The 120691-nt window shown below is 46.9% G+C and overlaps 5 protein-coding genes and 2 long non-coding RNA genes across 9 annotated transcripts; 5 read left to right on the top strand and 2 right to left on the bottom strand.

Moving 5' to 3' along the window:
- The first annotated feature begins 9923 nt into the window (after positions 1–9923).
- Positions 9924–47727, top strand: ABHD12 (abhydrolase domain containing 12, lysophospholipase). Its single transcript, XM_027742886.2, has 13 exons — positions 9924–10154; positions 28983–29107; positions 32262–32367; positions 34533–34652; positions 37291–37321; positions 39933–39978; positions 41216–41345; positions 42879–42916; positions 43101–43180; positions 43995–44077; positions 44775–44853; positions 45127–45254; positions 45733–47727. The coding sequence occupies exons 1-13, from the start codon at positions 9997–9999 to the stop codon at positions 45770–45772; spliced, it is 1164 nt and encodes a 387-aa protein (XP_027598687.1). The 5' UTR covers positions 9924–9996; the 3' UTR covers positions 45773–47727.
- Positions 47728–48333: 606 nt separating this feature from the next.
- On the bottom strand, positions 48334–66191 carry PYGB (glycogen phosphorylase B). Its single transcript, XM_027742885.2, has 20 exons — positions 65877–66191; positions 63595–63696; positions 61998–62076; positions 61070–61173; positions 59666–59797; positions 57161–57272; positions 56037–56119; positions 54991–55134; positions 54565–54657; positions 54308–54454; positions 54022–54185; positions 53586–53700; positions 52765–52866; positions 52483–52630; positions 51838–51896; positions 50974–51115; positions 50439–50646; positions 49884–50018; positions 49649–49715; positions 48334–49406 (listed from the first exon to the last, which is right to left on the bottom strand). Exons 1-20 carry the CDS (start codon positions 66117–66119, stop codon positions 49254–49256), a joined length of 2532 nt encoding a protein of 843 aa, XP_027598686.1. The 5' UTR covers positions 66120–66191; the 3' UTR covers positions 48334–49253.
- Positions 66192–66501: 310 nt separating this feature from the next.
- ENTPD6 (ectonucleoside triphosphate diphosphohydrolase 6) lies at positions 66502–81155 on the bottom strand. Of its 2 annotated transcripts, XM_027742889.2 has the most exons (14): positions 81117–81155; positions 79372–79689; positions 77937–78013; positions 77374–77517; positions 76196–76271; positions 74908–74943; positions 73648–73736; positions 72211–72290; positions 71214–71278; positions 70796–70891; positions 70182–70322; positions 69240–69296; positions 68133–68245; positions 66502–67888 (listed from the first exon to the last, which is right to left on the bottom strand). In XM_027742889.2, exons 2-14 carry the CDS (start codon positions 79628–79630, stop codon positions 67799–67801), a joined length of 1323 nt encoding a protein of 440 aa, XP_027598690.1. In that variant the 5' UTR covers positions 79631–79689; positions 81117–81155; the 3' UTR covers positions 66502–67798. The 2 variants fall into 2 exon arrangements, with proteins under 2 accessions (XP_027598690.1, XP_027598692.1); XM_027742891.2 differs by lacking the exons at positions 66502–67888; positions 68133–68245 and adding an exon at positions 68266–68368.
- An 83-nt stretch (positions 81156–81238) lies between these two features.
- Positions 81239–106953, top strand: LOC113999454. The gene is made up of 3 exons (XR_003544883.2): positions 81239–81317; positions 83542–83691; positions 105357–106953. It is a non-coding gene; the product is annotated as an uncharacterized LOC113999454 (long non-coding RNA).
- On the top strand, positions 92634–93674 carry LOC120324085. The gene is made up of 3 exons (XR_005565088.1): positions 92634–92920; positions 93039–93108; positions 93579–93674. It is a non-coding gene; the product is annotated as an uncharacterized LOC120324085 (long non-coding RNA).
- Positions 106954–111996: 5043 nt separating the features above from the next.
- On the top strand, positions 111997–116167 carry VSX1 (visual system homeobox 1). Of its 2 annotated transcripts, none has more exons than XM_039385528.1 (5): positions 111997–112461; positions 112814–112892; positions 113129–113252; positions 114174–114342; positions 114946–116167. In XM_039385528.1, the coding sequence occupies exons 1-5, from the start codon at positions 112092–112094 to the stop codon at positions 115209–115211; spliced, it is 1008 nt and encodes a 335-aa protein (XP_039241462.1). In that variant the 5' UTR covers positions 111997–112091; the 3' UTR covers positions 115212–116167. The 2 variants fall into 2 exon arrangements, with proteins under 2 accessions (XP_039241462.1, XP_027598694.1); XM_027742893.2 differs by having other exon boundaries at positions 114162–114342.
- Positions 116168–119321: 3154 nt separating this feature from the next.
- On the top strand, positions 119322–120423 carry LOC113999452 (peroxisome assembly factor 2-like). Its single transcript, XM_039385531.1, has 2 exons — positions 119322–120182; positions 120259–120423. Exons 1-2 carry the CDS (start codon positions 119322–119324, stop codon positions 120421–120423), a joined length of 1026 nt encoding a protein of 341 aa, XP_039241465.1.
- Positions 120424–120691: the final 268 nt, after the last annotated feature.

The following is a 120691-nucleotide window of genomic DNA, read 5'->3' as shown; positions in this document are numbered from 1 at the left end:
TTCCTGCATCATGGGTCCCAGGACACTTCCCTACTCACATGGGGCAGCTTGAACAGCTCATTGGCAGGTGGTCCTGCATCCTTACAGTAGGAGGATGGCCTCTAGCAGCCTGCACGCATTTCCCTCAAGGTGATCAAGGTGGGGAAAAGCAACCAGCTGGTAGCAAGCTGTCCTTGAGTTCATGGACCTGAACTCAATGATGATGTCTAGAGTGTCTAAGGTCAGTCCTTATTGTCCTTAAGGTAGTGGCTGTTGCTGTTGCAAGAGGTGCAAGAGCTCCCGTTCACTTTAGCCAAGCCAGTGGTAAGGATCTCATGGAATGTGGCACATCAGTGGGGAGAGAAGCAGGGGACTGGGTGATGTCAGTGGTGCTTCAGCAGGAACAAAGTCTTTTCAGTCATCAAGTGAACAAACCTGACATGGCAGGTGGGGAAAAAAATTCCCTAAGACTGTTGTGAAAGTATCAGTCCATCATTTTATTATTAGCATGCTTATCATCTTCATTGACTTGACAGCCATTGGCACTCAACAGATTCCCCAGGAGCAGAGCAAGGTCCTTGTTGTTGTTCCCTTCCTGTGTCATGCTTAAATGACCCTGGCCAGAACACCAGCACAACTATCTGGGTGCTTGTGAGCAGGAAAGTGTGCCAGTGTGAGCAGGTAAAGGCCACTTGCTTGAAGAGTTCATGGCTATCACCATTCCCTCTCATCAGCTGTCACATGGAATTCTGGATTGGCTTTCCTTGGTCCTGAAGGAGCTCAGCTTCACCAAACTGGTATTTGGCCCCCGACTTTGTCCCAGTGGCACGTGGTTGGTGTTTGGGCCTAATTTCCTGACCTTACCAGCATTCTGCTGCCTCAGCTGCCCAGAAGCTGTCTTTTCCAGCAGGACCCCTGCACAAGCACATGAGCAGTGAGACCTGCCCTCTGCCAGTCTCAGTTTTCCATCCTTCTCTTGATCGTGAAGGATGTGGTTGCCAGACCAAGGAGCATTGCAAAGAGCAAAACTGTAGTTTTCCAAGCTTGCCCAAGAGCTCTTGGAAGGGATTTTACCAGAAAGCCCTTTGCTGGCTCAGCCCAGGACACCTGCAGGGTCCAGCCCCTGCAGCAAAACTGCAGTAAGTAAGCTCTGCATCCCCCCTGCCAGCTGGGGCTGCTGGCACCACTCCCCCCACACCCAGACTGGGAATTCCCTCCTAGTTGCCATCTCCATGGCAGCAGGTCAGTGACAAGGCAAGGGACTGTGATGGTTCCAGGGTGTGGGATCCTCAGCCCAGAGTGGGCAATGTGAGGGCTTGTGCACTGAGGGCTTGCATCTGCTTCTGTGAGAGTGCTTAGCTGCTGTCCTCTCTCGCTGCCTGGGTAGTGCTCAGCTGGGGACTTTGGCTCTGCTGCTGCTCCAAGGGCTCTTCTAGGCCATCCCAGATATTTCAGGGGGCCAAACCCTGAGCAGGAGTAGAGGGAGCAGCCAGAGGAGGGCAAGGGTTGCTGGAGGATGGGAGGAGACAGAGGTCTGGGGGTGCCTGACTCCAGCTGGGGTCCCCCTAGCCTTGTTTGACCATCCCCCAAGCTGTGCCATCCACAGGCATGATGGAGGCACCCCTCCTTCCGCATAGACTCTGCTGGGGAAAACGGGCCTCCCACTAGGGCTGCCGCTAGCTCATGGTGTCTACTGGGAGGTATTTGAGGCTGCAGCATCCACTGTGGCACAAGATGGCCACCAAGGTTGCCTCCAAAAAGAAGGCACTGGAGAAGACCTCAGGAAGTTCCTGCCCCATCGGGTGCAGGCAGGGTGAACAAGGGGTATTGGCAGGGGGCAGTGGGAGGGGCTCCTGATTATCATGAAGTGCTTCAGGGGAAGGGAGGCATTGAAAGGTCCCTGGGGCTTCAGGGGCTAAGGAGGGAAGTGGAAGCACCCTTTGGGGAGCATCATGGGCAGCAGTGCTACTGGATGGCTCAGTGGGGCGGGGGCTTTTTTGGGTTCAAATGGTTGGGAGGCAATGGGCAGGGATTCAGAGCGGCAGAGAGCTATTGGAAGCTCCGGGTGGATGGCAGCCTCACTTTGTAGGGAGCTGCCAGGGGTTAGGGAAACAGTGGTGGAAAAAGGGGCAGGGGGTGCAAGGCAAAGGGAAGCCAGTGGAGGGCAGGGCTGTCCCACAAGCCCCTGCGTCCACGGGTCCCGAGGGGCTTGTGCCGCAAGTGCCTCATTACGCTGAACTAAAGCGCGGAGCCGGCCCTTTCCGGGCACATCCCGGAGCGGGTGCTTGGCGGATCATGTTCCCCAGCCCAGGTACTGAAGGGCTTCCTAGAAGGCTCTCTTTATCTCCACATCACTGACTGTTGCACTGCACCCTTACTCTCCCTCCACACTTCTGCTTGCTCCACATCTCCCAGTCCAAGCCCTCCTCCTCCTAGAGGAGCCCTTGGCCCTTCATCTACCCACAGCTTCTTCCTCTGCCCCTGACCTTCCCTACCCCACACCTGCCATCTGCCCCTGCCTGCCCACAGCACATGCTGCCTCTCCTCTGCAGGGACTTAAACCTGAAAAACATTCTCCTGGACAGTGAGGACAACATGAAGGTCTCCATCTCCAGATTTTTCCAGAAGGGTGGTCCTGCAGGATGTCAGTGGGGAGTCTCTTGGGACCTCTGCACACCAAAGCTGCCCACCAAGGCAGTGCTGAGCTAGACCTTCTGCCAATCCTGTGCTTATGCCTGTCCTGCGATCCTGCAGGAGAAGCCCCGTGACCTCTTCCTGGAAAACACAGGAAGTGCTGAAGTCATCCTCTGCACCTTGCTCCAGGACTACATATATTGTGATGCCACCAACCTGTGGCACGTCCTGCACCAGACCCAGACGTCTCCTGTCTTCCCTCAAAGGTAGTCCTTGCCGCAGACTGGGGCAAGTGGTAAGGGGGCTGGGAGCAGCTGGGGCGGGAGGCATTGGAGAGGCATTGGGGAGCATTGAGGGCATTGGGAGAGGGAGAGCAAAAGATGGAGGTCAGGGGAATGGGCTTTTGGAGGGCACCTAGGAAGCATCAAGGGGGAGCTAGGACCATAGAGAGCTTTGAGGGTCATGGGGAGGGGGCCAGAGGGCATTGGGAGGTTGTCTGGGGAGAGCTGGAGGGCACTGCAGGAGTTGTGGGGGCATTAGAGGAGCTAGGGGAGATTGAGCAGCTAGGGCACCAGGGCAGCTGGGGCACCAGGGGCCAGGGCCGTTATGGTAGGAGTGTGTAGGGGTCTCCCAGATGATGGGTTTCCCCCAGGCCCCACCTTGCTCCCTGTGTCCTCCCCCACCAGCACCTCTCAGCTGCTGAGCTGCTCCAGATCCACTGGGTCTCTTGGTTCCTGCTCCCAGAGCACCTGCCTTTGGGCACCTAGGCTGCCAAGCAACCATTTTGGTTTTGGAAGGGATTTTACCAGAAAGCCCTTTTGCAGTTTTGAGGCCCCCTCAACTTCAGGGGGCTGCTAATAAAAGCCTTGAACCTTCTCTCTCCTCCTGTTGTCCTGGCAACCCTCCCACAGAAAGCCCCTGCAAGAGACCTCACCAAATCCATGGTGGCATCACCCTCCAGCCCACAAAGGAGCCTCCCCATCTGGGGACATCTCTCCATTCAAAGCTTCTCTGTGACTGCAGGACCTGCCAGGCCCCAGGAATCTGGAGGTTCCTACCAGAAGCAGAGCCACCCCCAGGCCTCTCAGGAGTGCTTCTCCAGTCCCTTCATCATCTTTGCGGTCTTTTGCAGCACTTGCTCCAGTATGTCCACATCTCTCCTGTGTTGGGCAGCCCAGACCTGGACACGGCACTCTGGGGGTGACCTTGCCAGGGGGGAGGAGAGGGGAAGGATCACCTCCATCCAACTACTGACAACACTCCCGCTAATGTAGCCAGGAGGCTCATGGCCTTGAGTATCCCAAGGGTGCACTGATGCCTCATGTCCAACTTGGTGTTCAACGAGAGGCCTTCAGGGCCTTTTCCAGTTGGTCAGTCAGACTTCTGCATGTACTGTACCAGACTGTTTCAGCATTATCTCCACTTCATAAAGCCAAACTACTACTCCTGATGGCTGTCTTATCCTCCTTGTGTCTGGAACGGTTTCCAGGATTACTTGCTCACCTTCTCAAGGATCAAGGTGAGGATGGCTGGCCTGCATTCTCCTGCTTGCCCTCCTTGAAGGTGGCAGCAACACTGGCTTTTTACCAGTTCTCAAGAACCTCTCTGCATCACCATGGCTGTATTTACAAATGTGATGGGCAGTGGTCTTGAAAGGACTCGAGCCAGCTTCTTCTGCACTGCAGGGGCATTGCATCTGCTCCCAGGAACTTGTGTCTGTCCTATTAGTTTAAGTGTTCCTCAAACCAGTCTCTTTTCTGAGTGGAACTCTTCCTCACCCCAGGCACTCCTTCTGGCCTCAGGGAGCTGTGATTCCTGAAGGCAATAAAGGCCAAAAAGTTTTAAGGCCATGGTTGGCCAGCTGCCATACCTCCAGCATGTACTGGTGGCTGAGGTTTACCTTCCCCATGAGCAGGACTTTGCATGTGCCTTTGTTTAACTTCATGAGACTCATTTCTCCAGCCTGGGCAGTCACCTCTGAATAGCAACACAACCTTCTTGTGTATCAGTTGCTCCTCCCAGTTTCTGATCATCTGCAAACTCACTGAGCGTGCACTCTGACCCATCATTCAGGTCCTTAATGAAGAGTAGTGATCCATGGAGCAAGTTGCCCAGAAAAACTGTGGGTGCTCCATCATTGGAAGTGTTCCAAGTCAGTCTGGACAAGGCTTAGAGCAACCAGATCAAGTGAAAGATGTTCCATGGCAGAGCAGTCAGACTAGATGATCTTTAAGTCCTTGCCAACCCAAACCACTCCGAGATGCTGTGATTCTGCATGGACTCTTGAAATCCTGGAGATAAGCCACCAGACCTGCAGCATCTGGAGGAAGTTCACAGAAAACTCATGAGCACAAAAGGATTTGAATTACATACCTCTATCCCATGACCGCCCATCACTGACCACTTCCACAGGTAGGAAAGATAGTCAGCATGGAGAAAACTGTGGAGAGACACCTTTTGGCCACCTTCAGACACACTGGTGAAGAATCACCCAAGCAGTCAGGTGAGTAGAAATGCTTCCCAGATGCTTTACTTCTAACTGACAGTGCTGTACTCTAAAAACCTCCACTCGTTTCAATATTGGACTTTCAGAAACTGGCTTAGGTACAGTGAAGGGTGAATCAGGAGAGCGGTAGAAGCACCCTAACTTTGCTCGGCTCAGGCCCTGCATGGCAGACTGGAGGACAGCCACAGACTGAGTCTCTGTCCAGCTCTGCTGGCTTCAGTCAGCTCTGTTTACTGTCAACTAGGAAAAGCAGCAGGTAGCAGACACAGGGTTGTGATGACTTGGGAACACCAACAAGTGACAACTCCTTGAGCCACTAAGAACATTACATGACAGACCCTTCCAAAACTGGCTCTACTCTCAGTAGTGTGGATTCTCCTGCCTTCAGGAAGGATGCCTCCAGCATGGAAGGATGGCTCCACAGTCCCCTCCATGTGAACTCTCCTCTATATTGTCTAAGAAGGGGACAATTGGGTAAGCAGATGAAGAAGCCCATGGTATTGAGGAACAGAAAGCTGTCCTCCTAGCAGGCCTCTCTGCACTTCCAGAGGCTGCCTTTCTCAGCAGGCTGCAGTATCTGCTCTGCTTCGATTTACCTCTCCTTGGCTTTTGTCACCCTTTCAAGTACCATCTCAAGGGACGTGGCTCTGCCCCTTTTCTGACTTCTCTGCTGCTTTCAATGTCCTTGTGCTCTCCAGAGACTTCTGTCACAGTAGTTTCCTAACCAGTACTTTCTCCTGGCCTTTCAGGCTTCCTTCAGTGTCTCCTGCTCTGGATTCTGTCCTTTTAGGAGGCTTGTTTGAGCTCATCCACAGCCAAAAACACCTCTTGTTCCTTCTCTTGATAATGTTACTGAGGATCAGTAACAGCAGTGCAGTCCAGCAGGCTGCGTCCTTGCCCCATGGTCTGTTTCCAGACCTCTTCCAGACCATTCCTTGCCCACAGTAATAGTTTCTGTTACTGCTCTATTGTAATCTTTGTTCATGCTTTGAGCTAAGAAATCTCAAATTCTTTCCCAATCTTTACTCTGTCTGGATTTTCCTGTTTTTCCTATACATACTTTGTAGAACTATATGGAGTTATTGGCTGCTAAGAAATCCTGTGGCAGCACATTCCTCCAGCTGTTTTTTTGTTCCCCCATTTGTTCAGATGCCATATTTGGTGACCACAGATGGGAGAATTTCACCCTGGTTTGCTCATAACAGCAGCAGAAGTAAGGTTTGTAGCGGACTCTTGCCTCAACAAGCTCTCAAGTCCTCCAGAATTCAACCATGGCATTTGGGGTTAATTTGGAATTCAGAATGGATGTTGTACGTTGATTTCTGTGTGTGGGTTAATTTCTGAGGCCCACTCACAGAAAGGCCCACTTGTCTCTTTCAGTAGATAAGAAGGGCAAGTACTGATTCCAAATGGGAGAACCTCATCATGTTGGTGGGATGACTCACACAACTGGAGTGCTGCAATGAATGTCTATAAACCCTTCAGAAGGGATAGGCAAGGAAGGAAAAGGGGTGGAGCACAAGTCTGATGAGAAGCGGCTGAAGGAGCTGGAGGTGTTTAGCCTGGAGAAAAGGAGGCTCTCTACAGATACCTAAGAGGAGGTCGTAGCGAGGTGAGGGTTGGTCTCTTCTCTCAGGTAACAAGCAATTGGACAAGAGGAAAGAGCCTGAAGTGCCATTGTGCCAGAGGAGGTTTAGATTAGGAAAAATTCTTCACTGAAAGAGTGGTCAGGCACTGGAACAGGCTGCCCAGGAAAAGTGGTGGAGTCACCATCCTGGAGTGTTCAAAGAATGTCTAGATGTGGCACGTGGGTTTAGTGGTAAATGTAGCAGCACTAGGCTAACAGTTGGACTCAATGATCTTGGGGGTCTTTTCCAACCCTAATGATTGTATGATTCTACAGTTCAACGTCGTATAAATTACATACCAGCAGCACAGAGGACACTACACTAAAAAAAAAGAATAAAAAAAAATGGTGATTCCTGAATCTTATAAATTTGATATTATGGGAGAGACCAAACAAGCACCTGTTTATACACCTACATAGTTAAGGAAGGAAATGTTTAGATATGCTGAGAATAGCTTAAGGCCTCCAAAAGAAAATACTTGATTGACTATTTTCTAGCACAGAGAAAAAGCCAACTGGCATTAAGACTCATGCCTTAGTTGTCCTCAGTAATAAACTTCACTTGGAGGCATCTGAGAGGATTTATGGTACCCGAGTATCCCCCTGTATCAAAGCCTGTGGAGCAGCTTCCTCACAGGACTACACTGACACTCCCAAGCAGCCCCACACAGCTTTTGCAGAGCCTGCTTTTGGAGTGACCACCACTCATGACATGTTGTCACCAGGCAAAGCTCCTAACAAATCCCCAGTTGCAGAATTTGGTCTTCCCAATGAGACACAGAAAACAAAAGAAAATCAGAGGAACAAGAACACTCTCCTTTGCTGTTCAAAGCATGCAACAGTACAACCTGTCCTTCCAAAAGCCTGGCTGAAAATTTTAGCAACTGTGATCTGGTCAAGAGAAAATCTCTAAAATAACCCAAATTTTAGAAGAGGCTTCTAGAAACAGGACAAAGCACATACCAGCTCATTATGCAGTACTTTTTGCTAGCTATCCATAACCGTTGAGATAGCTGAGGCTGGTATTTTAACAATTGCCTCCTCTTTTTTGGTTTAGTGCCTTTTCTTTGCTCCTGGGATTAATTAATTCATGTATTTCTCTGGAATCTCAGTGTTTCATCAGGTATGGGATCACTCAGCAACAAGTCAGGGAAAATGGATGCAAGACAGGTGAGATCACTTGTCCAAAGAGCCATTTTCCAGAAATTGCTTCACTGTTTCACTTCACAGGAATACAGAAGGTATCCCAAGGGGCCAACTCAGCAGCAGCAGTGGGACACAGAACACGTGAGCATGGCTGTTTTCTGCAGAGCGCTGCTGTCCTATTTCTAACCCCAAAGGTAGAGATAGCTCAGTCACCAGCTAGTGCTGATACTGGAAGGGATGTTGTATTTTTATTTGCCACGACTGGTTTTGAATGATTTTTTACAAGGGTGAGTAGTGCTAGGACAAGAGTGAATGGCTTTAAACTGAAAGAGGGCAGGTTTAGATGTTAGGAAGCAATTCTTTACTATGAGAGTGGCAAGGCACTGCCACAGGCGGGGGCAGTGGTTGCCCCATCCCTGGAAGTGTTCAAGGCCAGACTGGATGGAGCTTTGAGTAACCTGGTCTAGTGGAAAGTGTCCCTGCTCATGGCAGCAGGGTTGGAACGGAATGATCTTTAAGGTCCCTTGCAACCCAAACCATTCTGTGATTCTACAAACGCAGGATCCCCACATTGTCCATGAAAATTGGATTTGTTACCTGGTGTGCAACAAGCACATAATTACACACTTGAGAGAGATACCGATTATTTATTTCAGAGTTGTGCAAGCCTGTGTGCTCAGTGGTATTCCTCAAATCAAGCACACCAACTATGAAAACTTTTTACTACTTACAGATTTGGACAAAGAAATGAAGAGTTCATTGGCTACAAGTTACCTAGTTCTCTTATTAATTAGTATTCAATCTTCTATTGGTAACAATTGTCTTGCTTCTCATGCTGATTAGTCCACATGCTCAGTCTTTCTCTTCTTTTGGGTCAGTGAGTTTCTTGGGTTAGTGGTCTCCAAGTCGGTGGTTGCACTCTCCCCTGACAGAATTACCTTTTACCCAGTTGGAGCTGATTTCAGTACAATTGATGAGTTGGCCTTATTAGTTTCTTCCTTATCTTGGGAGTTCTACCAGATGTCTTTGTGGCTTATAAATTCTATGTCCACTACCAGTGGGCATCCTTTTTCCAAAGCTTTGTTAACCTCCCCCTAGGTCTGAGATTGTTGAAGCGTGTCAAGCCCTCAACTTTAATAAGGCAATTAATTTGTTTTTCTAACATCTTAGAGCTTGCTTGTTAGCTGCCTATCTCTTTCATGGATTAAATCTCCTTTCTTGCTGATTAGGCTTGAAAGTATACAAATATCAAACATCAAAGAACATCCTTTCTTAACAAAATTTTTACATATTCCATATTTTGCAACACCCACACTGGTAGGGGAGCTCTGTAAGTTCCTTGCCTTGCCTATATGCCTCTGTAGGCATAAAGCAGATGAGGACGTGCTTTCCAATGTGGTATGATACCCCCCCACCTTTCTGCTCCGAAAGCTACAGAGCAAATGGGAGTTGGAAATCACATCTGCAAGTTTGATGCTGCTGCCTTCCGCTTCACAGAAAGTTTTAGAAGACAAAACAGTGGAAGGCGATGATCTCTGACAGTTCAGGGACCAAGGCTATGATTATCTGTGCCATCGCGGAGCTTCGTTCCTGCTCCCACTGCCGACCCTAACAACGGGGGCTACGGCTCGCTCTGCCTCGTTTCTCCGTGTCCAGGTGTGTACTGCCGCTTGACCCCGAGCCCTGGGCAGGGTCTCACAGCCCCTCCAGACCCCTGCGGACCAAGTGTGGGGAGATCTTCCATTAGCAAACGCAAGCTCCCGGTGCGAGCAGTGCCGCCCCGCCCCGAGCGGCCTCAGGGGCAGCGGGGCCCCGCCCCTGCCGACAACGAAATGGCGGCCGGCGCTTTTGCCCGCAGTAGAGATGGCGCCGCGCTCGCTCCGAGGTGCTGGCAGGCGAGCCCGCGCCGGAGGCGGGGATTGGCGGGGCCGCCGGTGGGGCGTGGCTCGGGGCGCGGCCGGAGGCGGGGATTGGCGGGGTCACCGGCGGGGCGGGGCGTGGCGCGGGGCGTGGCCGCAGGGCCAGGCTGGGCGCGCGGCGCGTGTGCGCGGCCCCGCTCCGCTCCCGCCGTCTCCGCCGCCCCGGCTGCCGCCCCCGCCCCGGCATGAGGAAACGCAACGAATCGGTCACGGTGGAGCATGAGCGCGCCGTCGCCGCCGCCGCTGCTGCTGTGCCCGGGCCCCTCGACAAGGGCTGTAGCCTAAGGCACAGCCTGCACCTGCCTGCCGCCGCCGCCGAGGGCATGAAGCGACCGCTGGGCAGGTGAGTGCCGCCGCCGCCGCCGCGATCCGTCCGCCGGGCTTTGTTATCCTCGCGTCACCGTCTGCCCGCTGCCGGCTGGCGCACCGGGAACCTGCCGGGGAGCGGGGCCGCAGCGGGGCTGTGTTTTGCGAAGAGAGTGGAAGGGCTACTGCCTCCCGCCTTCCTGGCCGAGGGGCCCTGCCTGGCGGACAGGTACATGGGCGATCAGGAGTCCCCCACCTCGGTCCGCCTTCCCTGACTGTCGTGTGCCAGGGGAGCAGGTGTCGGCCCCCCGATGCCTTCCAGTTCTCGGTGCAAAGAACCGATCAGAGAGTGGGGCGGCAGCGGGACCTGCGGACCCAGCCCTAGCCAGCAAAGGATGGAAGGGTTTAGTGTTCATACCCGAGCGCTGCTTCGTCCGGCCCCCTTCGGTACAGGCAGGCGTTTTCCTGAGAAAATAGCTAGCACTGAATCCTCTCCCATCAGAGAGCGTATGTGGAACAGCAGGGCCCTGCAGATAGGATGTCTGTGTTTTTGGAAGAAGCTGGTGGCTGTCAAAGTGATCTCTTTCCTATAAATGAGTCAGATTTAGAGGTCCGTAGGAAAAGCTTATATGGGTGACACCGTTAAAAAGAGTGGCTTTTTGCTAGCTGTGTTAACGTTTTAAACGTTTTATACGTATTTATGCTGGGAAAATGTTTGTGCACCTCTCTAAAAATTTTGTAACAATAGGTGGTTATCACCTGGAACCTTCATTGTGAAAGATTTTGGGGCGATGCAATACACCATGAAGACCGACTCACATTTGCAGAGGGCTCGTGAGGAAAAGACACAACCGTTTACTTTCACCTACACCCGTACAGTGCTGATCTTCGTGTTTTGAAAGTGTGAAGAATATGTAATGATCAAAATAGCTGTGTGGTTTTGATAGCTGAAGCCAAATTGCTGTGCTTCAGCAATATGACAGCCTGATTAAAAAAAAAAAAAGGCACTTATGGCTAGATTTCTAGAAAATAAGGCATTGTGGATATTTTTCTGGTAAATTTTCTGAGAATTTTTCTGTTCTCTTAGACAAAATTAATACTTGAAAAGAACTCTTTCCTGTTTGTGACATGGATATTTGTTGTGTTCAAAGTCAGAGACTTTAAAATGTGATTTCTTTTATTGGGTGATAGCTATTCAATTTTATGCCCTGGAGGTAAACCTTCGGGGTGCTGTCAGCACTCTGTTCATGTTATGACAAGCTTTTGGTAATTGAAAATGGTGCTGGGTTGATCTCAGTTTTCATGACTGTGCAATGGATCAGAGTGTGTCAGTGCTTTGCTTTTATAACATTAAAAAATTTAGCATATCTATTCCATTTGTCCAAGTGGATGATTTCTAGACCAGTGGCAATCAAATGATGGCTTGCTAACTTCTTCAGCATTCTGAATGACATTCAAGTACTTTTTACTCAAGTGGAAATGCTCTGTCAGTAAAGAGCATTGAGCAAGCCCTAAGAGAACGTAGCTCAGGCTGTCGGCTTGGTCTAATGGCAGGTGCCTTGTGGTTACCAGACACAGTGCAGCTGTATTGTGAAGGCCAAGCTAAAAGCGGGGAAAGTGCATCCTACCTGTGAAAAATTTTCTTGTATTTATTTCTCCATTTATGCATTTGAAAGTGGTCAACAGTCAAGTTCTCTTCATTTTTCTCCATGTTCAGCCTTTGATGCCTGTTTCAGAAATTCCTGCAGTCCTAAATGGGTTTTCATGGGTTTTGGCCTTTTTTTTTTTTTTATTATTCTTTCTGGGTCAGGTACTGTATTCCACACAAAAATGTTTCTCAAACTTGTGACATTGCAGGAAAACCTTATTTGTTTGAAACTTGCTTCTCCTTTTGCTTTTCCACATTTTTCTTTCATGCTGTCCTGTGTTGTCTCCCTTTCTTACTGACTTTCAGTGGCCTTTTTTGACTTCCTCACTGTGAGCCTTCAGAGAGTGGTTTGCAGGCAAGGTGTCTATGTCTGCCAATACCTTCCAGTTATGTTTTCTACAGGATGATAAATGCTCTGCTGGACTGTGAATCTGAGCATGTAGGAATGGGATGTCCAGGCAGAAGAAGGTATGATGCCCAGAGAGAAGGTTCTTGTCCAGAACAACCACCCTGAGTCAGGTCAGACAGCTTTCTAGTTCTGTATCCTACCTTTGGCAGCAGACTGCAGTGAGTGTTTAAGGAAGAACATGAGGAGAGTATGAATACAGCGGGACCTCCCTTGGGGGCTGTCCTGGCTGTGGTCACTTTTATGTGGCCAATGAGTTACTGTACAACCATACAACCATCTAGCTCCTCGTATTTTAATATGCAAAGTCATGCTGTTATTGCAGTGTTCCTTATACCGCTGGATATAAAAGTAGTGTTTGTTGTTACTTTCAGTGTGTTACATCAGTTTTACTCCCCAGCTTGCAGGAGCTGTAAGGAGGTGAAAACTCTGCTGTGAGGTTGCTGGGGTGGTGGAGGTGGCATAATATCTAGCAGACTCTTCTTAGCAGCATGCTCCTTGGTGAAATAGTTAAAATCAACACTTCTGGTGGCTGTGAATTCTATGTTAAAGGGGAATTGGGGCTGTCTGCATTTCATATTGCTGTTCTTTAGTCTCTGCAGACTTGGGAAAATAGCGCATATATTTGGCTTCAGCATGTGTGTTTCCATCTTTTATTTGTAAGTGATACAAACCACTGGTTAGAAAAGCAAACCAACCCCACAGTAGCATGGAGTGGCTGTGTAGTTTTGCAGCCAAGGGCTGATCATGTGGCAGATCCCCTGAGTTGGGAGCACAGGGGGCTGCAGAGGCAGCTTTGTCTGTAACTGCAGCAGTGACCACGGCTGTGGAGCAGCAGCAGAGCTAGGGTCTGCACTTTCCCAGTATGGCTCTTCCTGTTCACATCCAGCTTCTCAACAAAGGCTGAATAGCACCATAACTGTAAACGTAAGTGATGTTTACAGAATACACTATTGGTTTACCAGCAGCAGCAGCTTATTCTTGCAAAAGTATTTTTGAATTTTACCAGCACTGTGTTTGCCCCTCAGTTTCAGTTCGGTCATACCATCACAATGTGCTCATTCATCCAGGAGCTGAAACTCATTCTGAAGAGGTGGCTGTGCGTTGTGACTGGCAACGACTCTGTAACAGAAAGTGTGTGCGCGTGCGCTTCTAAGTGTAACAGAGATGGATATCTGATAAATAACATTTATGTGGCTTTGGCTGGTGCATACTGTAGTCAATGTGGCTTTTCTTAAGTGGTTTACAAAAAGAAAGGAAAAAATATAGGTATTTCCATTTTTCTTCCATAGATAGCAGTAAAATCTAATATGATGGTTACCTAAGCACTTTACTAGTAGTTCCTTTAAAAGTCTGTGAATGATTTTTTTTTTTTAAAGGAGCTGTTTTATCTGAAATTATTAAATGCAATAATGCAGCACTAAAGAAGCACCAGGCAGTGCCTGCTGTTCCTGCTATGTGTGTTTTATGTGGATGGCATTCCTCTAATATCTTTGTTATGAGGCATTTTCCAGGTGGCAGTGTTTAGGTGTTAGATGGTTATTAAGGTGTTTTGGGTACTTGCTGTGACTCATTTTTGTGGTTAGTGGCTGTGATGATCTGGGGAAATGTGTTTGAGCAGCTGTAGATATAGAAAACCTTTATGTGGGAACACAGAGAATAATGGAAATAAGTGAGCTTAGTATTGGCATCGATACCAAAGCAAATTCTTCTATCTCATTTCTGCTGAACTCTGATCCTGGTGATAAATGGTCACATGCATGTTACCCTTCATTTCTGTGACCTAGGCCTTATGTGATCCTCATTAATCCCAGTCAATAGTCAAACTATAGATCTGAAGTATGAATTTTGCCATTCCCTATTCTCCTACAAATGCTTGCTACAAATGTTAAAACTTGTTTCTGTCTCTCTCCATGCTGTGAAGAAGTGGAGCGCTGCAAATCTCATGTGTGTAAGCTATGTTACTTGATACTTCTGTCTTCTGCCTTGCTAGAGAAGCCTGCTGTCCCTCAGGCTCTCTTCAGTTATCCCTGCTACCTTTGCTTCTAGAGGCCTCATGTTGCTGGCACAGGCCCCTGCAAGATGTGTTTTTGGGACCCTTCTGCTGGCTGTCCAGCCTGTGTATCCCACAAGCTAGATACTTTTTGACTGACAGTACAATTTGGTGTAGTTTCAGTTACACCATAGTCACCCTTGTTCTTGTTTGTTGTGTGCAGCTTTCTCAGTGCTTTCTCTTGAAAGGCAGAAGGTTGCTTTTACAGTACTGTTTCCTGGGTATTTTATGAAAATACAGGAGATGCTGAAGACAAGAAGCTGCAGCATCATGCTTGTGTCTTTCCCTCTGATGCAGCTGAATTTTACTGGAACAGTGAGTTGTGCCCAGGCATGTCAAATGCAATGTGTGGTGACCCTTGGTGCCATCCTGCCCCAGCAGCCAAAGTGCTTCATGTTTTCCCATGTCTCTTTGGCTTTAACCAGCAGTATCTTTCCTCTGACAGAGAACTCAACCATCTCTGTTATGTGTCCCTGTGTCCCCCTGCCACCCCTGCCTTATATCTCTAGGCCTAACTTCCTTTTTCCTGATATTACTTTGTTTAGAAGCATTTGCATAGTCTTTTATGATTATTCCAGTCTGGTCATTGTAGCAGAGATGACAAATATTTGAATTGATGTCCTGCAAATTTTCATCAATATGTTTCTTAAGATTTTTCTTTTTCTTAAGTGAGTTTTGTGCTATTGTCTCTTTTGATTGCCATCTTCTGGTTGAACCAGTTACTTGTTAGTGCTCTCCAAGGAGGAAGGTGCTGCTTGTATAGAGGCATTTAATCAGTCATGCAGCTTTTTCACCAATTCCACATTCCTACTGGGTAACTTCAGCTATTTCAGTCATTCTGGGTGGTTGTTCTTGAGCAGAGTTCACAAAGGAGCTGTGAAAGTCACTTGCCTGTGCTTTCTTTCATAGTAACTACAGGTTGAATCACATCTCCTGTGGGTAATATATGTAAAAGCAGTTTGCTCTGTGTGGGGATTTTTTTTTAGTGTGTAGGGTGGTGGGATTTTATTTTGGTTTGGTTTGGTTTTTGTTTGGTTTTTTTTCTTATAGTTCTCTTGAAGAAGATGCACAGTAATATTTTGCTCAGATATGTCAAAGTGGGGTTGTGTAATTACTTCCACATGTATCTGTCTGCCTTTTTTTTTCTTTCTTGTTTATTCAAATAGTATCTCAGTAGCTGTGCATCCTGGTTTGTCTTGTGTGTTGTCAGCCATTTTGGCAGCTTATGGCTGAGCAAGTGTCTCTGAATTGCTCCCAGGTTATCAGTTTGGGGCAGTAGATGTTCATTCTCTGCATCATCTTCCCGGTTTATTCAGCCTTTGCAGACATTATAGTTCTCTAATTCTCTTTCCTTGTGCTCATCTTCTCCCCACTCTTTCTTAAAGACATATAATTCATTCAGCAAAAATAGTAATACTACCTGCAATGTGGGGAGTTATAAGTTTTTCTTTATTTTGGATTATTTTTTTAGGACTTATGGATTTGCGAAGTCACGTGTTGACATGTAGCAGTTCTGTGCCTCAGTGTCTTACTGTTAAAGCCTATCTTTTTTTTACCATTTTCATCACTGACTTTGGGGGTGAGGGTTTGGGTTAAACAGGCATGGTTTACTCTCTTAAGCATCTCTTGAAACTCCTAGCACCTGTTTGTATGATCTAAAATTTCTTTCCTTGGATCCAGTGTTCCCATGAGCCTCTCTAGATTTCCTGTAATAAAGCACAGCATTTTTTCTGCTTCATCTGATCTATATTATGTCTTCCAGTTTCTGACCAGTTTTCTCATGGAGAACTCTGCTCAAGCAGGCTTGTTGAGGCTGAAGACAGTTTGCCCTCTAGTTTTGAGGTGATCTCCTTGAACTCCTAATTTCATTGCGGTGCTGTATTTCTGACATCATGCTTGCCCCTGGGTTCAGTTTCTCTGCTTTGATGGCTTATGTCTGAATTAATAATAACTCTGGTGTTACTGACTGCTACTACTTTGTAATTCTGTAAAGTCCTTTTCTATTTAGGAGCTGTATGAATTGCAGACCTTTGCTTGTTTGAGTATATTAACCCCTGAGACCAACGGGACTTCCTAGTCACATCTGGAGTGAAGATGTCTGTGGAGACGAGGGTCTTCTCAGTGTTGCCACATTCTTTTCTGTCCTTTCTGCTTAAATGGCCACCTCCTTTTACGCTATAAATGACATGCGGTTGCTGAGCCAGGAGTCTAGTTCTCTGCAAATGCAGTCACACGTCATCGCAGTGAGAGTGTGGGTTTTCTCTAGGATGCAGTGTATATTCGTTTCTTTCTGGTGAAAACAACATTGTGGTGTTTTCATTAAAACTAATGAGTGGCATAATTTCCTCTCCAGAATCCACTTTTGCAGTATGTGCAAGAGGCCTGGAATACCCAAGCAGGACTTCCCTTGTAGATGAAGAGTACTGCCTGCTGAGTCCGGTATTCCTTTGAAAGGAACCTGCTTAGGAGGCTACAGCTAAGTTACTTAATCTTCCCAGGCCAGAAGGGCAGGTCAGATTATTTTGGTAATCATGCCAGGATGTGAAATTAGCAAATAGGCTTCTACAGCAATTCCCCTACAAAACCTTCATTTTGGAAACTCACTGTGTCGTGTTGTTGGTGTTACAGTAGTGGCCAGCTTCTGACATGAGGAGTGAGTTGACTGCAAGCAAGGGAAGATTCACTAAGGCTGTAATGTGAGACCAGTATGTTAATGTAGCTGTGACTGAATCAGTACCAGAAGAAGATTAAAAGAAAGTACTTCTGCTGTATTAAAAGGGTAACAGGAAACCTAGGGGACTTTAAAGGCATTAGCCTGAGGTGGAGTCTGTGCAGTTTAAATTGTACGAATTAATTTGAAATTCAGTGGAAGAAGATTTAGCAGCTAAATTTATACACTAATGAAAGTAGATCTGTCCTGTGGAAGGACAGTGTAAAATGTGACAGGTTTGTCAAGATTACAGCCTGATTGATGAAAGTATCAGTGGTAAAATTGTTTCACCAAAGCACTTGACTTTATCCTGTAGTTTATTATGGTGAAAGGGCTTGTGTTGCTAATGGAGAGCATGTTATCTCTATTGAAAATTGGCTCAATGGAGAGAGAAACAACTGGGGAGTTATTGTGGGATTGATGCTTAGGTTCAAGGATGTATAATTTCGTATATCAACCATCCCAAGGATGAGACAGTTACTGTTGGTAAAACTGAGAGGAGGAGGGGGTCAATGAGGGCTGATGAATAGGGCAGCCAGCAGTCTGAGGCAGCTGGTCAAATAGTGAAAAGGTCACCAGGACCCAGGTTAAATGTAGCTGGACATAAGGCAGGATGGTGGAGGAGAGGATAGGGGTTGTAACTGTGGGACAGGAATGGTGGCAAAGGTTTAAGCTGTTCTAGGTAAGTCACCTCTGCAAGCTGTCGTGTCAGTGAGTATCCCCTACCCAAGCAGTACGGCTGCCATCTAGGCTGTGCACTTTTGTTTTGCTGGTATGCATCTCTCTCTCTCAAAGCAGTTAAGTGTTGGTGAAACAGTGCAACACTTAGCTTCAGAAATCAGCCTCGTTCTTATTGAAGGCAATTTAGACGTGCAAGCAAAATCTCCTAATTTTAGACTCTATTAAGTGCCTTGATCATTCACTGAGCTAACAGGAATCATGACTGTTTGTTTTTCAAATCAAAGTGTTTATTTAACCCAGATTTATTTCAACATTGTAACTCTTACTGAGTAGTAGATCTATAGAAAAGATTGTTAGACTAGAAAATTGACTTCTGAAACACAAACACTTGAAAATATTTGAGATAAGTCCCAGGACTGCTCTCTCCTTATTCAAAAGAATCTATCAAAACACAGAAAGAGAATTTTAGGTATCAAAAGAGGAAAACCCCAGCATCAAAGTTCCTTCTGAATCTAGCAAATAGCTAAAGCAAAACCTTCTAGTGGATGGCATGTTGAATCGAGTAGTGTAAGTAGTTCAGTCCTTCTGGATTTTATTTAAAAAATAAGAAGAAAAATCTTCCCCGCCAGTTGACTAGCCAGTTTAATTTTTTTTTTTTTTAATAACTCCCATGTCTGGATGCTGAATGGCCTTAAGCAGAGATAACAGAATACAGAATTGTTCTTTTAATATCTCTTAAGTCTGGAGTTTTTGCTTTATATCATGGTTGGGAAGAGATAGTGGTGTTCGGTTACCTCCCTCTTGTGTTTTAGTATGGGTGATGTGTGAACAGTGAGAACTGCTGCTCTTTCTCAGTCTCTGAAAAGAAGAACCGATGTGTAGGCCAAAATGTGGGCCTACAGTATGCTTCTGGTACATCAGGCATAGAAGGGTAGCTAGGATTTTAAATATTCTTTCCTGTAGCACCTGTGCTGTTCTTCTGAACACGAATAGTTATATTGAAATCAAATTTGTACCCACTTAAAATGGTTGTTAATTCCTCTTGCAAAAGAGATTAGTGTTGAATAATAAGGGAAATGAGGTTTTGTGGAGCCTCATCTCCCTTGCTACTAAAGGTGTGCAGAACACCTTTCACTTCAGGTGAAGTCCTTTCAGCATAACTGAAAAAATACCCTCTTGAAAGGGTACTCTTCAGTGGGATTGTGCAAGCTCAGAGAACAGAAAATGCATTTACCTTGTCTAGAGCCTGGTTTCCCTTCCCCTGACAGTAAAGCTTCCCCTGGGGTGACTTTTCTGAGACAGAGGAGCCTACACAAATGGGGATGATGTAACTGGAGCTTTGGAATCAGGGCCTCCAGGTTGCAGCATCCTTGCTCCTGGAGCAAAGTATGTTTAAGGTGCTTAAGAATTGAGTAGATTTTAAGACTTCCTTGGCATCCTCAGGAAGGGAAGCCTGGCACTGTTTTCTCTGTTAAAACAGTCCTATCTCACTTTTTGTAGAGTTTTGGTTTGTTTCAGAGCAGCTTGAGGAAGCAAGAATAAAGCTGACGATACCAGTTTTATATTGCTGAATATGAAAACTCTGAATTGGACACAATCATTGGAAATAGCCCATTCTCTTGTTCTTGCAAATCCAGCAGAAATGCAGTGACTAACCTTTTCTTTCAGTGTCCCATAGCTTTGTGCTGTCCCTTGTAAAGCATTGTTTTCCTCTTTTGACTGAGTAGGGACCGCATTTCATGTCAAACTTTGTGACAGGCTGATGTACAGTCCTGGAAAATGTTTCGTTTCCCTGCAGTTAAGTAAAAACTCTAACACCTGCTTTTTGCCTTTTTGGAGTACGTGTTTTATGGCTTGACTCTTCAAGGTTTGTAGTATTAGCAAAGGCTTTGGTTTTAATTGTCATTAATTTTTTAAGCCTTTGTTATTTTGGAGTTCTTTCCTGAACAAAGTGATAGCTAAAGCTGGAATCCCAGAATAAATCACAGATGAATGCAGAAACAGATTAATCTGCCTGACTGTATGCAAAATAACCCCATGCTCAAGGTATGTCAGAGGCTGACAGTGGTTATTGTATCCGTTCATACATCTGTTCTTTAAGCACGACTGTTGCTTTATGGCCATACTCTGTTTGTTAAGGCTCCCTTTTTAAACGGGTCACAATTACAGGGGGCACTGTGACTGCCAACTGAACATAACTGTGCTGAGCTAACAGTCAGCATATATAATGTTTTGGCATTGTTTAATGTTCTTGTTTGCTTGTATGCTTCTAACAGAGAACTGTTGGGCTATTGTAATCAAAATGTATTGCTAACGATGTGTTCTGAATCTAAAAGGTGGCAGTATCGCTGCTAACACAAGAGCATTCTTTTTCTTCAGGCTTCCGAGAAGGAATGGCTTCTGATCTCTGCCAGCAAAAGTAGAGCTTTCTCAGCTGGAAAGTATAAGATGGCCATTTTCATATATTTAAAAGGAAAAAGGTCTACAATACACAAACGAGTCAGATGGTTTAGATGAAAGCCAGAGCCAGAGAGCCTGCTAGTATTGACAGTTCTGAAGCTGTGTGGCTGGTGGCTGACTCACAAAAACTGTTGGTGTGAAAAGATTTCACGTTCACAGAGTTGTGCAGCTTGGAAATACGGACCTGTTCATACACGTGTATCCACAAGAACAAAGGCTGACTCTGGATTCTTCTTGTTGCTGCAAGGTTAACACATGCATGCAAATCTGTCAGATTTACAGCATGTTAAGAAGTTGTAAGTGGTGGTAAGGGAACTGGCTCTGCCATACTGTGTGATGCCTCAATTATGGTATGCATTCAGCAGGCAAGTAGCTTTACTTCAAATGTGAGTTAGGAACTGTGGTGGAGTATTACATGTCTGGACTAGTTCTGCTCTTGAACCTTTGCTTGTGCACCTTCATACTGTTCCTCATGAAGGCAAGTGTGGTAGAAAGAAATGAGCTGTATCACTTCAATAAAAATCAGACTTGTCTGGTCTCAAGCTTTTGTTTTGCACTTCCGGTGCTGTTTCAGTCTTTTGGTGTTTATGTTCTGGTTTTTCCTCTTTCGTTTGCAGACAGCTTCGCACTCCCTGGCTCATGGAGTAGTGAGAGGGCTGTGCCTTTAATATAAACCAGCTGTCAGCTGTGAAATGAGTGGAAAACTTAAAAATTTGGTAAACACTGTGGAGGGAGTGTACTTGCACCACAGTAGTATCTAATGCCAAGCTCGACTAAAATCTAGTGTGGGTGACTTCAGATTTGATTAGTGTCAGCAGTATTGCTGGAGAAAGTATGTTCTTAGAATTTAAACATGCAGTTCATACTGGAAGGGTTCTGGCACAAACTAGGCGGCTGTTGCAGAAGATACGATCAAGAAAAGTCAGCAACCTTAAAACCCTAATCCCCAAGCCTGCCCTTCTGTCTCAAAAGTCAATTGTTCAGTTGCCTAGGGGTTAATTATTCATTGTTTGCTACATACTTAAAATAACGGTAGCATCTGCTCCTTTCTTTTTAAAATGCAGCTTTCAGGTTAATCTTGTCACACATGATTCACACTAATGCTAATACCGTTTTATCCAAGCATTGAGAAGTAACAGTAGTTGCTGCTTAGGCCTTGCTGCAAGTGTACATTTTAAATAAATCGATGCTGTGTTGCCAAATGTTCAGCCCATTCTTGTCTCCTGGTCCGTGACACGTATGTAGATTTCACGCAACTGGAATGTAAGTTATCAAGACTAATGTTCCAAGCTCCTGTCCTTCAAAGGAATTGCCAATGCTTACAGTTATTTAATCAGACAGATGACTTTATTACTGCCCTTTGGGGTAGTCAGCTTAGTTGATGGTTCTGTAGAGGAGAGCCCAAGCATTAGGAAGGTATGGGGTGCTTGATGGGGAAAAAGTTAGATGTCCCTGTCCTGTGGGGTGTGTAAATGCTTGTGTGAGCCTTTCCCTACCTTGTTTCACTTGCTCTGCTTTTTGCAGTGTTTCATTGACAAAGGCCCATACATTACCTGCAGGCTGCTCCATTATTTCTGCTCATTAATGCTGTACGCTGACTTGCCTTTCCCTCACTTTATGGGCTTAATTTTTTTTCTTTTCCTGCTGTGCTCTGAGTCCTGGCATGACCTTCACTGGCATTTCATTGCTATCGACTGACTGATCTGCAGTGCCTTCCACTTACTCTGAATGCTGATGCCACATTTCCCCCACTTGATGCACCACGGTCTTGATTCTTGCAGGTCCTACCCAAGATCTTTCCCTCTTCTGCAATCTGAAATGTGGTTATGAAGGTCTCAAAGCTGAAGCTTGATGGCCTCTCCTAAAAAACTCGATTAGTTGAGATGCCTTCCTTTACTTTGCTCTCTCTCTCGGAGACAGACCTGAGTTCTTGCAGATGACTGGCTAGATGGCTTCCTTCTTGCTGTCTATTGTTTTAAGTTAATGGTTAATCCCTTGATATTAATCAGAAGGAGGCAGAGAAGCAGTCTGTGAGAGTCTGGGCTGTAAGAGAGCAACTAGGTAATGAAGTGGTAGACTGTGGGGGAATTTGGGAGCTTAAAGTTTCAAACCTCATCTGTATTCAGACAGTTGGAACAATACTGCCTGAAACTCTTACCCCAGCCAAAAGGAGATGCTTTGTAGGCAACAGTGTGTTTTGGGGCTAAAATGAAGCCTCAGGAAGGATCTTGGGAATAGACAGTTTGCAAAAAGGGAGGGAAAGGACATTGCTGAAGAGGAATATGTCTAAGGCAGTGGTTGTACAGTCTCTGTAAGCCAATGCCACGGCCAAAAGAAAAGGTCCTGGAGGCTCCTTCTTTTGACAGGCTTTTCTACCACAACTGCTAAGCCATCCCCACAAACTGATCTATTTGAAACCTGATTTTACATGTGTTTGCATGTATCTGTTACGATGCAGATACAGGATCGGGTGTTTTCTAGGATGAACTTCCTTTTGTGGCCACATTAACCAGTTGCCAGCTTCAGGCTGCATAGACGTGGCATGTGGCAGTAACAATTTATTCTACTGCTGGGTGTCTGAAAAAATGGTGAAGTCCTTTATCCTTCTAAAAGTATGTTCTGCATGGCCCTGTGATATATAGTATCTTCATTTGTTTGTCTGGAATATCCGGTATGGAATATCCCTTTGGTCAGTTGGGGTCAGCTGTTCCAGCTGTGTCCCCTCCCAGCTTCTTGTGCACCCTTGGCCTCCTCTGTGGTGGGGTAGAAAAGGCCTCGAGGCAGTGCAAACTCAGCAGTTACTGAAACATCCTTGTCAACACTCTTTCCAGCACAAATCCAGAATATAGCCCCATACTAACTATTATGGAAAAAATGAACTCTACCCCAGCCCAGCCCAGCACAATACTATACTACAGTTTAGTTTTTGAGAGAGAGACTAGAATATTTTTTTCAGAAAGAGCAAAGGTTCAATATTTTAAAGACCTTTTTGTAAGAGATGGCAAAGGAATCTGGTAGAGCTAATTTTCTTATTTTCCAGATCTTTCCAAGAGTGAAAGTTTTTAGAAACTGGGTGAAACAAAAAGTCTCTGAGGATGCAGATTACCATGCAGTTTTTGTACATGATGTTTTAGTTGTTTTATGAAACAAATTTAGGAAAATAAAAAGAGCAATGCCTTCACATTTGTGTCTTGTTTCCAGGATTGTGGTTTATGACTTTTTTTCTTTAGATGTTTGCTTAATCCCTAGAATAGCAAGATGAGTTTGGGGGCTTTGATTTTTCTCTTTGTGTTGTTTTGCAGTGAACTCATCCTATTAAAGGGATCTTAGTGCCAAAGGGAGGGATCAACTGCTCAGATGCTAAGAGTTCTGGCAGATACTACTGTTCCCACTGGCTTTCATGGATCAAGATCTGTTTTCAGGATTGGATGAATTTTCTGTAATTCAACCTTCCTTCTCTATATAGTACCTCCAGTGAAGCAGAATTAAGGCTTGGCTGCAGATTTTTTTCATTGAGGTGAATTCTGTATAGAAGTGCCTGAAATAGCCCGAAATGAATCAAGTGATTGCTGGTTTGCCTGTGCAGCTTTGTTCACTGTGCATAGAAACCAAGAGGGGGCAAACCCTTGGACATTATCATCTTCTCAATTTGCATTTAACTGCACATAAAACGGGTTTTACAGCAAACCAGAAGAGTAAAGAACTCATATTAATCTTGTAGTGGAAAATTACATTGTTGGGTGGCACTGCACAAACTGTCCAAAAGCTGCTGGTAACAATTCTGAATGGAGAGGAGACACCCTGCCTATGAACTCCTGTTCAGGAGCTGAGACTGCCTCTGTACATTCACACAGTTGGAAGGCTGATGGGTTTTTTCCCGTTGTCCAGGGAAAAAATGAAATAAAATAAAAGATTAATTGGATTGGGTGGCTCAGGTAGCCTGTGTGGAGAAAAAAGAAAGATTGGGTAATCCTTTCACCCTTCAGGACCTGCAAGAAGGAGGAGCTATGTGCAACACCACTGTCCAAGCTTTCTGTAGGAAGGGAAGATGAGTGCTCTTCAGGATCCTACCTGGGCTAGAAACCATCTCTTTTTTAAAAACAAAGCTAGTAAAGAAGGCTGAAGGACTTGCCAGGGACTTGATGTGTGGACTGTCCTGCCCTTTGCATGGCTGCTGTGTTGTTTCTGCATGCCCTTGTGTGCCTTGAGGCTCAGTTGCAGTTTCCAGGTTGTAGAATAGGTTGTTTTGGGTACAACTCTGTTTACCGCCCAGAAATTGTCCCAGCCCTTTAAATTTCCTTTGACTCTCATTTTTTTTGAATCTTTTGTTTGTGTGTTTATCTACCTCCTGATTGTTACGCCCTTGATCTCTGTCTGAGGGGACAAATGTATTAATTTTATTTAGTTTTTTAAAATGTATTCTGTTAGAAAAGTGGTGGGATATGTTCTTGTTATGCCATTATTCATGCTCTTTTACTTTTTCCTCTACTGCTTTTAAAGTGACTTTTGTCACCTGATAATCAGGAGGTACCTTGCTTGACCAAGAATGAAAATGGTCTTGGCTTTTCACATCCCATGCTCTGAATTCCTGTCAGGAGAGCATTGCCAGTTTGCAGTTTGAACAGCTGATGGGGCCACCAGAGCAAGCCAGAGTGACAGCATTTGCTGAACAAACATAGTTTCATATGCTGCTGTCTGTGCGCATTTTAGTTTTACAGTTGCCCCAGGTAGATCACGTGAGCTATATGTGCATTTGTCTATAGATCCTTTTGGGACTGCAAGTGCAATGTATCTGTGTTTCTCAAATATTGTTCTTGATCGACTGCAGCTCTTGTTTCTCTTGTTTCACCCTTGGCCTGCCCTTTCACCCTTGTAGCACAGCCGATAAGGAGATCCTAATGGAAACTCTTCTGGTGTACTTCTGATGCAGAAATGATTTATATATTCTGCAGGGGAAATTATTTTAATCTGAACCTGGATGCAGAATGTGCCACAGGAGTGTGGTGGTTGGACACTTTTCATGAAACCTCCCGATTTTGCTGGAGAGGAGGGGGGAACAGCAGCACCGGGATTTGAAAGATGCCTATAGTAAATTTGCTTGACTCCGTTGCTTTTTGGAGATGGACTGTGATTGTAGATCACAGATAGAAATCCCTGATGTGTGATGATGCAGTATTTGAATGTTAACTTGTGAGTTGTTTTCCATGGTGAGGCAAAGGATGTTTGTACCCTTAGTGCTGATAGACCAAAGACAGCACACTCAGGAGAAGTGCTCATGAAAGGACTTCCAGCTCCTCATTGCCAACCAGATACTCATACTGGGCCCAAATGCAAAATAGGCTTGCTCTGAGAGAATGTAGAACCTTCATCCAGGTGTAAGTTACCAGAAAAATTTTCTGTTTCTGATGTCACACTTACAGCAAAGACTTCCTTCTGTCAATTTAAGTATGTCTGGAGAGAGAATGTATTTTTTCATGTCCACTTCAGAAACCTGTGTGAAACAAAAACTACTTCAGATTTTGTCTGTATTTGGGCAGAACCCAGAAGCTGGGCAAAAGCCTTTGGTAAATGAAAGGAGGAAAATGTGATGTCAGGGAATTTTGTTTTATTTTGGGGTGACTTGGGGTTGGGTGTTCTGTGTTGTGTGAGGTTATTTGTTTGGTTTGGTTTTATTTAGACATTACTTTTATATGCATTTCTGATATTATAAATTAGCTTCAGTTTGCAGCTGCTTATTTTCTAACTTACTTGTATATCCTAACTAAGACCAGCTGAGTTTTCTGGTGAAAAGTGTGTTGCTTCTGCTTTTGCCTGAGCACACCAAAAGCTGCTTTTGCAGGACATTTATTTCCTCAAATAGCTTTCCTACCAAGCAAAAGCAATTTAATTTAGCTAAATTACTCACTGAAGACTTACCTGATAATTTTATAATGTCTGTACTTCAGCACGTTGTCTTGCATTTATCAGGAGAAAAGAAGTTGTCTGATGGATAGAAGCTTTGCCCTGGTTACATTTTAAGTAGAAATCTCCCTGGAGATGAGGTGTAAATATCACGTTACCGATTAGCATTTGGCACGGAGCATGAGAGCAAAGAAAGAGATGTCTACATTCAGTCTCCGAAAAAGAGAAACTGGAGTCATTCCTGGACTCTGACAGCATTACTTGCATAGTATCGTCTTCAGTGTTTTCTGTTCCTGGTTCCGACTTGTGGCTGGGTCATGTGAAGTGCTTTCCAACCCAGATATCTGAAGAGCCTCTGTTTTGTTGTGCTCTGGTTGTGCCTGGAGGAGTTTAGATCTGGCTCTGGTATCTTTCTAAGCAAGTAGAGTTTTTATTCTGTAGAACTGAAATCCTGGCATATGCAAAAGTCCCCTGGGAGAGCTCTGTTTGGCTGCAGCAGGATCTAGGCCCCAGGCAGGAAAACTTCTGGAAAGCCCCATCCTGCCTGGCTGCTTACCTGTATTATGGTTCTTAGTGGGAAGGTGGTGATGGCAGCCACCTCAAGTGTGAGTTGAGGGGAAATGGCAAGATCGTGCTAATTCTGAGCAACTAGCCAAACGAGACAAAAAGTTTTAACAAAAAGACACACTCTTCTCATTGAAGATAGCTAAGTTATACACCAATTGCTCAGCAGCTAAATGTCAGCTACCCTTCGGTGATATCTCCACCCTCTCTCTTCCACAAACCTGTTCCAGCTATGGAAATAAGTGGTAGGTGCTAATGTTGGGGTGGTTGTGGAAAGCTGACTTTAATCTGAGAATAGAGAGCTGTGATCAGCTGTGGTTAGCCCAAACAAAATGCTGTGTGTTTTTTTCCCCCAAAGTTTTGGGGTTTGCATTTGTGTTTAGCTGACCTTACCTCATTTCATGGTGGATTGCTCTGCAGACCCTGGCTCTAGACCACGTCTGCTGGGCCCCTCTCAAACACTACAGCCGTAGACAGACTGGGTTGCTTATTACTCACTGCTCTGTACTTGGGACTCTGCCACTGCCTCCTCTATTTGCTGCTCTCCATGAGGCAGAGGTAGGTCAGTCTGAGGGTTTGGTACTCACTAACTTTCTTCGAAAGCCCCTGTTTTGTACTGTTTCTTCTGCAAGTCCTTTGCTGTTTCTGTTTTTATTACTACTTCAGGAAACTGGGCTTGAGGTATGGAAATGTCATTGGAAATCTTGATGGCATTCTTTACCTCTTCGTTGTCAAATTTGCTGTGGCAGTTATTAAAATCTGTTGAACTTCTCAATGTGCACTTGTTGCAGCCACAGCTGGTTGACAGCATCTTAGTAATAAATTTTTTTTCCCCTCTTGGAGAATTGCAGTTGCTTTAGCTTGTCAAGAAAAGGGTCTCAGTTTTGATAGTAGATGTTTCTGAAGTCTAGAATGTGGTTCCTGAGTGAGAAGAGGCAGACAGAATACTTGTAGGCAGATAGTAATGTGATGGAGGCAGGTTTTGGATGAATGAGAGGACAGCCTATTCCCTGTGAGTACCCTAGCAATCATGCCAAAAACTTAGCTGGGTGGGAGAGATTGGAATGTCTTCTTTTTTGCTGTGCTGGAAACCTGTTCCTGAGAGTCTTGGCTTTAGCCTAGGACTACAAAAGCTATAGAGATTTTGAAAATGTTGGTGCATGATTAAACTATTTCCATCCCAGTTCTTTCTGTAGGCTCACATTTCTTGTAAAAATATATAAAAATGAGGTCTTTAGGCTCTCTATTTGACGGTTTTAACCAGCTGACAGCATACAAACCCTCTTAGCACTAGTGTGGAGCAAATTCAGCTGCCAGCAGTTCCTGATACTGAGAACTGGTTGCTCACTGCATGGAACATCATTCTTGCTCAAGACTGTCTGCTGAAAAGCAAAAGAAATTGTGTTGCCTGAAGGCTTTACATCAATTTTAGTTCTTCATCGCAAGGGTAGTTGAGAACCTCAATGTTTCTGCACATGAAGTGCTAGTCCACTAGATCATTACAAGTATACCTTTGTGTATACGTATGTGCATTTATAGACATATGAGTATGTATTTGATAGTTATTCTGAGGCAATAAAGTGTATTCTAAGATATATTGCTTTACTAGCTACTGTGTGATACTTGATTTTTTTTTTGTTTTATTTTTTTTTCTTTTTTCGAGTTGGTTTGTGTGGTTCTTTTTTTGTTGTTGTTTTTGTTTTTGTTTTTTGTTTGTTTTTTGTTTGTTTGTTTGTTTTCCGGGGGAAGGATATTTTTGTTTGTTTGGTTGGTTTTGGTAGCTTATTTTTCCCAACTCAAGAGAAAATAAAGTTTTGGGCAATTGTTCTAAACTTATTCTGGACTCGTAGAGAATAATGCTGTGGATTATGAAATTTATTATGTTCTATAACTTAGAAAGGTTTGCTTTTCAGGGCTTTGAGAGGTACAAACCCTTTTAGCTAGACAAGGCAGAATGTCTGCTCCAGTCCATAGATGAAATCATGTGTAGTTTTATCAGTCTTACTGCACGTAGTTCCTCAAAATATGTGATAATCGAACTGAACAAAATCTTGCCAATAGTGATTTAAATGGGAAGCACAGTCAAGCTGCATTTTGGAAACAGTCATGTGATATGCATTCTGGAGATCCTGAAATCTGTTAAAAGAGCAGAAAAAACCCCAACAAACTCTTGTTACAGAGTCCTTTAAAATATAACCGGTACAGAGTTTCTGTTCCCTTTTTCTAAGCTGCATATTGTCAGCTGGTAGTTTGGTTACTTCTGCTTGTCTCAAACAACTGAGGCTACATAAACTATTTAAAATTAGGTTTTGTTTAAAGAGTAAATGACCAGATTTTCAAATACACCAAGCACACAGATAATTGTCAAAATTACTCCATAAAATTCCTACTATATTCAGGCCTGTCTTCCTCTCTTTTTTTTTTTTTTTTTCTTTTATACAGGCGATACGGATTATGGTTTCGATTGCGGAAGTTAATAATCTGGTTGCTGGGAATGTACATAGCCATCCCATTTCTAGTAAAACTTTGCCCTGCTATTCAGGCAAAGCTGGTCTTCCTAAACTTTGGTAAGTGACTCAGTCTGCTGAGATGGGTGAGGGGAGAAGGGGAGGAGTGTCTGTCTTCCATTTGTCTGCCTTCACTTTCACCCTGTATATGTACAGCTTGGGAAGGACATGAACTTTCACAAGTTGTAAGTTTTCCAGGCTGCGGTTTGGAAAGCATACTCAGTGGCCCTGGTGGTTGTTGTAGCATGTCTTTGTATAAATATAGTGACCAAACTGAAGCCAACTTTCCAGCCAAAAGGGCATCCTTCAGGAAAACTGTGCAATATGTCAGATGCACGTTTCTGAAGGGTTCAACAAAGTTGCATGAATAGATAGCAAGCAAATGAAATGAAATCCAGTGAATTGTTTTCCAGGGTGAGTCTTCACCTGGAAGCATTTTAAGAGAATATTCTGATTGAAACGAAGAGGTCTGTTGATGCAGTCAGATTGCATGTTTTCCTTATGTCTGTTTACCACTAATTTAACCAAATTCAAAGGCTATAGTGGGTCTGGCGAGCTGACTCAGTTCCCAGGTCACGGAGACAGGCCCAAGCATCTACAGGGTGGACAATGATGGAACATTGCTGTATGAGAGATACTACTTTGCAACCTAAATCTGTCTTTAAACCTGAGTTATGTTGTAACGGAATTTTGAAAAATATCTTCCTTTGACTGTAGTAGCTAGAAGGACTAACTATAGATACATTGTTTTTGTATAATTTGTGTCATTTTGAGTGCATGCTTTGTATATTCTAACACCTTGGATCATGGTTGCTGTGAAATGTGCACACGTGTGGGCCAGCTCCTGTGCCTTGATGGTCAGAACTGACAGCTAGGTAACCTGAATAATGCAGGTTTCAATGATGATTTTAATTTGCTCTTGCAGGGCTTTGTTAGATCTCCCTGAAGTTCCTGCCTCTATTCATTCCCAAGTGACTGAAACAATTGTCCTATAACTCTTTCTAGCAGTGGTATTAGTGCAAGTACTAGTGCAGTGTTGGTCCTGTTCCTTTTATTTGTGACAATAGTCCCATGAAAAACTATTTGCCTTAATACAAAGTGCATTCTAACACATGCATTAGAAATACCTTGACATATTAAGTAATTCTTCTGCATTGGAGAATGATGTTTCTCCTTCAGAGGAGTGGTGTAGGGTTTGGCCTGTCATATTTTAATCTTTTGAGTGTAAATCACTACTCTTCAACCATCTTTTTTCTCCTCCTGTGTAGTTCGGGATTTGCTTCCAAAACAGTATCACAGAGCTTCAGCAAAAAGTGCTTCCATTTGTTGAGGTACTAAAGATGAATTGGTAGCTGTGCTCCCACTGTTACCAACAAACCAATGTCTGGATTTGTTCCACTGCGGAGGAACACACCTTGTCAGGTAGCTAGTGTGTAAGCAGGTAGCTGGTTATACCCTGGGTGGGGGGAAATATCAGGAGCCCCCAGCAAGTGGCCATGACCTGGTGTTGACCCTTTGCCTGACAAAGGGCACAGAGACCTATGGTGCCTGCCAGGGGGTGGCTGGTCACTGAGAGACTCTGCAGGAGCCAATGAATGAGAAGACCCCAGACTAAATATCACCACTGGAGCAAGTGTACAGACTGTGAAGGTACAGTATCCTGGGGATTCCTTCTTTGGGTGTCCCTCCCTGGGTACACCAGCTCAAGGTGTTATGGTGTCACCACAGTTAAATTACTTTGAGGAACCAGACATGTGGGACTCTGCTACAAGAAACCCGGGGCTGAAGTGGTGAGGGGGACTCATCTGGCAGGGAGGTGAGAGTCAAACAGGGCACCTGTGGGTTCACTGGAGCTGCCCACTGTGGGCTTTAGTCCCAATGGTGAAAGTCTGGGATGGTGGAAGTGTGATTGCCAGAGTGGTCCTGAATGGTCAGACAGGAAAGTTTCCTCAACACTAGGTTATGAGATACATGGGCATGTGGGTAGAGATCTCAAGCTGTCTCCTAGAGGTCTTCAGAAAAATGAGATTTCTACAAGCATAAATACAGACTAGGTCAGATTTAGTGTATCAGTATGATTTATAAATCATGTGATTTTTGTCATTTGATATGTTGTGACTGATGCCAAATACCTCTGCGACTAAAAACATCCTTGATGTGCTAAATCTCCATGGGATGTCTGACTCTGATGATGATCTGTTTGTCTGTGTATAGAATAGATGCCAGTGATAAGTGCCATACATAAAAATTGCCTGTCCTTCTATATTTTTCTCTTGCTTTGAGATAGATACTTCCCTGGCCCCTATGACTAACACTGGTATGTTCCTGTTCGTGTCTTCGTCATACAAAATCTAGCCAGAAAGTCATAAGAGATTTCGCAAATGGGAAAATCCAGGCAACAGAGAAGTTGCATAGTTTTCCCAGAGCACTGCTAGAAGTGACTTGTGTGCCTGTCCAGACTTCAACTGCAGAACTTGCCGTCCTCCTGGAGCATCCACTGCCCTTGTGAGACTGTTGTTGAGTTCTGTGGTGACAGCACAGTCGCCCAACAGGTCTCTGGTGGCATGCATGGTTTGTCTGGGACTCTTCCACATGCTTTTGCATATGAGCAAACAGACTTGCATAGGTATAGATTTGCAGTCTGAGGGTCCAGATTTGTCATCAGCTGTCTTCTGCTTCGGTTTTCGTGTTTGTGTAAAGTTTAATGATTTTTTAGACAGTGAAGTGAGATTTGACTGTCACAATTGTCAGTGCTGCTTTTTATGTCAAAAGCACAAAAGCTTTGGTATGTTCATTGTTATGCCACTAAGTTTCAAGGAGACAGACTTCCTGGTGCTGCTGTAGTGTAGCTCAATTTTATGGGAAAAAACTGAATCATAAGTTTGCCAAATCAGCTAACCCATCCCATTGATGCAGACTGGACAGAGATGATTAAATACATATCAGAGGAAGCTTTGTCTGTCTCTCCCACCTTCTCTTAATTTTAGCCTGCTCCTTGGTTTTTTGATGGTTGCTTGTGTCTTCTTACCTTACTTTCTTTGCTGTTTATGTTTTAATAACAGTTGTAGCCAGTGCATCCTTTTACACAAAAAGAACAAGATCTTCCCAGCACCATGGACCAGTTTGTAAAACTCTCCAGTGCCTTGGTTAAGCAGTAAGAAAATAAAGGTAAAAATTAAAATTAAAAGGTTTCATATCCTTTTTATCGTTTCAGTGAGGGTCCCATATTTCATTGACTTGAAAAGACCACAGGATCAAGGTTTAAACCATACCTGTAATTATTACCTGCAGCCAGAAGAGGATGTAACCATCGGAGTGTGGTAAGGAAGCCTGTTCTGTGAAGTATATGCCATGCATCTTTATCCTTCTTTTTGTTCTCAGTCTTGCCTATCCAGTCTTTTTGCTGTGCATGCTCTCATTTGTGGATGTTTGTATTTTCATCTACCAAGTGACCAAGTTCAGGTTGAAAGGTATGGAAATATCTAGAGCTCATCTGAACTTGGATCAGTAATGCATGAATTACGGTCGGACAACTTGTGCATTCAGAGAAACTTCATAATTTGGAATCATAAAGGTTACAGGTCTGCATTACTACAAAGATTGTACCTCCATATCAGGCAAGACACAAGGAGTTAGACGTTTTGTCATTCAGCTGCTGTTCGTATTTTGTTTTGCAAAATAGATGTGAGGGAAGATAGGAAAAGAGGATCAAAGTGTTCAGAGTAGGAGGAAGAATATTCTGTGTATAAAACATATGTAAGATTTGGAGAGTGGGTGAGAGCAGAACACACAGTTTACTCTCTTAACAAAACAAGTGACAGTGTTGGAGTTCACTTGTCATTCCTCTCTCACAAAGATGATTTTCTGGTCCCAGGCAAGGACAATTCATTTTAGCTCCTTGTTGCCCAAGATCATGTCAGGTATGGAGGGAAGGCAGTGTTCCTCAATACAGCCAATGATGTTTGATCTGTAAGCTGTAGGATTTGGAATTTTTAGTTGTGTGTGTACCTTTGATATGTCCTCTAATGAAGTAGAGATTTTCTCTTCACAGGGTGTATGACCTTTTGAATGGGATAGCGATATCCTACTACATCAAGACAGTTCCTTTCCTATAAGTAAATTTTGATGAAAGACATAGTTAAAACTTGAATACTTCGGTCTTTCCAGGGTAGGCTGATAAATAGTGGTTTCATTCTTCACTTGGACAATTAAAATCCCACCTCTTAAGATGTTAAATAAGTTTGTATTGCAGTCTTGAGATTAGTATTTTATTTCCCTTACAAGCATACTATGTATCTTTATTGAAACAAAACTTCCGACTTGTGGTGGCAATTCAGAGTTTATGTCATTTGTCTTGATTTTTTGAGAGGTTTTCAGAAAAGTTTTGAACCTTGCTTTTTAATGCCAGTGTAGGTCTTGTGTTTGGTATACTTCTGAAACAAAGTCCTTAGCCTGCTTTGTTCATAGGCTTGCAAGAGTCTTGGGGTAGAACAGTTGGAGAATTTGTGAGTCCCACAGTTATTGAGGCTTCTTACCTCCTTGAGAACTCAGTATCCGCTGACTGCATGCATGCAAGTAGATTTTTTACATTGTTTTCCCCCTGTGTTAGTTTGTCTCTGAGCTTTTTATCTGGGAGGATAGTGTGATAGGTGGGAGCTTGTCTGTCTGTCAAGGAGAAAGGCATGTGAATACCTAAGTTACTTCTGGTAGCTGTAAGCTAGCCCCCTTCTCAACAACTGAGATGGTTTGGGGCATGTACTTGCTTTTAGTCTTTGTATTCTAGAGTAATTATCTAACCGTCTGTTCAGTCTGTCATTCCTCTTTCGTTCCACCAGTGTTGAATTCTTTCTAGCAGGTTGCCCAGCTACATTATCTACATTATCACAGCTGTGAGTTAAAATTTCCTGGCTCTTCTAGATTGTAGCTTTTTCAGCTAAAATGTTATACCTTCAAGAACCTTGTGTCTGAAAACAAAGCACATGATCTTCTCATCATACCCTGAGCTCTTCCTTTTCCTCAGATTGGCTGTAGAGTCAGATATGCCTCTTACTCACCGAACATTCTTTCCAAACCCAGCTGACTTTGATTATTCTGAACATCTGCTGACCTAGCAGTGAATCTTGTTTATGGTGTATAACTATGTTAATTGAAGTAATTAAGTGCCATAAAAGCTGAGGAATTGAGATTTCTCCAGAGCAGCAGGAAGTTTGGTAATTGTGCTTTGGGGTTGCCTGTGAAGTTTGATGCCTTGCACAGACCTCAGTTTTGAAGGCAGTGGTGATGGAAGTGAAAATATAGAAATAAACTATAGCCACTGCCTTTTAAATTTGGCCATTTGTCAGCTAATCATGACAATTTTATGAAAAGTGTGTGTGAGGTGTGTAATCGTGAGTTAATGAGTTGATCAGAAAAACTCAAAATTCAAGTGGCAGACACTTGAATGTTGAGTAGCAGCAGACAATGTAAATTTTCCTTCTGTATACAGGCACACAGTCCCTGCAGCCTTATGGAAGAATGCTCGAGGGAAGGACCAGTTGTGGTTTGAAGAGGCTTTGGGCTCCAGCCATCCTGTAATCCTCTACTTGCACGGCAATGCGGGAACAAGGTGAGGCACAAAACAGTTTCGTGATGTGTTTTCCCAGTTTGCCACACCTTCAGCACATTAAGAAAGATGGAGAAAACCTTCTTAGGGCCTATAGTGATAGGACAAGGGACAGTGGGTTTAAACTAAAAGAGGTTTGATTTTGATTAGATATAAGGAACAATGTTTACAATGAGAGTGGTGAAATGCTGGAACAGGTTGCCCAGAAACGTGGAAGATGTCCCATCCCCGGAAGCATTTAAGGTCAGGCTGGATGGAGTTCTGAGCAAACTGATCTAGTTGAAGAAACCCCCTGCTTTTGTAGGAGGTTTGGGTTACATGGCCTTTAAAGGTCCTTTCCAACCCAAACTATTTTATGATTAAAACCAAAATAAAATCTAAAATCAGTTTGGTGTCTCTCCTTTTAAAAGAAGGCACTTATGAGGAGGGATCATTTCATAGAACATTTATTGAATATGGATTTATTGCAGTTATCAGAGATATTTGATATTGTAATTTACCTTGTATCCTCTGCTAGAAGCCAGGAGGCTGTGACCCTCTCTAAATCAGGTAGTGAGAAGTACTTTTCAGTATAGTAGTTTCTGAATCGAGACATGAGATAGTATTAGTGCTTCTGTATATGTTACTTGCAAACATTAAATAAACATTCCACTTCCTTTTGTGAGTTTATTTTAGTAGTGAACACATTAAGAGGAAGGAAAATCAGAAGGAAAGAGGATGGTTGTGTGCCGATCTTGTTTCATTATTGCATACGTACAGGACATTTGTCTGGAACAGGAGCATCTCTAAAATTTGTAATTTTGTAGTTGACTGTGTATCAGCTAAGGTAGTAGGATAGTTTTCTATACTTTATTGTTGGATGCTAGAAACCATAAGTGCAGTGTGAAGCTTCTTGGATATTTCTCAGCACAGTGTTCTTACTGCCACATCTCCATGTGTTACAGAGCTTTTGTTCGTTTATTAGAACATGGTCTTTTTCCTTACAAATATGCATTTTACAAAAGAGTATCAACCACCTTCTGAGTTTTGAGTGCCAGTGCCTGTTCTTTTGAAGCTGATGTCTGCCCACGGATACTCTGCAAGAGCAGAAACCTTGCAGAAAAACAAGTTCCATGATGTAAAGGAACTCTGTTTTAGCCATGCATTACAAGGTTTAATCAAATTGTAGCATTATTTTTCAAATACTGCTGAACTTGGTTTTTTGCCTTTATTGGGTGTAACAAATTACACTAATGGAAGCTATTCTGCAGCTTAATGGTGGCAGTTTGGGACCAGTATCTCTCTTGTGTGTGTATTGATTAGATTTACTTCTTGGCTCCCCCAAGTGCAACTGAGATAAAGTACTGAGCTATGAATCAGTAACATATTTCACATTTCGCTTTACTCTGTGTACTGGAGAAGCTGGAGGTGCATTGGCGCTGCTATTTCAGATTTAATGTCTGTTGCTGTGTGTTTCTATGCTGCACATTCTGTCGCTTTACTGGGCTGCTTTACTGGTGCAGGCTGCATTAACCATAAGTAAAAGGCACTACCTTGGCTTTCTAGTTTGCCTGAGTGATCTGGGGCTGTGGCAAAAATGTTTTGTTTACTTGGTCCCCTTAGAAAAAATTCCTCTGTTACACTTTGAGGAAAGCATGAAAAGTCACCAATGTGTGCATGTCAAAGGTGACTTTTCAAGCAGGTGGATCATCTTCTTCAGGCTTGTATTATTCAAAATTACTTACAAGCAACCCCTTGCATTTTGCCCTGAGTGTTTTTGACTGCCTTAGGTATTTTATAGTACAGTTGGAGCTGACAGCTTTTTGGCTGGCAAGTGCATGTGTTCTTAGAGGGAGGTCTGGAGATTTGGCTTTTTGATTTAGAGGCTGCACTGACCAAAACAGTCATAGTGTGAATGTTTTAGAACTTTCATATAAATGCAAGAGTAAATTTACTCTTATATCAATACTAGACTAAAGTTTGAATGTGGAATAGCCATTTCATTTTGTGCATATATTTTAAAGTATGTAATAGCACATTCACATTCCTTTCCATTTTATTGTCTAGGTTTCAATTTGTATATATAAAACCCCGAAACTTTATGCAGATTCTTCTCCTGAACTTATTTACAGTATTCAACTCTGTTTTTCTCTGCTCAGTCTTTTGCACATGTCCCTTCTTTCCCTGTGTTTGGAGCCAGGTGAGAAAATCCAAGGACCAGCTGATTGGGTTAATGTCATGAGGTCTGCTGCCAGCATCACACCTGGGAGAGCAGGGGCTACTGGCTGTGGCAACACTGGTGGCAAGAGCTCAGGGTCTGCAAAGCCAACAGGGACAGGCTCTTTCGGATGTATTACAGTCTTTGGAAAAGGTGGATAGGAGAGTGAGTGGAAAAGTTCATCTTTTCCTGCTGTGAGGCAAGGTTTACAGGGAGAAGTTGACTTCAAAATCATGACCTGCATAGCTCAGCAAAGCCTTGCTGTCTCCTTGAAGCCTGTGACGAAGCAGTTATGGCGTTTCTTGTTTTTGGCATGTTTGTCTTAAATTGCCTGAGGCGAATGGGAAAATATGTTTCTGTAAACTTAAATGCTCACATGTGGTTGTTTGTTTTGTTTTGTTTTCATTTTTTTTTTTCTTCCTCTTCATGAATCACTCTTGCCAGAGGAGGGGATCACCGTGTGGAGCTTTACAAGGTAAGTGGCTGTGTGTGCTGTCCAAACAGTTGCATTAACACACCAGATGTGCACATAATTGAGAAGACTGCTCATAACAGCCCACTACCAACAGGCACAGACCTTGGGGCTCTTAGTCTCCTTTAAATAGGAAGCCTGTATGGGAAAAGGTAAGCTGTGAGCACACTTCCACATATTCAAAGATACTTGAAAAGTCTTCTATTTGCTGATGTTAACTGCCAGATCCAACTGAGCTAATCAGGTTCTTTGACAGGAATACTTTCACAACGTAGTTTATTGGAAAAATCAAAAGTTTTATTTAATTGCAGCCACAATTTGACTGATTAACGTAGTGTACTAATTTAAGATACCATTTAAGAGTATTCAGTCTGGTTTTTCTCCTTCCTCATGGCACAGTGCATTTGTATGAGTGGTGCCATCTCCAGTGCAGAAGGTTTTGTACAAAACCTAATGAATTTCCCAGATGTAGCACTGTGGTCTGGTATGCGAGAACAAGAGCCTCAGTTGCTTTGAGTGTTTTGTCTAGTGACTTTTGGGGTAATGTATTTTATTAAACTCTCTTTTGGCTGAAATTCTCAAACACAATTTCTTGGCCTCGTACTGTGTTTCTAAAAGAGCCGTAATTCTTTTTGCTGGCTCATTTCGGAGGGGTCTGAGTCTATGTTTTTCCTGGGGATTTAGCTATCATTTCCTTCTCTTTATAATTTGTGTCAGTGTTGGCACTCATAAAGTTTTATTGCAATGCAATACAAGATCCCCTGCTGCAAAGTCTTTTTTAAATTCAGATTGGTTAGAAAATACTGTTTGGCAACCCCAAGGAGGCAGGTTATATTTCCTTTAAGAAAAAAGGATGAGCTGATTTGCAGAAAATTGTTTGAGGAGACTGCCATGTATAGTGATCTATTTGGTCATTTTTCTGGGAGCCAGCCTATGCTGCAATGCATTTTATGCTGGCCAAGACAGGCAGAGGAATTGTTTCTGATTTTGAGGGACAAGAGTAGCAGTGCTTCATAATACTCAGTGTGTTTCTGTGTATACACATATGGAGAACACAGTTTACTGAAACACAAAGTTTCTGTTCCCGAGTGTGGTATTCTTTGCTTCTGAAAACATCCAGGCAAGTTGCTTAGTTTGTCTTTTTCAGTCAGTTACTCATACGTGAACATGCACATGGACTTACCAGAACCACTCCAAAAACTCCAAATTTGTGGTTTTTTCAACAGAATGAAACAGGCTGGGATGCTGTCATTTTTGCTGGTGCTTCTAATATTTTTACTACTCCTTTAGAAGTAATGCTCAGCTCACAGGTGTCATTTCATTTGCACACTGCGATAGTCCCAGTACCACTAGGAGTGTTATTTAGAAAACTACAACAAACACTAGCCCAGCTGCAATGCTGCAGGTCCAACTCGTTGCGCAATGAACCCTGAAGGTAGTGAATGTTGCATGCCAAGCAGATGTAGTCTAACAACCAGGTTTGTTTTACTTTTGCTGAGCATTCTATAATTACATGGGAGAGCCGTAACTTCAACGCAAATAGTAACAGTTCTCACGCAGGTAGTGTTACAAACAAAATCAGGATAATGTTTTTATGTACCACTCCAGAAACTCCAAATTCGTCCTTATTCCAGCAGAATGAAACAGGCTTGGATGCTGTCGTTTTTGCTGGTGCTTCTAATAATGACGAGAGAGAAACATCCAGTGCATGTCCAAAATATATGAAAATTAGCCCTGGATGGATACATCAGGGAAGAGGGAGAAACCATCACCATCATAGTCCTCTCAGCAAGGGAGTTGAGCTGCCAACTTATCTGAACACGCCTCTTCTCTACATTATTTTGTTTTCCTCTTTTTTTCCCCTGTGGTAATGAGATCTGAATTTGTAACAGTAATTGTTCAGGCTGTTAAGATTTCAGTTACATTAGAAATAAAATGTTGTTTTTATATTTACACATAAATAGCATAATACTAAGATAGCTTTTTTTAATCACGTATCATACATAGACCACAAGAACCAACAGCATTTTAATCCTTTTGTGACTTTTTGTTGATTTTTTTTTTTATCTGCCACAGAGCTCTTAGGTTCATATCAAGCAATGGTAGCTTGGAATGCTAGCATTGTTTTTTCCAAGGCGCTTTTTCAAAGTAAGTTGATCTAACATTGAGTATTTTTACTTGCTTTTAACAGATTTTGTTAGGATTACCTATTCACAATAGAGCAATTGCACGTTTTGGATCTATACATTTAAGCGTTCTGAAGTAGGCTTCTATGTGTTATGCTTACATTTATGCCAATTTGAGTAATATAATTGAAGTAGTTGTACTGTTTCACTGGAAAACATGAAAGTCTTTGTAGGGGAAACAGTAGGATATCTGCAGATCTTAAGGGCAAAGCTGTTAAAGGGAGAATCAACATCTTAGGAAGCATGATATGAGGTCCAGGAAACAAATGGAGTAAAACCAGTGGGCTGAGATGATTAGTGTTTGGAAAGCTTTGTGCCTGCTGCACTGAAAAGCTGTAAGTTGACATGTCAATAATGTTGGCCTGACGCAAGAGCATGGCTGGTGTGAAAGTCTGTGATGGGTTTTTGCGTGTTTCTCTGCCCTCCAGGTTCTCAGCTCCCTCGGGTACCATGTGGTGACGTTTGACTACCGAGGTATGTGGACTTCTTTTATTATGAAACACCTTTAGATGTTTCTGTACAATCAACAGAGTTCAGTCTTTTTTTTTTTAATCTCATGGAAAATGTTCTTTTATAAAACTTGCTACCAGCTAATTAGATGTGGTTATTGCTCCTTTTTTTCCCCTCTTTGGGTATCCAAAGAATTTCCAGAAATTTCATTCCAGTGCCTTTGTGTAGCACTGCTTTCCAATGTCCAGCTTGGTGCACTCTGGCTCCTGTCTGTCCTCATGCACAGGGCTTGTTGATTAGAGAGCTAAGGAGCAGAGGGTGAGGCACCCTCCAGGTACACATGTGGAATATAATATGCTTGCCTAGGTGTATTCCATCGGATATGATGTGGTTGACTTTCATGAGGTCACACAGGGAACTGAACTTGCTATTATTGTGAGTGAGATAAGACAGAGTAAATGGTTTGCTAACAATTGATAACATACTCAGCAGAAGCCATGACTGTTTTGCAACTCTGCCACCAGCAGTCAGGCATCTGCTGCTCTTTTTCTACCTTCTTAGTGTTTAAGCCGTGGCTGCAGTGTAATGCCACTGGAGATACAGGAAAGAAATTAATCCACTGCATTTTTATCAAAAAGACATCTGGGAGAGGTTTATTTGTAGGAGCTTGCCCTGTTTTTCAGTCCTGCTGGCAGCTGCTTCTCTGGCTGCTTATTAGGTATCAGAAGGGATGTGGGATGCTGGCTGCTTAGCATACAATGTGTAGATGTGCTGCAATAGTGATAGAGCCAAAACACTCTGGAGGGTGGAAAATTGCTTGAAGGCACTGACCGAACAGCATAGACAAACTGATGTCGCAACAGCTTTGTGAGACGTGCTTAGGCTTTGGCCCTAGGCATCCAATTCCTATGCTGTTAGAGACTCCGCTTACAAATTGGTTACATGCATGCAAAAGCAGGGAAGGTTAGTAAGCCAGACTGTTGCAGATGGGTACGTGCAACAACACCATTGTAGCGATGTTTGAGATTCAGTCCTTGGTTTTGTTGTTGACTAAATCCACAAAAACTCCTTGTCAGCCAGCAGTTACCTTGATTAAATGACTACAGATCAGTTAAGGCTTTCAGCCACAAACTGTAGAGGTGCACAGTGAAATGAACAGAAACTGCCTATGCCCCAGGTCCCTTTGCAGTCGCAGATGGGCTGCATGGGAAGAGCTTTGCTGACCAGTTTGTGATTCTTAGCAGGACTATTTGCGTTTCAGGCTGGGGTGATTCAATAGGCAGCCCATCAGAGAGGGGAATGACCTACGACGCCCTTCATGTCTTTGACTGGATAAAAGCACGAAGTGGAGACAACCCTGTCTATATATGGGGACACTCCCTGGGAACAGGGTAAGTGTCTAATCTCAGTGGAATTGAGCAGTTTCTGAAAAACATTTAACACTGACCTTGGATGAAGGTGCTGTTTGCTGTAATCCCCAGGATGGCTTGGCTTGGCATCTGTGGCATAATTTCTGCAGGGTAGCTTCCCCTTTGCACTCTACAGAGTGATAAGGGCTACAGTGGATGACTGTGCAGCAATTGATCTTGAACCTTCATTGCCCAGAGGGTCACACTGGAAAAGACACTTAGAATAATAGAATGCAGAAAGAGAGAAAGTGGGACTGCACTGATCTCTTCCTGTGGTGAACCTGTGTCTGCATGTCCTTCAGAGCAGAACATCAGACTTCTCTGGAACTCTGAAAGAGTGTCTCAGACCAGCCACATACGCATGTGACTTGTCCTTATAAAAGGTTTTACTCCTCTCCTGGTAAACATGCTGTGTGTAATCAGTACTTGTGCAGATGCCTGCGTGACTACACTGCTGGCCACCCATGACATTTATGTGGTCATGCCTCGCACAGGGAAGTTCAAAGTGTCAAGTACCTTTGCCATCATGTTTTTAACTTCCCTTTTGTGCTTCCCCCCTTTCCATTACTGTCTGGAGGTGAGTTGTGTTCAGCCAGCAGCACACGCTCTTACCTCTTTGATTTGCGGGGGAGCAGAAAGCAAACACAAGAGTTACCTTTGAGTTGAGCTCTGTGCAGATAACTGTGAGCCCACAACAGCTTGCCTCGCTATGCAGCAAATGCATTGCAGGGACAGAGAGGTAATTCAGGATAGTGTGTCTTCATTGCTGTGGCACTAAATATCCTGCTTTGTTTGAGTGAAGGCAAAGGCTTTTCCTTGGGCTCCTCCTCTAAATTTTTTTGCTCAGTCCAGGATCCCTTTCTGGGTCAGAGCATGCTTGTGGCATTTCCCAGTACACTGCAATCAGAGTGTCCTGGGACTGTGGTCCCCAGCTGAGTTCCCTGGTGACTACAGCCAGTCTGGAGTTTAAGGTTTGTGAAATGTGCTGTGCTTGGAGGAGTCAGCAACTTTAGAAATATCTCTGTCCCATTAGGATGATGCATAGGGGAGACCTTGCTGTTTTCTGACCTAGCTATGGAAACTCCTTGCAGTGTAGCCCTGGGCCCCTGCACTCCAGCTGCCTGAAACACAACACCCCTCTGCTTATACCCCTGCATTCCCCTCTTTCTTGCTTAGCCCCTGTGGTCTGTGAGTAAGAGGCTGTGTCACACAGCCATGGATATGCTGGAAGCCTGAGAGCCACCTGAAAGGAGATCCATCCAAGTGTGGCTGCATGATGTGCTGCTTCCTTGGACTTGTTTGCTTACTGAAATGCAGGCACCTGATGTCATTTGAGACAGTTGGGTATGGGAGGCTGGTGTGAACCCAAGTCATTGTGGGCTGGCTGACCAGACCTTGGATAGTGTGAAGGGTCAATGTTACGTCAGTTGACTTTTACCTTTGGCACTGACTATCTACAGAGCCTGATGCTTTGCAGAGGGCCTGTGCCAATTAAATGCTCGTTCTTCTTTCCAGGGTCGCAACAAATCTAGTGAGGCGCCTTTGTGAGAGAGGTAAGTGTGGTGCCTGGATGCTTTTCCCACCCAGCACAGGCCTTGCTGGCATCCCAGATATGTTTGGGGTTGTGACAAAGCTGTTCTTGGTGCATTGTGGTGGCAGCTGCTCTCATAAAGCAGACCCTGACCTTGTTGGCTATCTGCACCCCTACATTTCAGCACATTGCCTTCGGCTTTTCAGAAACGCCCCCGGATGCCCTGATACTGGAATCTCCATTCACCAACATACGGGAGGAGGCACGAAGTCACCCCTTTTCTGTGGCAAGTACACAGTGACTCTTGCACTAGTGGCATGTAATTAATTGTATGCTTAGAAATTAACCATCAGAAGTGCTGTAGCTGAGCTAACTGCATGGCTTGTGGGGCAGAAGTGATATCAATAAACATCAGGGGTAAAGAGCTACACTTAATACAACTCCTGGGAACACTAGTACAATAAGCAGTACCAGAGCCGTGTATGGAGCCTGCTGAAAGAAAACAGAAACTGGGATCAGAAAGGGCAGTAAATTTAGGGAGGGTTAAGATAGACTCTGCTCTCAGCAGTGAACAACCCGTTCTTTTTGTGTTGTAGCTTCTCTGTTGCAGGAGGCTATTCTGTGGGTTTGAGCAAAGCAATGACAGAGGTGGGCTTCTCTTGGTCTCTACCCCATCCATGTGGATCCTTTGCACTTATGTGGTTTCCCTGTTGAGTTCACCCTAATGTGGCCACCTCTTCCATCCAGCATGGGAGCAAATTGAGCAGACACCCACTCCAGGTGTGGGATGCAACCAGGCTGGCTGAGGTGCCCTGGGCTAAAGCTCTTCCAGGAAGACTGTTTCCAGCAGTCCTGCATGATTCCTAGAGACCTTGACCATGCAAGCACCTGAAGTGCCTGCTCCTGAGCAGGCTGGTAAGATGAGCCTGAAACAGTGGAGGAAAAATAATGCTGGTGGAAACATGGGCCATCTCACTGCAGAGAGCGCAGTCAGCAGGCAGGGGATGTTACCAGGATGGCAATGGCCTGCCCTGTTACTGCTGTTCATATAACTAACTGTCCTGCTGGGGCCTGCCACTAATGCACATTTTTCCTCTCAGATATACAGATACTTCCCTGGGTTTGACTGGTTCTTCCTTGACCCCATCACGACAAGTGGAATTAAATTTGCAAACGATGAGAAGTGAGTTCCTTCTTTGTTGGGGTTTCAGCTGTGGCTGCAGTGAGCTATGGCAAGCATCAAGTAGGATAGACAGCTGACTGCCTTTTTTTTTTTTTAATGTGTTGCAGCATTACACTTGCTGAAGTGATTTCAGTTACTCTCACAGCCCTGAGAGCAGCACAACTTTGCACTGTGAAGTTCTTTCTTTTTTAATTGTTCTTAATAAGGACAGATGCAACAGAGAGCACAGAGACTACTCGGGGATATGCAGATTTGGTTCATGTGATTTACGCTTTTCAAGTGCATGTTACACGTTAAACAGTAGCATTGGAATCTGAAAGGTTTGGGAAGATTTCTTTGCTGTGCATTTGCATAAGCCACCTTGCCTGTAATCACATTATCTCTTTTCACTGAGTCTTTGATTGAAGAGTCTGAGCATTTGTGAGTTTCCAGTAGTGAAATGAAAGAAGACCTTGGTGGGGATTATGCTTTACAGTGTCTTGAGCCACTTTTCTCTGGTATAAGCAGCAAATAGTTTTTATGAGGATGCCTTTCATTAGTAAATTTTCTACAGATCGAATGAATGGTGCCCAGATAAGTGTTTTGAATTGCACTTAACCCACAGGACGTTTGTCATTACGGTTTTCTTAAAAATGCACGTTAGTGTTAGAGAACGATGGGATTGCTCTAAGCCTTTGTGACATTGTCTGTTTTACAGTGTGAAATACATTTCCTGTTCACTGCTCATCCTTCACGCTGAGGATGATCCAGTGGTACCATTTCATCTGGGAAAAAAGGTACACATGTGGCTCTGCAAACTGATCTGGTGGGAGGAATGGGTATGGATAGAACGACATCCCAACCAGGCAAAAAGTCAGCAATAGAAAGGTGTATGTAGAAACACATAGCCCAAAGGGACTGCAGATTCTGTGCTGTTGGAGGTGGCAAATCAGTAGTGAAATGAAGCTAGAGCTATCAAAGCTGCTCCAGCCAGGGCCCGTAACCCAACCCTGAGAGGGATGCAGGTTTGGAGTAACACACAACCCTCACCTGCTTCCCCTTGCATTCAGCTTTACAACATTGCTGCAACATCACGGAGTTTCCGAGACTACAAGGTGCAGTTTGTTCCGTTCCACACAGACCTCGGCTACCGGCACAAGTACATCTACAGGAGTCCAGAGCTACCTCGAATACTGCGGTAACAGCCTGGCTGACCGGGGTCACCCCTGCCTTAGGGGGGGCTGGGGCTTGGGGCTTATGGTGACGTGCACCCATGTGTAAGAGAGATGTGTATTGGGCAGCTAGAGGCCCTTTGGCCTCCAGAGTGGGTGAGATACTTGGGCTGGCTTAGCACAGAGTCAGAGCTCTCCACCTCCTTGCAAGGCAGGTTTTGGGAAGGGGAGCCACAGAAATCTGAGAACGCTTCCCTGTGGCATGTCTTTGCTGTAAGCTGGATACTCTGGAGGAGCTCTTTGCAGAGCAGTTGCTTCAGCTTGGCTCTTTTAGTGGGAACCACTGATGGGTGTGAGAGCAAAGCTCAGTGCTGTCCCCTGTGCAGCTCAAGCTGCAAATGCTTGAGCCATAGTATTTGCCAGGGGAATGAGAAGACCTGCAGGGTGTAGCATGCACCATTATAGGAGAGCTGAGTGTCACTGCTGTGTCATTTTCTTTCCTAGGGAATTCCTGGGAAAATCTGAACATGAGCATCATCATTGAAGAATGGCTGCTTGTCAGCACAGAGATTTTCCTTTCTTTCTTCCTTTCTCTCTCTCCTTTTCTTCCCTGCTCCCTGTGGGTCAGTCTGCCATTCTTCCATCCCTGGCATTAGAGAAGGTCAGGGATTTCCACTCCGGTCCTGATGTGTACCCTTGGCAACTCCAGCACCTGTGATAGCAGAGGAAGATGTTGGCTTCTTTTTTTGACATGGATGGAGGGGTGATAACAACCCGTGAGCCAGTACCAAATCATGAAAAACGTCAGCGCAGCAAAGTCTGGCCATTCCAACGTGGTACCACTGAGGACAGATGTTCCTAGGACACTGTGTCATGACCAAGGATATTTGTTTCACTTTTAAACATTGCTGCTGGTTTTGGATCATGTAGAGATTCATTTGTAGGTGAATGGCTTTTGCCACATCTCCATACCACAGTTGTCCTACTTGGGTTTGAGGTGTTCTCTTTCTAGAAAATGTTTTGCCTTTCCTTTTTGGTAAGTGGCTGTAATTACAAATATGTGGAAGATCCAGGTAGTGAGAGGTATTTTTATTTAGCTCTTCAGTCACAATGTGCTGCAAGTGTTGGGGTAATTGAACACATTTGGAAATAAAATGAAAGGCTTTTTTTTTTTTGTTCTTCCATTTGAAACATCTATTTAATGGGAAAGGTTAGTGCCCTTTTATCTTTCCTATACCCTTTTCCTTCTGAACATCATTTTTGCTCCCATCTTGCAATGCTCTGTGGACCTCCTCCCCTTCTTCACATGCACTTCCTGTTAGGATTGAAATGACATATGTATATAAATTGCAAACTTGGGTGTTTAAGCCAGAAAGCATGAGATTACTTTTTTGTTTGATCTCCCCTTCCGTGAACAGTGTGTGCCCAGGCTGTGGGAATGGATGTCTTCCATTTTCCCTGTACCCACCCAGACAGCCACGTGCTTCCTTTTCTGGTGGGAAGGGCAAGGGTTTTTGTTTGGTTTTGTTTTTTTTTTTTTTCTTTTTCCATCAACTACTTTTTAACTCCTTAGGTCAAGTTTTCTGGTTCCTGGTAGCAATGCTGTTCCACTGTAGTTAAAAGCAGGCAGTGGTATGTAGTTCTTGATGCAAAAATAAATCTGGGGTGTTGCTCCCCATCTCTCCCTTCCCCTCCCTTCTGTGCACTCCCAGTAGCACATCTCAGCCCCTCTGACAGCCATGGCCGAAGCACATTATCCAGGAGACAGAAGTGGAAGTGAGCCTTTCTCATAGGGAGAGGTTCTGGGGATGTCCTTGCCCTGCTTGAGGCTAGAACAGGGGCTGGTTTATGCCACTGAAGAGCTCTGAGATGGGAGAGGGTCATACACTGACTCACTAGGATCTGGCCCTGCCACCCATCAGTCTATACAGACAGTACCAGGTGCTGTAGGTTTAGTCATTAGTGCTCAGAGTGAATTGTGCTGCCTCAAGGGTCTGTCCAGGGGTGTACAGCATAGTATAAACTGCTCAGCATGCATCCCAGTTATACCTGCAGGCTCATACTAGTTGCAAAAGAGACACTAGCTTGTTCTTGTACCAAGATTATTCTGCCATTAGCGTGGTTGTCCCAGAGGTTTCTGACCCGTGATACTCATAAGCTAGCTGTGCCACTTAAATACAAGTGCATCAAACATAATTTATTGCACTGACAGAAGAGAAACAATTACCTGGCTCTGGAGAGTAACATACACATTCCAGTTAATGCTGCTGCTGGCAGCTGGCTTGGGGCAAAGTGCAGCCTGAGCTGGGGCCTGGCTGGCTGCCTTCCCCCTGTGGGACAGAGCTGGGAGTCCAGCATGAGAGCTGCTGGTGCGGGTGATTCCAACACCGCCATTCCTGTTAGTAGGCCAGTGATATGCTTGGAAATTTAAACTGAAATGTTTATCTAAAAGTGGTGTAGTTTTAATAAAGGCATTGACTGCTGATCACTTCAGCTTTACCAGTTTTATCTGGCAGTTTTTGGGACTTCTTCCCTGGTTGAACAGGTCAGTGTTGTCAGGGGCATGGCAAGGCTGCTGTAGGGTTATGTGTGGGAGGTGAGCTTGCAGCCGGGACTGGGCAAATCTTTGTGGCTGCTGCCAGCTCTGGGGGGAATGGCTCTCCTGGAGCCCAGAGGGTCTGTGCTTGTAGTCTGTCTGCAGCTGAGGCTCTGCTTCTCCACAGGAAATGGGGGAAATGGGAGCTGTCTGTGAGATTTCTAGTACTGGAGCCCTGTGTGCCATTTGCAGGGTAAACCCAACACAGCAACCCCCATCCCAGTGCGTATAGTCAGCATGCCTGGGGTACCAGTAAATAGCTTTGGCTGGAGTTAGCCTAGTGCAGCCACTGGTATCAACTTCCTCCTGCACACCCTGAGCACTGCCAAGACTGACCACAGGCATGTTGCCCCCACGATGGTGCCAGCACCCCAGCATGCCGTCAGCTGCACAGGACCACATCCCATGAAGCCACAGCTGGGGAAGGACAGCATCAATTCAGGAATCATGGCCTGAACTTGTTGCAACCTGAACCCAGAGGTGTGGAGTAGTCACAAGTCAGTCCAAAGTCAAACCAGCAGGTGTTCAGGTTGTTTTAATGATCTGGTGTCACACAGGGGAGTACTGGTGCACTATGCTGCACTATGGGTGTTAAACTCTGACCCCAGCACTGGGAGGGACATGTGGAACAGCATGACCCTGCTGTGGAGGAATGCCAGAGATGTGATCCATGTTCACCCCCTGGGTAGCACCCAGCCCACAGCTGTACCTGGAGAGCCAAGAACCAGAAAGATCAGCCACCCACCTGGCAGTGGTGGCTCTGGTAGCCCTCTCTATGCAGATATGGAGCCTAAAAATCCTTGGAGTGGCTTGGTTACTGGGCCTTTAGTTAGCAAAGACGTGTGGCAGGAAACTATGGTAAGCTCTGTGGCAAGGAAGTTGCTGATCCCAGGCTCTCCTTCTTGTGGCAGTGTTTGACATTGGTGACTGCCCTGGGCCCAACTGCTTTAACAGCCACCCACCTTCTGTAGGTGTTACTGGGGAAGGGGTTGGCCTGGGAGGCAGAGTGACTTCTCCTTCCCCTAGTTTTGGGCCTGGCAGACCCCCAGAGGAGGATGCAAGACAGGCTCTGTTTTGGCTAATCCTGCTTGTGGGGCAGGGTCAAGGAGGCCAGGCCCTTCCAGGCAGGGGCTGAGGGGAGGGTTTAGTTGGAAAGCCCTTGTTAAGCATGGAGCACAGCTTGGAAGACTTATCCATGGTCATCTCACTAAAAGCACTATGCAGCACATGCAGGTTGGATACATGGGTGCAAACACAAGGTCCTTTCTCATGTCCCCCAGCTGTTGTTCCTCAGTCAGGGCTCCTCCTCACAGCATCCATCTGCCCCCTGAGGGAAAGGCCTTGGTTCTGCAGAGCTGAGCCCATCTGACTGGTGGTGAGGCCTCCTGGGCTGGGAGCCTATTCCTCCTTCCTTCCCTCTGTGTGTGCATCAATCTCGGGGGAGGTTGGGTGGGGGGATTTTTGTGGCAGATGGCTCCACACCCCAGATTTCCTGGGCATACTCCGTGATGGTCCTGTCACTGGAGAACTTGCCCGAGCACGCAATGTTCCTGATGACTTTCCTAGTCCACTCGCGGGGATCCTGAAGAGAGGCAATGTCAGCAGTCAGTCCCTTACCCAGCTCTGTCCCGGCTCGCAGCGTTGCAGGGCACTGGCTGTGCAGACCTGACTGATTTCAATGCCATGGTGTGGGGCTGCCAAAGCAGCAAAGCCTGCCTTGCCCTGCCCCATGCCCACACACTGTGGTGTCTGTGAGAAGGGCTCCCACTCTACTGCCTTGGCCAAAGACCCCATCCCTCCCACTCAGTAGCAGGCATGTCTTACCATGAATAGCTGGTCCACTTGACCTTGGCATTTAATGTAGGCCTCATAATCTGCAAACACCTTAAACCTGAAACCCAAAGCAGAGTAGGGCTGGGCTTTGCCTTCTGGGAAGGACAGACATCTTCCTGTGGGCAGGCAGGGCTCAGCCCCTGTGCAGGAGAACCCAGGCCAGTGGGGAAGGAGGCTAAAGCAGGCTGAGAACAGCCCACCAAAGAGAATGCTTCCCAGCACTCACCTGTCATGGTACATGAGCATGTTCACGACATCCCTGAAGCAACCAGGGTCTCGAGGGGAGAAGAAACCGCTGCTGATCTGGTCGATGGCCTGTCGCAGCTCTGGCAGGCGCTCGTAGTACTCCTGGGCGTTGTACCTGTGCCCAGCAGAGACGGGCTGTAGGAACTGATGTTCTTCCTGGGGCCCAGCACCCGGAGAGCAGGACCTGACTTCTCCAGGGGCATGGAGGGCAGGTAAGGATGTTGTATGGCTCCTGAGTGAGGGGACTTGTTCCTGGGTGTGTCCATCAGAACACCCTGCTAGTGGCTCCTAGACCAGTAGCAGTGCCTGAAACACTTTTTGCCCAGACTTAATGTCCCATTCACAGCCACTGTGCTCTGGACAAGCTGCATCCCTGATGGACCATCCATGGCCCAGCCCCAGACAGAGGCTGCCTCCAGCCCCCTGTTTTTTCCTGCTCCAGAGCTGCCCAGGGAGGAAGGTGTCCCTCCCAGAGAACATGGCTCTCCCTGCCAGAGCTGGGACCTGTATCTGAAAAGCCCTGGCATGTACCAACCCTTTACGATCCAGGGCCTCCACATCCTCCACCCGCATGCCAAATATGAAGAGGTTTTCTTCGCCTGCCTCCTCAGCCATCTCCACGTTGGCCCCATCCATGGTTCCAATGGTGAGGGCCCCGTTCACCATGAACTTCATGTTGCCAGTACCTGAGGCCTCTGTGCCGGCTGTGGAGATCTGCTGGGAGAGATCCGCTGCTGGGATCACTGCCGGGTGCAAGAGAGGTAGGAGTTAATCCTTGGTACACTGCAGCTCCCTACAACCAGGACAAGCCTGGACATCTGCTAGTGGCCCTTCTGACCTCAACCTCAGCCCAAACAGTATGACTTTGGGGCCAGGCTCAGCTTTGCCATGACCCCATGCAGTTGCTGTCACTCATGCAGAAAGCTGGCTCCCTGACCTTTGTGGAACCCTCAGGCCCTTCCTAGGGGACAGCCAGCTGTCTTGCCATAACAGCCTCTTAGGCCAGCCAGTTCCTGGGCTTAGCTGGGACATGCCCAACTCCTGACATGCTTACACAAGACCAGACATACCCTTCTCGGCCAAGGATACCCGGTAATTCTCCAGGAAGATGACCTTGAGCTTGTCCCCCACATAGGGATCGTTGTTGATGACATCACCAACGGATGTGATGAGTTTGATGATCATCTTGGCCATGTGGTAGCCAGGAGCCGCCTGAAGAAGAGCAGCCCAGAAATGGTGAAGGCTTATAAAGGAGAGCATGAGAGATACCAGCATGGGTCCTCACTGCAGGGAGAGTCTGGGCCTGACCTCTTCTGTTCACAGAGAATCATAGAATGGTTTGGGCTGGAAGGGACTTTTAAAGGCCATCTAGTCCAACCCCCCTGCAATAAGCAGGGACATCTTCAACTAGACAAGGTTGCTGAGAGCCTCCTCCAACCTTGAATGGTTCCAGGGATAGAGCATCTGCCACCTCTGGGCAACCTGCTCTAGTGCTTCACCACATTCATTGTAAAAAATTTACGCCTTAGATCTAATGTAAACTGATCCTTCTTCAGTTTAAAACTACTATCCCTCATTGCAACAGGCTCTGCTAAAAAGTTTGTCTCCATCTTTGTTAAAAAGCCCCCTTCGAGTACTGAAAGACTGCAATAATGTCTCCCCAGAGCCTTCTCTTCCCCAAACTGAACAATCCTAATTCTCCCAGCCATGATTTAGCAAAAACACCCTCACGGGAGGAGAAGTCCTGAGCCACAGGGAAACAGTGATGGGGCCTTGCTCAATCCAGTTAGTTCGTCACAGCATTTCCTGAAGAGCCCAACAGCAGATACACACTGGATAACCTACAGCGGGCCCTGCCAAGCCACAGAAAGGGGACAGTACCTTCCCCACACCCTCACTGAGCCATGCATGCACCGAGTCTGGAACGCATTTACCTTTCCTCCAATCATAATAGTCCTGGGCACACAGGATTTGGATGGATTACTTCTGATGCCTGAAAGAGCAGGGACCTTTCTTCAAAATTTTTCAAATTTGAAAGGTCAATTTTGATCTTAAAAAAAAATAAAAAAAATCTTCACAACTGCATGCATCAGAGGTGGGCCGGGATCTCAGCCCATGTCACAAGGATCCATCAAACTTGCAGGACTCTGAAGCCAACCAGACATCTGCTGGAGCTGTAGTGGGTGAAAATTGGCTGCAGAATCCTTGAAGAACTACTCAAGCTAGCACAATGCAGAGCTCAAATGACTTGCCTCCCTTAGGGAATGGGCAGAGGCCCAAAATATACACTGGGAAGTGGGACTTTAACTTGCATCAGGTCAGTCTCAACACCTGCAGAACAGGTGTGGGGGTTACCTGGGCACCAGCTGGGCTGGAGATGTGGGCTGTGAGCTTTTCCTCAGAGCTCTGTATGACCCTTCAGACATTTTGTATTCCCTCCTGGAGAGAAGCCCTTCATGACAGGAGGGCAGAGGTAGGCGCAGGAGTCCCTGGCCATCAGCTGCCATAGTTTTACATGGGGAGCCTGGCAGTGAGAGGTTGGGGAACGCTCCTTATGTACCAGCCCAGGCAGGACTTACGGTTGTAGAGGGTGATGGCATGCAGGCAGTTCAGTAGTTGCCGCTTGTACTCATGGATTCGCTTGACTTGAACATCAAACATGGATGAAGGGTTGATCTTCACTTTGTACTGCTCCTCCAAGTAGGCTGCAAACTTCAGCTTGTTCTCCTGGTAAAAAAATACGAGAAATAGGCACGGGTTCTCAGGGCTTGCATCAGAAGTGAGTATTTGCTGCTGGGATGTTCCTGGTAGCATGGTGCCTTTAGCCTTCTTCCGCCCACCCCACCTCCAGTGCACATTACCTGTTTGACTTTTGCCACATCCCTGATAAAAGTCTCATTATTGATGAAATCCAGTAGCTTCTTCAGCTGGCTCAGATCTGTGATAAAGCCTTCCCCGATTTTCTAAAAGAACAAACCAAGAGAGGGATGTCCTACCTATGAGGCACTTCACCCCGTCCACAACTGCACTTCCCCAACAGAGATGACACAGTCTCACTGGGAACTGGAAGATGCAGTGTGGCCAGGAAAAGGGGCAAAGTTTTATGATGAGGTTACTTCTCTGTGTCCTCAGGGAGCCCAATGGAAATGGGGCACTTGGAAAAACTCAAACAAGCCTCCTTCTCTTAAAGAGTTTTAGTGGGAGGAGGGAGGATGCATGCACAAGTGCCAGGGCCTCCTGGAAGCTGGAGAATGGGCTGGAAGATGGGCAGGACATGAACATACATTTAATTACAGGATGATATTCAGCCATGGCATGTCGCAGGGTGAAGCAAAAACCTGTGCTAAAGGGCCTGAAAACAGAGGGAACAGAACTGGGGCTGGGGCTCCAAGGGAGCTCCTTTGTGCCTATGAAGCTGCACGCTTTTGCTGACACCCTGACGGTGCATAGTCACTGCAAGGGCAGGGACCAGATCCAAATTTCTGCAGCTTTTTTTCGCCAACTCTTCATCATCAATTTTAAAGCCCAGCCAACCTCACACCTACACGTACCGCAGGTGTGCACCTCCCAGGCTGTCCCCATGCACACCTGCCAGGTGTCAGCCTTGGGTCTGATCAGACCACAAGAAGAGGTGATCAAACGGATCAGGCTCAGCCTCTCACTTCACATACTCACGACTCACCTCAGCAATAATGTCAGCCAGTCCTGGGTTGCACAGCAGGAGCCAGCGCCTCGGTGTGATCCCATTGGTCTTGTTCTGAAACTTCTCTGGCTCCAGCTCATAGAAATCCTTGAATCTGGAACATCAAGGAGCTCTGAACCACCCACCACCACTCAAAGCTTCAGCTGGGCTCCCACTTTGCGTGCTCCTGACTCAGGGCAGACTCCGTTGATCTCCCTGTTACAGGTGTGAACTCTGCTGCCTCTCACCCCCTTCCTCAGCTGTACTGCCAAGAGTTTCACCAGCTCTAAAGGGAGAGAGTCTCCCCAGCCTGCCATATCCAGCAAGGCAGCCAAAACAGACCTGAACACCTAATTGCCCCAGCAAGCCCTCCACAGCTTGCAGGCAAAACCCAGTGAGTGGAGAGCGTGCATGCCTTGAGCGTCCCCCAACTCACACTGAGTTCTTCACGATGTCCGAGTGGATGCGGGCCACGCCGTTGACTGCATGGGAGCCAATCACGCAGAGGTGTGCCATGTTAATCCGTTTGCAGTCTCCTTCCTCGATCACCGACATCCTCCGGAGACGGTCAATGTCCCCTGGGTAAAGAGCTGCCACACGCTGCAGGCAGGGAAAGGGACGTTAGTGACGCAGCCATAGGACCTAGGAGCATTCCCATCCTAAGGATGGTCAGATCAAGACCCCCTGAGTTCCCACAGCCTGTGACCAGCCCCGTCCCTTACATCGAGATGCATTTGGTTGAGGGCATAAATGATCTCCAGGTGACGCGGCAGCAACTTTTCAAACATGGAGACCGGCCAGCGCTCCAGGGCTTCAGGCAGCACGGTGTGGTTGGTGTAGGCACAGGTCCGTTTTGTGATCTCCCAGGCCTGTGTTACAAACAGCAGGTTAACATATACGTGTCCAGGCCAGGAGGGGAAAGGAAATCCCCTCCTCTTTCCCCTGAAAGGTTCTCCACAGACCTCCCAGCTCTGCTTACCTTGTCCCAGTCCACTTTCTCCACATCCACCAGAATCCGCATGAGCTCTGGTATGGACAAGGCAGGGTGGGTGTCATTTAGCTGAATAGCCACCTGCAACACAGACTTGCTGGTCTCAGTTCTGGCAGTGATAGGACTGTGACAGTGCATAGGTTTGGTGTGAGGGTCAGCCCCAAGTCTCTTCTTGTGACACACCCTCCCCCAGAAACAGCCAGATCTCTCAGTAATGGAGCTATTCAAACTTTTCAAGTTTTGCTCCAAATTGCAAATTTCCCCTGGGAAAATAGGCCCAGAGTTCATCTGTTTTACAACCCAATTGCCAGGGTGTTTGTATACATGTTTGTATACACTTGGTTCTGAGTGTCCTGCTTTCCCTCATGATAGGTCTGGCTGGAATGTCCCCCAACCCTCTGACCACAGACTCACCTTGTCTGGGAAGGTTTCAAAGCATGTTCTCACAGGGTCTCGACACCCAAATTTGGAGGACTTAAAGCGGCGGATGATGTCCTGGAGGGTGGCAGCCACCACAAAGTACTCCTGCTTCAGCCGCAGCTCCTTGCCTTCAAAGAACTGCAAAGGGGGGAAACCACAGCCATTAGTGCTGCAGCTGCCACACCCATACCCACTTGGCAGCCAAACCCCTGGAGATGCTCCTAGCCACTCTGATGGGCTTCCCAACAGGCCTCACAAGTTCAGCACCTCATCAGGGCAAATGTGGATGTTTCTCATATGTCTCTGATGGGGACAGCAGCTGCAGGGACTGACAAGGGGCTTGGCATTTCAAACAGCTGCCCCCAGAGAGAGCATCAGAGCCTGCCACATCCATGCTACTACAGAGCCAGCGCAGCTCCGTCCCTTGCTGCAAGATCCTTTGCGGGGTTTTTGGATAAAGGATTTTGGGCTCCCCGCAATAGCCAGGAACTAGGAGTGTGTCTCTGGACACAGCAGCTGCCTCTCACATAGACTATGCTGGTCTATTTTAAAGCACCAGCATGCATGAAAGAGTGCAGGGTAAAATGCAGGGGATGATGAGCTTTTCCAGCACAGATGCTAACCCATGACTAGATAGTGAGGGTTCTTCCCTCTTGGACCCAGTGTCCAGTGAGTGCTTGGCCTGGGACAGCCCCTACAGCGAGAAATCCCTTGAACTGAGAATGGAACGAGTCCCCCCTATACAAATTGGCATAGGCCTTCAAGTTGAAGGAGTAATATGTCTTCCCCTTGCAGCAGGGAACAGAGCAGCTACACAATCTGGGCCAGACTCTTAGCTGCTATCAGTTAGCAGAGACCCTCTGGAGCCTGCAGAGCATTGTGTGTTCATTGGGAATTACAGGGACAACCTATTTTATTAAACCAAAACAATAAGCATCAGGTGGCCATGACCTTCCAGTGCTTGCAAACAAGGAGATGCAAGGAACCTGCAGGAAAGATGATTCTGAGCAACAGGGAAGAGAGGCAAGAGAGTCACTCACATTATCATTTGGGTACAGGACTCTGGATATGTTTTCTGCCAGGTTTCTGTCCAATACCGCCTCGATGTAGTCACCCATATTGACTGCAGCAAGAGAGAAATACACACAGCACTCCAGCAGCCGTAGAGATTCAGGCAGGTAGGTCCCTGACACTGCACTTTTCCCTCTTCGCTCATAGAGATATTTTGTAACATGACTATTCAGGCTGGAATTAATGGAATATAACGGGAATGTACGTGTGTGAAGGGCACCAGAGTGACAGGAGGAGATGGGACAAGAGAAAGGCACATCTCCATGTGCTTCTCAAGACACACGTATCAGGAAGGACAGACAGAAACTGAAGACAGATAGCAGCCAGAGAAGGCAAAAGAAGGAATTGAGTGATCAGCCATCTTGCTTAAGAACTAAGGAGAAATGCGGGTGGGCAAAGAAGCATAAACACCACAGTCACAGTCAGCTCCTAAAGGGTACAACAGGCTCATCAAAACCCAGCTCACAACTGCCGATCAAGAACTGAGGAGGCTCAGGAGCTGTCACCCCATGTCCCCCTCACAAGTTCTCCTGGCAAGGCTGCTTGGACACACAAATCTCTGCACTTGCCAGCATGGAAGAATAAATAAATCAGTCTAATCTAAAACCTTCCCCTTCTGTAACAGACTAGCACTGACATTTGGTGTGTTAGCTGCCCTATATCTGCTCTTCAGCACTGCAATTAAAGCCTGGAAAATGCACCTAAAGCAAACCAACAGTAAGGTGGGCTGTGCTGCTCTTTTCCATCGGCACTGCACAGAAAATGACCCTACACAGAAGTTTGCAGCTCATTTGGTGATGTAGGGAATCCAGTAGCAGGTGGACTGGGGGAAGGCATAGGGCAGGTTGTGAGAGCATGGTAAGTGTGATGGAAATGAAAGGAGAAAGGATGGGTGTCCTGGTATGTGAGGGCTCTGGAAGTAGTTGGGGATAGTGTGATCCATGGATGTGCACACAGTGCTCTGTTTTGGAGGCAGCTAGGAGATAATGGATAAAGCAGGCCAGATGGGTAGTGCTGTGCCAGGTGCCATGCACACAGGAACAACTGTGTCCCAGCCTGGCCAGAAGAGAGGCTGTGGAGGGACAGCACTTACACTCCTGGAGGTTGAAGTCATTGGGCGCCTTCGCAGACCAAAGCCTCATGGTGTTCACAGTGTTGTTCTTGTATCCTGGTACTGGTGTGTCGTAAGGCATAGCAAGGACAACCTGCAAAAGGACAGTATCCACCTCTGGTTAGCAGCACAATGGCCTCAGAGAAGGCAGGAAAGTGGCTGAAACCCCTGCAGGAAGAATCCAGAGGACACAGACAACTGGCTGTGGTAAGAACCTCACTTCACTAAAACACTCCTGCTGAGCTTCACAGATTTTCATGGTATCATGGGCACCAACTGGAGTTACAAGCCCATCAATGAAATGCAAAAGAGAGTTTTAAGCAGCCTGCTGACCTTCCTATACCATCTGGAGTACCTATTAGTTATTGATCAGAGCAAGCATCCTCAGCTGCCCACTGTGATTCTGTCTGTGCTGGGGTAGAGCCAGGGCAGCTAGGACCTTTGTGTTTCCACGTGGGATAAACTCCACAGCCTGAATCCTGCCCATTAGCTTTCTGCAACCTGCCAGCTAACCCTTCCACTGCAGCACCATCCCCAGAGTGATTCAGGGTTTGTTGAACCTGCCTGGATAAATTCACTGAGATCTCCAGCACCTGAACTGAAAGTGAGTGTGAAAGTATTTTTGCAGTTTACAGATGATGCTTAAGCCTCAAGATCCTGTACACATGGCTACAGGGAGTAACACTGGGGCTTCCAGCTCAGATTACACTAGCTAAGCAAGGCATGGGTGTGTTTACAAGCACACTGATGTGCCAACACCTGCGTGCCTCCAGACCTATTGCCAACAAGGCGAGGCACCCTGAACTCAGCCTGGAACAAAGAGGCCAAGGGCTTATGTCAGCAGAGCTGAATGGTACTTGCAGAGCAAGACCCTGATCCTGCAGCACGAAGCCCGGGCCTCCTCTCTGACACTGGCAAAGAGAGCCAGCACCCTCCTAAACAAGTCAATCTAATGGAACACCAGGCAGAGACTGTCCCCAAGATGTGAGAAGCAGCAGAGAACTGGAGAAGCTGCGTTCAGAGAGCAGGGAAAACTCAGTATTTTGGTCCTGAACAGCCTCTTTGTGCTGGCATCAGCAATACGTCTCCTCTGGGAACAGCAAGAGCTCAAGCTGCTATTACCAGCTCTGAACACAGAAGCAGGCAGAGAGCCTGCCCAGAGACTGGGGCACACATCACATGAACTCAGCAATGCTATATTTGGAGACTGCGTCTTCAGGTTTTTTGAGCCTTTCCAACTTGTTCCCTTAACAGCACTATCTGAAAATTCACTTCCTTGTAGGAAGCAATGTTTGGGATCCCTGAAACCCTGGACAACCATTAGGACCAGAAGAGAGAGATGTTGTAATGCAATGGCACTCGGTCCCCAACTGGATGCCTGCTGCACTGGCACAGTGCCTCCAAGATATTCACAGGGCTGTGGTGTTGAACCCCTGCACTGTTTGTGCTGGGAGTGGCCTAAGTCACTGCACAAGCTTGGACAACCAGACCCCTGGAAAAAGACCTGGTTTATTTCTCCTCTGAGCAGGCCCAGGTGACTCTGAAGTTGAGCTTCAGCTCTTGGCACTGAAGAGAATGGCTGGGCTCTGTGACTGAGCTCCTCGGATGAACCGAGCTGGCTCATCAGGCTGAGAGACTGCTGGAACATCACAAGAACAAGGCTAGGTCATATCCCTGAATCCCAGAGAAATTAATCATCCTTCCTTCCTCCGTCCTGGGCACTGCTTACACAGGAGAGGATGAAGCATCTTTGATCCTCTTAATAGACCTGTGCCTCTTCACAGCTTGCCTTCCTCAGCTGTGAGATGGGAATGCCATCTGTGATGCAGCAGCCTGTGCCCTGAGCAAGCACGTGCTCCTGAAGTACAACACTACTTCCTCAACTGTGGAAGGCTGAAGCAGCATTTGTGCTCCACAATGCCACAAAACAAGGCCTCTGGGCAGACTGGAGACTAGAAACCACACCTCCAGCCTCCCCTGACAGCACTCTGCCAGTTGGGCTTGTCTGGGAAAGAGGAACTTGCTCTGATCACAGGAGTTAAACATCCACGGTACTGCCCACCCACAGCAGCAGCACTAGAACCATCTGCAAAACCACTGAGTGTGAGTGAGCAGTGGCCAGGAGCAGTGCAGAAGGAATCTAGCAGAGCTGCCAGGGTTCTCCAATTTGTCCTCCAACATAAATCCATTCAAGACTGTGGGGTTTCACCCTGGAGATCAGCAGGGAAGGAGGCCCCAACTGATCTGAAGTTGTTATCATCCCTCTTTTTTCTCAATTCCTACTGCAACAAATCAACAAAAATTTTTTTCAAATCATTTAGGCTGCAGTGTCACTTTCATAATTGCAAGGGTAGCAGAGAGAGTTTTGCCAATCTGGGAGAGAAGCAAAGCCTGAACCCCTCAGGCAGCCCAGGCTCAGACGCTCCCCCTCCTCACTACCCTGCCTGGTCTCCTCCAGCCCAGCACTGACACAGATGATGGTGGTACCTGGGTGTCGATCCACTTCACACCCTCAGGAGTGTGATCCACACGGCCGTAGAAGTGCACAGGGAGCATGTACTCTGGGCGAGCTTTCTCCCAGGGATTGCCATAGCGTAGCCAGTCATCCGCCTCCTCCACCTACAAGAGGCAAAAGAAGTTCAACAGATGGCTTGTGTCTACAAGTGAAGGCTAAATAAGGCTCTCTGAAGGCAGACCAGTTTAAAAACAAAACTCTAGCAAGCTGGCTTTAAAAATGGATATGCAGAGGCCTCTAGAGGACAGCTGGGCTTTCCAAAACTTAGATGTCTGCATCCCAACCGGTATAAATAAATCAGCCTCTATGGGCTTTGCAGCACTGTTCAGGTTTAAGCCATCCGAACTGCACAGATCATTGCACTCAGTCTGTCTCCATGCCTTTACATCCAGTTTGATTGTTACACTTGGGATGTGGCACCCATTGGTGCTGTTCCTGGCCACAAGTCACCCTCTGTAATCTAGGTCTGTAACAGGGAGGGTTTTTCCTCTCAGCTCCTAGCAGTGGCAATGTAGTCAAAGTGAACCCATTAGAGTCACCAAGGTTGATGTTATCCAGGAGCCAGAGGGGCTGAGGCACTTGGAGACATGCTTTGTGCCTCCAGGCATTTCTCTGCTGGGAAGGGGAGGAGAGAGGGAAGGGCAGCTCTGAGCCACAACCCAGCATGCCACCACCCCCATTCTTTTTTAAGTAACATGAAGTCAAATACAGCGGAAGCTTTTTTCCCCGCTTTTACCATTTATAGGGCCTAGCATTGCAGCTTTTTTGTGGAGAAGGAGGAAGAAACAATCTTCAAACCTCTCACTATTTTAGGGGGAAAAAGGTACTTTATGCTCAGAAGCAAGGCATGTCTCCTCACGGAAACAACTTCCAGTTATACACTAAGGAAAACTGCCAGCTGGGGCATTTTAGCTATTTTCACTAGAAAATACTATGATCACTAATGCTACAGGGAAGTCTCCGTTTAAGACCCTGCTGCCAGTGACCCAGGGAACCCACAGGAGCAGCAGCACCCCAGGCACTTGCCCGTGTTCCATTATGTTCAAATCCATCCTTCACCAGACACCTGCATGAGGTATTTAGGCACATCTCCATCCTTAGTCTGACTCCTTGCCCACTCACTGCCAGGCTGGATGGGACTCTGGGGTTGTTGCAGCTGTGTCATGGAGCCCCAGGCAGGGAGACCTCTGGTCTCAGCCATGCCCTGTGGCTCAAGTTCCACATGATCTTGCCCAGTGATGGACTCATATGCCCAGTTTAGGAGCAGCTCAAGGCACTGCAGTGCATTTTGTGTGGCCAGGCCTTGTCCACAGGAAGAGGTGGCCACTGCAGTGTAAAACAGAGGGAGAAGAGCTGACCTGAGCTTCCCAACGTACCTGCCAACCGTCGACAATCTTCTGGTTGAAGATACCGAACTCGTAGCGGATGCCATAACCGTATGCTGCCAGGCCCAGCGTGGCCATGGAGTCCAGGAAACAGGCTGGAAGAGCAGAGCAGGGTCATGCTGCAAGGAACTTCAATCCTCTCTTGCTGCATTTGCTACAGTGTGCTGTGCATGGAGGTGAGGGGTTGCCCCAACCAGTGCTGCTGGAAATGTTTATTAGTCAGAGAAAATCTATGTGCAGAAGGGACAGAAGGAGAATGACTGCAGCAGGACCCTATGTATATCCTGCCAAGCCATCATGAACCCCCCCAAACTGTTGGTGGCAAGAAGAGGTCACCAAAACACTAAATCCAGCCTTGTTGCAGTGAGAGCTCTTCTAAACTTGCCTGAGGTGCTAATGCCTTGCTGTAAGCCTGCCTGCCCAGTAAAGCAGGGCTTCTGACCCCAACTCACTGCACCACCAGCAACATAACTATCATTGTTTCTAAAGGAAACCCTTCCAGCCCTCAGTCCTGGCAGCTCTGGTAAAGATCAGCCCCAGCATTTACTCCACACTGGGGAGCTCTCATCTTCAGCTGTCCCATGGGACAGGCAGACTAAAATAGCAGCCAACAATCTGTCTCTGTGATAGCTGCTGAGTGCCTCTGAGAAGTGAGAGATTTCTCATGGAGGTGAGGAGAAAGGCTCCAACAGCCTCTTTCAGCCGCAGCCCTGCCTTCTGCGCTGCAGAACACACACCTACATCTCCTGGATGCTCTCACTGTGGAGGGGGCTTGTTTCTGGCCAGCCAGGAGCAGGCATGAAGGTACCATACTGCTGAAGGCCTGCAGGGCAGAAGGCAGTGGCGAGGGGGTGACAGCTTCCACCCTTGGTCCCCGTGCACTCTGCAAAAGAAGGGGGCTTCCCTCTCCCTGTATTACCTGCCAGGCGGCCCAGGCCTCCGTTTCCCAGCCCAGCATCTTCTTCAATTTCTTCCAGCTCCTCCAAGTCCAAACCCAGCTATTGGAAAGAGCCACAGCAGAACATGTCACCACTCAAAACCCATGTCCTGAGCTGTTCTCCAAGGAGGCCAAACACAGATCCCAAACCCAACCACACTGTGGGAAATTAAACCCACAGGGTCTTTGCTCCATCCCCACCACTCCCCACAAAGCATCTCAACAGCTCCTGGTCCTTGGGCAGCCCAGTTAATTGGGAAGCAATTTAGCACATCATCAAACACCCCTTTCCTATGAACTAGGTTTCCTTAGAGACTTCAAACAAAACACTCATCCCCTGGCAGCCCCCCATGCCAGGAGGCCCTTCAACCAAACTTGCCATTGGAGACAGGATGGTGAATGGTCAAGCTGGTGTGCAAGGGACCCCCAAGTCCAGCAGGGCAGGTCATCCCTCTGCTTGCATCCATCAAGTCCTTGAGAAAGGGCATGACCAGGCTGCTGGTAAGTACTCTCCGTGCTTCCCATATCCTGTCCAGCCTGCAGTCGAGCTCCTTGGCCGCAGTCCATTGCTGGAAGTGGTTGCCTGCATCCACTGTTTGTTCTCTGGCCTGGGGGCCACTGCCGGATGAAGGCTAAGCATGCCAGCAGCAAGGACTCTCCAGGAGTCAAGAGATGCTGCCTCCTGGAGGGCAGCATCTCACCTTGGTGCCAGGGGGGACAGCAGGCTGCTAAGCCAACACTGTGGCTGCTCCCCAAACTGTTTTCCCAGACTTCAGTGGTCTGCAAACACAAGATGGGAAAGCCTCATGCACAGGGTGATGGGGACACCAAAAATGAGGCAAATTCTCTCACTGACAGAGTCATGCTGGATAGGACACCTCCCAACACACCTGGGGCCGGGGGGAAGAGGCAGGGAGAAATAAAGCCTTTGGGTTTATTCTGCCAAAAAATGTCACTGAGCTGCTGAGAGATGGCTGCAAATAACAATATAAGTAACCATGGCCTCACATTTGTGACTGTCTTGGTGATACCAATCTGTGTCTTTTTCCAATTAGAAAACATCTGATTACATTTTACTTCAAGTAAACAATTTCCCTCCTTTCTCCCTTCTCAATGATTAACTTCTCTCTGGCAACTCTGCTGCTGTGCCTTGTGAAATGAAATGTAATTTGGTGTTTTGGTGCTCCAGTTTCCTCTTCTGGCCCAGTTTCTCCTATCAGTCTACATCGCCTGTGGTAAGTAATCATCTCTCCTGCTAACGGAAAGCTCTTTGCAGCCTGTGACTCCCTAATCATTTGGGATACTGGGTGTTGTTTTCTGTATACACTTCTGGATTTTCCCATTCACTACAGGAAAACAGTGGTTTGAAAAAACCGTACTCTAACTCCAAGGCAACCAAGGGTCCCCACACTGTCTTCTGCAGGGAATGAAAAACACTAAGAGAGAGCCAAGCCTCGTTTTGTACAGTCAAAAGAACACAACCTTAGGGTAAAGCCCTGAGAAATAGAGATACCCATGCCTCTGCATGGAAAAGGTTAGCCAGTACCTCAGGGGGACCCTGGTACCCCCAAGACTTTACCTGGTAAATGGCTTCATCACAAGCATTCTGCAGGCCCAAATTCACCATGGTGTTCTGCAGAGTGCGACCCATGTAGAACTCCAGGGACAGGTAGTAAATGCGCTGGGGAGGCAAAGCAAGTCGCTTACACACAGCACAGCACTCTGCTTTCACCAAAGTTGCTTAAAATGAAGAGCAGACCCAAGCATTTTCCAGAGTAGGGATGTCTTCCCAGACTGGCTCTTGGCGCCTGCTCCTGAACACCACGCACCACAGTTGTTTGTCAGAAGAATCTTACACGGGATGCCGGCCAAGCCTCCGCCACGCATCTCCCTGCCAACAGCCTTCTATAGAAAAATCTCGCTGCCTGTTAAGTGTTTCCCTAATTAACTCAGGGCAAGAATTATCTAGGATCCTGAATAGTATATTTATACACTCTCAGGCTCAGCTGAGGTGATGTTTACGCTGGGCTTTTAAAGTTTTCCCAGGCTAGGCTGAAGCTGATCCAGAGCCTCCCGAAAGCCAGAGTGAGACCCCTGCCCCGCACAGGCTGGCTGGGCCCAGGACCAGCACCTTCCTGCTGGCAATTTTCCAGCACTCCCATCACATGGGTCTTCCTGTTCTCCCCACGCTGAGTTTCATACGTTTCATCCTGTTGAACAAATAAACTGTCCCAAGGGTGGCAGGGTTCCTGGCACAACTGTGCACGACAGGCTGCTCCGTTGTGACCCTCCAAGTTTGAGAGGAGCCGCGTCTGTGCCACGAATGCTAACGAAAGCCTGTGTGTGGGATAAGAAACAGGCTGTGCAAACTTTTGCCCTCACTCAGATTTATTGCTGTGGATATTTTTATAAACAAAAGTCAGAGCAATAACCTGACTTTAAATTGTGCTTTCCCTTGAATCTCTTTCCACTGTAGCTTGGATCCCAAGGATCCCTGCAGGATTACCCACTCTGCCACCTCTGCTGGGAGTCTGAAAGGGTCTGTCTATTCCCTGGGGCTCATCAGAAAAACCAAAAACATTGCACAATTGCACAAATGCTCTCCCCCTTTCAGTCTGCCACAGAAACACATTCCTAGTGAAAATCTAAGTGTGGGGGACAGTAAGAAAACTTGCTCCAAGCTCCTCTGAGCCTTTATGGGATCTGTACAATTCCTTCTGTTGTTGCAGCAATATACATCAGGGCACATTTGTGTGAGTAAGGATAAAAGCCCCATGCACCAGTGTAACTTCCAGTGTATGTGCAGCCATTCCGTTGTGAAACTGCACTTTGCTTCTTGTGTCAAGGCAATATTCATAATATTGGGAAATGAGCTGACTCAGGGAGGCAGCTGCCTGCACAAGGGGAAGGTATGTGCCTTTCCTAGTACCTGCTCTCTGTGGCTCTCCACTCAAATGCTGGATCGGGTCTCAATTTAAATGTCCTGCAGCCCCCAGCTCCTCCAGCATTGCTGTCCTGACTTGACAAGTGGGAATAAACCCCAGGGTTTGGTTACCTGGGAGAGCTTGTGTGGTTTTCACAAGGCAAGAAACTCCTCTCCGGTCTCAAAGCTGAGCTGCCTGCATATTTTGCAGGAGTGAAGTCAGGACACGGCTGTGCTGAGGCACATGCTGAGATATGGAGGTGACGATGCCCACAGGGGACACCACCGCGGCAGTGCCAGTGCAGGACGTGGCCGCGTTGAAGTGTGCACAAGATTTAGCGCCAGCAAGGCCCATGGAAGGGCATGCTCAGAGTGGGATCACAGGGGACATGGCTGCAACAAGGTGTAGGGGGTCACAGTTATGGGGGGTTTTGAGGGGGGACAATGCTGCAGCAAGGTTCATTGAGACAAGACTACAAAAGTGTTTGTGGGGACACAGTTATGGCAAACTGCACAAGGGACACAGCCATGGTGATGTCCATGGCAAGATCTGTGTGAGGGACATGGCTGAGCCAAGGCTCATGGGGACACAGCCACTGTGAAGTGCATTCAAGGGACATGGCCATGCTGCCACATGGGGACACGGCCACGGCAATGCCCAGGGGGACACAGCCACAGCAGAGTGTGAGGGATGCAAGTGTGACGATGCCCACAGGGAAGAAGTCATGGCAGGATGCACGAGCGGCACGGCCATGGCAAGGAGCCATGGCCGTGGTGATGCACAAGGGGCCACAGCCACAGCCAGGCACACGCAAGAGACAAGGCTGAGGGAATGCCCGTGGGTCATGCCTGCAGTGACACCCGTCAGGGGGACACGGAGACACCTGCGAAGAAGGCACAGCCGCCGCGCCCCAGTCCCTTGTCCCCCCGGGGCTCACCTTGGGGTCCCGCTCGTAGTAGTGCTGCTGGGTGCGGATCCAGCGCCCCACCAGGTGGTCGCGCACCGTGTGGGCCAGCGCGAAGTAGTAGTCGCGGGGGGTGGCGACGTTGCGGTCCTTGACGAGGGTGAAGTGGAGGTGGCGGTTGAAGCTCTTGCGCACCTCCGCCACGTCCCCCAGCCCCGCGATGCCCCGCACGCTGATCTGCTTCCGACGGTCCCCGTCGCTCAGCGGCGCCGCCATCCCGCCGCCGCCGCCCCGCCGGCTCCGCCGCTGCCGCTGCCGCAGCCGGGGCAGGTCCGGGACAGCCGCGCCTGCGCCTCCACCGCCCGCGACGAGGCGGGGCCGCTGCCGGGGCGGGCTGCGACCCGGGGGCGGGCTGCGACCCGGGGGCGGGCTGCGACCCGGGGGCGGGCTGCGACCCGGGGGCGGGCTGCGACCCGGGGGCGGGCTGATGGGACTGGGGTGGCGTAGGGGGCTGGGATGGTGCGTGGGGACAGGGATGGCATGGACGGACAGGGATGGCGGCAGGACTGTGATGGCCCGAGGGGTCAGGGCGTTAATTTCTCAACCCACCCGCTGTGCGGCCTCTGGCGCTAAAAGCCACTCCACCACCCACAACACGTTTTCATTTTAAATTGGGAGTTTATTGTCAGAACGGCGGGGTTCAAGTGTCCCCGTATGCTCAGCTGCAGAGCCCGCAGCCATGCACGCAGCGTGCCTCCATGCCACCACGTATTGCTGCCGTGAGCCCAGGAGTCAGGGCGAGCACTGCTGGCTCTTGGGGAAGCTGAGCTCTTTTGCACCACCAAAAGACCACTCGAGTCTTCTCTATACATCCATACAAACACATCACAATTCCACAGTTAGGTTACAAACAGCGCAGCATGTCCCCTCCAGCTCCTGCTGCCCCTGCCCGCGCACTGGGAGTGCTGCACTGCAGCTGCCCTGCCATGGCTCAGTGCAACCACAATACATTCTTTTATCACAGAAGAGGCCGCAGCTTCACAGAAGCAGCACCATGCAAATGCATTCACCCCAGGCCCCGCATCAACCTTACCAAGGCAGAAAGGTCTGCAACATCCAACAAGCCATGCTCAGGGTTTATTTTTGTGCCTGTGTCTTGTTCATCCATGTTACTCCGACTGACTCTAGAACTGTCAAATCCATCGTTATCCCTGTACCCAGTTCCCAGGCCTTGCTCGTCTAGATCCAGCAAATCTGATGTTGTCTTCCACAATCCACCTCCCAAAGGCAGGGAATCAACATTAGGCTTTAACGCTACAGGGCATACAGGCTCATGCCTCCAAGTCCGTATCCAGTTTCTAGAGTGCTCCCAAGCTTTCCTCCTTCAGCAAGTGGAAAACAGAGCTGCAACGTCCACGCTGCATTTCAAAGCTGCTGCCTGTCAGCATCTGTGTAAATGCACCATTTTTGCACACACGCAAGTTCACCTTCAAACACGAGTAGTAACATAAAAATCATCACTGAAAACTGCTGACAAACATGAAAAAACACCCTGAAATCAGGACAGTAAAGAGTTCCTTGTGGAGTGACTGTTTCCTACAGCAACTTCAGCATACTGCAAGCTCATAGTACAGGCATATTCCAAAAAGGTGTGTTTTTCTCATAGAGATCATAGATGTCCTGCAGAGTCCTGGTTTTCCTTCCATAATGATCAAGTTTTACATCAAGCTGATGCCAGACACTGTCAAATCAAGGCTTATTTTTTTACACACCACACTCTGCACTGTAAAAAAGAGCTAGCAATGGAGAGGACTTGGCAGGTGGTGGGAGGAAAGAAACCTGTTTCATGGTGACCTTCCAAAAGACTCCAGAAGCCAAAAGCATGTCCTTCAACAGGTTCTCCCATGTTGGGCTTCCAAAAAATGGAGATTCCCAAAAGTCACCTTCTAGGAGCTTTAGTACTGCAGTCTATTGAGCGAGTTGATGTAATGGAAAGTGGCTCCCAAAGCCCAGCTTGTTTCAACATTGTTAATTTTCCGGGCAAGCTGGAAAAAAAAAAAAGGCAAAAAAGTTAAAACACAATTCTTTGGGAAAATCTGAAGCATGCAAGGTGAACACAGTTATGGCAACCAGATGGTGATACCATCGTGGGGAGAGTGCCACTCCATCCACAACCACACAGCATGTGTTGTAGCAGGAAGGCAAATCAAGAACTGAACTACCAGCATAACGACTCCTGCCTTGGCACCCTCCTGCCCACTTTCCCCAGAAATCCATTTTGTGCATCACCTTAAAGGCTTGGCTCTTCGGGAAGCCCAGCTCTTGCAGGAGGAAGGTGATGTACGTGAGGTCCATGCAGAGAAAAGGGCTGCTTCCAGGGCTGATTTCCATGGTCTTACAAACTAAGGAAAAAAAAAACGGTGTCTGAATGCACACTGTGGGCTCAGGTGTAGCAACAGCCCAGCTTTGAAAAATCTCGAATCCATAAAGCACCTCTTGTCAGTTGAGCTGTGCAGTGATGGAACCTGTCACAATGAGGTTGAAATGACACACACACATTAGGAGAAGCACATAAGCTTTGGAAGGAAGATCCAGACATTCTGTCTCTCCCCTAAGAGTGAGAGAGAATTTCTTGTATCTCTCCAGGAAAAGAGCCTCCAACTTCTTCTAATTCAAGGCTTCAAATATATAACCAACTTCAGTTGTGTTATCTTTCTTGAGCACCAGCACTCGACAAATGTTGACAAAACCAAATTAAAAAAACCCAAAACAAAATAAAAGAAATGACAAAATCAAAATAAAACCTTTCTCAGGAGTAATTACACAAAAGGTAGTCCAAAAATCAGAACAGCAATTGTTCAGTCATACATAAAGTTTACCAAAAAACCCCATGACAGTTTGATCAAAGCCTGAGTTTGTGGTATTAAGAAAAGAATGTTTACATTAGTAAATCTGTGTAGGCAGTTCTCTCCACAGCTGATGAAGTGAAAAGCTATGAACCAGTTTTCCCTATTTTCTGATTAACAATCAAGCAAATGAACAAAAAGAAAAATTAAACCAGATTAGAACAGGTTATGCTAACAGGATAATAAAGCCACAATTATCTTGAAAGCATGATTTCAGAACAGTTGTTAATTGTCAAGTAATTATTTACTAGTAATTCTTGAAAGAGTTTTGAAATATATGTATTATGTGTCTTATGTCAGCTGCAAAAGCAAAAGTTAATATAAAAATAGTTGAGATTTTCAGAAAAAAGTGGAAGTGTTGGTGAGATGCTATGTAGAGGTACTTAATACTTCCTTAAAAACATCAGGCTTCTTAGCATGTCACACATTTGCCACCTGGGAATGAATTTACACACAATAACTAGTAAGTGTTTGATTATATTTTACTCACCATATTTAGCTGCAATTTCGAAGTCACTGACAGTTAAGCTTCCTCCTTTTTCTTTATCTAAAAGAAAAAAAAAACAGTCTTTTACAGTCTTCGTATAAAGGCAACTGTAGATTCAAGTCATGAAAGTTGTTTCAAAATCAAATCTTGAGCCACTGAAATCAATGTCAAAATTCAGACTGGTTTTAAAGGTAAAAGAACCCTTAAAAGATTCTGACTATAGACTGAAAAGTCTTTGTTTATGAAGAATCTTAAGCCTCGTTTCCAATAAAAACAGCTTACAGACTCTCTCACCTGATCCCCATGTCTTTGCTGCTCTGCCAGTGGTGCCTGAACACAGTTAACACCTGTGACCAGATCTGACAGAGCACTGGTGCTCTGTAACACATTAAATCTGAAATTATTTGTAAAAAGAAACTGGTCAAGGAGGGGGGGGGAGGTTTGTCCAAACTAACTTGAGATGTCATAATCTCCTTTCTACCACTGAACATGACAGCCTTCTGTACACCAGCATACCATGGAAAAGAGATGTGACACATTCTGAATACAAGTGGAAGTATCTGAAAATCTTCATTCCATCTAAAAAGGTCAGTGGAGCAAAACACACAGCCCAAATAATTTTTACTGCTTTACCGACTGAGAAATTTGTTTACCATTATGAAGGTTTTTCTATTTTGGATTGTAATCAGACAACAAAACCTCTTCTGAAACAGAAACAGTTTGTTTAAAAACTATTACCAAACGTTGCAGATCCTATTTCACAGCCCCAGTCCCTTCTCTATAGAAATTAATATCCAGTCAAGATCAATGCTTCAATGCTGCACAGCAGTGTAACAACAGACTATATTCCATGACAGCTTAGCAAAGCATCATGATGTCTGCAAGTGTTACCATTTATTTAATAACTTGTCATTTAAAATGAAGCAAAACCAGGAGCAGACATACCTATGAGACCAGCCTCTGCTGCACGGTCATAGTAGTAGGAGAAAGTGTAAAAATCCAAGTCCTTCACTTCCTCAGCTTTATGCACTTTTTTGTAGAGCATCTTTGCCACCTTATTAGAACAAGACTCATAAAGAGGCTCACCTAAAAGAAGGCAAAAAACCCCCCAGCATATTATATATATATATACATATATTATATATACATACAATTTACTTAATATCTGCCAAGAAACAGGCTCCTTTTTGCAAAATAGCACTCCATAAGATCTTCACAGAGAGCTGCTTCTTCTTCCAGAAGCAAACACCTACCATCCTCAGGTTGGGACTAAGTATGTGATAGATCAGAGATGGACAACATCATTTGAGACAGAAGAATTTTGAAAAGACCTGTTTGAGGATTGTTCAAGTCCATCTGCATCACTACCAGCAGCTTTACTGACTGGACAGACACCTCATGGCATAACAGGAAAGAGCTGCATGATCTCTTTAACAGCATGGCAAGAGGAGCCAGACAGAAGAGTAAACAGAGTTTGGTATCTTTGCAAGAGGCTGAGAGTTTGATTTCCTCTGCTAATTGCAGCTGGCCTAGATAGGAAGAGTGATAAATCACTATACCTGCCTTCTGTCCTTTAATTTTGTACGCTATCTCAGCATGTTGCCATTCAGATTTGAAGCCAGGTGGCAAACAAGGGCTAATCAACTCCCCTTCTGCTGCAGAAGTAAAACAAAGCCACATTAAACAAAAACATGAAGAGTTAAATTCAGAACCCTCACCCCCGGCAAGGCACCTCCACGGTCCAGACACGGCTCAGATATCCCATGCCCGCCTCCCACCCAGGGCTGGCAGGAATCCAAGTCTCCTGGGATCTAGCAATGTCACCTCCTGCATTTGTCTCAAATGCACCCAGCCATAGTGACAGGAGTCCACATGCCATCCGGGAACCTTGAACCCAGTGGGAAGGGGTCATACAACTCCTCCCCCTACCACCACCCTGTGCTCAGAGACAAGACTTGAGGACTGCCCATAACTTACAGGGTTTTCCCTCAACTCCGCCCAAAATGGCAAGCCTTGCTGACATCAGCCCAAGTCCCAGGTAACTGCAAAGGGATAAAAGCCTCTGTGAACAACAAACATCATTCCTCTGATACTCCACGGAAAACCTGGCTGGGACATGCCAGTCTCCTCTACACAGTCATAGCCAAGTGGCTCAAGTGAGCTCATGCACATAAGAGGAACAGTGTGACAACCTGCTCTCAGATTACTCTCACCCAGAATGATAATTGCTCTCTGAAAAGCTCAGGCAATAGCTGACAGCTGTAATCTGGCTCTTGAAGAACTGGCAATGGTATTCCAAAGGCAGTCCAGCCACTAGCATACAGAACTGACTCTTTGAGCCCAAACATACCCCACAGCAAACACAGGTAGGAAGAAGCTGCTTGTCTCTGCCCAAAATACTGGGAGCAAGGGAAGACAACAAGGAGGAAGGAATGACACAGACAAAGCGCTATGAACTGACTCCAACCCTCATTCTCCATTCTCCATTTCTATTTATATCCACACCAAAATGCTGTATAAAAGAATTGCTGCTCAGTGGTGAAGAGGTAAAAGAGTTGGGAGTGAAGCTGAGCCTGGGAAGGAGGGAGAGGTGGAGGGAAGGTGTTTTTGATTTTATTCTTATTTCTCATTATCTTACTGTTTAATTGGCAATAAATTAAATTAAATTCTCTACGTCAAGTCTCTTTTGCCCATAACAGCAATTGGTAAGTGACCTCCCTGTACTTATCTTGACCCATGAGTTTTTTGTCATATTTTCTTCCCTCTGTCCTATTAATGGAATGGGAGTGATAGAGTGGCTTGGTGGGCACATGGTGGGCAGCCAAGGTTAATCTACCACAATCACATGGCTCAAGTGTCTCCACTTCTTCCTGGTACTCATTGGCAAGGACTCCAGTTCAGAAAAACACCTAGATCTCACTGGCTTCATAGAAAGCTTTGATTTTTACAGTGTGCTCTCCTTCCCACAACTAACCTGTAGGAATACAGCTTGTAGGTGTGATTAAACATCTGAAATGAAGTTGTGTGGCCAGCTGGTGATGTCTGGAGAGTTTCCTGAAGGGAGAAAAAGACGTCACTGACAGGTTTCTGTCAGCCAGCAGCAAACATCAACAAAGTAATCTTCCAAAAGTTAGGAAAAACATGAAACAATCCTAGCAGGATTTAGAGAGAAATTATGAATTTGCAAGTATTTCAAATTGACTGCTGATATGCAAGACAACCACAAAACCTGGAGCTAGTAGTGTCTTCACATGACAGGGTCTACACTGGTTACATTTCTATTTGTATCCACACCAAAGTGCTGTATAGAAGAATTACTTTCATTAAAAGGAATCCTTATTCTAGCTCTTAACTACTTTTGTCAAGAGGTTACATCAACTGCCTCTTCACATGATCCCTACTACAGAAAACTGTGAGCAAACTAATACAAAACCCAGGCACACATTAACTTCCTACTTGAGTGGAATTAATCTGTGAACTTGCACAAGCCAGAGGAAAAGCACATCACTGTGCTTGCCAAGGAACAGAGTGAGGACCAGTCTGTAGTCTGAAAAAATGAAAGGATAATTACCTAACACACTTTGCAACATGTTCCCCAAGTGCACCAGCACTAGCACGTTTGTGGGGAGCAAAGCTCAGGCCACAATGCTGTTCATGCTGCTCATATCTTAACACAATCTCTATGTCCAGAATTTCCACATCCCAGACCCTTCACATCCCTTGTCATTCTGCTGCAACAATGCAATGTCTTGATTATTCCAGGCTGGACACAGCATCCCATCCCTCTGCTTTTGTGCAGCTTTACTAGGAACACTATCTCTGCTCAGGCCATGGCCTTACAACTCTACATTCACAGGGCTTCCAGCTCACAGAACATCTACAAAAATGCCACACCAGGAAGCTCAAATGACATCAGAGTATATTTTTTACTGCATAACAGCAGTTGCTCCTTAGAAAGCATTCATTTGTAACTGAGTGAACTCAGGAAAATCGAAAACCAGGATCAAGGCAGCATCTTATTGTGTCCCTAAAATCCACTGTAGGGCAAATGTTGGACTTGAATTCATTAACAGCATTGCATTTTGAGTTCTTCATTATAAGCTGCACAAACTGAGAGTCAAGGATTAAGACACTCAGGTGAACGTGGTATTTTCAAGATAAAGCAGCCCTGGCAGACTCGCCACATGCACCACCGATCCAGAGCTGGACTATGAGGATGGACAAAGAGTTGTGAATGCCTCTGTGACTGACTATAACAAGGCAGATGTGACCAAGTGATCTCGGTTTTTCTGTCACAAGTGTAGCTTCATGTCACACTGACAAACTCTTGCTCTGTTTCCAAGGGAAAGAAATCTGAGCAGTTACTGATTTCTGCACCAGCATTTCCCAACAGTGCGCATGTTCACATTACCTCAGCACGTGGAAGGAAGGTGATCTGTGTTGATCCACCACCCAAATCCAGCATCCCTACACTTCTCTTCTGGGGATCATCTAGCCTACCTGAAATGTGTGACAGAACAGAGAAATCCAAGGTGGGCATTGTGAGAAACTGGGTAGGAACAAAACTAGAAGTACAGTGGTAAAGAAAGGGAATAATCTAACTCCATCTGTCAGCTTACAGACAGCACTAAATTATACTGTTACCTACTGGGCACTGATTTTGGCTTTATCAGACCTGAAAATCTTAAAAGTGACAAGAGATTCTCTTATTTCTCTGGTGGCTGTTCATGTCCTAATTACAGCAGCTTTGGTTACTGCATTCCTAAACATTTTTCAGTGGATGCAAGGACCGTTTTACAAACTCTACTCTGGTAACCACTTTGTAACACAGAGGAATGTGGTTTTCTTGGCCACCTCTCCCTGATCCCTTAGCAGCATTTTGCAGTTTCCTATGGCCAAAGGGATGACATACTGAAAAGAGCTGGCCTAATAGACTCAGCTCTCTTGGAATTCTTCCTGCTGCCAGCCAAGACCTCTCCTCTCATTTAATTCTAGTTTTTCTCAGTTAGATCCCTCAAATGCACCTTCTTGACAAGGACAGTTTGTGCCAAGTACCTCAGTATGCCTCATGATAGCTGATGTTTGAAGATCACTAATCTTTCTGGTATTTCCTGTGGGCAGAAAAGGCTTCAGAGCACATTGCTCCACACACTGTGTGTGCTGAACAGAGCACTTGGATGGCAGACTGCATTACATATTGTCAGAGAGGTCTTTAGCTTAGTTTTTTCTCTACTCTTCAACTATCCTTTTCTCACCCAGCAGTGTAAACATTTGTGGCATTTCTATGTTATAAATCTGTAAGGAAGTAGCGTAGCATTTTCTTTTACTCTGTGCAGCTGCCAAGCACATCTAGAACATTCACATTAAAAATTTAGCCAGAGTCACAGCAGACTCAGAAAGGAATAAAATGCCCTGGTACCCTACAGGGAATTGAGAGAAAAGTTACATTAAACATCTAGGGAAAAAGATTAAACTCCTCACTCTGTCAAGTAAAAGGCCAAAATCTTAATGACTTAAATAGGCCAGGCCAAAAATAACTGCTGACTTATTCTCAGATTCTTCTTTCTCCCATTCCATCCCAATGAATGAGCAAATCCCACGCAGGGGCAGAGAACAGCATGACTTTCACAGCATCCATCGTATCTTTATGCACATGCTCATGTACACATACCTGTTAAAAAGTTTATTGTGATCCAGGCTGAAATACCTAATGAGGAAAAGATTCAGAAGACGCACTGTTAAATCATACCATTTCATTTTAACTCACAGCAGTAACAAGTAAATTACATTTCCAGAACTGTCAATGGCTGTCCAAAACCAAGGTAAGATGCCTTGAACAAAGAGAATTACCTTCTCTATCAGAGCTTATGTGATATTTGGGAGAGAAGCCCCATGTATGAAATGCCTGTAGAACTCTGTATTTCACAGGCCAAAAAGTTAGGCAATAAGTTACAAAGGCTTCGGTCCTTAGTTAAAAGACAACAAGATGACCGAGACTCACATTGTTTGTCTTCTAGGAAAACATCCACTTGTAGAATTTTGTTTGATATCAGGCACTCGACTTTCCTTTTGAATATTAAGAATTTTTATCTTTCAGTGTTCTAATTTTTCCTCTTTTCCTCTAAGCAATTTTGTGAGCTATGCTGTTTCTGTCCTCTTTTTGTTTTATAAACCGTTCCTCCATAAATTAGGTGAATTAGTGGGCCTTATGTTAACAAATTCAAATATTTATTCATGTGGTTAAAACTCAAAGCATTCTAGGGAGCATGGTCCATTTCAACCCTTGGCTGAACCAAGGCTGTCACTGTTATTAATGATTTTAAAACAAAACAAAACAAAAAGAAGAATTACAATGTCTTTCTTCCATTAAGTAGCAAAAAAAAGAAACTCATAAACAGCTTCACCTATTATAAAGTTTGGTTTCTAAGCAGAATTAAAACACATTTCAACACTCACTTACTTAGAATTTAGATGTTCTGTCCTCAGCATTTTTTGATGAACATTGACTTACTTCAGCATATGTTTTCTTCTCTATATACTTTTATCAGATTGAACTCACAGTTCCACTCATTAGATCAGTTATAATTAACATTATGACCAAATACTTCCAGAAAGCTCTGATAAGCACTGTCAAGAGCACAGTGTGCAAACCTAGTTGTTGAAGACCATCTCAACAAGCAGATATACAGAAACTTTTCTAGAAGTGCTGACTGCACAGTGGCTTCCTGGTGATCCTACAGGAACTGCCCAACACTCAGAGCTTTCAAGATCAGGACAGAGTTCAGGACTTCAAATTGGAAAACGTTGCACAAGATCTCTTTGGCAGGCGCTGCCTGTGGTAGCATAAAAACTCTGTCAAACCCCCTACTTGTGGGTTCCCATTACAGTGAGCAGAGGACTTGTCACAGTGCAGCAGGAATCTCCACGACTGCAGAAGGAGTCTCCACAAGACAGCCTACCTTCATCGGTTCCATTCATTATTGACACGCAGTCGTCCCTCACAAAGAAGGGAGAGGCCTGAAAAATCTCCTTCACCTGTAGTTCAAATAAAAGCTACATTCAGAGAAATATTTTTTGAGCTGGAAACCAAGTTTTTTAAAATTCCAGTTTTACGCTACTGCTCCTCTTCTTGGGCTAAATCCTCCTGACTGCTGCTCACGACTTTGTTTGAAGTTCAAGAGGCCAACAAGCATCATCTTTACATGTGGGCTCTGCAGTTGGGTGCAGAGACAGGAAATGGATGTGTGGGTTTTCAAGGATGAAGGCTGCTCAAAAGTGCCATTAGCAAGGAATACAATGGGTAGGAAAGGGACTCCAGTTTACTTTGCTGCAACTGGTGACCCACAGGGTACTATACATGCATGTGAAAGGCAGGAGATGGACAGCCTAGCTTTCAGGAATGTCCCAGGGAACTGCATTTCCAACAAGAGCATATTGGCTGATAATGATCCTCTATACCCTATCCTACATGAGGCAGCAGAGCTCTAGCTTTGCAGGGTCCTCTAAAGTTTCAGCTGAAATTCAGTGTGGAAAAGTATTGGCCAGGCTGCAGGCAGCAGAGACTTTGATTTCAACCACCCCCCATTTCTTCCTTCCAATTATTGCTTAGAAAAAGAGTACACTCAGTGCACACTTAATAAACTTTTCCTGCAGCTCAAAGGTCTAGAACACGTTTTGTTTATTTTTGTAATATTTTAAAATATTAAATGTATCTTACATGCCTAAAAATACAATTTACATTGTTTTCAATCAATATAAAGGAGCGACCTTGCAGCAGCAGGTTGACAATGTGGCCAATCAAACAGTAGAGAGCTTTTCTCAAAATAGAACCATCCCAGTCAAACCCACCGCTAAACATGACCAGTAAGAACAGGCCTGTAGTTACTGTTAGCAGGATGTCACTGCATTTGTTATCTGTCATCTCCTGGTTTACTTGGAGCTGCCATCATTCCTCTGTGCTTGCAACTCACACAACTTCTCCCCCAGGTGCATTTGAGATCAGGTGGCTCTGCACTGTTTTCGGGGTTAAACAATGGGAATTGACTCATGTACACAAAAAAATACGCACATTACACAGAACCGATCAGGGTTTGCTATAAAATTTCTGGCAAGCAAACGGAAAAACAAGAAATAGTACCTTATCCAGCAACTTTTGAGCTTTCTCTCCTGGCAGCAACCGTAGGCCAGCTGTGGCTTTCAGGACCAGAGGAGTAAACTTCCACAGCTCCATAGGAACTTCCTTCTTTGCCACCTCCAGGAGCTCTTCTATGCCCTGGGCACTCTGTGAGCAAAAAAAGAACAAGAAAAGGGATCTTAAAAACTCTTTTGAAAGGGCGAAAGGGTGATCAGAGACTCAATTCACTGTAAATGTGAAACAGAGACAAATTAAAAGCACAAGGGGCCAGGAGAAGGTGTAGGACTCACTATCTCCTACAGCGTTAAGTCTTAGTGGATATAACAGATATTATCAAGCTACAGGTCAAACCTGAAAGAGTCCCTTTTTCAAACAGTGACATAGAACTCTATCACTGAATGTTTTGGCTACAGAGGGCTCAAAAGGCAGTATGACCAATTCCTGGAAAACAAAGGCTTTAGGAGCCAGTAAAACGCTACAAGCTGAGTGTAAGTCTGGCTCAGGGAGCGCCTAAATTCCTGCGAGCTTGAAGGTAAGGGAGACAGAAGAGAAATCACTTAAATTACCTTTTCGACATCATCAGCATATGCAGATAGACCTGGTTTCAGTGCTTTAAACGTCTCATGGGTTAATTTGGGAGTTTCTGTTCAAAAGCAGTATTCCAGAATAAGTAACGGTACAAATAATTTCGCATACACAAAAAGAAAATCATTTAACAAATTACATTACTACGTGCTAATGGAAGTCAGTTGAAGCCTCTGTCTAATGAACTATCAACAGCACCTGACCTCTAAATACAGCCCTTGCTATGGAATTAGATCCTGAGAAAACCATTTTTAAAGTCATGACTGGTTTTCAGGTGCCAGTGTCCACTATATTCTTTACACATATCAGACAATGGGTTCAAGTTGTCTTTGAGGCCTTACACCCGCCAAGTGCAGCTTTTCAAACTGCACCTGTAACAAAGGCTCCAAATTTCAGCATGCTCTGTTCTGACTAAACTTGGTTCCAGCAAACACTAGTGGAAGCTTTTCCTTTTTTTTCAATAACAGCAGAGGGAGCCAGACTTAAACATATTACAAACCTGTAGCCCTACATGCACCTGAAATCAAGACAACACAAGCCTGACACACTGTCATCCTCCTCCTGTAGCCAACTACACTCTATAAAGTTTGCTGCAATATATTCTGAAATTATGTTTAAAGAAAAGCAGGCAAGGAAGCAGCGAAGACTTGACAATACACTAAAAGACTGCCAGTGGACTGTTGTTTAACACCTTTGCTGGCTAAGCCTTACAACAGCCCATTATGCAAACCTACCTTGCTCCCCAGAGGTCAATCACACCATACACCACACTGCTAACCCTGAAAACCTTCAGGTCACTTACTAACAGCACTCACACAAGTTTTTTGATCTTTAAGACTTTTACAAATAGGAGCTGACAACATGTAAACAAATGAAGCTTAGTACTCCAGAGGAAAACTGGAGATTTTTTTGTACACTTCTGTCTCACTTCTGAGTAGTTTTTGTCCAGATGTAATACATAGCAATTTTAATCGAACAATTTACAATTTTTGTTTTATTTTACAGTTTAAATCCAACACTCAAGCCAAGGATGCACTAAACCAGACACTGCAGAGAGAAGCAGCTCACTAGCATGAACTGGAGACAGCCAACAACCTCATGGTGAAAATTTGGGGAAATAAGGAAGTTTGAATTTATAATCTTCTCTTCACCAGTGTGATGAAAAATTGCCCTTCTTCAAGCCACCACTCTAAAAGTACAGGTGCTATTTAGTTCACATTCTGACATTACAGCATTTTCTTCTTGTTGAACGTTTCGTAATTTCATCCAAGCATATATGCCTGAATCATAATATAGATGACTCTCTAGAAAGAGCTGAAGCATGTTTGTTCCAGTAATCTCTAGAAAAGAGTCATCAATAATCTGCTCCATAACGTTATGGAAGACTTAATCTATCAAGCAATGAGTAGGACATACCTCTTGGCTGCTGTGTAAATTTAAATATATGGATGCGAGTTCCTGTGCTTCCTGCGTCAAACATAATTCCATAAAAGACCGAGAGATCTGTGGTCACTGCCTGATGGTTCAGTTTATCTCCCCTGCTTTCAGCAATTCCTTCTGTTGCTCCCATGAGTGGTTTGGAATCCAAGCGCCATTTTATGTATGCAACATAAATAGCTATGCATGCCAAAATCCCAAAAGCGAAGAACCGCTTTGACATCTTCATGGCTTCCATCTATCAGATGTTTTGTGTCTTCCCTTTATCACAGAGAACAGGTGGTTCCCACATCACTCCTACATCCAACAGAAGAGAAAAAGTCTGTTTTATTTTCTAAACCCGATTAACGGATCTAAGAGTATGATGCCTACAACACTGAACACTCCCAATTGTTCCAAAGGAACACATCCTCCTTCAGCATGTCATTGAGATCTACTGCTAACTTTGAGGCATGGAGCAGCATAAATCTTCTTTTCCCCCATTGCTACAGAGGCCTTAGAGGCAGAGAAAGGAGAGTTCAGAGAAACTAAATACAGTAACTGAGGTGGGAAGGAACCTCAAGAGGTCTCTCATCCAATCTCCTGCTCACAGCATGGGCAGCTATAGGGCTCTTCCATGTTATCCAACTCATCTTGAAGAAATCTGAGGACGAAGATCCCGCAGATCCACTGGCACTTATCTTTGTGAATTCCTGGATGGTGAAACAGGTCCCAGAAGACTGGACAAGGACAATTTTTTTAAAAGGTAAGAGGGAGTTGAGTGTTCCTCTCTCCCATGTCCAATACCAGGAAAGAAACCACAGCAAAGCACAATGCAAAAAATCTACAAGCACTCACATGACACCATTCAGATGATTAAAAAACAGTCAGTGATGATTTATGGGGAGCAAAATTACATATTATTTTTCCTTTTTTGTTAAGGAGTAATGAAGAGAGAACAAACCAAACAACGAAGTTGAGTTAAACAAGGTTTTGACACACGTGTAATTTGCTGGTGATATGAATTCAGGAGGTGTACAGAAGGTGTGAAGGGGAGGAATTTAAAATCAAGGTGATTACAAGCATATTGGGTAAGACAAATTTTCATAAAAATGGAGAAAAGCTAAACCACAGGCACAAATACACATGAAGAACAGATCAGTGTGAGGGAAAGGGAACCGTAGGCTGTCATGACACAGAAATCAGGAAGATGGCATTGCAAAAAAAAAAAAAAAATCTTTCTGGCTTCTACCAGCAGGCAGAGACATGCAGGTGGCAATCGCTGCACGTCTAGGGGATGATCACTCCAATCCTTCTGGTGCCAGAAAGGCCTCAACTGCAGCTACACGAGAGCTAAATGTCACAGGAAGGAGGAAAGCCGCAGGAGTTTTGTGTCTTTGAGGAGACTCAAGCCCCACGGCAGGAAAGGGGAGACTGGCAGGATGAGGGGGAGGCCTGGAGGTGCAACAGTCTGGAAGCACTACCACCCTACCGCCGTCTGCCTGAAGAAAACTGGGATTGTCCTTTCCCTGCCTTTGTCAGGGGACGCCGAGATTTTCCGCAAGGGAAAATCTTCCCGCCTGCGCCGCCGAGGATCGGGAGGGCACAGGGCGTCCCCCGCTCACACACGTCCCGCCGCCCTCGCTCTCTCCCTCGCTCTCTCTCTCCCTCGCTCTCTCTCTCCCTCGCTCTCTCTCTCCCTCCCTCCTTCCCTCCCTCCTTCCCTCCCTCACTCCCTCACGCACCCGCTCACGCCGCCCCCGCCGGCCCCGCCATGGCGCCGCCGCTGCCCGGCCTGCGGGCGGCCCCGCTCCCAGCGCGCAGGCGCGGGGTGGGCCCCGCGCTCCGTGAGGGGAGGCCGGTTTCGCAGCGGGGGAGACCCCCAGGGATGGGTGCTCCCGGAAAATGTGGTTAAAGGAGGAGCAAAAGGCCGCAAAATCAGAGAGGTATGAGGAACAGTGTTGAAAAATGTGGAATATGTCAAAATTACCGTAAGTCAGGGTGTTATTTGATGTTTGATCTTTGTGTATTAGCAAGAAATGAAACTTAATCAGTGGAACAGATAGAAACAAACAAGCTCTAGGGATGATATACATCCAGACACGAGCTCTAAAGCATGATGTAAATCAAGAAGCTGCTGTATGTCAGTAGAACAGGTGATAGTTAGCATCCCTCAGTCAAGGACACTCTGGAGCTAACAAGCTCTAAGGACAAAGTAAATGAAGATGTTGATGTATATATTGTCAACTTGGCAAAAGACTCGAGGTCCATGTATCCTATAGCTGAACTATCTTCATTATATTACTAAAAATCATGCCTACAGGTGAAAAAGGTCCTCCCCCAGCAAAGACCCCTCCCCTGAGCATGTGTAGAAGTTAGACAGGATTACATAATTTGTATGATAATTACTAATCAATACTAATAGAGGAGCTGTACTTGAGAGGCTACTAACACTAAATTTCTGTGTATAAAGAATGGCATGGAAAGTCTGGAAGGGTGTCCTTGATTTGTGGAGTACCACCGAGCATCCAAACTTGCACAGCTATGAAATAAATAAGCAGTGTCTCTCTTGAGTTTGGTTGTGTTTGGTCTCTCTGATTATTGGTTTGTTGCACACTGGGTAAGGAATCCAGTTTTTGTGGACAAGAGGAGCAGTCCCCAGGCTGAGGGGAGGTGGGGCAGGGCAGAGCTTGTGCGAGCAGAGGGAGAGGCCCCGTGGCCCAGGGATAATGCCACCAGGAGATGGCTGGCAGGGCTACCAGGCACCCTCTGGGCCCTGGTGAGAGCCTGCCAGGAGCTCTTGACCTACAAGTTTGGGCCAGCTCTGATGTGGGAAGTGTGGGTAGATGTGAGCAAAGGAGGCTCCATGCCTTTCCCCATACGTCGTGTTCCTTTAACAGTTTTTATGCTTGAGTAGCTTCCTTAATGGCTCTTCTGCCATCTAGATAATTTTATTTTTCACCAGCTAAAATTATTCCTGCAGCAGCAGCTTTCTGCTCCAGCCCATCTGGAAGAGTGTGTAGAGGCAGTTTGTGAGCGACACCCTACAACTACATGAAAGGAGGTTGTGGTGAGGTGTGGTTTGGTCTCTTATCCCAGGCAACAGGTGATGATCATCATCATCATCATCATCATCATCATGGCTAGGCTTCGCAAACGAAGATTTGGGAAGGTGTGGGAAGGGCTCTACCCACGTTTGTTGCAAGCGCGTTGGTGGCTAAAAAGGCCAATACGAGATAGACATGTCCGGAACAGGTGATAGGACAAGGGGAAATGGCTTGGTTCAGCTTGGATTAGGAAAAGTGTGATAAGTGGATTAGGAAAGGAGTGATAAAGCATTGGAAAAGGTCTTCCAGGGAAGTGGTGAAGTAACCATCTCTGGAAGTATTCAAAAAATGAGCAGACCTGGCCCTTCGTGATATGGTTTAGTGGTCATGGTGGTATTCAGTCAAAGATTGGACTTGATGATCTTGTAGGTCTTTTCCAACCTTAATGATTCTATGTATGAGAGCACTACAGCAAACGCAAGGCATGAAGAGATGGAGACTGATTTGGAAATCAGATGCAGAGCAGAAATCTAAGCCATGATGCTCTTGGTTGCGTGCAAGAGGCTCACACCCTCCCAACAAGTCCCACCATTGCCCCCGCAGCTCCATGTGTGTGCAGGTGTCTGTGATGAAAGACCCCGCTGGGGAATAAGTGCAAAGGTCTCCCAGGGTGTTATTTATTCCAGCAAATGACTCCCTCATAGCAGTGTTTGGAAAGTAAATTAATTTTGTGGGTTTTTTTCCCCAGCCCTGTGAGTAGCAGGAATTGAGGAATTTCAAATGATGGTTACTGTTCAAAACAAACTCCCTGTCTGTTTTACCCAGGTAAATGAAACTGATCTTTCCGACTATTTTTCTAATTTCTTTTAATGTTGTATAATTATTTTCTAAAGGAATCGTGCTGTTAGTGGGAGAATCTTGCAAAGAAAGATTAAGATGTAAAGAATTAAAGTTTTTTAAGATTTGCATCTCCTCTGCATTGTGATTGCAACAGACTGTGTGTTTAGTTTCTATCGTGGTTTGTAAGCAAGACCCTAACAGTGTGGTTTTACCACAAAAACCTGTTTGCTGGCAGTTTGAGAAAAAAACCAAACAGCTGAGAATGCTCTGGTAATTCCTGCAGGTGATAATCCCAAAATCGCCCCACTGGGACTATGGCGATAGTCCCAAAATGTGGCAGCATTCCTGTCAGTCACAGCATCTCAAGAGCTGCAAACCCGACAGGAAGAAGATAGACAGGAGAACCTCAGGAAAGATACAGCCTGACTGCTGGGTAAATACCCTTTATCCCTGGGGCTGAGGGGAGGATGACCCTCAAAGCTGGGTTTCTAGTCTTGGTGGGTCTGCAGCATGGCATCACCTTGTTCTGACCCAAAATAGGAGATGCTGACAGATTAAAATTTTGTGTTTTTATGGGTGTTGCTGTACCAGCTGTAGCTCAGTGATAACTAGTGTCAGTGTGAAGGTACAATCAATGCAAATAAGCTGGTTTCCAGTTAGCTTTCATCTGAGTGATCCCTTTTTGATAAAACAACAGAAAAATGGGAATAGGGAATAAAGATGCTACAGGTTTTGGGCCATGGAGCTACTCAGGTCTGGAGCTGTCCTGTAAAGTAAAAGACCAGGGAGCCCCATCTCAAATCCTATGGTTGTCACTGGGATTTTGGGCTGCTGTGAAAACTCCCACCTAGGAGCAAGTTTCCGGAAACTCAGAACAGGACTTGAGTTGGTTACATTTAGAATAGACTTGTTACAAGCTCAAGCTTGTCTGAGCTCCTTACTAGGGAGGACCTGCTACATGAATAGCCTGTTTCTTCTTTCAGGTTGCAAGAAAATAGGAATACTTCTGAAAGGTTACTGGGGTTAAAGGACTACTTGCATTTTTTCTTCAAGGCAAAAGATTTAGGTGATGTCAGTATTGTTTTCCTTAGCAATGTAATGTTTTTCAAGCCTAAATTAAAGATGCTTCTGTCACCGATTGCTAAGTCAGCAAAACAAGGTGGTCTTTTCCCTTTTCACTAGGGAAGACCGAAGATGTCAGGAAGTGAGGCCCTTGTGGAAAAGCAGGTCAGGCCAGCAGAGAGCAGTATATTGTCAAGAACACCATTTCCCCAGGGTCAGGGCAAAATAGTACAGTATTTATTTCTCTTAGTTGAAATATCTTGCATATATGTTCATAAACAGTCCTGCAGTTAGGACTAGAAATTACAAAGAAATGGGAATGTAATGCTGGGTTGTTTTTTTTTTCCTTTTTTGTGTTCATGGGAACAATTCTCCAGCTGGGGACCTGGGATGGAGTGTAGGTGGTTTAAAAAGTTTTAGATTTGTTTCTGAGACTTTGTCACATGCAGTACTGTGGTCATTCTTAGAATTAAGCCATATGGTCTGAGATTTGTAACAAATTTTCAATTATGATGTCTATCTGTTATACATATTATTTATATGTGCACATTTAGATTCATAGCTTGGTGTATTATATATATCATACATGAGCTAGAATGCAGGTCACTGGGAACCAGTTTGGGAACCATTTGGGAAATTATCTCTGTCACTCCAGTGTTATAAGAACAATTGTGTTGGATATATGAATGAGAATTAATAAACAGGCATCAAATACAAATTGCACAAATAGGAGAATCTGTATAATTAAAAGGCTATTTCACCAATTCGGTCATGACTATTATGAACAGTAACAAGATTATGTTGTAGATAGAAGTACAAGGTCATTATTTTTGGCACAGCGTGCCCACAAACTGCACGTAATCGGCATGTTGTTTTGTGCAGGCCAGGTAGTAACATATGGTAAATGACACTGACTGGTTCATCTCCTCCCACCCTCCGAGACACATGGGTGTTCAATCAGCTGACATGTACCCAGCAGTAGAGTTTGGGCTGCTGTATGTGGACCCGATTGCACATGTGCAGTGTGGAAAACCTGCCCTCTGAGAGCTGCACAGTTAATTAAAGCTCCTTATGCAGGGCGTATTTGCCTTGGTGCTCCCACTCCTTCCCTGCCTGGGGACTGGTTCTTCCAGGCAGCAGTGCAAGAGGAATCTGTTCCCAGCTTGTGGCTGGTGCCACTGAAGCTGGCGCACGGGTGCTCCCACACCAGCTTTCCAACTGCTGTTGCTCTGCATTTCAGTTCCCGGCTGTGTCCTGGGTCCCAGGCGCTCCCCAGCCACTTAACTAGTAATGCTGTTAATAATACTGCAAGTTTAAGGTACAAAGATCACCTCAGGTAACTCCCTGAGATATTACATTGGACAATTCTGGAGTTCCTCTGCTAACAGCAGAATAGGAAGCCAGAAGTCCTGTTCCATGGCAAACTGAGTTGGGATTGTCTGAAGAAGAAAAATATTTGGAAATACTAAGGAAAAGTAACAGCAACTATAGCTTAAATTTCCATCCGAGATCCATTTGCTCCCTTCATCTCAAAGACCAAATTATATTAGTGCTGACCTTTAGCAGAAAAGTGTGATGGTCATTGAACCCTGAACATTAAATTTGTTTCCTTGTTGCAAATCATGCCCCTGTAGTGTTTGCTGTGGTGATCTCCAGATCCTCCTCATATCCCTGAGCAGGACAGCTAGACCTGCATTCCTGCCACTTTTCTGAAACCCCACATGGCACCTGCTGCTCTCTGATGCCCTCCACTGTGGTTCTTCATCATTCCTTCCCAACATTTCTAGCAAGGCAGGACTAGGCATGTACTGTGGCTTCTCTAGAGCTGCATCTGTGCCTAGTGCAGAGGGCCATGGTCAAGCATACTAGAGTGATACTGAGCTGTCATTTCCTTTCCTATGGAGGAAGCCTAAATAAAATATTTCTCCATCTCCCTTCTGGATACTCACCAGTTTTCGACAAACTCATAGAAATTAAATGCCTTTGACATGTTTCTGGCGATTTTGGCCAGTAGTAACTGAGTTCAATAATTTTGGAGGGGCAGTTCTGTGCTCGTATCAAAGAGGATGTCTCCCAGGGGGTGTCACTGGTGTTTTTGTTAGTGGCTGTGGCTGTAGTTGGACAAACCAGAAAAACTGAGCAGGTCTCTGCTGGTTCCTCACTGCTGCTCACAAGCCTTGTGCAGAAATGAACTGTAACTTTGGAAATGCTGCCTCAACGTGGTCTTTTTGGTGCCCTACAGGCTGAAGTCCTTCACAAATTTATCATGACCTACATAATTGACCTATATTATGTGTCTGTTTGTTAAATAGATTACACTAATTAGAAACATGAATGGAGATGGCTTAGCAGTTATTTATTTATACTGAGGTGTGTGCCTGTTGTCTGAAATGATGTATGGGAGGATCATTGCCAGACTTTCCCCCTCTGCCTCCTCCATATTTGGCATGTACCGTGGATTATTGGAATAAAACATGAATTGTTTCTGCTTTTAGAAAAAAGAAGTAAAATTGTTTTTATTACTCTTCTTCAAGGGGATATATCCACCAGCATGTCTGTATGCAAGAAAATTAAGCATGAAGGAGAAAACATAGCAAAATTTGCAAGCCCTTGATTTGTAGGGCAGTGAGTAGGGGCTGAGTGTGCTTTGCACTTTGGTCACTTTATTGAGACCTTTCTGGCTGAGAAACAGCATTACTACACCTTGCTGATGTTTGAGCGTTCTATAATGAAAGGTTTTATTTCTCCTTGCACTTGTGCCACACTTGCAGACTGTTGGAACTATTTGAAATCCCGGGTGCCGGTGAAATGTGGTGAGTTTGATGGAACTGCACCTGCTTCCGGCAAGTACGAATTTTGCTTTTAATGTTTTAAACTGACGTCCAAAGCCTGGCTGATTTGCCTCTAGGGGCAGATTTGGATCAAGGCTTTAAAACAGATGTCCCCTGCTTCAGACCCCCTCAGTTATATTAACAGTGCTGTTGGGCGGTTTCCACTGCTGTGTCCTCATTCGTATAGAAGGGTGTGCAGAGTGTAATCTAATTAAGGAGAATTCGCCAGATTTTTTTTCATGTCTGCTATCATTGTGTTGTTAACTTCTCCAAATTCATTAGGAATGTATCCATCTGTGGGCTGTCACATAGCACTGTGTTGAATATTATCCGTAATTCTTCCAAGAAGCTTGTTCTGGAGAAAAAAAATAGGTGGGGATGATAAGTAAAGTGAAAACAAATTGCTACCGTTTTTAACTGTTCACAATTTCAGAATTTGTTCCTTGTGTGTCATGTTAGGGATGCATTTCCAGAGAGTCAAAAATACATATTTTACCAGTAGGTTTGTGGGCAGAATGTTTATTCAAATATGTATATTTTTTGTTTGGTAAAGTGGTTGTCAAGTGGCAGAGGTTTGTCTGGTGGAATAGACAGCCTATGCCTTTAACAGGCTTTTGTCATAATCTTGGAATCAATTGTGAATATTCTGAGGGAGAAGAAAGTAATTTCTCACATTATCATTCTGCTTCCTCTGTAGAAGATTGATCCCAGCCTTTTCTATAGGGCTTTTAAAAGCTATTACTGTCTGATGTATGACATTAAGGTTCAAAAAACCAGCTTTAGGTAAAAATGCTCTGATTTAAAAAAACTTTTTGAGCATGGTATTTGAAACCTAGGATAAATTAGTTTCAAACTGACCTCTTGAGGTTCCCATGCTCAAACCAGGGCCAAATCTGAAGTTTGGTTGAATCGCTCAAAGTGTTGTCCAGCTGAGTGTTTAGTATCTCCAAGGATGGAGGCTCCTGGGGCCCTGTCCCAGGACTGAAGGTGAAATGCGTTGCATGATACCTAGTAGGAAGTTGCCGCGTTCCAATTTGTGTCCACCACTTCTTGTGCTGTCACTGGGATCTCTGGAAAAAGCCAGTCTCCATCTTCTCTTCTTCAGGTAGCTGCAGATAGCAATAAGTTCTCCTCTTTGCCTCTCTGTCTCCAAGTTGAACAAAAAAGTGTTGAATGGAGCGGTAGGGACTGTTCCCTCTCCTGCTGAACCTCCTTTTGCTAACTCAGCCCAGGGCATGGTTGGCCTTCTTTCCTGCAAGAGGATGCTGCTGATCCTAGTCAGTTTGGCCCCCAGGGGCTTTTCCATGGAGCTGTCCTGGGACAGGACTTAGCATGTGCCTTTGCTAGACCCTGTCAGCCCACCTCTCCAGCCTGTCCAGGTCCCTCTGGAAAGCAGCACTGCCCTCCAGCTTGAGCCAGGGTACATTGCATCCTGTCTTTAGGTGGTTAAGACGATCTAGATAATATTGACCCCTGAAAGATGCTCTTAATATTCAGCTGCTAGTTAGACTGTGACTACAGACAGTAGTTGTGTGATTTCGGCAATGATTTGCCCCTTCACATGATTACTTGTTTTCACACTGTTTATCTTCATGATGAATTTTCTGTGTGAGTCTTATGATATTTTCAATGACTATCATATAAAGCATGTCAGAAGCAATTTAAAGTTATTACAAAGAACAGAAAACTTTCAGTGTCTGTCTTTTCTTAATATTGATAATATTCTTTTGCTTGATATCTGTAGAAAAGGAAATAGGGAAATACAGCTGGCTGCCAAGCCCCTGCTATGGTGTAACTCAAGATGTCCACTTATAAAATTAAATATGGCCTGAAGAGTTACTAGCACCTGTTTCTTCATTGTACAAAAATGTGACTGGAAGGGTGATGTTTTAACAGGTTAAAATATTTTGGTTGCATATCTCTGTGAATTTACAAAAGCTATTTTTTGTTTCAGCTAACAAACTGAAAATTTCATCAGTTGTAAAATAGTAGCTGAAATGCCCTAAAGGGACCTATTTCTGAAATTTTCTTAGTATTGTCTTTAGTGAATAATTGGGTCATAATTTCCAGGCCGTCTGTGTGTTGGGTCTCTGTGCAGAAAGCAGTTGCAAGGAAGCTTGCCCAGAGGAGTAGGCAAGTGTCCTGTATGCAACCACGGAGCTGGCCTGAAGAGGGCTACTCAGCCCTGGAGAGATAATGAGAGCTTGGCTTACAGCAAAATTTGTGAGAACAGGGAGGAATCAGCATTTACACAAAATTTGTAATCAAAGCCAGGCATTGGAGAGAGTGGGGTGGGAAACAAGGCAACAGCCTTCATCCCTGTTTATGTGGGCTTGAGGGCTGAGTCTTCAGGATCAAAGAGCAGATAAGACCCAAAGCTTCACCTTTGCTTGTGAAGTTGTGTTCCTCTGACTAATCTGGGAAGCTGAGATAGTGAGGACCACTATCTCAGCAGAACCACTGCTGGTCAGTGACTGGGAAGGGGAAGGAGCAGTGGCTATGTGGCCTAATGAGAATGCAGGAGCTGGGACAAAAAAGGGAGAAGCCTTGGAGCTGTGTCCTGCTGACCTGGCTGCACCAGACTACTCCTGCCCCTCAAGTCCTTCTGTCTGGCCCATCAGAGCTACCAGAGAAGCAAAGCATAGGAAAACTGAGGACTTTTCCAGAGCCAGTAGAGGTTGCTTGTGTTAGGGACCATGGAGCCAGAGCAGGAGATTGGCAGAAGTCTGCTCAATAAACATACCCACTGACCTGCAGTCAGTGGGGGAAGCCCTCCTTGAGGGCAGTTCAGCTGTTTGAAGAGCACAGCATCCCAGAGGGATGGGGGAATCAGGTGCTGTATTTTCCCTTGTGTTCCTAGAGTAAAGAGAAAGAAAGAAAGGAGTTGACCTGGCACCAGCCGTTTGCCCACCTCCCATGAAAACCACGTCACCTCTGACTTGTTCTCATGAATAACGGGAGTTTGCATTTACCAAGTGAAGTGATCAGCCCCTCCAGCCTGCTATTCATTTCTCCAATTAACAATCAGTTGCCTGAAAAATGGGCCAATCTGTTTCTTGGGGAGCTGCATAGAAAAATCCACAAGGCAAGCCAATTAGCATACCAGTCCTCACCGTCTAGGGAATTTAATTTAGTTATTTGGTTGATCTAAGTACTGATATTTTGTTGTTTTGTTATGAAGCATATAATGTTTGTTAAATGGCTGAAATCCCCCGAGGCCCATATGCTGCTGATAGTCTCTGCGTCCTCCTGAGCCGGCAGAGGCAATAAGGCAAAACTGTTTTGTCCCGCACATGGCCCCAGTATTTTCCTGGCACAGCACGGCAGCTGGACGCGGGCAGAACAAACCTTAGCCACCCAGGGTGGGCGGGATAGCTTCCCTCCAAAATAGTTGCACACTTGAGCAAGCCCATTGTCTGTCCAGAAAGCATTTCAACCGCCTCTTACCAGGCAGCCGCCACTACAAAAAGTACGCAGAGACAGTGTTTGGACAACCTGTCTGCGCAGTGTATTGTGCGGGGGCAATTAGTTTGCAAATTGCCCGTTTGCACATCCACGCATGAATTAGTTACATTGCTCCCACAGGATCTGTTTTTCTTATAATTACTGTTAAGGAAGGCCCATGAATAAAAAAGGTAATTTGGACAAACGCTTTTCTCCCCACAAGCAGGAAGTTTGAGCCTCTTCCTCGAAGAGACCAGGCAGTGGATGGAGTCCCTAGGAGGAAAAGAGTGGTTCCCCAGGATATTGCCTCTGTGTGTTTCTAATTCTCTGGGTTGATGCTAGTGTAATGGTAGCATGAGTTGTGAAAGAAAATATATGACAGCTGTCGTCTTGTACTGCCATTCCTGGTGCACATGCTCTGTTCTTGGAGATGTGACCCCAATCCTGTAACTGAACTGCTCTTTCATTTCTGGAGAAATCTCATGTTGGGATTTTAGCAGCCAAAGAAATGCCAGAGCCTGACTGATTTAATGACATTAGTTTTATTCTGGTCTGAATTTGCTGGAGCTGGTGGAGAGTCATGTTGGAAGGAAAACAGTCTAACTGAATGGACAATCCTTCTCAGCATTCGCACCACCTTTAGTTCTCCAGTTCAAAAACCCAAACTGCAGATCACTGCTGCCTAGTCAGCAGAAGGAGAATATAGATTAGATGTGCCATGGTTGAGGAGCTGTGTCACTGCCAAGTCATGAAGCTACGGGAAGAAGTGAACGGGCTTCATAGTATTCAGGTGAATGAGCAAGAGAGGGACTGATTATTTTCAGAGATGCTACAGTCTCAAAACTTTTGAGATTCTTGAACCTCTGTTGTAATGGAGAAGCAGGTGGACTCAGAACTCTGCAGGGTAATTACTCAAAGGATTGTTGCTCAACGGTCTATTAAAGATGAAGACTGGAAGTGGGTCACTGCACGTACCGGGAGGAAGATTCCTCCTTCTTCTCAACATTTGACAGGTATGAGTGGTACCTTCTGCAACAGGTATGAGGCTCTGAAACTAGAGGGCCAGACAACTGAGTAGGTGGGCAAAAGTACTTCTGGGATAGTGGGGCCTCCTAAAACAACACTGCCTGTACCCCACATCAAGATCTCCTCTGCTAAGGGGAAAAGAAGGATAGTTGTACTAGGAGATTCCCTTCTAAGGGGAATGGAGGGCCCAACATGCAGACTGGACCCAACTCGCAGGGAAGTCTGCTGTCTCCCAGGGGCTCAGATAAGGGACATTACTGAAAAATCTCCTGTCTGGTAAAGCCCTTGGACTACTACTCACTATTGGTTGTTCAAACTGGCAGCGACAAAATAACAAAGAGAAGTCTGAGGGCAATCAAAAAAGACTTCAGGGCCCTGGGACGATTGGTAGAGGAATCAGGAGCACAGGCAGTGATTTCCTTAGTTCTTCTGGTAATGAGGAAGAGGATTGATAGGAATAGGCAGATCCATCAGATTAATGAGTGGCTCTGAGGCTGGTGTAATGGGAAAAATTTTGGGGTTTTGACCATGGGATGATCTACTCAACACCTGGCCTACTGACACCTGACAGGATGCACCTATCTCAGAGGGGAAAAGAGTTCTAGAACAGGAGCTAGCAGGGCTCATTGACAGAGCTTTAAACTAGCTTGGAAGGGAGGAAGGTACAAAACCAGGCTTACCAATGATGAGGATGGGATGGCATGCCAAAACTTGAGAAAACCAGCACTAATGGGACCACTCAGTCTGCCTCAGGAGGTTTTGGCTATAATGTACCACACCTGAAATGTTTCTACACCAGTTCCCGCAGCATGAGAAACAAATAAGAGGAGCTCCAAGCCTTGGCCCAGCCTCAGAGATTTGACATCACTGGCATAAGTGAAAGTGGTGGGATGAATCCTGTAACTGGAGTGCCCTGTTGGATGGTTACAGGCTCTTCAGAAGGGACAAGCAGGGCACAAGAGGTAGAGGGGTGGCACTATATGTAATAGAAGGCTTAGAATGTGTGGAGCTCACAGTTGGCAGTGGTACAGTTGAGAGACTCTGGGTGAGAACCAAGAGGCAAACAAATGTTGCCATGGGAGTCTGCTATAGACCTCCCAGCCAGGACGATGGTGCCGACAATTATTCTTTGAGGAACTAAGGGACACTTAGTCAACTGCCCTTGTCCTTATGAGGGACTTCAATTTGCCAGAATTAACTGGGACCACCACACAGCTGGTACAACCTGGGCCAGAAGATTCCTAGAAAATGTGGATGACAACTTCATGGAACAGGTCCTACGGGAGCCAACTTGGAAAGGTACCCTCCTTGATCTGCTACTTGTCAACAGAGGGGATCTCTTGAGCGAAGTGGAGATTGGCGGCTGCCTTGGCCACAGTGACCACAAAGTGATCAAGTTTAAAATCTCTGCCAACAGGGGGGAGAGTGCCAGCAAAACCTCAACTCTAGACATGAGGAGAACAGAATTCAGGCTGCTTGGGGAATTAGTAAGTAAGGTCCCCTGGAAAAATGTTTCTGCAGATGCTATGGTCCCTCAGTGCTGGTCACTTTTTAAACATCACCTCCTTAGGGCACAGGAACAGGCAATTCCCAAATGTCAGAAGTCAAGCAGGCGAGGCAGAAGGCCAGCTTGGCTTGAGCAGGGATCTTCTCTTGGAAATAAGGCAAAAAGGAAGGTGTATCCCCAGTGGAAGCAAGGTCAAGTGACATGAGAGGAATATGGAGATGCTGCTTGTCACTGTAGGGAGAAAGATTGTGCAGCCAAAGCTCAACTGGAGTTGAAGCTGGCCAGAAAAATGTAGGGAACAACAAAGGAGTTTTTTCAAATATATTAAGGGCAAGAGGCAGTATAGAAATATCATCGGCCTGTTACAGGATGGGGATGGTCACCTCACAAACAGGGACAGAGACAAGGCAGAGGTGTTTAACACTTTCTTTACCTCTGTCTTCAACACAGATGATGGACCAAGGAGGTCTCAGTGCTCTGAGCTGGAGGACCATGACTGCAATAATGATCAACTCCCAGTCAACCATGAAATTGCGTGGGATCTGCTGCTCCAGCTGGATCCCTACAAAACTATGGGGTGTGATGGGATTCATCCAAGAATCCTCAAAGAGCTGTCTGATATCATCGCAAAAGCTCTCTTGCAAATCCAGAGAGGTCCCAGCTGACTGGAAGCTGGCAAACGTTGTCCTGATTTTCAAGAAGGGCAAGAAGGAAGACCCTGGAAACTACAGGCCTGTCAGTCTCACTTCAGTGCCTGGTAAAGTTATGGAGAAAATTATTCTGGGAGGTATTTAAAAACACCTGAAAGACAATGCAGTCATTGGTCACAGCCAGCACGGCTTCGTGAGAGGAAAGTCCTGCTTATCAAACCTGATTTCCTTTTATGACAAGGTAACCCACCTAGTTGATCCAGGGAAGCCAGTGGACACCATCTTTTTGGATTTCAGTAAAGCTTTTGATACTGTCTCTCGCAGTATCCTTCTGGACAAAATGTCCAGCCCACAGCTGGATAAACACATCATGTGGTGGGTGAGCAATTGGCTGATGGGTCAAGCACAGAGGGTAATAGTGAATGGGGTAACATCAGACTGGAGACCTGTCACTGGTGGGGTTCCACAGGGATTCATCTCGAGCCCTGTGCTCTTCAACATCTTCATAAATTACTTGGACACAGGACTGGAAGGAATCCTGTGCAAGTTTGCAGATGACACAAAACTGGGAGGAGCTGTTGACTCCCTTGAAGGCAGGGAGGCCCTGCAGAGAGACTTGGGCAAATTAGAGGACCGGGCAATCACCAACCACATGAAGTTCAACAAGGGAAAGTGCTGGATTCTGCACCTAGGATGGGGCAACCCGGGTTGTATGTACAGACTGGGGAATGAGTTGCTGGAAAGCAGTGCCTTGGAAAGGGACCTGGGGGTCCTGGTTGATAGCAAGTTGAACATGAGTCAGCAGTGCTTGGCAACCGGGAGGGCCAACTGTGTCCGGGGGGTCATCAGGCAAAGCATTGCCAGCTGGTCAAGGGAGGGGATTGTTCTGCTCTGCTCTGCACTGGGGCAGCCTCACCTCGAATATAGAAAAGCAAGTTGTGGTCAGGTGATGTGAATGTTCTACATGGACACTTGCTTTTCTTCTGGGAAATCTCAGAGCCTGCTGTGCTAGATGCTCTGTTGCACGTACATCTTTAACTTCAAGCAGTTCATCAAGGTGAAGAAAGAAAACCTAATGCTCTGAATATACCTTCAACAACTGTAAAGACTTTGAAAAATACTTTTTTAACAAGAATTTCCTCTTGAATTATTTTACATAGTGCATGACTTTCATTAACGTTTGTGTATTTGCACTGTGTCAGCCACTTTGTTCCTGTCCAGCCTGGCTCTGGTGGCTTGTTCTCCGACATGTAACTCTGCTCAGTTAACATTGCTGCGCTCATCACTGCCTGTTTATTACAAGAAAAAGACATAAGCAACCCAGAGGCATTGCTGTGCAGATATATGGTATCTGATTTTCTCAGGTGCTGTGAGCCTCCTCTGCTTGCAGCAGCTTTCAGTGGCAATCGGGTGGAGTGGGACACGTGAAGTCATGTCATGGGTCCATGTAACTAGTCAGCAGCAAGGCATTCCAGGTTACTTGGTGTTTTCCCAAACAGATAGTACCTTGCTGAGTGAGGTCAGCAAGAGATGACCAAGGCAGTATGACTCCTGTGCTGCTTTTGCAGGATTATTTTTTTTTCACTAGACTATTTGGAAGGCAAAATGCAAGGACTCTTCCTTTCCAATTACAGAAATTTTGAGGGCAAAAGTTGTGTCTTTCCTAACCTTCTCCTCCAGAAATTCAACATGTATTTTCTTGCACACTTATTAGGTGAGTTACCTATGGTAAATCCCCTTCTACATCTCTGTCAGTTAGTTGCCAATGGCCACACACAACAGCAAAAAAAAAAAAAAAAAAGAGAGAGAGAAAAGTATCTCTCTGCCTCATATCTTTATGTCCTAGTTTCTGATAATGTCTTTTCTGAGGGTGAATAATATTACTGTACCTCATGTACACATGACACCATGTATGAACAGCCAAATTCATAGTTGGCACAGTTAGGAACAGCCCATTTTTTTGGCTGCTGTAAATAACTTCAGGGAATCTATGTTTAAAAATACGTCCCTTCTTTTTTATCCAAATTCATCTTGCTTCTGAGAAAGAATGTATTCTAACCATGGCATTTTATTCAACCTTTTCTTCAGCTATTTTAGGCATCATCCCAGAGGATCAGTCACCATCTTTTCCATGAAGATGCAGACAAAAGGCTGTAGCATTTTTGAAAGCAGTAATGTATTTCTGCAGGTGTTTAAATTTGCTTGCACATCTGACCTGACCCTGTGCTATTTAGTGTTCATGTATTAATCCTTTGCAAATGTGATGAAAACTCAGTTACTGAATGTAATGTTTCTTTGCAGCTTGGTGATTAACTAAATTCTGCTGGGCTGAGGAAAGGCTGGTGTTGATATGAGGATTTAGCAGTTAAATAGATTGAAAACTGTTCAATATGGGCACCACCAATATTGTATAACACTCACTTCTATTTAAACCAGAATGAAATAAAATTCCTGTGGTATTAGTAGCTGTAGTATTGTTTTAGCTGTAAGTTAGCTGTAGTATTATTTTATCAGCATGCTTACATTCTTTGAGCCAACTTGCAATCTATGGAAAAGGATCATTTGTCTTTTCTGAAACCATAAAAAGCAGGACTTCTCTCTGTGTTAGCTCTCTCAAATTCTTTACACGGTGAGTCATCTACTTTTCCTCCTTGGAAAGGTAGGGAGCTGGTAGTAACGTGCAGCTTTCACCAAAAGATGTGACCACTGCTTCTCTCCTTGTTTGAAACTGCAGAATTTTATTGGCTAAAAGAAAATTATTCTGAACTGTGAATCACATCTTAACAATTAGCATGTTGTAGGAAAGCCAGCTAATGAACAGGAGATACGCGCTCTTGGTAAACATAGGGACTTCCTTCTTACTTTCTTTGACTCTGTTAGTCACAGTCTATTTCAGAGCCGTCTTCATATTTCGGTATCTGTCCTTGTGAATTCCTGCCTGCTAGTTGGTAGCCATTGGTGTGATGATTTCCTTGGAGCTACTGCAGTTTAAAGCAATTGTGCATGTGATCATAGATCTCATCCCATTAATGGTCCTAAGATTTGAGGAGCTCAGGCTGTGTATGGGGTAGAAGAGGACCAGGACACAGCTTTCCTGCTACAGACCACTGCTCTTTGATCATAACTGTGGTCCAAATGCTTTGGGGAATGGGTAACTGCTGCATTTTATTAAAGACATGCAACTGAAATAATAATCGGATAAAAGGATCATTTATTGTCAAATGACTATGGAGCTGCATTATGTGATTTCATATCTTTTCCTTCAAAATCTCTGCATCTCAAACCAGCTTGTGGTTTTACTCTGTGCCATTAACACTTTGGTATTACACAGGAGTATATTTCATATGGCAATTCAGTGGAATATGGATTATGTTATCAGGAAATAAATAAAATTTTCTCAAGTTGGCCTAGGCTCTGCTGGTGGTAATAGTGAAATTGTTTGTCCTTAAGCTATAGCAGAGGATTGGATTCTTAAAAACTGGATATGAAAAAATGCTTTTAGAGTGATTTCTTTACAATAAAAACATGATAGTCTTAAAGCTAACTGATAATCTTTTTGAGTCCATTCCACATGAAGCAGGGGAGCAAATAGGTTCTCAGCTGATGTAAGTCAACATAGTCCCATTAGCTGACAAAGCTGGGTCAGTCCACAGCAGCTGAGGATCCAGCCCCATGACTTGGAAAGAATCATCATCTTGCTGTCTAAACAGGGGAAAAGACCGTAACAGGATTTTGTGAGGGCAAATAATATTAGAGAGCAAATAAGATGGGCCAGGGACCAAATAGGATGGCTGTTTAATTTGTCATTTGTCAAGATTTTTTTTACTGGAATGTGCACCAATGGGGAGAAGTTGTCTCTTAGAGCCACTGAAGGCTGTTAACCTTTTTTAGTACTGTTTAGTGTCTATCACTGCAGTGGAGCCAGGCGCATGAATAGTACACTTTTAATAACAAAACTCCTAAGTTAATCTCCTCTAGAGGTCTGCGTGACATTACTAGCTATAATCTAACCCTTCCAGGTTATTGTAGATGCACTTACGGGCATAAAACCTTCTTTGGGAGAATTAGGTATTTTCTCATTATGCATGCTAGTAGCTTTTCACTGAATATCACCAAATTTCCATGAAAATCTGAGTTTCTCTGGCAAGTTGAAGAGTTTACCAAGTCTATGAAAAAGGATCTTAAGAATTTTCTGATTATTTGTTCTCTAGCTACCTCTGAATTAGTGAGGTGAGATACTCTCTGATGAACTGATGGAAAACGAAAGCAGTTTGTCTTAAGAACAGGCAGATGCGGGATGTGTGTGGGGAAGGAAACACTGAAGCAGAAATCCCTGCTGCATGTGGAGTCATTTTAAGACTGTGGCCTAGTGGTTGAAGGATCCACCCATCTCCGTTCCTTCCTCTGCCTGCTGGACCTGTTTGCTATGTGTTCTAGAAAAATATGCAGCTGCATGAGCTGACCATTGACCAGCTCCTTAAAAGATGTTTGAGGTTTGCAGGGTTGCATGTAGACATCTAAAGTCTGAGCCCCAACTGCTAAAGCCTGTATTGGATCTGGTCTTTAACCTATGTGTCTCAGCTCCTTTGGGGAAAATAATGCTTCATTTCTCTGCCCTTGTATATCCAGGTTTAGCAAACTCTCCAGGAAAGAGACCTTCTCTTGCTTTGCTTGTCATGCTAATAATAAACAACTGTAGCACGGAGACTAGAGTAACCACAGCAAGAGGAGCTGTGATTGCATCACTAGCAACAGCAGACATCTCCTGCCAAGGTGCCCCCTGATTGTGCCACAGATGCCTTACTGATCTTGTCCCCATTTGGGACATTCAGAAATGAATGGGCAGCAGGGCTCTGTGGGTGGTGGGTGTCCAGGTGCCTGTTCTCCACCTCCAGATGCAGGCGCTGACTAGCGCCAGCTATCTTGCACTCGTCACAAGGTGGATCAGGGAAATCAGGTCACAGCAGAGACTGGTTGCAGTTTTGCCATCTCCAGAAGAGTGTGTGAGGGTCTGACAGAGTCTGACATGCCTAGTCAGTGGAAGGTGTCCAAGGTGCTGGGAGGATTGGAGGCTCTCATCTCTCCTGGGTTATGAAAGACAAGGAGGACTCTGCTGGCAGATGACGTCTTCAGTGCAGTCTGCAGGGTCTCACCTGCACTCAGCTACGGCTGCAAACCAGTGTTGGTCCTGTACTCCCCTGATATTGTATTGCTGAAATGTTTGTATTTATAAAAACCTTCATTGAGACCATTGCTGAGATGTGATTATGGGCCAAACTCTGCAACACAGTAAATGGAGCAAAGTGGTGTATACCCATTTCCCATCGTGGCTTGAGCACAGCTGTGGAGGAGAAGCAAGGTGGAAGATGTTAATAGTGTTTAGTACTGTAGGCTGTTGGTGTTGAGACAAGTCGCCTCCTCCTTCCCTTTCTGACTAGCTCATCTCAGGTCCTGTGTGCCATTCAGCTTGGATGGCTGCCCAGCACTGGAGAAATCCCAGACTGGTCTCTGATACTCCACAGCTAGTTTTGATTTGTTTTAAATTTCATTGCTTTTTCTTTTCAGAAAATTATTCAACAGTGCTTGGCTTGAAGAGGGGCTGAAATGCCATCACGCATTCTGTACCTCATGAAAGAAAGTGTAATTAAGCCCCTACCTCTTAAACGCACAGCCCACATTTGAATTATCAGGGAAAGCCACCACAAGGGTTAAACACTTTATTTAGATGGCTTTGTTTGTTACGTGTGTGCTTTGCTTGTTCTGAGAATTAACAGAAGATAAGCTAAAAGTTCATTTATAAGAGTATTAAAGGATAATTATGATGGAGTAAATGCAGCAGGTCAAAAGGCATTATGGTGAACAGAATCATAATATAGGGCTTGGAAAAATAAGCTAAAATGTACAATGCCTAACATCACTCACTGAATGCCACAGAAAGTACTTCCTTGGTGTTTCTCTCTGCTTCTTCATTCCCAGTGTAAATTAAAGTACTCTGCTGTTTCAGCATGAACACATAATGGTGATCAATTGCAGTAACTTAAATTAAACTTTTGGGCAGGCATAAATATGTGACCTTTTAATATCAACGAAATGATAAAAAAGATTTGGTAGGAAATCTGTTTCAATCAGATTAGAGGAGAAGTGGGTAAAGCTGATTACAAGCCCGCTAAACACAGTATTTGGGCAGTATTTGTTCAGAAACAATAGCGTTAATTCTACTTTAACAAGTATTATCTGGAAAATCAATAATTAATGGGAACCCATTATCAACTTGTAATTTAGCACAGAGATTAAGTTGGGGAGAAGTGAAAGCGAGTGGGCAACCTGCTTTTACTTGACCTGTCAGGCTGATGGATTAGTGAATGACAGCAGGGTTTCATATTTTTTTAAAGGAGAGGTGGTAGAAATAAGTCAATTTAGGCCTTTTGCTGTTTGGCACCACCTTGCCCTCCTGCTTCCTCACGCTTTGCAGAAAAGCTGTCTTGTGCAGCCAGGTCACTGCAGCCTGGGGGATGATGTCACTTGGTCCTGGGAAAAGCAGGGGAACATCACCCCCAAATCCACATAATGCATGGAGAGGGGTGAAGAGAGGTAACAGAGGAGGGCAGAAGAGTGCTGTTTGTGGGTGGCATGAGCATGTACAGTAACATCACCGTGGCTTGCCTTGTCTTCCTATAGGGCCATCCCCCTCTGTAATATCTTTATTCACCTCCCAGCTTGTCAGAGTGCCCCCTACCATGTTTCCTCCTCGACAGGGCTTGTAGCAACATGTGTGAATGCATGTGAGCACTCAGATTTTCCTCAGCCAGCTCCCCCCTTCCCCCTACCACATCAGCTTTATTTGGGGAAACAACCTTATTTGTCCTCTGTGCTGTACTGGGACTCAGATGCTGCGTGTGTGCACATGGGTTGGAAGTGGTGTGCGCAACTTGTCTCTCGAGTAGGTCATTGCAACAGATGCCAAACAGATAATGGTTTTGTGAAGACAATATACTTCCCGAGGATACAGATGTTCTGATCAAGGATCTCTGTGTGTGTGTGTGCACGTGCTTGCTTCTCTCAGGGTATCTCTGTGTGTGTTTGCTGAGGCCACAGTAGGCTTTTAGAAGAGGAACATTGCTATTTGTTAAATTTCAGGTGGACAGCAATGGGCCACCATTTCCACCTCACTGCCGGTCTGCCCATTGTCTCCTCCTGGGCAGAGGCTCTTTTTTTCCCAGAGTTGACTTGCCTAGCTGATTTTGGGCAGAGTGGGGTGCAGTTTGTGGGCTATAGTGGTTTGTGAGAGTAAGGGAATAAAAGAAGATGGGTTGAGGACACTGGATTGAGGACACTGGAAAGCAAGTAAGCCAGTGCTAGAGGATTTGTGGAGGTTCTGGTGCAGCTGGACATGGCTACATAGTCACCCACGGGTGGGATACTCTTTGCCTTGCTCAAAAGCAATGGTCAAAAATGAAATTAAGGAGGTCCCTGCTGACACAAGCAGTGGCCTATAGATAGAGGCAAGTGTAAAGGAACATATTGCCTCTTTCAGCAGAGCACTGGCTAGAGCTAGAAATAGTGGCAACTTGGGCTGGCGTCATGTTTCCCACCAAACCCACCCTCACTATCGGTGTGGGTGAGGAACACCATGGCAGGATGAGAAGCCCAAGAGCTTGTCTCTGTTTCCAGATGGCTGCATTCTCCATCTCTGAGCTGCAGTGATGGTCTGTGTGTTCCTGACAGGGTGACTGGAAGGCTGATGTCTGGACACTGGCTGGACGTAGGCTGGCCCTGCGGCACAGTGTGAAACCTGGGTTGTGATGGGGGGCTCCTTGACAGTCAGCAAGGCGGGATGCTCTCAGCAAGGGAACAGATTGAAGGCAGATTGTGTGGGTGAAGTAGCCCTGTGCTACACAGATAGGGAGTGGCTTCAGAAATGGCATTTAATCATTCAACATTAACACAAGACATCTGTCACCACCCTTGGCAGTGACGGTGCTACACAGCAAAACAATATGTTCTGGTGCTCCTAATCACTGGAAAAACACTACTTTTTGCAGAGAGTTCTTTTAGTGCCCGGCACAAATCCTTCTATTTTATTATAGCAATCCCAGCCAAATCCTTCAATAAATGGAGTTTTTATTAATGTGCAGCTGTTGAATGAGAAAAAAATAAAACTCAGAAATAAAAATGAATCCCTGAATAATCAGGCTGATCCCAGGCAGTAAGAACAAACAGGCCAACCACATACTTACAGCTTTTTGGTATTATTTAAAAATATAGACAGGGCTTTACTTTCCCTCTCTTTTTATTTTTTACACAGACCTGATTAGATTTTGCTCAGGAAGATCCAAGCCACTTCTGTGAGCTGGAAGTGCAGCAAGGAATGAGAGGAGCTGGGATGGGTCACATCCATTATGTGTGCCTGATATTTGCCTGCTGCTGTGGTCAGGAATTTGCTCTGACCAGAAAGGAGAGTGGAGGGGTGGCACAGTGCCCAGGGCAGCTGGGGTCTGGCTTTGCAATGACGGATGTGCTTGCTTCTCAGCAAAAGAGAACAGAAGAGAGTGTCAAAAAAAGAGGGTGGAAAAAGCTGAGTGACCAAAGCCCTCTGACCATTACAGCTCTCATCAGAATGACAGTGTGGTTTACTTTAACTCGTTGCAGTTCGGTGCTCTTTGCCTTGATTTTGCAGTTAAAAATGAAGGAAAAGTGATCCCATGATGATGTGGTAGGTGAGGCAGGTGCTGAGTTGGGGGAAAAGAGCAATGCTGTCCTGGATTTAGCCCTAGGACCTTTCCCTGTGCATACATAGGTCCTGGCCTGCCAAGGGATTTGCAACCACTGTGTCACGAGTGGGGAGGTCCACCAGGAATGGAACAAATCTCCTTCCTTTGTGCTCACTATTGCTGCTGAGAGATCTGGTTTGATTGTGCTACACCCATGGCACAGCCAGGCTACTGCACGCGTGGTGGAAGCTGGGCTAAACCAGGTCCTAGGCTACAGTCCAGCTGGCAATGCAACGACCATTGAGGACTGTTCCCTGGTGGCTCCAGCCCAAAGGAGAGTGCTGAGTGAGCAGAGATGTAGGAGACCTGCTGGAGCTGCCATCAGATGCATGTATTCAGGTAACTGAGACCTCGGCCAGCCCCATGAGGGCCCACCTAGAGCTAAACCTCCAACAGGAGGGCAAGAGCAGCCTGGGTAGCACCAAGGCTTTCATCCTGCCTGAGGCACTCAGAGGTTAGCTGTGGCCCTTGGGACAGTGCCTGTCACCAGCAGCCAGACCCTGGTCAGCCAGGGGTGCTGCCTGGCCAGCGTGAGGCAGTAGGGAATGCCCCAAGCAGATAGCACCCTGCCTACAAAATGACGCGACCATCTCCACTATTCTTTCTGATTAAATTTGAGCCAAAGTAAAGCCCTAATTCTTCTGATTAAAGCTTAGAAGTTAAGCTCTTCGGACAGGATGTGTGCCTTGCCCTGTGCTCTCCTAAACCACTTTGTCCACTTGATGACAAGACACTAATAATACACTCCTATGTTTCTTCTCAAACACTCATGATGCCCAGTCCATAGGGTATATGATGTGCCTGGGACATCCCACCACTTCTCTCGGAATAGTGGTATTTATATGTGGTCACCCAGCTATTTTCAGAAGCAGGGAAGTAGGGAGGAAATGCTCCAAGCAAAGCAGAGGTCCAGGTCTGCCAGGGTTTATCCTTTATGGCTTGGGCTTTTCCTAGTGGAATTGCCCTAGGAGACATGCCCCAACCCAGGCATTGGTCAGACTGTTACACAAATGCTGTCTTACCTCAGGTGCTCTACAAGCATGGATCAGTCCACTGTCACAGCCCTGCAGGGAATGGGTAAAGGCAACTAACATGATGAGTTAGGGCATCAGAGACAGGAGAAGATTTAATTGTCACTGTTTTGTCCTTCATGAATAGGTAGTTTACCCCGGGGTAGCTCTGTTATGAAGCTTCGCTTGAGTGCTCCGTACCCTGCTTGTCTGTTCTGCAGGACGTTCATAAAATGCAGGATAGGATTGTGGATGAGGCTCACCTGCATTGCACTTGCCTTTAAGGAGAAGCTCCTGGCACCCGCTGGGAAGCCTGTCGTTGGGCAAGACTGGTCTGTGGTTTCAGAAGGGGCTGGAGACACATCCTTAGGGACTCATCCTCCACACATGTTCAGCTTCTTGCAGGCAACCTGGGAAACTTCTGCCTCGAACATCTTGCATGGGGAAGCTCTCCTGTCCCTCCTCCTCTGCACCACAGCCAGCGGCACAGCCTGGTATTGTTTGTCGCAGATCAATGCATTTAGCCATGTGGAAAAATATCATTACCACCAAGGCTCAGCTTTTCTTTCCCCTTGAACGTCTCCTGCTGTGCTGGTGAGGGGCTGGCTAATTGCCTCTTTTCTCAGGTTGCCCCTGGGGATGGCTGCCCCACAGCCTGCCACACAGCTCACGCTGGTGTTCTCAGGGCTTCCCCCCAGCCAGACCGTCTGTTTGCCGAACAAATGAACACTCAGCCACCGTGCAGGGCCATGGGGCTCTTTGTTACATCTCCCCTTGTGAGCTAAATGAACAAGGTGGGGTCACTTAAAAAGAGAGGGAAGGATGGATCATGGGCTCCCAGCTAGGAGTGGACATGCAGGTAACCTGCTTGTGTGTGCTCCAGACAATTATGGTGCTGGGATGGCCCCCAAAATAGGACTGGCACAGAGGTTTCCTGCCCTGGGCTGTGCAGGGTGACAACAGGTATTCCCCAGGGCTTCTGCTGCCACTGCCACACGATCACCTCTCAGGAGTCCTTGGAGGGCTTTGGCTGGCAGAGCACTGCAGGAACTGCACAGGAATATGAGCAGAGGGAATGCTGAAGGAAACTGATGACCAAGCCTCTTTTCCCTAGAGAAACTGGAAACTTTCTAGGTACTGAGCAACAGGAAATAAGGCCCTTCACTGCCATTTCCAAATAGGAAGGAAATACCTTATTCTATCTTCAATATCCAGCGAAAGCTCAAGACAGAAGGGAAGACTGCAGACAATAATCCCACAAAAGAGAAGTTTATTTCTTCCTCTTAATATTTTTCTTTATCTTTTTTCCCAGAGTGTGACAATACCACTAATATAAGTAATATCTGAGGTGCTTAAACAACTGTTCATTGTCAGCAACATTCAATCTGTTAATTTTGGACAATATATTCCCTTTTGGCATCAAGGCCCACCTTGACTATTCCTTGGAAGAATCATGTCAAAGCAAAGCCCAAGAGCTGGTAGAAAAGCTGGAGAGTCCTTTGTGCTAAAATCTGTCCTTTATTATAGGAAAAGTTAGTCCCAAAAGAAAATTTTACAAGTTTTACAACTAGGTGCTTCCAATGAAGGAGAAGAGGGAGAGAAGGAAGGGGAAGGGAGGGAGGGGAGGGGAGGGGACGGGAGGGGATGGGAGGAAAGGGAAGGGAAGGTCCTTTTGGTGGTCTGTTTGGGGCGAGATAGCTTTAGTAAAGGGTCATTTGCTTGTATGATGTCAGGTGGGATCTGTGAAACAGCCAAATCTCAGTCTTCAGCTAGAAGACCCTAATTTATGTCTCTTAGGAGTCCAGCTGTTAATGGGAGGAAGGAGGAGACTGAAATTCACTAATGAATTATCTGCTCTGTCTGAAAAGAAATGGAGACGTTGCTTCAGGTTGGGAAGCCATGCTTCAAAATCTCCCTGCTCAGCTGCAGAGTGGAGATATCTGGGAATGCCCAAGGTACCAGGCCAGTGCTGGACCTCTTTGCACAGCCAAAACATTTGAATTCACCTGCAAGCAGAGGTGCCACGTTTCAGCACTTCAGGAGAGTTGATCTAGAAAGTGGTATTAAAGGGAAGAGTGAGAGTAGCCGTCTGTGTGTGTGGTGTCCTTCACTTTAATTAGGTTAGTTTCTTTCATGGCAAGTGCTGTCATACCAAGCTGAAAAATCAATACCATATGGCACAGCACTCAGAGAGCAAACTTGGAAATTAATTAAAGACGAAGTACTTCTGTTAGGTCTCATAGCATAGCGCCTACAATTAGGCATGGCTGAACTGGTTTGGAAACACGAAGGCTGGGCAACACCTTCACCCAGAGCTGAGCTGGACACTCTACCACTCTGGGGTCAGAATAAACTGTAATCTCCCTTTCTTTATTCCCAATGGAGATAATATTAGAAACATTGAAATCACTGTTTTACATGTTTTCCTGGATTTTCCTGTGTCTCACTTCCAGCTTGCTGCAGGCCAGGGCAGGGAAGGGAATCATTTGTTCTGGGAGGCTTCTGCTTGGCAAGTTGCTGGGTGTGAACACAGAGAAGATGCTTCCTGGGGGCTCACCGTGCTCCTGGGCTTGGAGCTGCCAAAGCCATGGGAGGCAGCAGAAAGAAGAAAATACACATTAGTTCAGATGTTGTGACAATGAACACTGGATGGACACTTAGAGAAAGAGAAGGGTGATTTGGAGGCTGGGTGGGCAGAGGTGTCTGGGGGACAAAGAAGGCTGTGTGGTGGGGGAGAGGTGAGGCAGGGAAAAAAATCAGCCTTCAAGTCATCAGAGGAGCAACCAGTTCTCACAGGGACCATTTGCAGCCCAGGCACTTTCCCATCACTCCTTCACCACCTGGGACCAGTGACTTCTAAGCAAATCTAGTTGGCCCTGAGCTTTTCCAACACCCCTTGCAGTCACAGGCTGTAGCTGGGGCTCTTGGAGGGGTGAGGTATGCCCTATTCCCCAACACATTAGTGAATATCTGAGGACCAGCTATATCAGGTTTTCCTATGGAAGCAAAAGGTGTGTCTGCCACAGACTGGGGTATTTTATGATGTTACATCCAAAGTGAGTGCAGAGAAGCAGCAATACCCATGGAACCTTGATAAGTTGCCTGCACTAGGATCCAGCAAAATTTGGCTCCCTGCTCTGCCCCTGTCCTGCTGCCTGGACATGGGCAAGTCCCTTCCTTTCCCTCTGCCCATTCCATATAGTGCACAGGGCAGATGCCCATCACTGCTGACATCCTCCAGGCTAAAGCACAGTAAGCTCCCCCACACCTCTGTATCTAGATAGGTACTCTCATGGGACCAAAAAATTTTCTGCTCTGTCAAATGTAAAAGAAACCTGATGTGGTGATAAAATCCTGTTGGAAAGGAAAGGAAAGGAAAGGAAAGGAAAGGAAAGGAAAGGAAAGGAAAGGAAAGGAAAGGAAAGGAAAGGAAAGGAAAGGAAAGGAAAGGAAAGGGAAAAGAGAAAGAGAAAGGAGAAAGAGAAAACGGAGAAAAAGGAAAACCGAACAAGCGAAAAAAGTACAAACGACCCAACCAAAAAAAGAAAAAAAACGAAAAACGAAAAAAAAAAAAAAAGAAAAAAGAAAAACGCAAAAAAAATAAAAAAAACCAAACGAAAAAAAAAAAAAGAAAAACAGAAAAAAAAAAACCTAAAAAACAGAACATCAAAAAGAAAACCAAAAGACAAAAGAAAAAGAACACCCCCTCACAAAAAAAAAAAAAGAAAAAAATAAGAAAGGAAAGGAAATCTGACTCCGTCTTTTGGGAAGTTTCATTTCCAGGGCACGGAGCAGAGTGGGACAATGTCTACCCCTCTTTTGGGAGATGCTGATTTAATGAATGTGGCAGCTATTGTGTGTGCTTGGGAGCCTCCCAGACGTTTTTCTTCTGCTGATATTTTCTTTTCTTTTCTGCTTTAATGAGTGTTTCAGTAATTGACTTGATGATTTCTGTTTAATTAGCACATTTTGGAGGAATGATCAAAAAAATAATAAGATAAAGTAATCAGACAAGCATAGTGTGGAGGAATAATAGCTCCTTTGTGGGGCTAATTGGAGTGGACAGTCCATCGGCTAGTTTGGGGCTCCTCACAGTTGGATATTCCCAGCCTAGCTGTGCCTTGTGCCCAGAGATTCCAAGCACCCATATAGACTCAGCTTTGGTAGTCATTTCAATTAGCTTTAATGAGCTGTGAATGAGCACCAAGGAGAACCGAGTCTGGACCTGACCTGTTTTGCCATTGCCCAGGTTTTGCAGAAGGCTGTGGAAGCAAACGGAGTTTGCCCAAGACCTATGGCAGGTGCAGGGCCCTGGGTACCACCAGGAAGAGCATCTCCAGGGAGGGCTGTGTCCCAGCTCACACATCCTGTATGGGACAAGAGGGGGTTGCCCACAGGGATGTGAGATGGGCAGGTAAATGGTACTAGAAAGCAATAAGTGTGGAGGAAGCAAAAGGAATGAAAACAAAAAGCACCAGCTGAAGGAGTAGCCAGAAATCAGAGCTGCAGCTGTTGTGCCTACTCCACTTGGGTTTCTTCCTGAACGCTCTGTCCCTCCTGTTCCCATACATACATAAGGGTTTACACCTCTGGGACAGGTGGTAGTCTCCTCCCTAGGAGCAGGAACAGGGCTTTCCATGGGCTACATTACCTATAGCTCCTGGAGATACGTGGGGTGAGCTGTCCTTGCTCACCAACCGCCAGTCATACCTTCATTCGAGGTTGTAGGTGTAGCACCTTGATGGCCATTTGTTTGCCCTGTGTTGGCTAGGAATTAATTAGGAGATGGGCTCCAGGCTGCTGTGACAGCTGTCTGCGTGCGGCACTTCCCAGCAGTTTGATTAAATCTGCGACACTCCAGATGTGAGCGCCCTGTGCATTGGCACATGGTTTGCTCTTAAACTCCACTTAAACTGTGACTGCTCTTCTGGTTTTAATCAAAGGCAAATGCCTTAAGACAGAAATCTGTGCGGAGGAATTAATAGGGATGTCTCTAGGGCATGCAGAGTGGGACATGGAAAGGGATCCCCTGTGCCAAATTAGGGCTGAAAACACACTTGCAGTAAGCTTGGCTGGCGATGCTACAGAACTAAGCAGGTGGTATGAATGGCCAGCTGTGGCTGCGCTCACCCTCCAAACCTTTTGCTTCACCCACATTAAGTTGAGCTAGAAATGAAGCACTTCTCACAGCCTGGCAGTGTAGCAACCACAGGTTTCCTCATTCATTTAACCTGTCTATGCTGCCTGCCCCTGCAAATCCATCACCCCAAAATGGAGGATACTTGGCAATTACGTATATCTCCTCCTAACTGGCCAGAAGTGCACACACAATCCACCACTCAGCCCTGGCAGCAGCCTGAGGAAAGTCTCATTGCCTGCATTTTGGGGAGGAGGCACACCTGTAACTCAGAGGTGGGGATTTAGCCTTGCAAAACACGGACGTGATTGGCTGCAACACACCTGTCTTTGCTCCCTTCTCCCCTCGTTATGGGCTGTTTCTCAGTTCCTTTTCATCCATGTATCAGAGGCAACATTTTCACAACATTCCCATATACCCAGCAGGACACGGAGGAGGTGGAAGAAAAGCCCTTTTCCTTCTGTCCATGCTTACCAAGGCTCCCACCGCTGCCAAATTGCCTGTGTTGCCATCAGCTGGCTGCTTACCCTGCTGCGCTCCACTTCTGGGCCACCCTACACCCATGCAAGGTCCGTCACGGCCACCAGCAGGCTGGCTGAGCTTGCCCTACACAGCAGGCACCCAAGGGCTGTGGCTTCAACATCATCCCTGGGGGCTAGGCTCCAACCTGCTCCCGTGCTGGTTTGCCAGGAGCTGATGCAGGTGTGTGGTATGGAGCTGGCAGGGAGCACCGGGCTGTGACTACTGGTGCAGGTCCAATGGACAAGTGTGCAGCAAGAGCTGGGCTTTTGGAGATGGATTCTCCATCCAGCCTGGAGCACAGGAGCCTCTTCCACCCCAAGCTGCCTGAAACTGTCAGATGGTCCTTTATTATTGACCTGATTCATATCTAAACCAGGGAGGTGAAAGCTGTCTTATCCCATTACTAATCCCCTAAACCAGGCCCTTCAATACCTTTTCCTTGCTACCCCCTCCTCATTGCTACAGCAGGTGGTTGCAGTGCCACATCCTTCTGGGGCTTTCCCTGAGCTTCATATCCCTGCAAAGACAGGGACTCAAAAAAACCCACCAGCCGCTGGCTCAGGAGCCATCCTCAGCTGAAGAGGGTCTGCCAGAAAACATTCTGCGAGGACTTGCAAGGCTTGTTCCTCGTATCTGAGGGGGACAGATTCAGGCACCTATCCCATCATATGTGGCATCCATCCCATAGGGTGATACAGGTCATAGCAGGTGTCTGACATGGTGGTGGAGCGGCCACAGGGAGGAGGGGATTGTTCAGGGACTGTCCCACCTCTCTGTGTGCCTAGTACTGCAGGGTGCAGCAGGGATCAGAGAGCAAGGGATGGGGGTGCAGCACCAGCTGCAGGTAGCACTCACCCCTGGGACATGGGACCGCATCGGGGGTGGGATGCTGTGGCCTTGGGCTGCTCTGGTAGAGGCCCATGGAGATTCTGGGTGCTGGGGAACCCTCAGGATGCCGGGCTGGCTGGCACAGGCACCCTGCCCACAGGCAAACCCCAGGGAAATTAGAGCAAGGGGCGATGTTTGATGTTCTGCTCTTTAAGCGATTAATAATCTTTTGGCGTCGGAGAATCAGCTGAAAATCTTCCCTGGAAAATAATGAGCAGAGAAACATTTACTGATTAGTCTAATCCCAGCTAATCCTATCTGATGAGCATATATCAAGATATCCTTTAACTGATTTATTGTCCAAAGGACCAGTGGAGATGCCCCTCTTCACCACGGCTGGGGGAGCCAGTGATGGCAGCAGGTGTGTCCCCCCACCCCATCCCACAGCCCTGTCCCAGGAGCTGGTGCATCACCATCCCCTGTGGCACAGCCCTGGTCACCCTCCGCCCCGGGCAGCAGCGCCATATCCAGGCCACCTCGCCAGCGTGGGGAGATTTAATCGCTATTTCCATCTCAGCATCTATCGGCTTTCTCTTGGGTTTGAGCTTTTATGTTTCATAAACTGATTAGGAGCAATTATATGTGCTTTATCCCCAAACTTTCCAAATGCCAAGGCCATATGCATATTTAAGGCTTCATCATCTCTCCCAACAGCTCAGCCTCAATGTAAACTGCTGAAATCAAGCTGATTCGGTGACAACATCAAAAATTAGGGTTTTAACCACTAATATCTGCTTGAACAGGAAATTTGTTGTGGGTGGTGGCCGGATTATGGCTTCTAATTACTGTGGCAGATCCTCCCTGCCTAGCAGTGAAAGTCTCCTATTCCAGCAAAACTGAAGCAAAACCACTCTGGAGAAGTGAAGGTGCCCAAGGGGACCCTGGGGTGCTCTGTGCCTGGGCAGGGAGCAGCCCTGGGTGGCATTGCCTCAAGCATCCCTGCAGCCTGAGCACATGGGGACCCCGAACTGGTGGTTTTGGAAGTGTGACAACCCCACACCTCCCATTCCCCGCACACCCATTTGCCTTTCTTTGGTGCCAAGCATGATGGTCTAGAGGGTCCCCCCCGCCAGCCCCCAGTGCCGGCCACGGCAATTATCCTAAATGAAAGTTATTGTTCTACTAATCCCAGGAACAGCTTGCGAGGGGAGATTTGGGTCTTTCTTTAATAATGCAAAGTTAATGCGGAGTCCCCTCGTAATTATCTTTATCAGAAGGACCCTCAGTTAATCTGACCATCCAACGAAGGCCTGGATCAGGCAGCCCGTGTAAGCCGGTTGTAAATCATTTCCATCAACAGATGAAAGGAAGGGGGAAAAAAAAATTGCAGCCCAGGTGCAAGAATCTGGGAGCAAAAGGGAGCACAGAGGCCAGGCACCTCGAGGTGGCCCTGGCCCTGGTAGAAGACACCTGGGGTCATGGAGGGTCCTGCCCCATAACCCCTGGTTCTTCCCATCTCTGTCTTTGGGGTGTTGAGCCCGGTGGAACGTCCCATCTAGGAAGTGGGGCTGAAGTGTCATGGCATGGGATGGGGATACTGGGGACAGCAGTGCCAAGCCCTGGAAGAGGGGATATGAGGACATAGGAACAGAGCAGGGGGTTCCTGGAAGAAGATCGGGGGAGGGAACCCATGGGAATGTGAGGGCGATTTATGGGTGACCGGGCCGGGGCCCGACAGGCCCTGAGGGCCGTCCCGGGGAGGGACTGAGCGGGACCGCAGGGGACCCGGCAAGGGGATGGTGAGGACCAAGGGGCGGAGGCCGAGGGGAGCGGAGGGAGGGACGGCGGGAGGGGGCGACGGGGGGTCGAGGGAGGGGCGCGGGGCCCGTGCAGGCGGGGAGGGGGCAGGGGCCGTTAATCCGGGGATTGGGAGCGCCCCCCCGCCGGCCCGGGGTGTGATTGGAGCCGGGGCCGGCGGCGGGACGATAAAAAGGGCGGCGGGTGGCGGTGCCCGCTCCGGACCGGGCTAGGCGGCGGCGGCGGCGATGCCGGGCCGAGCGGAGCCGTCGGGGGGACGCGTGGCGGCGGGGCCGGTGGCGGTGCCCGTACCGGTGGCACCCGGGGCGGCGGCGCGGCCGGGAGGCGCAGGGCTGCGGTCCAAGGGCTTCGCCATCACCGACCTGCTGGGGCTGGAAGCCGAGCTGCAGCCGCCCCCCGGGCCCACTCCCGCTGCCACCGCCGGTGGCTACGAGGGCGGCGGGGCGCTGGGGCTGGGGTTGGGGCTGCTCTGTGGCCTGGGGGGGCCGGGCGCCCCGTGCCTGCTGCCCGCCCCTCTGCCGCTTCTGCCCGCCCGCGGCCCCCGCCCGCCCCCCGGGCCACCTCCTGCCGCCCGCCGCCACAAGGAGAACATCTCCGGTGAGCGGGAGCGGGGTCGGGGTCGGGGGTGGCCGCTCAGGCGCGCACGGGGATCCCCGTCCGGAGCCGCTGCCGGGGCTGCCTTGCACTGCGGCCGCAGCCAGCATCCTCCCCCCGGTCCGCGATCGGCTCCCGTGCTCCCCGTCCCGACCCTCTGGCAAGGATGGGCTCCCACCCCCTGCCCCGGGATGGCATCACCGGTGTGGCGCCCCGGGCTCAGCTGTGGGAGGGGACCCCTTCCTGCCTCGGGCCCGCTCCCTGCGGGCGGCTCCAGCCGCGTTTGGGGAGCTGGGTTTGGTCCCTCCGCTCTCGACGGGAACGTGACTCTTCCCCTCCCGCATGCTGCTGCCAGATGAGGACAGTCTGTCTGGGGACGCCAGCGACATGAAGATGTCCACCTCCCAGATCAAGAGGAAGAAACGCCGGCACAGGTAGAGCCCGGGAGCCCGGCTGTCCCCGTTCTCACCTCCTCGCTGCTGCCACCATCCTCCCGCTGTTCCTCTGATCCTCAGGCTAGGGCGGTGGGTATCCCCAAGGGAGGAAAAAGGAGGGCTGCAGCAGAGGTGCGGGGAGGATTTTCTGGAGGAAAACCTCAGCGTAGGGGGGGGCTGCCAGCCCCACTGCTTGCGTCTGGACTGTGTCACAGGATGCTCTCTCCCCTCGGCAGGACGGTGTTCACAGCTCACCAGCTGGAGGAGCTGGAGAAGGCTTTCAATGAAGCGCACTACCCTGACGTCTATGCCCGGGAGATGCTGGCCATGAAGACAGAGTTGCCGGAGGACAGGATACAGGTAGGTGGCAGCGATGGTCCTCTCTGTCCCATGAAGTCTGCGGGCTGTCAGCGCCCGGCCATCTCTTCTGCTCTGTGGCAGTGAGTGCAGGTGGTAGAAATGTGGTGGCAATGAAATGCTGCAGGGCGCCTGGGGGGCAGCTCAGCTTCTGTCCACTGGCATTGAACAGCCTCCAAATGGACATACAGAACCAGGGGACTGAGCTGGCCCCAGCAGCTGCTCCCTGCTGGCAGCTTGGCTCTATCCTCCCACTCAGACAGGAGCTGAGAGCAATTCAGGAGCTGCTGGGCCAAGCTGTGTCCCACTAGTTTGCTCACTAGCTTGTCCCTTTGAGGGACATATGGCATTTCAGGGCCTGATCCTGCTTCACTGTGGAGCAGCTCATTGGCTTAAGAATGGGATAGCGGTCTGGGCAGCAGCCCAGTTATATCTGCACCCCTCAAGCCTTCAAACACAGGAAGGGGGTATGGAGAGGGATCTGAGCACCCTCTGTCATCACTGGTCACTACATTATGGAGCCCTTTTCCTGAAGAGGTTGGTGCTCCGTGGATGAGGCAGAGAGGCCCTGTGGGTAGGCACAGTGGAGGGTGACTTTGGCTGGAATCACCCTCCTGTGTCACAATCAGCCTAGTGTTAACATGTGCTCCCTCTCCTCCCCTTCCTCCCCTCTCTGACACCCATGTGTGTGCCCTCCCTCGCACTCTTCCCCATACACCACCCTGGCTGCCCTCCTGGTGCTGCCTGCGTGTCTGCATTCACACACCCAAACCCCTCCATGCCCCTCCATGGCTGCCCTTTTGCCCTGGATGCACATTCCCCTGTGCCCACTGGGCCCTGGACACCTGGCCATGGGGACTGTCTCCTCCCCAATCCCACCCCTCCGTGCTCTCCTGGCTATTACCCCTGAAGGTTTGGTTTCAGAACCGAAGAGCCAAGTGGCGGAAGCGGGAGAAGTGCTGGGGCCGGAGCAGTGTGATGGCCGAGTATGGCCTCTACGGGGCCATGGTGAGGCATTCCATCCCTCTGCCTGAGTCCATCATCAACTCTGCCAAGAGTGGGCTGGTGGGATCCTGCGCCCCGTGGCTGCTGGGTGAGTGGGACCGTGGGGCTGGGGGGGTTAGGGTGCAGCTGTGGAGTGAACGGCCCTTCTTCTTTCATATGGCTATCTTTGCCTTTTCCCAGAAAAGAACAGGGTCTCGACCCTGAGCTGGACGCTGCCAAGTGTCCTGGGTTTTCCACTCCCTCCTTGCAAAGAACAGCTAGGAAAACCTTTTACTGCTGTGTCAGACAGGTGCCTGCATGTGACTAGGTATTGCTTTGTAGTGCTAGCAGGCAGCATGGGAGTTGCAAGGTGTCATTCCCCCCCAAGCTGAAGATAACTAAGGTAGTTAATGCTACCTTAGAGCTACCCTCTGCTCATACACAGTCAAAATCAGGGATGAGCCATTACACCACCCCTCTCCTTGTACTGCAAGGGGAGGTATGGACTAACTTTGCCACATCCATTCTCTTGGGCTGCAGAGAGCAGGTGGCAGGGCTCTGGGTCAGGAAAGGCTGGTAGCTAGAGAGAGTTTTCCCTAGGATGCAAGTGAGAACTTGAAGGAAGCAGCAGGAGTGCAGGAAGTGATGATGAGCAGTCCCAGGCAGAAATAAGCAACCAGCACCTTTGCCTTTGCTCTCTCCCCTCTGCAAGGCATGCACAAAAAATCCATGGAGGTAAGCAGGAAGGCAGAGAGCCAAGAGAAGCTGGCAGATGGCTGGCGAACGGAGCAGGAGGAGGAGGAACTCAAAGAGAAGCAGGCCAGTTCCCAGAGGGGCTCCGACAAGCTTGGCCCTGCAAAAGACTCAGAGGACACAGCCATTGACCTCTCCAGGACAGCCAAGCACGAGAAGAGGGGTGTACTGAGGCAGTGCATCAACGGGACACCCCCCCCAGAGCAGAACGACAGGGACCACTGAGCTTGGGCTGCCCTGGAGGAGGCCAGACCTCACAGAGTCCTGGCAAGATAATAATATTTATTCATTTATTGATATATATATTTTTTCTTAAATAATGGAACTTCTATCTGAATTCAGGGCATTTTAAAACCGAGCACACACATCCCCTTGTCCCCTCACTTTCAAGCTGTTCACTTCTCAGCGGAGCCAGGGTGGAGGGTGGGAGAAGTGTCCCAGCAGGGCCAAGAGCAGTGCGAAAATGGGACTGCATTGTGGTCAGCACGGAATGCTGCTGGAGAAGAGCCACTCTTTCCTTCTGGGCTGTGACCACTTCCCCAGCTAGCCAGGAGCACAAAGAGGAGCAACGCAATGGGAGTCGCTCCCTCCAACAGGCAGGTGCAAAGCTGGTGCAGGAGTTTACAGACGTCTTCTCCAAGCACAGCGCCCACGTGCCAGTCCTTCCATGTTGAACACGCAATTCTTCCACCTCAAGGATAAGCAGGGTTTTTAAACACTGTGGGGTTCATCCTCAAGCTGGTGTAACCTGAGGATGTATAAACACTCAGGTTTACACTTTCTGAGGATCTGGCCTGCCAATGCAGCCTTATCACTGGATTTACACTGTGTAGCTTCCTTAACTCATATTTGGGAGAAGGGGGTAAAGACATTTTTGTTTATGCAATGATTTTGTACACTCTTGAATGTTACCTGCAACACTATGCATAATAGAACAGACCTTTTTGAAAAGCAAGCCATAGTACCCCAGAGCAATTAAACAATTTTGTGAATTGTCAGAAGAAGATATTTTGTAATTGTCTGTAAAAAATGTTAATGTCAGAGCTGTTTCTTGGTTGCCCCATATTTGTGTCTAAAAGCACTTTAGTGATCTGGATTTTTGAATGTGGCTCTTCCTGTATTGTCCACCATTTATTTATTACGCATCCATAAATAAAATTGTGGTGTATCTTTGGTTTTCATTCTCTGCATTGCAATTTATACCTTCCTTTGGCACATCTTGTGGCAGTTACTGAACTGGCCCGTGCACATGCCGTGACAGCTCTCCTGGAACACCTCCAGTTTCATCTGCCAGCCAAAACATAACGGAAAATTATCAAAAGGTTTTATTAGAATCTGAGTAATTCCAATTTGGAAAGTTTCCTAATACAGCTCGGGGTGCGTGGCCATGTAATGATGCTGTCACCTGTTCCTGCCTCTGCTGCTGGGCCTGGCTCCCTACACACAAGCTGTGCTGCACAGGGGGAGAGCGGAGGGACAATTGCTGGGAAGAGCAGAGCAATACGTGGCATGTGCAGATTTCCCACCTTTCACCTCCACTGCTTGGCCAGACCTTACCAGGGGTAACAAATGCATGGCAAACACAAGCTTTTGCTTCGCAGCAAAAAAAATGTTTGCTGGGGGGGCTGTGGGGAGCACGGTTCAGGAAAGGACCAGCCAGGGCTTATTGCAGCAGCAATTAGGCTCACCGAGAGCCGAGACTTAACACATTGGAGGCCTAATCCTGCCTGAGCAGCATCTGCAAACCTTTTATTTGGGCTGTGCCATGCTGGCACTGGATGCTTGCAATCTTTTTTTTTTTTTTTTCCCTCTGCCTGCGTGCAGATGGCCTGGCTCTTCGCCTTGTGCTGGGTCCAGTGCAGTGCTGTGAGAGCAAGCATGTCACCACCACAACTGCTACAAGGGGAGACACTATAGTTCCAGCCCTGTGCAGGGTGCGGACAACTCTCCTGGTAGTGCCTTGTAGGCTCCCAGCTGTCACTACACCACATGCTGTGAAGGGGGAGCCAAGGGAACAGCTGCTGGCCCAAGGCACTTTTTCATGTGCTGGGAAGTAACTGTGGGGGTGCACACACTGGTGGTGGATGACAGTGACTGCCCAGGTTCAGTTCCTGGTGGCAAGGCAATCCTGGGGACAATCCTTAGAGTAGGTAGTCACTTGCCTCTTAGCTGCCTGTGCTAAACCTGGCAGGGAAGTGCTCCATATGTCACTGTGGTTGGAGCTGCAACAGGAGTAGGGCAGCATATTCTTGTTGTTGCTTCAGATTTGACCCATGCTGGGGTTACTGGCAGCCAAACCCAGCCACGGCTCTTGCCAGTGCTGGTTCAGGCCTGGCCCGGTCATGACAGTGCAACAGAAGAAACCTTGATTTAAGGCAGTGGCTGCCACTTGCACACATCTCCACTGCTGCAGTGGGGTTGCCTATATGAGACCCAGGAGCAGTCTTGGTGACCACATCAGGGCCTGGCTGTCATGAGCGTCCCTCTGTGAGGGGCCCTGGGGGTCCCTCAGCCACAGATGCTGGGCTTGTTCAGGTGAGAGATCCTTCCCATGTGGCTCAGGCAAAAGGAGTCAATAAATTCAAAGCCAGTGTTCAGAAGCCAGAGCTGCCGCAACCTCACCTCAGTTCATCTGGGCTGCCACCTGCCCTGGCACATGCAGATTTTTTCACTGCACAAACTAGCCAGGGACTTACAGGATCTGCCAAACCAATCATGGAAGAAGGGACGAGGGAAGGGGAAAAGAAATAAAATGCTACTATTTGGCGTCTCTTGGCTTGGAAGCTGACTGTCAGGCATGCACGTCTAGGGGTTGCAAGGAGGTGTCCCCTTGATGGACCCAGAACAGAGAAGGTTGCAGGGCTGCCTTTGCAGAAGCACGTTCATGGTGACACTTCTTAGAAGTATTCATTTCTAACTGGCATTTTGTTTTTCCGGATCCTCTCAAATCGCTGGCTGGATTTTCAGGGAGGTTAGGAAGTGAGTACGAACGTTTTGTAAGCGCTCCCTCGTGTGGAGAGGGGCGGTGGGACACGGCGAGCAGCCCAGGAACGCCTAAAGGCTGGCTGCAGCCCTAGAGGCAACCGGAAGACTCACTTCTTCCCCTTATTCCCACAGACCCGTGTCTAGCTGTGAGGCGACGCACAGGGGTGTCTGGATCCACAGTTAAAGAACCCTACGGGGTTTGCATTTCTTTACTCACGTCTTGTATCACCAGCAGACACTTTGTATAACGAGCAGCATCTTACCCAGAGCAAGCTGGATTCTGGCTGAGGGCACAGGCACTGATCAGAGGCTCTGACTTTGTCTCCAGACTGCTCCAGGTATAGGCCAACTGTGTCCTGGGGTGTATCAGGCACAGCATCACCAGCTGGTCGAGGGAGGTGATTGTCTCGTTGTACTCTGCACTGGTGCGGCCTCACCTCGAGGGCTGTGTGCAGTTTTGGTCACCACAATATAGGAAAGATATTAAAGCTATTAGAGAGCACCCAAAGGAGGGCTACAAAGACTGTGAAGGTTCTAGAGGGGAAGCCATAAGAGGAAGGCTCAGGTCACTTGGTCTGTTCAGCCTGAAGATGAGACTGAGGAGAAACCTCATTGCAATCTGCAGCTTCCTCACAAGGGAAAGCAGAGCGGCAGGCACCGATCTTTTCTCTGTGGTGACCAGTGACAGGACCCGAGGGAATGGTTGTGCATCTGTGTCAGGGGAGGTTTAGGCTGGATATTAGGAAAAGGTTTTCCACGCAGAGGGTGGTTGGGTGCTGAAACAGGCTTCACAGGAAGTGGTCCCAGTACTAAGCCTGAGAGAGTTCAAGGAGTGTTTGGACAATGCTCTCAGGTATTCTCTGTAATTACTGGGGTTGTCCTGTGCACGGGCAGAAACAAGACTTTGATGATCTTGATGTGTCCCTTCCAACTCAGGATATTCTACAATTCTATGATTTCCAAGGTTAGTTCAGCACTAGCACCAATACAAGTGCATTGTTCTAAGCCAAAGGCCCACAACGTCTCAAGAGGCTCGCACTGGCGAGGGCACCCTGCTCTGCCCTGAGTGCCAATTCCCTCGCCCGCCTTTTTGGCCCCATTCCCCCTTTCTTCCACCTTCCGCAGTCTGTGGCTGCAGACCTGCTGGAGCCTGGGGAGGACGGGGCCAGCGTCACGGAGTGTCGCTGCCACGGACACGGCTCGGAGAAGGTGTAGGAGCGGAGCCGCTCGGGCGCGCTGCACAGCTCCCACCCTCCAGAGCCGCTCTGCGCCGCCGCTCTGTGGCCTCAGCGGGGCGGGCGGCCGCCGGGCTCCGCCCCGGCCCGCCCCCGGCTCCGTGCCCGCGGCGCGATGGCGGTGGCGGTGCTGCGGCCGCTGGACGCGCCGCCGGCCGAGCTGGCTCCGGCCACGGCGCTGCTGCTGGCGCCGCCGGCGCTGTGCGCGGCGCTGCGCGGGCGGGGCGGCTCTCTGGTGCTGGCGGTGCGGCCGGCGGGGCGCGGCGGGGCGCAGCCCGTGCTGCTGAGCGCCGTGGCGCTGGAGGCGGGCGGGCGGCGCGGCGCGGAGCTGTGGCTGCGCGGGGCGCTGCTGCGGCGGCTGGGGCTGGCGGCGGGCCGGCGGGTGGCCGTGTGGCCCGTGCGGCGCCCTCCGGCGCTCGCCTGGGTGCTGCTGGGGGCGGCGGGGCGGGCGGGGCGGCCGGCGGGCGGCGCGGTGCTGGCGCGGCGAGGCGAGGCGCTGCCGGGGCCGGGCCCGGGGCCGGGCCCGCTGGTGCTGGAGGCGCGCCCGGCGCTCCAGGGGTTGCTGGGCAGCGGGACGCGCACCGCCCTCGCGCCCCCGCCGCCGCCCGCCCCGCCGGGCACCGCCCGCGGCCGCGCCCCCGCCGCGCCGCCCCTCGTCTCCCGCTTCGCCGCCACCGCCGCCGCCGGCCCGCGGCTGCGGGCGGTGCCCGGCGGGGCGAGCGGTGGCGGCGGGGCCGAGGTGTGGGTGAGCCGGCGCGGGCTGCTGGCGCTGGGGCTGTTCCAGGGCGAGTGGGTGCGGGTGGGCGCCGAGGGGGCGGCCCGCGAGCACCTGGCGGCGCTGCTGGCCCGGCCGCCGCCCTGGGAGTACCCGCGGGCCGCCCGCCGCTGCCCGGCCGACGGCGCCGCCCTGCTGGACCCCGCCCTGGCCTTCAACCTGGGCTGTGACCCCGCTGCTGCCGCCCATCTTCGCCTGCAGGTGAGTCGGGGCAGGGCACCCCGGGGAGCGGGCCGGCGGCAGCGGGGGCTCACGCTTCGGCCCGTCCCCTCTGCAGAGGTACGAAAGGACCGGCGCGGCGGATGGGAAGGGCAGCCGGTCTGTGCTTTCCGTGCCTCCTTTCGCCAAAGAGCTGCACCTAGAGATCATCTGCTCGCCGGCCTACTGCGCCCAGGGAGGCTACAGCCGCGTGCTCTACAGGCACTTTGAAACGCCCCGGTGAGCTCTGTGGGGTGGACACGTGTGTCTGCTCGTGGGGCATACTCATGAGATACACTCTTGCTGTGTGTTTGTGGCACCCAGATCTGACACACACTGATGATGTGCATCATCAGCATCCTCAGTGCAGGTGCTGTGTAGTTTTAGAATATCACCTTGAACTGTCTTCTAATGAGTGTGTTCCACTTGCATGCAACACCTCTTGTCCTGTCCTTCAGAAGTCATCTTCAAGTATCCTCGTGATCTGCCATCCAGTGACAAGGGCTTGCAAG

This window comes from Pipra filicauda, unplaced genomic scaffold (assembly GCF_003945595.2).
Source record: "Pipra filicauda isolate LSUMZ 115617 unplaced genomic scaffold, ASM394559v2 scaffold419_size605101_pilon, whole genome shotgun sequence".
Classification (NCBI taxonomy): domain Eukaryota; kingdom Metazoa; phylum Chordata; class Aves; order Passeriformes; family Pipridae; genus Pipra; species Pipra filicauda.
The sequence above is the reverse complement of the archived record's forward strand: the minus strand, read 5'-3'. Positions and strand labels throughout refer to the sequence as shown.

Excerpts from the sequence above, each read along its gene's own strand:
- ENTPD6 (XM_027742889.2), bottom strand. The coding sequence starts at position 79,630 with ATGGAAGCCATGAAGATGTCAAAGCGGTTCTTCGCTTTTGGGATTTTG. Across the intron at positions 72,291-73,647 it reads CCTTCCTTCCACGTGCTGAG|GAAACTCTCCAGACATCACC; the intron begins GTAATGTGAACA and ends TTCTCCCTTCAG. Across the intron at positions 68,246-69,239 it reads CGAAATTGCAGCTAAATATG|TTTGTAAGACCATGGAAATC; the intron begins GTGAGTAAAATA and ends TTTTTTCCTTAG.
- PYGB (XM_027742885.2), bottom strand. The coding sequence starts at position 66,119 with ATGGCGGCGCCGCTGAGCGACGGGGACCGTCGGAAGCAGATCAGCGTG. Across the intron at positions 59,798-61,069 it reads AGATTGTCGACGGTTGGCAG|GTGGAGGAGGCGGATGACTG; the intron begins GTACGTTGGGAA and ends TGCCTCTTGTAG. Across the intron at positions 55,135-56,036 it reads TCCTGTACCCAAATGATAAT|TTCTTTGAAGGCAAGGAGCT; the intron begins GTGAGTGACTCT and ends CCCCCTTTGCAG.
- ABHD12 (XM_027742886.2), top strand. The coding sequence starts at position 9,997 with ATGAGGAAACGCAACGAATCGGTCACGGTGGAGCATGAGCGCGCCGTC. Across the intron at positions 10,155-28,982 it reads ATGAAGCGACCGCTGGGCAG|GCGATACGGATTATGGTTTC; the intron begins GTGAGTGCCGCC and ends TCTTTTATACAG. Across the intron at positions 29,108-32,261 it reads GCTGGTCTTCCTAAACTTTG|TGAGGGTCCCATATTTCATT; the intron begins GTAAGTGACTCA and ends TTATCGTTTCAG.
- LOC113999452 (XM_039385531.1), top strand. The coding sequence starts at position 119,322 with ATGGCGGTGGCGGTGCTGCGGCCGCTGGACGCGCCGCCGGCCGAGCTG. Across the intron at positions 120,183-120,258 it reads CCGCCCATCTTCGCCTGCAG|AGGTACGAAAGGACCGGCGC; the intron begins GTGAGTCGGGGC and ends TCCCCTCTGCAG.
- VSX1 (XM_027742893.2), top strand. The coding sequence starts at position 112,092 with ATGCCGGGCCGAGCGGAGCCGTCGGGGGGACGCGTGGCGGCGGGGCCG. Across the intron at positions 112,462-112,813 it reads CCACAAGGAGAACATCTCCG|ATGAGGACAGTCTGTCTGGG; the intron begins GTGAGCGGGAGC and ends TGCTGCTGCCAG. Across the intron at positions 113,253-114,161 it reads TGCCGGAGGACAGGATACAG|GTTTGGTTTCAGAACCGAAG; the intron begins GTAGGTGGCAGC and ends TTACCCCTGAAG.